This window comes from Martes martes, assembly GCF_963455335.1.
Source record: "Martes martes genome assembly, chromosome: X".
NCBI lineage: Eukaryota > Metazoa > Chordata > Mammalia > Carnivora > Mustelidae > Martes > Martes martes.
In genome coordinates, this window is record NC_137897.1 from 107,186,133 (window position 1) to 107,330,311 (window position 144,179).

Genomic DNA, 144,179 nt, shown 5'->3' on the forward strand with positions numbered 1-144,179 from the left:
GTGACATGTGATATCACCACAAATTGAATGCAGAAGCAAGTAGGAGAATCTGGCTATCTTCTATGAAGCCAGACATTAAGGAGATTGGCAAAATGAAAAACAATACCACCCTTCTCACTGCTCCCTTTTGTTTTAGAGAATATAAGGTTTTTTCTAGAACCACTAGACAATAGAACAAACAATCCTAATATTTGTATGAAACCATTAGAGACCCAGAATAGCAATCTTTTGCTTTTGCTTCCTTTCCTCTCTCTCTGCCTGCCTCTCTGCCTACCTGTGATCTCTGTCTGTCAAATAAATAAATAAAATCTTTAAAAAAAAAACCCACCAACAAAATGAAAAGGAAATCTACTGAATGAGAGAAAATATTTGCAAATCATATATCTGATAAGGGGCTAATATTCAAAATATATAAAGAACCCATGCAACTTAATAACAAACAAAATCACACAAAAAATAATCTGATTAAAAATGGGCAGAGGAGGGACACCTGGGTGGTTCAGTCGGTTAAGTGTCTGCCTTCAGCTCAGGTCAGGACCCCAGGGTCCCCTCGGGATTGAGCCCCGCATCTCCCTCTGCTCCCCCCACCCCCATGTGAGTGCATTCTCTCCCAAATAAATAAATCAGTCTTTAAAAAAATAAAAATAAAAATGGGCAGAGGAGGGGCACCTGGGTGGCTCAGTGGGTTAAGCCTCTGCCTTCGGCTCAGGTCATGATCCCAGGGTCCTGGGATCGAGCCCCGCATCAGGATCTCTGCTCGGCGGGGAGCCTGCTTCCCCCTCCCTCTCTGCCTGCCTCTCTGCCTACTTGTAATCTCTCTCTCTGTCAAATAAATTTTAAAAAAAAGTTAAAAAAAAATGGGCAGAGGACTTGAACAGATATTTTCCAAAGAAGATACACAAATAGACAGCAGACACATGAAAAGATGTTCACTATCACTCATCTTCAGGGAAATGCAAATCAAAATCAAATGAGATACCATCTTACACCTGTTCGAATGGCTACTATCAAAAAGACAAGAAATAATAAGTGTGTGCAAGAATATGGAGAAAAGGAAACCTTTGTGTACCGTTGGTGGGGTTGTAAATTGGTGCAGCCATGGAAAACATTGTAGAGGTCCCTTGAAAAATTGAAAATAGAAAGACCATATATATGATCAAGCAATTCCGTTTCTAGGTGTTTATCCAAAGGAAATGAAAACACTAATTTAAAAAGATATAACCCCTCTCTGATGTTCACTGAAGCATTATTTACAATAGCCAAGATAAGAAAGGAACCCAAATATCCATCAATGGATGAATGGATAAAGAAAATGTGGTATAATATATACAACAGAATATTATTTAGCCTTAATAAAGAAGGAATTCTTGCCATTTGTAACATGGATAGATCTTGAGCACATGACGCTAAGTGAAGTAAGTCAGACAGGAAAGACAACCATCTCACTTACATGTGGAATGCAAAACAAAACAAAAAAACCCCACAAAAAAACAAACACCAAAAAAAATGCAATGACAAAAAACCGAGTTCATGAATATAGAGGGCATATTAAGTATAGTTCATACTGTATTGTGTAATTGGAAGTTGCTAAGAGAGTAAATCTTAAAAGTTTTCATCTTAAAAAAAATTTTTTTTTGTGAGGGGCCTGATGGGCTCTTGATTTCGGGGTTGTGAGTTTGAGCCCCATGTTGGATGTGGAGATTACTTAAAAATAAAATCTTTTTTAAAAAAAGATTTTATTTATTTATTTGACAGAGAGAGAGATCACAAGTAGGCAGGGAGGCAGACAGAGAGGGAGGGGGAAGAAGGCTCCCCTCTGAGCAGAGAGCCCGATGTGGGGCTCGATCCCAGGACCCCGGGATCATGACCTGAGCCGAAGGCAGAGGCTTAACCCACTGAGCCACCCAGGCACCCCCAAAATGAAATCTTTTAAAAAATAAAGAAAAAGAAAGAAGAAAAGGAAAAAAAGATAACTATGTGTGGTGATGGGTGTTAACTAGATTTACTGTGGTGATCATTTTGCAATGATTTCTGTAATACAGGGATCTATGTATCCTTCGGTAACAAGTTGATATTGGCGCAAAAATATGATTGTTGGCCAGAAACTCTATAGTACAGAGGGAAAAACTAAAACTCTTCCTGTTCAGCCTATCAGAGAATATGAATTACAAGAATCATTACTCAAATGGGAAGCTTAACCTTCAAAGGGTTAAACCCGTGAGGTCAATCTACTTTAATGGCCTTTTGCTATACCACGAAAGTGGTAGGTGTGGATAGAAGGGGAAGATCCAGAGTTCACAACTGACCCCAGGGCTGGGGGGGCAGGAGGGCAGACAGGACTGCAAAACAGTGTGAAAGTGACAAATCAGAAGTAATACATAGAGTACAGCAGAATACATTCAAGGCACACTTGATCGAACTCTCTGTGTGGGTGTGATGTGTATGGGCGGGATATGTGTAGTGTGGGGGTTTGTCAGGGAACATACGCTGGGAAAATCAGCTTCCAGATTATGAGCTGAAATACAGGATCAAGATTTCAGCCAAGCCAGAGATGGGAGAGGGGATGAGTGTCAGCAGAACGCACTTGACCCAGGAATAGCAAGGACCCATTTGTTCAGCCGCTAGAGAGAATGGCCTCTCCACATAACTAAAAATCATTCTGTAGAGCACGATCAGAGTGACTGTGGGAGCGGACCCCCATCCACACTGGAAGGTTGATGCTGGAGAGGTGTGTGTTGGGTGGAGCAACCTTGCTAAGCAAAATTTGAACTTAACCCTTTGGGCAATGGAGAGTCAGTAGGAGAGTTTTTCAATGTTTTACTTTAGATAATTTTAGATTTACAGAAGTGTTGCCAAAATAGTACACAGAGGTCTCATATACCCTTCTCTGAGCTTCACTTAATGTGAACATCTTACGTAACTATGGTACAATGATCAAAGGAAGAAATAAACATCAGTTCAACGGTATTAAGCAAACTAAGACTCTATTTGGCTTTAGCCAATTTTCTCACTAGTGTCCTTTTTCTGTGCCAGGATCCGATCCAGGCCCCCCACATTACACTGATTTGTGCAGTAAAGGATTTTTTTTTAAATTTATTTTAAGGATTTTATTTATTTACTTGAGAGAGAGTGAGAGACCAAGAGAGCACGGGAGTGGGAGGGAGAGGGAGCCAAGCAGGGAGCCCAATGCAGGGTTCCATCCCAGAACCCTGGGATCGTGACTTGAGCCAAAGGCAGACACTTCACCAAATGAGCCACCCTGGCGCCCTAGCAAAGGATTTTTAAATTTTAATTTTTCTGGAGGTAATCTCTACACTCAGTGTGGGGCTTGAACTCATGACCCTGAGACCAACAGTGGGATGCTCTACGAACTGAGCTGGCCAGTCCCCCTGTGCAGAAAAGGATTTTAAGGGAGCGTATGAGATGATGAGATTTACACTACCAGTTTGAAAGAAACCTATTTAGGTTTGGGGGGAACCGGGAAGGAAAAGTGAGTGAAGGCAGGAGGCCCCAGGGGGAAGCTAGACCAGCCCTGTCAGCAAACTATGAAAGGTATGATCTGGCCCCTGGAGTTGGCACCCTTGCCTACCTTGGCACATTAGTTCTTTTTTTTTTTTTTTGATGTCCCAATATGCTGATTTAGAAACATGGTTTAAATAGAGCATGATTTCACCGGACCACAGTATTCCTTTGTTCCACTCCTTAATTTGGGTATATACATGCCAGAGAGACCTGGAAAGAGGATGGGAACTGTCACATGGATATCTTTAACTCGAAATAGTTCGAATGGAGGGAAAAAGGAACTATTAAAGAGGAACCATTACAGACCTAGTCTCTATATTCGTTCATTTCACACGTAGTCTTTAGTGTAGGCCAAAGTACCCACTTTCTTTTTTTTTTTTTAAGATTTATTTATTTATTTACTTGACAGAGAGAGAGATCACAAGTAGGCAGAGAGACAGACTGGGGGTGGGGAGCAGGCTCCCTGCTGAGCAAAGAGCCCAATACGGGACTCGATCCTAGGACCCTGGGATCATGACCTGAGCTGAAGGCAGAGGCTTAACCCACTGAGCCACCCAGGTGCCCCTGAAGTACCAGCTTTTGTGAAGTGCCATTCTTTGTGTTTCTCTCCTTTCCCAAAGTCGTTTGAGTGACGATGCGTATCACAAATTTCATGGTTGAATCTGTCTGTGCACCCCTGCCAAAGGGAGTTCCCAACTTCAGGTTCATATGCTTCACTCAAGCTTTTACTTGCGTGTTTCATAGCTGATGTAACTGTCGAATTTCTAGCTCCATAAAATGAGTTTATTTCTTTTTTATTACCACTTGGCCCTTCCTTTTATTATTTTTTATAAGATGTTGTGTATTTATTTGGGAGACCGAAAGACAGAGAGAGCACCAGCAGGGGTGAAGAGTAGGGGGAGAGGGAGAAGCAGACTCCCCACTGAGCAGGGGCTCGATTTCCAGACTGCGAGATCATGACCTGAGCCAAAGGCAGAAGCTTAACCATCTGAGCCACCCAGGCACCCCGGCACTTCCTTTTAATTCCACTATATTTCAGAACTAAATTAGATATCAGGGGATCTGCTTCCTTCCTTCGACTTGGTCCTCTAATACAGTGTGATCTTGGACAAGCAAACTAGCTGCCCTGGGCCTCAGTTTTCTCACATAAAATGACTACCCTGTCTACCTGGGGGGATAACGTGAAAGATGGATGGGCAGGAGCTATGCAGACTCTACTGCTGTAAAAAAAGGGGGATTATCCTGGTTATCTACACATACTCCCATCTTTTGATTGCATCCTCTTTTGACTTCTAAATGAAGTAAAATATATACAAATTCATTTACTCTGAATCGATGCATTGTGCTTGTTGGTGGCAAAATTTGACACCCCCAAATGTGTCTCTTGGGCATATGGATTATTTTAGTCTGATTCTTTTTTTTTCTTTTCCAAAATTTTCCCTAAGTTTTATTTATTTTAATAATCTCTGTGCTCAACACGGGGCTTGAACTCACTGAGCCTGAGATCAAGAGTCCGACTGAGCCAGCCAGGCCTCCCTAGGCTGATTATTATTTTTTTCCCCCTAGGCTGATTATTAAGAAATGGGAAACTAGGGAAATGTTTCTTTTCTCTTTTTTTTCAGTTTATTTATTTATTTATTTAAGTAATCTCTACACCAAATATGGAGCTTGAACTCAGGACCCTGAGATCAAGATTTGCAGTCTCCTCCCTCCGAGGCAGCCAGGAGCTCCAGGAAGTTTTTCTTCTTTTATCTTCCCCTTAAGTGCCTAAGAGAATCTTGGGGTGCCTAGATGGCTCAGTCAGTTAAGCATCTGACTCTTTTTTTTTTTTTTAAGATTTTATTTATTTATTTGAGAGACAGAGATCGCAAGTAGGCAGAGAGGCAGGCAGAGAGGGAGAGGAAAGCAGGCTCCCCCGCTGAGCAGAGAGCCGGCTGCGGGGCTCCATCCCAGGACCTTGAGATCATGACCTGAGCTGAAGGCAGAGGCCCAACCCACTGAGCCACTGAGCCACCCAGGCGCCCCAAGCATCTAACTCTTGATTTTGGCTCAGGTCATGGTCTCAGGAGCCTGAGGTAGAGCCCTGTGTGTTGGGCTCTGCAACCAGGCATGGAGCCTGCTTAAGATTCTCTCTCCCTCTCTCTGTGCACACCCCCCATCCCCAAAGAATCCAGACAGAGGTCCTGTTCTAGAAAGGGAGCTATAGTGACAGACAACTGTAGTATAACATAATTTAGGTGTGGTAGACAGACGGGAACTTAGCAAAGTCTGTTAAAATTCTTTTCTGTGGGCGCCTGGGTGGCTCAATGGGTTATGCCTCTGCCTTCAGCTCAGGTCATGATCTCAGGGTCCTGGGATCGAGTCCCGCATCGGGCTCTCTGCTGGGCAGGGAGCCTGCTTCCTCCTCTCTTTCTCTCTGCCTGCCTCTCTGCCTACCTGTGTTCTCTCTTTGTCAAATAAATAAATAAAATCTTAAAAAAAATTCTTTTCTGTGTCCCATTGTTTCTGTACAGCCTGGCAAACATATGTTTACAAAATATTTGCTCTTTTCCAATTCCTTGTGGATTGCCTGCCTTCCTTAAGCCCAGACCCCTACTCCCTTTCCTTTAGTCCGGAATAACACAAACGTCATTTTCTCCTCTTTTTGAAATCTCTTGTTTTTTGTGGATTCCCCATACGTACGTAATTAAATTAGATTTTTCTCCTGTTAATCTGTCTTATGTCCGTGTAATTCATAGACCAGTCAAAAGAACCTTGAAGGGTAGAGACAAAGTTTTCTTCTTCCATGTGCTCTTACCAAGTGCCTGGGTCTGTGCTAGGAACATGAAAACAAAAAAAGGATCCTGTGCTTAAGGAGCTTACTTTCAGTAGAGCACAAGAGAAAAGTAAGCAAATAAAATGAATAATGTATTCTTCACTCTCCACTAAAATACTCCTAATGGCACAGAAGGGAAAACCCATGTCTCCCTGGAGTTTGGGGCATAGCCTACATTAAGAAATTAATTTCTTTGAATTTTATCTTTTTTTAAAGTTTTAATTTTAATCCAATTAGTTAACAGAGTGTAATATGAGTTGCAGGTGTACAATATAGTGATTCAACGCTTCCATACATCACCAGGTGCTCATCACACGTGCACTTCTTAAATCCTAGCACCTGTTTCCCTCCACCACAACTTACCTTCTTATAACCATCAGTTTGTTCTCTATAGTTAAGTCTCTGTCTCTTGGTTTGCCTCTCTCTCTTGAATTTTATCTTTTATCTTTTAATTTTTTAAAAAGATTTTATTTATTTATTTGACAGAGATCACAAGTAGGCAGAGAGGCAGGCAGAGAGAGAGGAGGAAGCAGGCTCCCTGCTGAGCAGAGAGCCTGCACAGTTGGATCCCAGGACCCTGGGATCATGACCCAACCTGAAGGCAGAGGCTTTAACCCACTGAGCCACCCAGGTGCCCCTATCTTTTAATTTTTTTAAAAAGATTTTATTTATTTACTTGAGAGAGAGTACAGGAGTGAGAGAGCACAAGCAGGGGGAGCAGCGGAGGGAGAGCGAGAAGCAGACTCCCCATCGATCAGAGAGCCCAATGTGGGGTTCTATTTCATGACCCTCAGATCATCACCTGAGCTGAAGGCAGCCGCACAACCAACTGAGCCATCCAGGTGCCCCTTGAATTTTATCTTTTAAAAGCCTTGCAAATTTTGCATTCTATGCCAAAACATAGCCCTATTTGTTTTGTTGTTGCCTTTTTTTTTTTTTTTTAACATATCATCCAACCAAGCGGGGTTTATTCTGGAAATACATTCAACATTTAAATGTCAATGTAATGCATCATATTATTAAGAATATTAAGAATATTACTAAGAAACACCGCCAAAAAATTGAATAAAATTCAATATTGCATCATGATAAAAACTTTCAACAAACTAGGAAGAGAAAAGAACTTCCTTAACTTGAAAAAGGACAAGTATAAAACGCCTATAGCTGTCATCTGTTCAGGTCATGATCCAAGAGTCCTGGGATTGAGCCCACATGCAGGCTCCTTGCTCAGTAGGGAGCCTGCTTCTCCCTCTCTCTCTGCCTGCCGCTTCCCCTGCTTGTGTGCTTGTGCTCTCTGTCAACTAAATAAATAAAATCTTAAAAAAAAAAGCCTATAGCTGTATCATACTGCTTTCCCCTTGGGATGGAGAACAGGTAAGGATGTCTGCTTGCACTTCTATTCAATATCCTATTGGAAATCCTATTTAGTGGACAAGGCAAGAACAAGAAATGAGAGGCATAGGAACTGGAAAGGAATAAATAAAGCTATCCCTAGTTACAGGTGGCCGTCAGGCCTCACTCTGGAAGAGGTCTTCAAATTGGCCCATGGGGGAGGAGGAGCCTTGGAGCGGAGCAAAGCCAGGCCTGCCTAGTGAATGGCTTCCTGGAGCACAGGCAGCACGGAGAATCCACCAGAACGAGCCCCCCCTCCCCCCGCCCCCGCTTTCAGGTGGATGGACCTCGTGACAATCACACAGTGGGGACAACGGAGGGCTGTGTCTTATTGCTGAGAATGGGGACATAGCCCTCGGTGATGCTTTACTTCTTGAGTTTAACAGACACCTCAGGGCAGCTTTTATGGAAGACGTCAAAGCTCCAGTTTGAACTGTAGATGAGGATGGGGACGGGGCCAAAAGGCTCGCAAACCGACTGACGGCTGCTCTTTCCAGCTTATGGGTCTCCGCAGGGGCTGGGGCCGGTCTCCTGTAGGTCACTTGGGTGACACACCAGCCCCGGGGAGCCCCGTCGTGCACGTTCCCCGCACTCGGTGGGCCGCCCGGGCTCGGTCAGTAGGACGCCCTGTCCCCGCTGCAGTCCCGGCCCGCAGGGCCCTAGCTCAGCCGGTAGACGTCCCGGCCCAGGCCTCGAAGGCTGGCCGAGCATGCCGTTTATTTTAACACGTACAATTTTTCAGCCAAAGACTGACCAGAGAGGGCTGGTAACACAGTGGCAAAACGCAAGAGTTTTATTCAAGCTCTGGTTGCTTCAATTCGTGACGGCTCTACTGCTCTTTCCTGTTCCTCTTCACAAAAGTGGTGCCCCTTCTGATCACCTTATACCCTTCTCCAAATCTTTACAAGGGCCTCTCCAGTCCACGTGGTCAAGTTCGTTCTCCCCACCCTCACAACGCCCGGAATTCTGATCATTGGTACATTTTCTCCTGCCACTTTTCCTGCCTCTCTGATCCAGGAGTTAAGTCACTAAATTCTACAGGCCTCTGGTAACCGCCGGTTCGCTGCCTTTGTTCGGCCTGGAATCGCAGGCTGCCAATCAACAGAGGACGCAGACCTCTCGGAGCGAGGGAACTTGGACAGAATGGCGAGGCGCACTGGTCTCAGGGTACACAAGTGACCTCTTGTTCTCCAAAGCTCTTGACAGACAAGGAGGAAAAATGATCAGCTCTTCTGCTGTCTTTGTTGTATGATGCCTACACTACTGTCTAGGTCCAAATACAAGCACTTTGCATTATAGGACAGCACAAGGAGCAGAAGGTGAGGGCGACAAGGATTCCTACAGAGGTCGAAAAATAAGATCCCTGGAGCTACGAGAGGAAAAACTTTCATTCAAAGACTGAGAGCAACCCTGCCCTCTCCCTCCGTCTTCTTTCGTCTTTGCCCCTTCCACCCTCCTCCCCTAGACATGAGCTGTCCAACGGAAATGGAATGCCAGTGAACTTGTGGAATCACTATGTTGTACACCTGAAATTGATGTGATATTGTATGTCAACAATACGTCAGAGAACATATTTAGGATAAGTTCACCTGACAGTCTCTAGGATGTGATTATTATGGTTTTCTTTTCTTTCTTTTTGTGCTTTTTTTTTTCTTAAGGTGATTTTTAAGGTTTTTCAGATTACCATTGAATCACAATATAATAAACGTATTCTGCTTAAGTCATCAACGTAAAATAAAAGTTGTGTCTCCCGGGTAGGAATGATGCCAGAACTTATTTCACATTGAGCAATCCATGTATCATCACAGACAACATAAAAATATCGAATAGCTGAACTGGTTAATTTATATCAGTGCATGGCTTTGTTTTGCTGTATTATTTCCGCAGAATTTATTTATATTAAAAGTGCTTTAATGAATAAAAAAAATGACATGAGCCACGTGTCATTTTAAATGTTTTAGCAGCCACACTTTATTTTTTTATATTTATTTTAGAGTAGGCTCCATGCCCAACATGGGATTTGAACTCATGACTCTGAGATCAAGAGGCCCATTCTCTATGGACTGAGCCAGCCAGGTGCCCCTAGCAATCATACTTAAAAAAAAAAAAACAGGTGAGGGACGCCTGGGTGGTTCAGGTCATGATCTCAGGGTCATGGGATTGAGCCCCGCTTTGGGATCTCTGCTCAGCAGGCAACCTGATTCCCCCCTCTCTCTGTCGGGCCCTCTCTCTACCTACTTGTGATCTTTGTCTGTCAAAACAAAAACAAAACACAGGTGAAATTAATTTTAATAATATTTTATTCAATGCAACTGACCCAAAATATTATTGTTTCGACATGCAATCAATATAAAAACGCAAAGGTTTGCATTCCTTTTTCCAAGCAGTCCCTGATACTGGGTGTCCACTTGGCCCTATGGAACATCAATTTTGGACTGGCTGCATTTTAAGCGCCTAACACCCACCATACTGGACAGCTTGGCCCCGGAATTTCCCCTCTTCCCCCTTCTTGTCCCACCACCCGGCAGGAAAAAGTGAAAATGGGGGGGGGGTAACACTGCTACTTTGGACTGAGGCAAACTCGGGGAGGACACAACACCCTGTTTAGTTGTGATGTTGCATGCTGAGACCTCTCAGCCAGCCTCCCTTGCCCCCCTCCCCCGCTCCCTGAGGCACCTCGAACCGCGGGAAAGTGCCGGGCTGTGGGTGGGGGATGGGGGGAGTGGGGAAGGTGGGGGGTGTGTGGAAGACGTAGCGGGAACCCGCACGCATGCGTACTACGCGCGCTCATATGGGCAGCCTGGGGCCCTAGCAACGGGTTCCAAGCCACTGTTTCATCGGAATAAGTGGCTTTCCCTGGAGTTCTAGTCCCACCAGCCGAATTATCATATCCGTTTCTCCCGTCCACTGGTTAGATCTCGCCTGTAGTGCGCCCCCGAGCCCTAAGCCGGCTCCTCAAATGAGTACTCGTGGTTTCCGCGTGGGAACCAACCCTTGCCGCCTCAGGCTCGCCCTCCCCGGGCTGAGGTGGCTGCTGGGGCTGTGGCTGTTCCTGGGGCTTCAGGCCACCCCCAGCGCGGCCTTCTACCTCCCCGGGTTGGCTCCAGTTAACTTCTGCGAGGCGGCCCGACAGACTGCAACCTGCAAGGTGAGGACCAGTGGGAGGCAGTGAGATCTGAGGGGGAAGGCTTCCGGCAGGGGTAGGGGGCACGCCGGGGGGGAGACCACGGTCGCGAGCTCTTTCGCCTCTGACCCAGAACGCCACAGCCCTTTCTGTGGGTGTGTCTCAGCGGTTCTATCTCTGAGCCTCGCACGTGGAGGATCCGGACCTCTCTTTTTCCCAGATTCTCTTTCCCTCCCTTTCGGCCCCTCCCCTTACTCTCCGTTCGCCCAACTCCCGCTCAGCTCTTCCTCCGTCCTCAGAGCTCCTCCTTTTCCCCCATTTCTCTTTCATCTCAGCGTCCCGTCCCGTCCCATCCCGTCCCGTCCCGTCCCGTCCCGTCCCCTCCCCTCCCCTCCCCTCCCTCTAGGCCCCGCCCCCGGCGCCTGTGCCCCGCCCCTCCCTTCCCAACTTCCCTCGCAGTCCCCCTAGGCCCCTCCCCTCCTTCTAGGCCCCCCCACCCGTGCATGGGCCCCTTCCTTCCCCACTTCCCTCGCAGCCCCTCCCCTCCCCTCCCTCTGGGCCCCGCCCCCGGTGCCTGGGCCCCGCCCTCCCTTCCCCACTTCTCTCGCAGCCCCGCCCCTCCCTCTAGGCCCCGCCCCCGGTGCCTGGGGCCCGCCCTCCCTTCCACTTAGCCCCGCCCCTTCCTTCCAATCTCCCCTCTGGGTCCCTCCCTCTTTGCCTGACTCCACCCCTCCTTCTTTCTTTTCCCTTTCTTTTCCCTTTGGGCCCGCCCCCTTGCTTCCTCCTCTTTTTTTTTTGAAGATTTTTTTTTTTTAATCTGACAGAGAGAGTAGGAGAGTGAGACAGAGAGAGAACACGAGCAGGGGGAATGGGAGAGAAGCAGGCTTCCCACCGAGCAGGGAGCCCCAGGAGGGGCTCGATTCCAGGACGCGTGGATCATGACCCCAGCCGCAGGCAAACGCCTAACGACTGAGCCACCCAGGCAGCCCTTGCTTCCTCCTTTCCGCAGTGCTTCTCCACCGCCCTTCTTAGCTCCTTCTGTTCCTCCTTCCTCTGAGCTCCTCCCTCCCTATTGGCTGCTCCTCCGCTTAGCTCCTCCTCTTCTGTCGCAGCTCCTTTTCTTCCGCGGCCTGGGGTGTGTCCGCTCGCTCTCTTCTTCCTTTTCCCGTTGTCTCCCTTGTACTCTCTCCCACACACTCACCATGGTCTTTTTAAAAAAATTGATTTAAATTCCAGTCAGTTCACATGCAGTGTTATATTAGCTTCAGGTGTAAAATTTAGTGTGATTCAACACTTCCATACAAAGACCAGGAGCTCGTCACAAGTGCGCTGCTTAGTTCCCATCAGCTATTTCACCCATCCCTCCATCCGCCTCGCTGTGGTCTTAGATACAGCCCCACCATGTTTCCTTTCTGTCATTCTTCACTCCTCCAGCAGCCTGCTTGTTACCTCCCTAATTCTTGTTAATGCACTTTTGTCTCCCCTAGGCCCTTTACCTGTAAACATCAAGGTATTATTTACCTCTCAGACTTGAGAGGATGACATGAGACAATGTATGAAAAGCAATGACAACTATACCTGGTGCTTAGTAAGCTTAGTAAGCTTTCCATAAATGGTAACTATTATCATTATTTGTTTTCTTTAGGCAGAGATTTCTTTTTTTTTAAACTTTTTTTTTTAAGATTTTATTTATTTATTTGTCAGAGAGAGTGAGCACAGGCAGACAGAGTGGCAGGCAGAGGCAGAGGGAGAAGCAGGCTCCTTGCTGAGCAAGGAGCCCGATGCGGGACTCGATCCCAGGACGCTGGAATCAAGACCTGAGCCGAAGGCAGCCGCTTAACCAACTGAGCCACCCAGGCGTCCCGAGATTTCTTTTTCTTTTTTTTTTTTTAAATTAAAGTTTATTTAAGTCATCTCTACACCCAACTGGGGCTTGAACTCAAGACCTCAAAATCAAGAGTTGCATGCTCCTCCCACTGGGGCACAGGTGTCTGTCCTCTTGAAGTTCTCCAATAATTTCCTGACTCCTTTCTTCAGCAGCCTGGTTTCTATAACTAAGCTGAGACTAAAAAAGGTTGTGTGTTGTATTTTGGGGGGGGGCAAGTAATCAGTTCAAAAGATACTAATGAATAAGACTTATTTTTCTGACTCCTAGTTCCCTAATTTAGTGAATGGGGTAGTGTTCTGTCATAGGGCACCACAAAGGCACTGGGAAGTTGAGAACAGTGCTGGGTGTGGTTTAACTATAGACTTAACCAACTTGAAAGTTCCAGGGTGTTTTGTTTTGTTTTTAAAATTTTATTTATTTATCAGAGAGGGCACAAGCAGGGGGAGCTGCAGGCAGGGGGAGAAGCAGGCTCCCTGATGAGCAAGGAGGCAGATGTGGGACTTGATCCCACGACACTGGGATCATGACCTGAGCTGAAGGCAGCTACTTAACCGACTGAGCCACCCACGTGTCCCATTTTCCAGTATTTTTTTTAAAGGTCAGTTTTAGGGGCAGCAAGTTTGCCCTTAAAACATGGAACTTGCCTTTTCCTGTGTGAAGTTTTGATAGTAATGTTTTGAGCCAACATCTTGCCCAACACGTGTAATGTAGGAAATGGCATTTACAAAATATTTTTATGTCTGCCTTTTCTCTGGTAATTCCTCATCCTGAATTTCTGTTCTTTATTTCATCAGGCTTCCTAGCAAAGAAACATGATCTTTAACTATAACAAATATCTGGAATTTTTCCGTAAGCTCTTTTCTTTTTGGGCTGTTACTTGCATCCCTACATGTGTTCTACTTTTTATTCTGAGTTTTTGCCTTCTGTCTTTTGGTGAGTCTCTCATTTTTAGGTTTAACGCTCTAAACTTACTTCATTTGGTAGCATTCAGCCCCTTGATTTTTTTTTTTTTAGTTTTGAAACTTTTGCTCTTACAAAAGCAGTAGCATGCATGATAGATGATTAGAAAATGCAGGTAGGCAAAAATAAGAAAAACATTTCTAATTAGAGAATTACTGCTATTACTATCTTACCATATGTTCTAGATTCTTTTTCTACACATACTCATACCCACATGTATATTTTTTTAAAGATTTTATTTATATATTTGAGAGAGAGAATGAGAGAGAGAGAGAGAGGGTATGAGAGGGGAGAGGGTCAGAGGGAGAAGTGGATTCCCCAGTGAGCAAGGAACCCGATGCGGGTCTTGATCCTGGGACTCCAGGATCATGACCTGAGCTGAAGGCAGTTGCTTAACCGACTGAGCCACCCAGGCACCCCACATGTGTATTTTTAATAGAGTTTTTAAATTTCTTAGAGCAGTTTTAGGTTTACAGCAAAATCGAGCAGAGAGTGGAGTTCCCATATAGCCCTGCCCCCACGCATGCCTAGCTTTCTTCATCAACAGCCCCTACCAGAGTGTTACATTCCTTATAGTTGATGAACCTGGACTGACACATCATTACCACCCAAAGCCCATAGTTTACATTACAGTTCACCCTTGGTGAAGTTTGGAGGAATGTGTAATGACATGTATCCATCATTATAATATCATATAGAGTAATTTCACTGCCTTATACATTCTCTATGCTCTCTGCTATTATCAGTTCCTCTCTTAATCCCTGGCAACCAGTGATATATCTACTGTCTTCATAGTTTTGCCTTTTCCAGAATGTCTTATAGTTGGAATCATACAGTACGGAGACTTTTCAGACTTGCTTCTTTTACTTAGTAATATGCATTTAGGGTTCCTCTGTGTCTTTTCATGGCTTAATGGTTCATTGCTTTTCAGTTTTGAATATTCCGTTATCTGGACATACCACAATTCATTCATATATTTACCTACTAAAGACATCTTGGTTGCTTCCAAGTTTTCACATTGATGAACAAAGCTGCTATAGACATTGTGCGGGTTTTTGGGTAGACTTATGTTTTCAACTCCTCTGGGCAAATACCAGGGTGTATCACTGCTAGATTGTATATTAAGAGTATATTTAGTTTTTTTTTTTTTTTTTAGATTTTATTTATTTATTTTTCAGAGAGAGAGAGGGGGAGAGAGAGAGAGCGAGCACAGGCAGAGGCAGAGGGAGAAGCAGGCTCCCCGCCAAGCAAGGAGCCTGATGTGGGACTCGATCCCAGGACGCTGGGATCATGACCTGAGCCGAAGGCAGCCGCTTAACCAACTGAGCCACCCAGGCGTCCCTATTTAGTTTTTTTTTCCTTCTTTTTTCCCTTTAAAAAAAGATTTTATTTATTTATTTGACACAGAGAGAAATCACAAGTAGGCAGAGAGGAGGCAGGCAGAGAGAGAGGGGGGAGCAGGCTCCCCGCTGAGCAGAGATCTGATGCGGGGCTCGATCCCAGGACCCTGAGATCATGACCTGAGCCGAAGGCAGAGGCTTAATCCACTGAGCCACCCAGGCACCCCTATATTTAATTTTTTTAAAGAAATTGCCAAGCTGTCTTCTAAAGTGGCTGTACCATTTTGTATTCCCACTAGCGATGAATGAAAGTCCATATAGGGGTGCCTGGGTGGCTCAGTGGGTTAAAGCCTCTGTCTTCAGCTCAGGCCATGATCCCAGGGTCCTGAGGTCAAGCCCCTCATCAGGCTCTCTGCTTGGTCGGGAGCCTGCTTCCTCCTCTCTCTTGTCTGCCTCTCTGCCTACTTGTGATCTCTGTCTGTCAAATAAATAAATAAAATCTTAAAAAAAAATCTATAAAAAAAAAAGAAAGTCCATATACATTTTTTACCTAAATAAAATCATGGTATCCATGTTTTTTGTAACCTGCACTTTTCTTTCTTTTTTTAAATCAATGCCTTGTTTCTCTCCTTTTTTTAAAAAAGATTTTTGAAATTTATTTGTCAGAGAGAGAGTGAGCAAAAGCAAGGAGGCGTGGCAGGCAGAGAAATGAAGCAGGCTCCCTGCTGAGCAAGGAACCCCATGTGGGACTGGATCCCAGGACCCTGGAATCATGATCTGAGCCTGAGCTGAAGGCAGACGCTTAACCATCCCATAACCTGCACTTTTCTATTAACAACTCTATCTTTCCACATCGACAGATTTTTTCCACATGAATACATTTTTATCTCATGTATGACCAAGTTCATAGATTTCCTTAGCTATCCCTGAAATAACCAAATCAGAATCCAATCTAGGACCTCAAATTGCATCTCTTTACTATAGTCTGTGGTTCTTTTAATTAAGCACAGTCCCTGCTTTTTCTTTTCATAACATTAACTTGTAAAAGGGATCAGTCTGTTTTTCCTGTACAATGCCCCTCCACCTGGACTTGTCTCTTTGCTGCCTTGTGATGACGTTCAGATTGGTTTAATAGTTAAACTTCAACCCTTTGTAAAGCAATCTGAAATATATATCAAAGTTTTTGAAACTGTTCATCCCCTTGATTGTAATGATCTCACTTAGAATAATATAGAAGGATACAGGCAGGTAAGAGGTTTTTCCCTGTGAAGGTCTCATCTACCTGGGTCTTTTAGTCACATAGTATCCCTCCCTGGAGAGCACCAATATCGTCAGTTTCTCATATCCTGCTAGGGATTTCTTGATTAAATGAACAAATATGTGTTTATATAATTTTTTCCTTTTTTTTTTTACACAAATGGGAGCATACTGTTCTCACCTTCAGGTTCCTTTATCATTTAACGATATAGCTTAGAGATCACTTTATATCATTATATAAAGAACACCCTTGTTCTTTTTTAATGGTATAACATTCTATTATAAGGATGTTGTATACTTGATTTCCATAGTCCCTTATTTATGTATTTAGCTTGTTTCTTTCTTTTTTTTTTTTTTTTTTTTAAGATTTTATTTATTTATTTGACAGACAAGAGATCACAAGCAGGCAGGCAGGCAGAGAGAGAGGAGAAAGCAGGCTCCCCGCCGAGCAGAGAGCCCGATGCGGGACTCGATCCCAGGACCCTGGGACCATGACCCGAGCCGAAAGCAGAGGCTTTAACCCACTGAGCCACCCAGGTTCCCGCTTGTTTCTATACTCTTGATCTTAACATTGTTGCATATGAGAGTAGCCATAGAGTAAATTCCTAGGAATGCAATTGCTGAGTCAAAGAATAGATGCACTTAGCAATTTTGATATCCTCAAATTGCTTTCCACGGAGGTTGCATTAATTTACACTTCTACAGACAGTGGGTGAGAGTGCCTGCTTCTCCACAGCTTGACAACGTGTTGTCAAACTTTTAGATCTTTGACAATTTTATAGGTGAAAAATTGTGTCTTATGGTTTTAATTTATATTGCTGTTATCAGGAGTCTTTTTTAAAATTGAGAATCATTTCATATAAATAAAAACAACTTGTATTTTCTTTTTGGTGAACTATCTATATATTCTTTTCTCATTTTTCTATAAGGTTGGACATTTAAAAAATTGATTTGTGGACACTTTTTTTTGGTTCTGTGGACACTCTTAAATCAGGAAACTAGTCCTTTATCTGTGACATTCTTTTCCCAAGTTTGTCAGTTGTCTTTTGGTTTTGTTTATTGTATTTTTTTAAAAATTTTTTTATTTTAATAAACATATAATGTATTTTTATCCCCAGGGGTACAGGTCTGTGAATCGCCAGGTTTACACATTTCACAGCACTCATCATAGCACATACCCTCCCCAATGTCCATTTCCCCACCACCCTCTCCCATCCCCCCTCCCCCCAGCAACCCTCAGTCTGTTTTTTGAGATTGAGTCTTTTATGGTTTGTCTCCCTCCCAATCCCATCTTTTCATTTTTTCTTTTCCTACCTCCCTGTTTATTGTATTTTGTTTTTGTTTTTGTTTTTTGCCATTTAGAAAAATTGGCTTTTATTCTAATATATCAAATTTTTATTTGTTTTCTGACTTTTGTGCCCTGTTTTGAAAGGTCTTAATCAAGCCAGCCAAGATTATAAAATAATTCTCCCATGGCTTCTTCTATTACTTTTATGGTTTAAATTTTAATAAATAAGATTGATATTTCCTGGTGTATGTATTAAGTAAGTATCCAGCTTAACTTTTTTCCCCCCAGATCACTGACCAGTTATCTTAACACCATTATTGAATAATTTCTCTTTTCTTCATTTGACTTGTGAAACCATTAAGGTTCTTTTAAATATAGTAAGCTCCAGATATGCATTTTAAAATATGAATCTTATGTATGTTGTGTTTTGGGATTCTAGATGAGAACTATTATCCTTAATTATCTGCTGTCCTTTGCTTTTCTCTATTCACCTTTATAAAACTCTAACTGATATATGTTGCTGTTGCTGAATTTCTGACAAGGTTTCATTAAGTACAGATACAATACTCTTACAGAGTTAAAGTAACGCTATTTATATTTGTCCCAAACTTGATGATTTTCTTTTTTTTTTTTAAAGATTTTATTTATTTATTTGACAGGCAGAGATCACAAGTAGGCAGAGAGGCAGGGGGAAGCAGGCTCCCTGCTGAGCAGAGAGCCCGATGTGGGGCTCGATCCCAGGCCAGGACGCTGAGATCAGGACCTGAGCCAAAGGTAGAGGCTTTAACCCTCTGAGCCACCCAGGCGCCCCGCAAACTTGATGATTTTCTACATCCTCTTAAAAAAAAAAAATCTAACCGTATGGTAAAGATGATAGCAGATGTTCAATTTAAAAAAAAGCAGTTTATGGGATTTTGAACAAGAATAGTGTTCACTAAAGTTCTGCTGTTCTAGTCACTTTAAAAATCCTATCCTGGGGCACCTTGGGGGCTCAGTCAGGTGTCTGACCCTTGATCTCAGCTCTGGTCTTGATCTCAGGGTCGTGAGTTCAAGCCCCACATAGTGCTCCACGCTGGGCATGGAGCCTACTTAAAAAAAAACAAAAACAAAACAGCCCTATCTTGTAGATTATCAAGAACCCAGCTGAGATCCAGGAAAGTAAGTGGAAGTATCCTGTGAAAAGCCAGAATAGATATCCTAATGCTCATGCACTAACCCTCATGCTCTCAGTCTTTTTGATTTAGTTTTAACAAATCTGTGATTTATTTTACAAGTTGAGGGCTTGCTCTCTAGCAGAACAGGGGTGGGAGAAGAAGGGAGAAGAGGCGTCATAACAACTGACAGCTGAAAAGAAAGACAAAAAATCTATACAAAGAAGTTGAAGCTCTTTGGTAGGGGTGAGGGGTGTGGGTAGTAGGGGTGTGGGTTCCATCTATCGCAGTGTAGTTTTTTTTTTTTTTATTTTATTTATTTATTTGTCAGAGAGAGAGAGAGAGAGTGAGCACAGGCAGACAGAGTGGCAGAGGGAGAAGCAGGCTCCCTGTGGAGCAAGGAGCCCGATGTGGGACTCGATCCCAGGACGCTGGGATCATGACCTGAGCCGAAGGCAGCCGCTTAACCAACTGAGCCACCCAGGCGTCCCTATCGCAGTGTAGTTTTGGGGCAAATAGTGTTCACTTAGTTTGATCCTGAGGATGTCACAGAGTCAAAGCTGGTACAAGGATTGATGTTCAAAATGACCCTGAGCCATCAAGGAAGGTTAAATTGTGATCACCATGTTCTGTTTAAGATAGGAAAGAATGAAGTGTATTTTAGAATGATTCTTATAAAAATGGTTAAAATAATACAAGGAGAGTTCTTACGCAGGTAGCTTTAATTATCTCAAGTTCTTAACCTGAATTCCATGGACTCCAGAGGCCCTAGGAAGCCTCTGAAACCTGAACAGAGACTTTGGTGAGTATGTGTGCTTTTTGGGGAGAAGGCCCATAGCTTTCATCACATTCTCAAAGGGTTCTATAATTAAAAAAGGTTAAGAATGGATGAGATGTCTGAAAAACTGATGTTTTCAGAGACTCCAATGATGCCACCTAAATGAAATGTTATGAATTTATAGCTGTACTGTGTTAAAAATTTATAACCATATTGTTATACATGTATAACACTGTGCAAAGTTATAAATTTATAATTGCACAGTCATACATTGATGGGAGCAATAGACCTAATTACCTTTCACTTACTTTGTTATGTATTTTACAAGTGCTACCTTTTTTATTTTGTATTATTAATTAGTGTTTTCTTTCTTTTTGTAGTCATCAATAGCACTATTTGTAAATAGATTGGACTCAACAGAATCTGTCCTGCCTTATGAATATAATACGTAAGTTATAAGTATTGTCATTGTATCTGATATAATTGATATAACTGCAGTTACATCGTAATTATTATATTTTTGTGTTAAAGGTGTTTTATCAAAAGGGTGTTTTAAATTTTTAAAGACAGTGAATGAAATCCCTGGATATATTAAGAAATATGGTGGCAATTTTGTAATAAAAGTAACAGGAACAAAATTAAAACAGAGTGCTTTCAGTGTGAGGCAAATGCTCAAAAGTTTAGGAAGTTGCCATACTTGATTTTTGTAAGGAAAACAAATTATAAATCTACTATATTTTGAACTTCAAAAAAATCATTGCAGAAGTGCAGTTTATTTTTAAAACATGGGATAGGGAGGTTTCTACTAAGGCTTTTATTTATTTATTTATTTATTTATTTATTTATTAAAGATTTTGTTTATTTATTTGACAGACAGAGCTCACAAGTAGGCAGAGAGGCAGGCAGAGAGAGAGGAGGAAGCAGGCTCCCTGCCGAGCAGAGAGCCCGACTCGGGGCTCGATCCCAGAACCCTGGGATCAAGACCTGAGCTGAAGGCAGAGGCTTTAACCCACTGAGCCACCCAGGTGCCCCCCTACTAAGACTTTTAATGGATGCAAGTGCTTAGTTTAGTATTGGGCCAGTATCATATAATCAAGATTAAGATCAGTCATTTGAGAATAGCAACAAATGCTACACTTCTTAGAAAAATGATCGTAGCTCCCTCTGGTATTACTTTATTTCTACTAATTAAACAGAAATAAAACCAGGTCTAATTTTCATTAATATACCACATTTAGACATAGGGTGTTAGCACGAGCATTTAAAATATTACACGTGCCTACCATTGATTTTCTCTTTTACCATTTTATATTTAATTTTATATATTCCCATTTGCTTAAAGGCAGTTGTAATTCTTTCCATGTGGTAACCATTTGATTTGTGAGTGAGTTTATGGGCCTGTATTTGAGAAAGGATTTTGTTGTTTAAGTTCCCCTTTGATCAGAACCGGTAACAGCAGTTTCTAAATGTCTCAGGTTAGAATTAGTACAGATTTTAAACTATTCTTTGCTTTTTTTAAAATGTAATTTGAAGTTTAACCCTGAAGATACTGTGAGTTTTTTTTTAAGATTGTGATTACCTACATTATAAAAGTCAAGAGCAGTACCATAAACATTTTAAAAAATGAATTCATAGTTATAAGAGGTTAAACAGTTTAAAATAATGAGGTCTATAAATCATAATTAGACACCTTCTGGGTCATGTTTTTAGAAGTATCTACCATTAACAGTGGAGAGGCTTGAGAAATTACAAAGATGAATTTCTTTGCTGATTTTTTTTTTTTTTACCTTCCTTGAACTTTCCCTCTAGCTTTGACTTCTGTCAAGCCTCTGGGAAGAAAAACCCTTCTGAAAATCTCGGACAAGTTCTATTCGGAGAACGAATAACATCATCTCCCTATAAGGTTATTCAATGGATCTTATATAATATTATTTTAAATGGAATCTTTTCAGAACTGGCTACTTAAAATTGTAGCAAAGAGTCTGTTATATTTTTATGTTATTTTTAAAGATTTTATTTAGTTGACAGAGAGAGACACAAGAGAGAGAACACAAGCAGGGGGAGTGGGGGAGGGGGAAGCAGGCTTCCTGCCAAGCAGGGAGCCTGATGTAGGACTTGATCCCAGGACCCTGGGATCATGACCTGAGCCTAACCGACTGAGCCACCCAGGTACCCCACAAAGAGTCTGTTTTAGAAGGAGGCAGAGAAAAAGGAAAGGAGATAGGATGTGGTATTGTCGGAAGAATGCCTGAATATGTGCTCTTCGAACTATCTGCGGTAGGGAGTGGTTCCACATAAACATTTTGCCTTCCAAATTTTATTTTTGCTTTGTGAAGAAAAACAGTTTCCTTTATTGTCCCTACATATTTTGGGTAAGGTGGTATAAGCAGATGTCATTGGACTGTCATTATGTATTGATTTTGCCTTCAATACCTTAATAGATATGGGGATAGAGTAGGGATGTTTTCATAAGCAGTTATGATTATGAAGGCATTAACTTTTTTCTTCTTTTTTTCCAAATTCATTGAAGTCTACTTGAAGTACAATACACTGCACATATTGAAAGTGTATTGTTTGGGGACAACTGGCTAGCTCAGTCAGAGGTGCATGCAACTCTTGGTCTCGGGGCTGTGAGTTTGAGCCCTGCATGGGGTATGGAGATTACTTAAATAAAACTTTTTTAAAAAAAAGTATGTAGTTTGCTCAATATTAATTTATGTATACTCTTGTGAAACCATCGGGGATTAGCTTCTTTTAAACTTTTTTTTAAGGATTTTTATTCACTCACTTATTTAATTTATTTTTTAAAAGATTTTATTTATTCATTTGGGAGAGAGAGAGAGAGACAGAGGGAACACAAGCAGGGGGAGAGGCAGAGGGAGAGAGACAAGCAGACTCCCCTCTGAGCAGGGAGCCTGATGTGGGGGGCTTAGATCCCAGGACCCCGGGATCATGACCTGAGCTGAAGGCAAGATGCTTAACCGACTGAGCCACCCAGGCCCCCTGTCTCCTCTTTCACTCATTTTATATTTGGATCGTTTGTTCCTTTACTATTGAGTTTTCAGAATTCCTTATGTATTCTAGGTGTGATTCCTTTGTTAGGGCAGTAGTTTACAAATAGTTTTTTCCCAGTCTGTAGCTTTTGTTTCCATCATCTTTTTTTTTAAGATTTTATTTTTAAATAATCTCTATACTCAACTTGAGGCTCAAACTCATGACTCTGAGATCAAGAATAGTGTGCTCTACAAACTGGGCCAGCCAGGCACCCCTGTGTCTTCATCTTTTTTTTTTGTAGATTTTATTTATTTATTTGACAGAGACACAGCAAGAGAGGGAACACGAGCAGGGGGAGTGGAAGAGGGAGAAGCAGTTTTTCCGGGTCTTGATCCCAGGATCCTGGGACCGCCACCCAAGCCAAAGGCAGACACTTAACCTCTGCGCCACCCAGGTGCCCCGTGTTTTCAACTTCTTTTTTTTTTTTTTTTTTTTAAAGATTTTATTTATTTATTTGACAGAGATCACAAGTAGGCAAAGAGGCAGGCAGAGAGAATGAGAGGGAAGCAGGCTCCCTGCTGAGCAGAGAGCCCGATGCGGGACTCGATCCCAGGACCCCGAGATCATGACCCGAGCCGAAGGCAGTGGCTTAACCCACTGAGCCACCCAGGCGCCCGTGTTTTCAACTTCTTAACAGAGTATTCCACAGAGCAAACATTAATTTTTATGAGGTCCAATAATCAAATTTCCTTTTTATGGATTGTGTTTTTGGTGTCTAGTCTAAGGACACATGACATAAGCCTTTAGGTCTTGAAGATTTTCTTTTATGTTTCCTTCTGAAACTTTTATAATTTATATATTTAAGTCTGTGATCTTTTTTTGGGTTATTTTATATCAGATATGAGGTTTGGATTGAAATTACAGAATTTTTTAAAAGATTTTATTTATTTATTTGATAGAGATCACAAGTAGGCAGAGCAGCAGGCAGAGAGAGAGGAAGAAGCAGACTCTCCGCTGAGCAGAGAGCCCGATGCGGGGCTCGATCCCAGAACCCTGGGATCATGACCTGAGCTGGGTGGCACCTGAGCCACCCAGGTGCCCCACAGAATTTTTTGGGTTTTGCTTTTTGGGTTTGTTTTTTTTTTTTTGGCATGTAGAAGTCAAGTTGCTTCAACACTATCTGTTCAAAAGACTCTCATTACTTCCCTGAATTGCTTTTGCATGTTTGTCAAAAAATCACAAAGGCATATTTGTAGAGTTCTGTTTCTGGGTTCTCTGTTGATCTGTTTCTTTGGTCTGTGTGTCAGGCATTAGCTTTTTAAAAAAATTTTTTTAAAGATTTTATTTATTTATTTGACAGAGATCACAAGTAGGCAGAGAGGCAGGCAGAGAGAGAGAGAAGGAAGCAGGCTCCCCAGCAAACAGAGAGCCCGATTTGGGGCTCTATCCCAGGACCCTGGGATCATGACATGTGTGTGTGTTCTTGTGTGTGTGTGTGTGTAGTGTAATCATTTCAGGTATGAATTGAAATTCAAAGGAGATAGTGTTGAGGCTGATGGCATACTGAAATCTCTGAGGAAAAGTTTTATCTGTAAGGTAAAGTGCTTATTTTGTGACACTTGTTTTCTAAAATGTAGTCAAATCTTTAATTATTTTAAATCTTTCTTAACAGTTTTCTTTTAACAAGACAGAAACGTGTAAAAAAGTCTGCGTAAAATCCTACGATAAAGGAAATGACGACCACAAGAAAAAGCTGGCTTTTTTGAAGAAAGGGATACAACTAAATTATCAACATCACTGGTAAGTTTCGATAACACTGAGATAGCATGACTTAATTTTTTAAGTCCTTTCAGAAGTAGTTTTTTATAAAAAAAAGTAGTTTTAATACTTGAAACTGTACACTATTTTTGTGACTTTGATTAAAAATTTTAAGTCCTTTCAGTAGTTTTTTTAAAAAAAGTAGTTTTAATTGATACTTGAAATTATAGACTATTTTTTGTGACTTTGAATACAAATTTGAACTAAATATATGCAAGATGATGTTGGTATTGCTTGGTATGATATGCATGCTTGTTAAATCTTTTATTTTTAAAATATTTATATTTAGGATTATTGATAATATGCCAGTAATATGGTGTCACGTTATTGAGGATGGAAAGTACTGCACAACAGGATTTCCGATAGGATGTTTTATTACCAAAGACGGCACAGCAAAAGATGCTTGTGCTCTCCGCGTAAGTGTTGAGAACTTACTATAGAATATAAGTTGCTTATAATTTGCTTTCTGTTATAGTCACTTAGCAAACATTAACGGGACACCTACCATCTTCTAGGTTTTGGGCTAAGTGTTGGGAATACAAACTCAAGTAGGTATGGTCTCTGTCCTCTCGAAGTTCCCAGTCCTGAGTAAGGAGGTGGCCCTGTAGAAAAGGGACAAGGAGGATATAATGGAGGGAATGAAAAAGTATTTGCGAAATAAATGGGTGGGTGAGCATTTCCAGGAGGGAGATCAATGTGATATAGAGCTTGGAAGTTGGGGCGCCTGGGTGGCTCAGTGGGTTAAGCCTCTGCCTTCGGCTCAGGTCATGAACTCAGTGTCCTGGGATCGAGCCCCGCATCGGGCTCTCTGTTCAGCAGGGAACCTGCTTCCCCCTCTTCTCTCTGCCTGCCTCTCTGCCTACTTGTGATCTCTGCCTGTTAAATAAATAAATAAAATCTTTAAAAACAAAGAGCTTGGAAGTCTGAAGCAGGATGATGTGATTGGGGGACTGTGAGGAGTTGAGCATGTCTACCAGCATAAGTTTTGGGGTTTAGAAAGTACAGCTAGAGATGAAGCTAAAACGGGGGGTAGGCAGAAACCAGGTCATGGAGGGAGGTCCTGTGTGCAATGGTAAGGAGAATCGTATTGAACGCCTCTTGTGGGCCAGGAGCGATGTTATATTGCTTTTTACAGTGATTGAGTTCATCCTGAGAATGGCCCTGTTGCTGGGATCCACTGCTGCCATTTTACAGAAGGTGAGACCCAGTCTCCGAGAGGCTGTGGCATGACTAGAGGCATACAGCTAGTTACGTGGCAGAAGTGGACTCCAACTCTGATCTTTCTAGCTTGGATGTCCCAATCACACCGTTCTGCCTTGCGGTTCTCAGGCGGTCTCCTACCAGGCCCCAGACTAGCAGGAGTGTCTTGGGGCTGCCATGGAGCATGACTAAGGGGCCGACCGGACGTGAAAGAGCTCAACCAGGGCAGCACTGCTTTTGATCTGTTTTCTGTATGGTGACTTGATGCGGGTCAGTGATGGGGACAAAAGGGACAGGAGAAGGAAGAGTGTAGGGTGACTGCCCAGTTTCTGCCTTGGTTGTCTAACTGATGGTGCTCTTAACTGTTTCTTTCCAGAGAAAAGTGCAGTCATTTATGTACCATCTTGGTGATTTTGGTCAAATTCGAGGGACTTATTATTTATCTATTAAATTTTTTTTTAGTTTATTTAGTCTTAGTCATTTCTACACCTATCCTGGGGCTGGAACTCAGGACCCCGAGATCAAGCCTCACATATTCTTCTGACTGAGCCAGCCAGGCACCCCTAAATGTTTTTTTGAAGATTTTTAGATTTTTTTTTTTTTAAAAATTTAAAGATTTTATTTATTTATTTATTTATTTGACACAGAGAGAGCACAAGCATGGGGAGCAGCAGGCAGAGGGAAAGGGAGAAGCAGGCTCCCCACTCAGCAGGGAGCCTGATGTGGGGCTCGATCCCAGGACCCCGAGATCTTGACCTGAGCTGAAGGCAGATGCTTAATCAACTGAGCCACCCAGGTGCCCCTCATATATCTTTTTAAAATCTTTTATTATGAGCAATTTCAAACACATAGAAAAGCTTAATTCATTATGTAGTGGACACTTCTATACGCAGTACCTAGATTCTTTTTGTTTTCTTAAGATTTTGTTTATTTATTTGATGGAGAGAGAGATCACAAGTAGGCAGAGAGGCAGGCGGAGAGAGAGGGGGAAGCAGGCTCCCCACTGAGCAGAGAGCCCGATGTGGGGCTTTGATCCCAGGACCCTGGGATCATGACCTGAGCTGAAAGCAGAGGCTTAACCCACTAAGCCATGCAAGCGCCCCAGTACCTAGATTCTATCATGAACGTTTTAATTTTTTACAGTTTTTTTTAAAGATTTCATTTATTTATTCGACAGACAGATATCACAAGTAGGCAGAGAGGCAGGCAGAGAGAGAGGGGGAAGCAGGCTCCCCACTGAGCAGAGAGCCCGATGTGGGGGTTTGATCCCAGGACCCTGAGATCATGACCTGAGCTGAAGGCAGAGGCTTAACCCACTGAGCCATGCAAGCGCCCCAGTACCTAGATTCTATCATGAACGTTTTAATTTTTTACAGTTTTTTTTAAAGATTTCATTTATTTATTCGACAGACAGATATCACAAGTAGGCAGAGAGGCAGGCAGGGAGAGAGGGGGAAGCAGGCTCCCCGCTGAGCAGAGAGCCCGATGTGGGGCTCGATCCCAGGACCCTGGGATCATGACCTGAGCTGAAGGCAGAGGCCTTAACCCACTGAGCCACCCAGGTGCCCCCTTTTTTACAGTTTTATTTAAGTAATCTGTACACCCAACAGGGGCTCGAATTCATGACTCCAAGATCAAGAGTTGCATGCTCTTCCAACTGAGCCAGCAACATGCCCCAAATTAGCATTTTAAAATATTTGATTTATCACATGTCTACCCTTTTGTCTATCCCTGTATCATTAATCCAAACAAGGCTGCATGTTCTCTGTCTTTTATTTCCTGCAAATTGGCAGATGGATCCACTGGCTTGATCAGATTCAAGTTTGATCTCCTCGGTGAAATAAGATAGTGGTGTGTTCTTTCAAGAGGCAAATGATGTCTCCTTTTTAACAAATGAATTTATTATTATTATTTTTAAGATTTTATTTACTTGAGAAAGAGAAAAGGGGGGAAGTTTGGGGGGAGATAGAGGGAGAGGGACAAGCTGATTCTGTGCTGTGTGTGGAGTCTGACTTGGGGCTAGATCCCATGACCCTGAGACCCTGACCACGAGCTGAAACCAAGAGTCAGACAGTTAACCAACTGTGCCACCCAGGCTCCCTCCCCAAATAGATTTATTATTTAGATGTTTTAGGTTCAGAGAAAAATTGAGAGGCAGGTACAGAGATTTTCCCACAGACCCCTTGCCCTCCCTCACGTGCATAGCCTCCCTCATGATCAGTATCACTCACCATAGTGTGGTGCATTTCTTACAACTGATAAACCTGCATTCACACAGCATTATCACCCAGAGAGCACAGTTTTCAGTAGGTTCACTCTTGGTGTTGTACATTTTATGGGTTTGGACAAATGTATAATGACACATACCTACTGTAAGGGTATCCTACTGAGTAGTCTCATAGCCCCACAAATCTGTGTTCTTCCTTCTGCCTATTCATCCCTCCCTCCCACCCCAACCCTGATGTCTTTTTGTCTCTCTTTTGTTGTGACACATGGATCCATTAATTCTTTAGAGGTTGTGTTCACTGGAGAAATGGTAGCAGGAGCGTGGAGCCAGAGCTCCCCTCAACCAGAAAACAAAATTCTTCTCCCTGGTAATGTCTGTCCAGCGCCCTCTACTGGCAACACTTCATTCAACGCCTTCTTACAAAGGAAAACAATTTTTAATTTTTAAATTTTTTTTTAAGATTTTATTTATTTATTTGACAGACAGAGATCACAAGTAGGCAGAGAGAGAGGAAGGGAAGCAGGCTCCCCGCTGAGCAGAGAGCCCGATGCGGGGCTCGATCCGAGGACCCTGGGATCATGACCTGAGCCGAAGGCAGAGGCTTTAACCCACTGAGCCACCCAGGCATCCCGGAAAACAATTTTTTAAAAAAGATTTTATTTATTTGAGAGAGGGAGCGGACGCATGCACAAGCAGGGGGAGCAGCAGACAGAGGGATAGGGAGAAGTAAGCTCTCCACTGAGCAGGGAGCCCGACGTGGTCCTTGATCTGAGGACCCTGGGATCACGACCTGAACCAACTGAGCCACCTAGTCACCTGCAAAAGAAAAAAATTCAAAGGGCCTGGGTAATTTTCATAGAGGCCAAAAGGAATGAATTTGGAGATGCGAGGCAAAAGTCAATGACTGGCACACTTTATATGCACTTACCGATGAAATCCCTGTGCAGCTCTCTTCTCTCTGGTATTCTGCCCCATACCATGTAGCCCCTGGGCATCCCTGGACTGTGAACCTTGTCTCCTCAATTCTGCGAGACTGTAGGGCTCTGATTGGGTACCCTTTCCTTGCACCAGATCCTGAAAATTCTCCCTGGGAAGTAAGCTTGAAGCAGTAGGCGGGCTCACCTTATTTGTTGCCTTTCTCTTAATGATCAGTCTCTCTCTCTCTCTCTTTTGTAAAGATTTATTTATTCATTTGGCGGGGAGGGGCAAAGGGAGAGAGAGAATCCCAAGCAGACTCCCCACTGACTGGGGAGCCCAATGCGGGGCTTGATCCCAGGACCCCCAAGATCATGACCTGAGCCAAAACCAAGAGTCAGTGGCTCAACCAACTGAGCCACCCAGGTGCCCCAGTGATCAGTCTCTTCATGCTCTTTGTTGTCTGAGGTCTAAAAAATGTTGTCTTTATATATTTTATCCATTTTTTTTAGTTGTTTAAAGTGAAGGGATAAATCTGGTCTTGCATTATTCTGTCATGTTGGAAGAAGGGAGTCCAAATCCCTTGCTTTCTCCTTGCCTACATTCCCTCAGTGTAACTTTGCCCATCCCTTTTTAGCTTTTCAGAACCTCTTTGTTTTAGATGTGTCTCTTGTATACAACATGTTGTTGAGTTTTGCTTTGTGGTATCTTCCGAAAGTCCTTTTCCTCTTACTAGGTGATTTAAGCCTATTTACATATGCTGATATGATGTTTGGTCTCACTTCTGTTATATTAGTTTATGCTTTTGTTCATTATTTTTATATTCTATATTTTATTGATTCTAAAACTCATCTTTTCCCACATTTTAACATTTATGAAATCAGAATGTGTCCCTTTCAGTTGATGGCTTGTCAAAGTTTAATTAGCAATGTTTTTTCTTAGCAGCACATAAAATAATGTCTTTCTAAAAGATTTATTTATTTGAGAGAGAAAGTGGAGGTGGGGGAAGGGAGGGACAGGGAGGGAGATCTCCAAGCAGACTCTGACTGTGGAGCCCTACACAGGGCTCTATCCCACAACCCTGAGACCACGACCCGAGCCAAAACCAAGAGTCAGATGCTTAACTGACTGTGTCACCCAGATGCCCCTAAAATAATGTTTTATAGTTGGTGGCATTTTAGATTCCATGAAATGGAATTATTAGTCACCTCTTTCTTTAAAGGGTCTCATGCAGTTTCATGATTAGGTGTCTAGTTATAGATTTTTGTTTTGCTTTGTTTTTAATCTTCTTTGTAATTTTTTTGAGTTTCCTGGATTGGTGTGTCTTATCAGTTCTGGAATTCTCAGCATTGTCAGATACTTTCTTCTTTCCTTTTCAGACTCCAGTTAAAGCTGTGTGAAATGTTTTTATTTTCTCCTCCATGCCTCTTAATCTCCCTTGTGTATTTTCCATTTTTTTCTGTGCTGTGTTCTGGCCTATCTTCTAGTCTAAATTTTCTTCTCATTTGTTTCTTCTCTTATAAACATTGGCATTGAGGGCACATATTGTGATGAGCACCGGGTGTTGTATGTAAATGATGAATCACTAGATTCTACTCCTGAAACCAATATTGCACTGTGTGTTAACTTACTAGAATTTAAATAAGAACTTGGAAAAAAAAGAAATGTGTTATTACAATAACATCGATATCAAACTATTGAGATTTTTGTTCTCACATTTTCAAGCACTTTGCCTTGGCATCTGATAATTTATAAGTTAATTCATATATAAACAAACCTCAAAAATCCTAAAAAAAAACCCTCATAGGCACTGAATTTTTTTTAAAGATTTTATTTATTTATTTGACAGACAGAGATCACAAGTAGGCAGAGAGGCAGACAGAGAGAGAGGGGGAGAAGCAGACTCCCCGCTGAGCAGAGAGCCCGATGTGTATCTCGATCCCAGGACCCTGAGATCATGATCTGAGCCGAAGGCAGAGGCTTTAAACCACTGAGCCACCCAGGTGCTCGGCACTGAATTTTTAATTTCAACAATTAGCTTTCTCATTTCTGCAAGTTTTGTTTTGTTCTTTTGCAAATTCGCTACATCATTTTTTTAAAAAAGATTTTATTTATTTATATGGCAGACAGAGATCACAAGCAGGCAGAGAGGCAGGCGGAGAGAGAGGAGGAAGCAGGCTCCCCTCTGAGCAGAGAGCCCCATGCGGGGCTCGATCCCAGGGTCTTGGGATTGTGACCTGGGCTGAAGGCAGAGGCCCCAACCCACTGAGCCACCCAGGCGCCCCTCGCTACATCAGTATTTTATACTTTTCTATTTCATGCACATGCTGTCCTGCTTGTATTTTAATTCTTTGAAGTATAGTAAATGTAGTTAATTTAATTTTATTTTTTTAAAGATTTTATTTATTTGACAGACAGAGATCACAAGCAGGCAGAGAGGCATGCAGAGAGAGAGGGGGAAGCAGGCTCCCCGCTGAGCAGAGAGCCCGATGTGGGGCTCGATCCCAGGACCCTGGGATCATGACCTGAGCTGAAGGCAGAGGCTTAACCCACTGAGCCACCCAGGCGGCCCCAGAGGGTCTCATTTTAGCCTTCTCAGCTGGGAGGGCCCTCCCTGAGTGCTCTCCTCCCTATCCCATGAGGCTACCCAAACTTAAGTTCAAGTTTGCCCAGATCAGCAGGTGTCCTCAGGGCAATAGCCGTGTCAGTGCTCCCTCACCCAGCTTAACTCTCTGGCTTCCAGCTTTCCCTTAGAATTTGGCATGGCAATTCCTTACTTTCTTCTCAGCTCAGGTTTTGTTTTTGTTTCTTTTTTTTTTAAAGATTTTATTTATTTATTTGACAGACAGAGATCACAAGTAGGCAGAGAGGCAGGCAGAGAGAGAGGAGGAAGCAGGCTCCCCGCGGAGCAGAGAGCCCGATGTGGGGCTTGATCCCAGGACCCTGGGATCATGACCTGAGCTGAAGGCAGAGGCTTTAACCCACTGAGCCACCCAGGCACCCCTTGTTTTTGTTTCTTATTTAAAAGACTTTATTTATTTAAAAAAGATTTTATTTATTTATTTATTTGACAGACAGAGATCACAAGTAGACAGAGAGGCAGGCAGAGAGAGAAGGGGAACCAGGTTCCCTGCTGAGCAGAGAGCCTGATGTGGGGCTCGATCCCAGGACCCTGGGATCATGACCTGAGCCAAAGGCAGAGGCTTAACCCACTGAGCCACCCAGGTACCCCTAAAAGACTTTATTTTTTAGAGCAGGATTAGGTTCACAGCAAAATTAAGAGGAAATGTACAGAGAGTTCTCATATACTCCCTACTCCAATATAGACATAGCTTCCCCCACTATCAACCTCCCCCACCAGAGTAGTATACTTCATTTTGTTTTTAAAAAATTGAAAAAAAAATTAAGATTTTACTTATTTATTTGAGAGAGAGAAATCAAGAGCTCGGGGAGGGGCAGAGGAAAAGGGACAAGCAGACTCTGTGCTGAGCCAGAGCTCAGTCTGGGGCCTGATCTCATGACCCTGGGCTCATGATATGAGCTGAAACGGAGTCTGACACTTAACTGACTGACTCACCCAGGCACCCCTAAAAAGATTTTATTTTTAAGTAATCTCTACACCAATGCGGGGCTTGAACTTATAACCTGGAGATGGAGGGTCGCATGCTGTACCAACTGAGCCAGCCGGCCACCCCAGAGTGGTACATTTTACTTTTTTTTTTTTTTTTTTTAAAGATTTTGTTTATTTATTCGACAGAGATCACAAGTAGGCAGAGAGGCAGGCAGAGAGAGAGGAGAAAGCAGGCTTTCCACGGAGCAGAGAGCCCGATGTGGGGCTCGATCCCAGGACTCTGGGATCATGACCTGAGCCGAAGGCAGAGGCTTTAACCCACTGAGCCACCCAGGCGCCCCAGAGTGGTACATTTTATACAATTGATGAAAAATTGACACCCAATGTCTGTACTTTACATCAGGGTTGACTTTTGGGTTTGTACATTCTATGTTCATGTTGCTTTTATGAAGATATTTGTTATGTTATTTTTATCATTTGTAGTTTTCAGCAGGAGATTTAGCCCAAAGTGGATTGGAATTGGAAATCTAGTTGAAGATTCAAAGCAAAATTTTAACATCAGTAGGAAGGAAACTAACATTTAATGATCTCCTTGTTCTGTGCCAGGTGCTGGGCTAGTTCTTTCCCTGTAATTTCTCACTTAATCCACTTAATAATTTTATGAAGTAAGTGATGGTATCCCCATTTTAAGAAAACTAAGGCCCAGAAACACGGACATACAAAAGAGTGTATGTAGCAAAATCTGAATTGTGTCCCAGTGTTTTTGGTCCAAATTCTGTTCTCTCTGCAACATAGGAAACTACCTCTTGTATTATTTGAACGCTTGTAGAGTGTTAGCCCTTAGGGCATAATTAAGACATGGCTGGCATATAACAGATGTTCAAAAATATTTGCTGAATGAATGAATGAAGCAACATTCCTAGCCTTGTGATCACACAGGCTAGTACATCCCATACCTCAGCCTTCAGCCTAGGCAGTTTGACTGTGGAGACCACATCCTTAACCACAACACTGGCTGCTTCTGTTAGTATATATCATGGACATCCGATACCAATGCGTGGTATTCTCCATATTAGGACATGCAAATCTGCTAGCTGCAGTTTATTTCTCTATATGATTATACCACGTTTCATTTAAATGAGTGGATAGATAGTGGTTTCTTGGTGGTTTCTAGTCCTTTGCAATTACAGACAGCCCTGTAGGGAGCAGTACTTACTCCCCACCCTAAGCTGACTGTGATACTCCTCCACAGGACCACTCTTACCCTCTTCTCTATTATCACTGTACTAAAGGATCTCTAAAATTCCTTCAGGCCATCACCCTCAATTCTGGGATTTGCAGAGCTGTAATTCTTAATCTAGGCGTCCTGCATGTTGTAGATTACTGAATATGGTAATTGACAAGGTTCATTTGGATTCATTTTCTTTTTTTTTTTTTAAAGATTTTATTTATTTGATAGACAGAGACCACAAGTAGGCAGAGAGGCAGGCAGAGAGAGAGGGGGAAGCAAACTCCCTGCTGAGCAGAGAGCCCGATGCGGGGGCTCGATCCCAGGACCCTGAGATCATGACTCGAGCTGAAGGCAGAAGCTTTAACCCACTGAGCCACCCAGGCACCCCTGGATTCATTTTCTGAAGATTGAAGGGCTTGGGTAATGTAATAGCTAATATTGGTTGAAGGCTTCCTATGCTAAGCACTGTACTGAATATATACATTATTCTATTTAATCCTCAACCATTCTATGAGCAATCCTATTATGGTCCCCATTTTTTTTTAGTTAAATCTATTTTTTTTAGTTAAATCTATTTTTTAAAGATTTTTATTTATTTATTTGACAAACAGAGATCACAAGTAGGTAGAGAGGCAGGCAGAGAGAGAGGAGGAAGCAGGCTCCCCGCCAAGCAGAGAGCCCAATGCGGGGCTCGATCCCAGGACCCCGAGATCATGACCTGAGCCGAAGGCAGAGGCTTTAACCCACTGAGCCACCCAGGTGTCCCTAGTTAAATCTATTTTTAAGATTTTTATTTTTATTTGTCAGAGTGAGATTGAGAGTGAGAGAGAGAGATAGGCAGACAGAGAGGCAGGCTCCCTGCTGAGGAAGGAGCCCAGCTTGGGACTTGATCCCAGGATGGGATCACAACCGGAGCTGAAGGCAGATGCTCAACCAACTGAGCCACCCAGGCATCCCAGTTAAAGATATTTTTATAAGTAATCTCTACACCCAAGGTGGAGCTCAAACTCATGACCCTGAGATCAGAAATCACATGCTGTATCAACTGGGCCAGCCAGGTTCCGCTATTGTTCCCATTTTTAAAAAGAGGAAACTGAGGCTCAAAGAGGTTAAATGACTTGTCTGTGTTCATATAGCTTGTAGGTGCTGTCTGATTTCAAAGCTCATATTACAAAGCCCTTTGTTTGCTAGGGCTGCACTAAAAGTGCACAACAAAATGGGTAGCTTAAAACAATAAAAGTTTGGGGCACTTGAGTGGCTTAGTTGGTTAAGCATCTGACTTTGGCTCAGGTCATGATCTCAGGGTCCTGGGATGGAGCCCTGTGAGTCAGGCTCCCTGCTCAGTAGGAGTCTGCTTGAGATTCTCTCTCTCCCTTTGGCGCCCCCCCCCCATGCGCGCGCACTCTCTCTCTCTCTCTCTCAAATAAATAAATAAATAAATCTTTAAAAAAAAAAACAAAAAAAATTTATTGTCTCCTAGTTCTGGAGTCTAGAAGTCCAAGATCAAGGTGTAGGCAGTATTGTTTCCTTCTGAAGGTTCTGAGGTTGCCAGATGGGAGGGGGGTGGGGGATGGGCAAAATAGGTGAAGGGGATTAAGAAGTATAAACTGCCAGTTATAAAATAAATAAGTTATGAAGATGAAAAGCATAGGGAATCTAGCCAGTGATATTATAATGGATCTCATTTTTAATCAATGGTCAGATTATATATTTTTTAGATTCTGGGAAAAGTTCAAGCTTCTTTAAAATTTCCGTGTCTTTTTGCAGCCTGAATTCAACAAAAGTAATACTTTCTACCTCTTCAACCACGTTGATATTATTATCACATATCACAAAGAAAGTGAAAGAAATTGGGGTACCACAAGATTGGTTGCTGCTAGACTTGACCCCCAAAGGTAATTATAGACTATCTTTTTAATTAGCCCCTTTAATTTAAAAATTAATTCAGAATGTAGGAGTTCGCAACTAGAATTTTCATTTTTAGGATACATGTGTGTTGTAACCTTAGACATAGGGTTTGAAAAATCAAACAGGCTATTTATTCCCTAGCGTTTGCCTACTATGTAATGTGAGGAAGAATTGACAGATCTGGAAGGCAATAGACTTATCGAGGGCATCCTAACTCTCTTCTTTGCTGGCTGCCATTGGACAAAGAGCTGGGATTTAGATCTGGGTTTCTTCCAAGGACAGGTCTATTATTGGAGTCTGTCAGGCAGGTATCAGCTGAAAATAAGGAAGAATCTACTAACAATGGATGGCACAGCTGTTAGAGAGTTCATAATTAAGCATCCAGCGTAGTGTCTGGTCCCCAGTAAGTGCTCAATGGATTATAAAGGACAATCAGCACTATGTAAGAGACTACACAGGTGACCTTGAATGTTCCAACTAGGATCCTTTGAAAATATAGGGTAAATGAGAACTCTTCAATTAAGACAGAGAGGGGAATATAGCATACAGCGTGTAAAGTCGTGGTCCATTATGAGCAAAATATTAATAAAACCTGAAATACTAAGATGGGGGAAAGAATGTGAGTATATTAAAGGAGGCCCTTGTGATAGAGTTTTCCGAGACAGAACGAGGAATTAGGAAATTTGGATTTTAGTCTCATCTCTCCTGGTTCCATTTTGTAAGTCAACCCTAGTTTGTAGAAATGGATCAGACTTTATTGTTTTTAAGGTTACTGCCCTATTTGACGTCAGCCAAGGCTGTTCCATCTGGCACAGATGATTCCCAAAGGGAAAGAAGAGTTAGAAACTGTATCGTGCCAAACTTTTGACCACTGGGTCGGTTGACTTGATCTGCCATAGGCTTAATTTCCTCATCTGTGAAAGGAGAGGACTGAATTAGGAGTTTTTAGTATGGTCCCTGATATATCAAGCCCTGGACATTTTTTTAAAAGATTTTATCTATTTATTCGACAGATGAGTAGGCAGAGAGGCAGGCAGAGAGAGAGAGGGGAGGAAGCAGGCTCCCTGCTGAGCAGGGAGCCCGATGTGGGGCTCAATCCCAGGACCCTGGGATCATGACCTGAGCTGAAGGCAGAGGCTTTAACCCACTGAGCCACCCAGGCGCCCCCAAACTCTGGAAATTTTTATTGATGTGTATTTTTCTGGGTAAAAAGGGCCTATAGATTTCATTAAATGGACCCCAAGTGGTGAGGAACACTGGTACTTTCCAACTCTGGTTTATCTTAGTAAAAGGATATCCTTTTTAAAAAAAATTTGTTTTTTAGAGTTTTTTTTAAAAAAAGACTTTATTTACTTATTTGAGAGAGAGAGAGAGAGAGAGAGCTTGAGAGGGGAGAAGGTCAGAGCGAGAAGCAGACTCCCCATGGAGCTGGTAGCCAGATGCGGGACTGGAGCCTGATGTGGGGCTCAATCCTGGGACTCCGGGATCATGACCTGAGCTGAAGGCAGTTGCTCAACCAATTGAGCCACCCAGGCACCCAAAAGGATATTCTTTTGAAATTCTTTTTAAATTAACAAGAAATACTAATCATTGTCAAGGGCAATCACTGATGCTTTTTTTGGTGTATGTCACTTTAACAGAATGTTAGGAGGATGGACTGTGAGGTCTAACTCAGGATGGCTGCTCATATTCGAAGTCATTAGGTAGTAAACATAGTCATTAGGTAGTAAACACAAACATAGGTAGGGCTCACCCAGGAAGCTGGTCCCATCAGCTGTATGAAAATCAAGCTTAATGCTTTACAGTTATATCTCATATTGTCAGACTCAGAGTAAAAAAGCCAAGAAAATATTTTTTAGACATATTTATTCTACACTGCACATAGTAACAGTTTATGTATGCATGCAGTGAAACTTTTATCTAATCATTGTAAAGGTCATTTATGTGGGCCCCTTGAGAACAAGGACTGTGCTGTAAATCATTTTTTTTTACAATTAGGCAGTCTGCTCAAGGTCCTATGAAGTGAGTTAGGCCTCACGGTATTCTAGGCCTACAGTCTTGTGTTTTTTATTAGGGATCGTACCCAGCTAATTTCCCTGATGGTTACCATAGTTGATCGTTTCTTTTTACTAAAATTACTGACTTCATTTGGCTTTTGAATGACCATACTTCACTGATTGTCTCCTGTCTCACTGGTTGTATATCAGTCTTTCTCATTTCTCCAACATCTTCATATTGGAGGGCCCCAGGACTGAGTCTTTGAACTTTTTTCTTCTTTATGTAGACTTCCACATTGGTAATCTTATCTTATCTCATGGTATTAAATCCAGTAATGACCCTTAGATCTGTAAACTTGTCTATCTAGTTGTCGACTTGACATGACCACGTGGATGTCTAGTAAGCATTTGAAATTTTTTTTTAAAGATTTTATTTATTTATTTGAGAGACAGATCACAAGTAGCCAGAGAGGCAGGCAGAGAGAGAAGGGAGGAGGCAGGCTCCCTGCTGAGCAGAGAGCCCGATGCGGGGCTTGATCCCAGGACGCTGGGATCATGACCTGAGCCGATGGCAGTGGCTTTAACCCACTGAGCCACCCAGGTGCCCCAGCATTTGAAAATTTTTTAAGAAGATTTATTTATTTGAGAAAGAGAGAGAGAGAGAGAACGCACAAGTGGTGGAGGGAGGGGGAGAGGGAGAAGCGGGCTTCCCTGCCCAGGGCTCGATTCCAACACCCTGAGATCATGACCTGAGCCAAAGTCAGACGCTGAACTCACTGAGCCACCCAGGCGCCCTGGCAAATTTAACGTGACCAAACATGAATTTGTAATCTTCCCTCCAACCTGTTTTTCCTGTCGTCCGTCTCAGCAAATGGCAACTACATCCTTCAAGTTGCTCAGGCCCCCACACTGTTGGCAGCCCCCTTGACTCCTCTTTACCATTTTTCCCTCCTAGCCTGTATCTATTCCAATCCTTTGGCACACCATGGGACTGTATTTTTAAAATATATTCAGGACATCCTTTCTCATCACCTCCACCTCTATCATCTGGTCCAAGACATTGTTACATCTCACCTGACTGGTGGCAACACTCTCGCCGGTCTCCCTGGTGCCATCCTTGTCGCCCAGCAGTCTGTTCCCCATACAGCGGGCAGCATTCTGTACAGAGCATTCAGCTCATGTCAGTCCTCCGCTCAGAATCTTCCAGTGGCTTCCCATCTCACTTAAAGGCCCAAGTTTTCAAAAGGCCTAGAAGGCCTTATGCAACCCGTATGTAAGGCTAGTGGTTTAAAATAGGCCTTTTACATTGGTTGAAGATCTTAATACACTTTTTGGTGCATGATCTCTCTCACATGAAATTCAGGTATTTCCTATGCTGGGTTCAAGGCCCACACTTAAACAGTAAACCTTGATATGTGTTGTCATTCTGTGATGGAATGTTTTTCTGTAGATGTTAAGTTTTTATCGGTAGCCTTAACAGTGATCATTTCTTTAATTCATAGCTGATTTATTTTACTTTTAATTTTTAAATTTTTTAAAAGTAGGCTCTGGGCTGAGTGTGGAGCCCAATGCAGGGCTTGAACTCACGACTCTGAGATCAAGATCTGAGCTGAGATCAAGAGTCAGACACTTAACCGACTGAGCCACCCAGGCGCCCTAATTCATAGCTTTTTAAAAATACATTTTGGCTTTAAATAGAATTCAGCCTACCAACACTTAGTAAGGGCATATCATATGCCAGACATTAGGCTTACAAAAATGAATAGGAAGAGGGGCACGTCAGTAACTCCTGCAATTGTGAGTGAATGGTTTTATTGTGCATATACATGTAGAAATAACCATCCCATAAAGGTTGCATATTCTCCTTTACACGGAAGCCAAGGGATAAGTTGTATGTTGAGTAAATAATTCAAAAGGGAAGCACTACTCTTTCTCCTTTCAATTTTTCTGTCTCCCCTTTATTCTGCTTTTATTTTTCAAATAATATTACAGTCTCTTTGTTCCTGACTAGGCGCTGGTTAGCGCTGTTCTGTTCAGTGCATCATCCTGTTTGCATAGATTATGTCCTCCCTACCTTTCATCACTAATCGTAGCATTTTACACACAGTAGGCCCTCAGATCCCTGGCTGCTTATAAATAAGATTTCTGTTTGGTTTTTTAAGCCTACAGCTAAGATTACAAGCTAGGTTGTTTAATATATTGGGAGGGATGAGGTGACAGATAAGAAATAAAGCCATTTGCTAATAGAAGGACTTTAGAAAAATCTATGTACAGCCAAAGAGAAGATTCCTTTTTTTTTGAGATTTTATTTTTATATTTTTAAAGATTTATTTATTTATTTATTTATTTGACAGACAGAGATCACAAGTAGGCAGAGAGGCAGGCAGAAAGAGAGGGAGGAGGAAGCAGGCTCCCTGCTGAGCCGAGAGCCAGATGTGGGGCTTGATCCCAGGACCCTGGGATCATGACCTGAGCCGAAGGCAGAGGCTTTAACCCACTGAGCCACCCAGGCGCCCCGAGATTTTATTTTTAAGTAATCTCTACATCCAACATGGGGCTTGAGCTTATAGCTCTGAGATCAAGAGTTGCACGCGCTGCCGACTGAGCCAGCCAGGCTCATGAGAAGAACCGTGAGAAGGTTCTTAGGGATATGTTTTCCCCTGCTGTCTGAAGTAGAGCGTTCCTCTGAAAATATTTGGAAGCTGAAACGCCAAAGTGAAGAAGGAATTGCCATTAAATTATATGGAAAGAAATGCGAAAACGATTCTCATTTTACAAAAAATTGAAAACACAGCATGTGGACCTGAAGCCGTCCATGCTCTGAACTGTGTCTGTGAGCATCTGTGCTTGAGCTTGCGAAGTTCAGAGCATGGACGGCTTCAGGTCCACATGCTGTGTAGTTCCCAGGGAAGGCGCTGGGCGGCGCCAGTCTCGCTGCGGGGCTGCGAGCTGCATTTAGGATGGCTTCCTGCAAAAGTGATGCTGAATCCTCTTTTCAATTTTTTGTAAAAATGAGAATCTTTTTCGCATTTCTTTCCATTATTTCATGAAAACAGGTGCTAATGTAGGCCGTTCATTAAAGCAAAGTGGCATAAAGTGAGCTCCGGAAAAACAGGGGTACCGGTATTGCATTTTAGGCAGGATATTGACTCTCGTTTGAGTATTAGGGACATTTAGAAACAGAAGTATTTTAAGCCATAAAGAGTGTTAAATATGAAATGTAATGGAAGGCGTATTTCTTCTGTCTGCTATTCTTTTTAGATTTTTTTATATTATTTTTTTAATTTATTTGACAGACAGAGATCTCAAGTAGGTGGAGAGACAGGCATAGAGAGAGAGAGAGAGGAGGAAGCAGGCTTCGCACTGAGCAGAGAGCCCGATGCAGGGCTCGATCCCAGAACCCTGAGATCATGACCCGAGCCAAAGGCAGAGGCTTTAACCCACTGAGCCACCCAGGCGCCCCCTGTCTGCTATTCTTATATGCCTGCATAACCATGACTCGGAAATAACCCTTCTTCCCCTCCCTCTTTTCTTAGCTATAAGCATTCAGATGAAAACCACCTGACTTGCAGTGGACCCCCTATGGAAATTCCTGGAGAAGATACAGATAAGATGAATGTAACCTACACTTACTCCGTGAGATTTGAAGTAAGTGTTCCATGCCATCATCTTACTTTTGTTCCAAATCAAATATATAAATACCATATACTTCATTAATAGTAAAGCCTTAATTTCCATTATCAAAGCTTTTTATAGCACAGCTAAGAGCCCAGGAAAGCAGGTAAGTTCTTTATATTAAAACTAGTCAGAGGACAATCGTGAAAGGAATTCTGTATTAAATCTCCCTTTCAGGTACTGTGTCAGATAACTTACTTTCTCTTATTTTATGTGGAGGTTTGAAAGAAGTACTTGGAGAATCAGAGGAGTCTCACCTGGGGTTGGCAGGCTGTTGGGCTGCTCCAGTAGAACCTTAAAGGACAGAGTATCATGTAGTGAAAAGAGAATACTTAAACAAAAATTTTTTTTTTATATATTTGAGAGAGAGAAAGAGGGGCCAGGGGCAGAGGGAGAGAGAATGTTAAGCAGACTCCCATGCAAAGCCCAGAGCCTGATGCAGGGCTCAGTCCCACAACCCTGAGATCATGACCGGAGCCCAAATCAAGAGTCAGATGCTTAACTGACTAAGCCACCCAGACACCCCGAAAAGCGCATGCTTATTGGGCTCAGACTGACCTGGCGTTCAAGTTGAGGCTTGGCCGGTTGCTCGCGGTGTGAGCTTAGGTAAGTCATTTGACCTCAGGCTCAATTTTTTTTCACATGTTATTTCATCCTCATTTTCAGAATATATAAAGACCTTAGCACGACACAGAGTAGGTCCCCAACATATGGCACTCATTATTGTTTCTACATCTGTCATTTGTCTTTTGTAAGTGGCTGTTTTTATGAAGTCTGTATTTGGGAAGGGTGGGTAGACATACAGACTGACTATTAACATTCTAGTGAATAATTTATCAGTACTGTGATGTCCATGTTTCCCAAAGATTTTTCTGGAAACTCGTTGCTTCATATTTTATTTGTTTTTGCTTTGTATTTTCAAAAGCATTGTGTGGAAAAGGGATTCTATGATGAGGTTACTTCAGATAATGCTGAGTTAAACGATGTTAAAACAATGGCATCGAGAGTAGTCATTATGTTAGAAAGCACTGTGATTTTTCAGAAGATGATTATGATACATGGCATTTCATAGACAATGGCAGAACTCATGGGATTATAATGTTTTGTAACATATTCAAGGGAAACACTGCATGTGGTACCAAAAAATATGCGACTTTGTACAAATGAGATACTACACATGCTATTTTCACTCCATGTGTTTATCATGGACACCTTTCCATGTCAATAAAGACAGAATCACAGCCTTCTTTTTATTTACTGCCTGGCACATTTATTTGAAATTTTTTAAAGATTTCATTTACTTATTTGTCAGAGAGAGAGCACAAGCAGGCAGAGGCAGAGAGAGAAGCAGGCTCCCCGCTGAGCAGAGAGCCTGATGCGAGGCTCGATCCCAGAACCCTAGGATCATGACCTGAGCTGAAGGCAGCTGCTCAATGGACCAAGCCACCCAGGCGTCCCTATTTTTAAAATTTTTAAAAATATTTTATTTATTTATTTAAGAGAGAGTGAGTGAGAAAGCATGAGAAGGGGCAGAGGCAGAGGGAGGAACAGACCCCCTGCTAATAAGCAGGGAGCCCGACTCAGGGCTCGATCCCAGGACCCTGAGATCACAGTCTGAGCGGAAGGTAGACGCTTAACCAACTGAGCCACCCAGGCACTCCATTTTTAAAAGTTTTTAGATTTATTTTTATTTTAGAGAGGGGAGGGTGGGGAGGGGCAGAGAGAGAAGGAGAAAGAGTGTCAAGCAGACTCCATGCTGAGCGCAGAGCCCCATGTGGGGCTTGGTCCCACGACCCTGAAATCGTGACCTGAGCTGAAATCAAGAGTTGAACGCTTAACCGACTGGGCTGCCAAGACACCCCCTACTACATACACATAATGTGTAGGACATCGTTGATTTCCTTAGTGTACTCTTGATAAAAACGACTCAAATGTCTAATTTTTAATTACTATAAATAATACTTTAATGAACATTCTTACTTGTTTTCTTGTATGATTACCTCCTAAAGTTAAATTCCTAGCAGTAGGCTTATTTAGGTAAAAGGACGTGCATATTTTGATAACACATTGCCAAATTTTTGTCCAGACAAGTTGCTGGGCCTGAGGATCTGTTGTTTCCTTACATACGCAGCAGTATTAGGTTTTTGTCAATTTTAAAAAATCTTTCTTCAGAATTTTAATTCTGTGAGTATGTCAAAGGAAGATTGATTCATACCAACCAAACTCATAAGGGTCCAATGTATCAATCAGAATACCAACTTATTAATTTACATGGAGAAATAAAAATGCCTGGCAGACCACACCATTCATGTCAGCCGGTGAGCACATCTGCCTGTTATAATGATATGTGAAAAAGTGAATAGAAACAGAATAGAATGAATAGAAAGTTTGATGGTGAGCATAGGACCCCCGAGCAAAGGGAAATGGGTCTTGAAAGATGTTATTCATGGCACTCTAGTGCTCTGCTTGCCCATGGACCAAATGTTCATATTCATGAGTTAGGGACTCAGCCCTGGGCAGTATTAGAGGTGCTTCACCAAAAGATTAACTTTGGGGCTCTCCTTTTATAGGGAAAACCTTTTATGACTATACAGATTCATGTATTTCTGTTTTTAGTTTTGTTTTAAAGACTGTATCATATATGTTTTTTATTATATTTTTTATTAACATATAATGTATTATTAGCCCCAGGGGTACAGGTCTGTGAATCACCAGGTTTACACACTTCACAGCACTCACCATAGCACATACCCTCCCCAGTGTCCATAACCCAACCACCCTCTCCACCCCCCCCAACAACCCTCACTTTGTTTTGTGAGATTGAGAGTCTCTTATGATTTGTCTCCCTCCCGAGCCCATCTTGTTTCATTTATTCCTTTCCTACCCCCCAAGCCCCCATGTTGCCTCTCAACTTCCTCATATCAGGGAAATCATATGTATATCTCATTTTTTTAAAAGATTTTATTTATTTATTTGACAGACAGATCACAAGTAGGCAGAGAGGCAGGCAGAGACACAGAGGAGGAAGCAGGCTCCCTGCTGAGTAGAGAGCCCGATGCGGGGCTCGATCCCAGGGCCCTGAGATCATGACCTGAGCCAAAGGCAGGGGCTTTAACCCTCTGAGCCACCCAGGCGCCCTATATCTCATATTTTTGATTCTGCTTTGATTGTACTTGATTCTGTATAAAAGGCTTATTTCTTAAAACTTTTGATGTGCTTTCTTGAGACCAAACCCTAATCATATTATTTGGGATTAAGTCTCAAATTTCTTCAAATATTTACAAATTGTGCTCAGTTTGTATCATTTCCAAAGATGCCTGACAGCCATGAGAACATAATTTTTCCTAATCCCATTCTGAAAGCAATTCCAGGTTGGGGATGGCTTGCTTTTGTCCCTCTGGATCACCTACGTGGTTGTATCCATTTTTTAAATGAGGATACTGAAGCCCAGCGAGGCGAAGTAATTTTCTCAGGATCATAGCTGGCAGGAGGTGGAAGTGATATTCAAACTCAGATCTGCCTGGCCTCCAGAGTCATAGATTTTCTACTCTACCCTTCTGACCTTCAATATTAAAGGTCAGTTATGTTTTCTGTCCACAGAGTTACTGTGAAGAAAATGAGAAACTTTTGCATTAGAAATGTGTGTGTGTGTGTGTGTGTGTGTGTGTGTGTGTGTACTTTAGATCATCCAGCTAGAGGTCAAGATTACTTGGTCCTACATCCTGCAGTTCACCCAAAGTACAATTGGTAAAAAAAACAGGCAATTTACTAGTCCGATAAGTATAGTCCAGTCAGCTGCCTGATCTTGGGATGAAATGCAGAAGTATAATCTGGGGGAAGGGATGAAATACACTCAAGAAATTAAAATAAACTTTCCCCAGTGATCAAGAATATTACTACGAGTCTAAGCTACTGTCAGAAATTGATCAAAGAACTGAAGCCCTTCTACATATTTATATCTTATTCATCAGCTGTTAAAAATTTAAATGTAGAGGGGAGGCGCCTGGTTGGCTCACTCAGTAGAGCAGGTGACTCTTAACCTCAGGGTCATGAGTTCAAGCACCACGCTGGGCACAGAGCCTGCTTAAAAAAAATAAATGTAGGAAGCTTTATGTTTACAGTAAAAGCCAAGGGAGAACGCTTCTAAATTGAAGTCCAGATTCATACCAGAAGCCTACATGGTATGGCGCTAGTGGACTGTCTGGCTGTCAGGAAGCAACCATGGCTATCCAAAGCTGAAGTACAAGTTCAGATGTAGCTATATCAAATGGGGGGAGTATGGCAGAATTGCCTTTTTTGGGGTTAGGGTTCAACCCCTTGTTTCTTTTTTTTTTAAGATTTTATTTTTAAGATTTTATTTATTTTATTTTATTTTATTTTTTTTTTTTTAAAGATTTTATTTATTTATTTGACAGACAGAGATCACAAGTAGGCAGAGAGAGGGGAAGGGAAGCAGGCTCCCTGCTGAGCAGAGAGCCAGATGTGGGGCTTGATCCCAGGACCCTGGGATCATGACCTGAGCCGAAGGCAGAGGCTTTAACCCACTGAGCCACCCAGGTGCCCCAGATTTTATTTATTTATTTGACAGACAGAGATCACAAGTAGGCAGAGAGTCAGGCAGAGAGAGAGGAGAAAGCAGAAAGGAGAAAGCTCTCGGAGAAGAGAGCCCGATGTGGGGCTCGATCCCAGGACCCTGGGATCATGACCTGAGCTGAAGGCAGAGGCTTTAACCCACTGAGCCACCCAGGCGCCCCTCTTTTTTTTTTTTAAAGATTTTATTTATTTGACAGAGATCACACGTAGGCAGAGAGGCAGGCAGAGAGGCAGGCAGAGATAGAGAGGAAGGGAAGCAGGCTCCCTGCTGAGCAGAGAGCCCGATGCGGGGCTCAATCCCAGGACCCTGGGATCATGACCTGAGCCGAAGGCAGAGGCTTTAACTCACTGAGCCACCCAGGCGCCCCTCAACCCCTTGTTTCTTAACAGGTCTCCATCCTGGAAGCCCTTCCAGAAGAGGGAATTCTCTCCCTCTCCTGTTGAAGCTCATTTGGGGTGCTTAGAAGGCCCTTAGCTTCAAGAAGTGACGCAATGGAAAGAACCAGACATATCTGAGTTTGAATTCTGGCTCTGACATTTACTAGCTGTGTGAACTTGGGTGGGGTAGTTTGCACCTATTTTTCCTAATCTGTAAAATGGGCATAAAATCATCATCTCTGGTGATTACTATCCGAAATATGTGAGCTCGCATAAAATGTTTAGCACGGGGCCTAGCTGTAGTAGACACGCAATGTTTCCTCTTCCTTCTTGAGGATACAGGAGCCTGTGATTCATAATGTCTCACACGACAACAGCTCATGCGTGCAGAGAGCACATGGAGCCACCATATTCTTGGTCTGAACACCAGAACATTGCTCTTGTAGGTGGGGGAGGGTGTCAAGAGGAGTGGTGTTGTATAGCTCTGCTGCCGTTCATTTTATTGTCTTTAGTTGAAAAATGATTTTTTTTTAAACCCAGTGACAGTGATACACATCAATATTTTCCAAAGTGCATTCCCTAGAACACTAGTCAAACAAGTTTGGAAAACAGTGCTCTCTAGCTTCACAAAGCCCATCAGTAAAATATTTAAAAGTCTCCTAGGGTGCCTGGGTGGCTCTGTCAGCTAAGCGCCTGCCTTTGGCTCAGGTCATGATCCCAGGATTCTGGGATCGAGTCCCGCATCGGGCTCCCTGCTCAGTGGGGAGCCTGTGTCTCCCTCTCACTCTGTACCGCCCCCCTCACCCTGCTTGCTCTCTCGCACTCTCTCTCTCTCTTTTAAAGGATTTTATTTATTTATTTATTATTTATTAATTTATTTATTTAGAGATTTATTTATTTATTTAGAGATTTATTTAGAGATCACAAGAAGGCAGAGAGGCAGGCAGAGAGAGAGAGAAGGAAGAAGGCTCCCTGCTGAGCAGAGAGCCTGATGCGGGGCTCGATCCCAGGACCCTGAGATCATGACCTGAGCCGAAGGCAGAGGCTTAACCCACTGAGTCACCCAGGCGCCCCTTCTCTTAAATAAATAAAATCTTTATTAAAAAAAAAAAGTCTCCTAGTAAAGTGACCTTTTGACTGAGTCTAACCCAGCATTTTACATCTATACTTGGCTCTGGAGTACTCTTCTGGAGTATAATTTTTAAAAAGATTTTATTTATTTATTTGATAGAGAGAGACAGCGAGAGAGGGAACACAAACAGGGGCAGAGGGAGAGGGAGAAGCAGGCTCTCCGCCAAGCAGGGAGCCCGATGTGGGGCTCCATCCCAGGACCCTGGGATCATGACCTGAGCCGAAGGCTGATGCTCAATGACTGAGCCCCCCAGGCGCCCTCTTCTGGAACACAATTTATGTTGCATCGTGAATGTCACTTTGGGTGTCCCAAGTGTACGTGGTTGTTGCATCTTGGAGTAGCTCACAAAATCTTATTGAACCCCTAACACAGCTTGAACTTTCAGTGGACAAATAAGCAAAGCTTCCCACATTGGTAACTGTAATATAAAAGTGCACTATGGCTTGTGCAGGATTTTGTCAACTCTCTGGGCTGACATCATCATTTTTTGAAATGCTTCGGTGGTCATGACTATTTGCAGTGGAAATTGAATTTGAACTCAAAAACCACTATTTTTCACCCTCCAGTCAAATAATCGATTCAGGTCAATGTTACCAGTGGGTGTTAAAATTGGAGGTGAATGAGTACTGGGGAACTGGTCACTCTCACAGTAGCAAAGTATGATGACCACAGATGACTTGCTAATTGCAAATGGGAAAAAAGAAAAATAAGTGAGTGGATAAGGAAATAAGCGAACATGAGTTCATACCAGTAACTCAGGCTTAATCTAGTACTGTGGGGCTCCGGCTAGCCCTTTCCCCTTGCTCATTGGTAACTTCTTTCTCTGACACTGAGAAACCTGGCCCCTATCATCTACCCTGTGTTGACTTATTTGTTCAACCCTAGCATACATGTAGTGTCTGTAACCTATACCCCTGTGAGAGACACAGTTATTAACTAGAATGCCGTATTTGTTTAGCACTTGTTTTGGTAAAGCAATACCTCGTGTTCTTTTATCTTGTACCAAGTCTTTGAAATCCAGCCTATATGTTACACTTAAAGCTCATCTCCCTTCGGACCAGCCACAGTTCAGGTGCTTGATAGCCACAGGTGACTAGTTGCTGTCATCTTGGCAAAGATCTAACCCTCCACATTTCCTGGGAGTTTTCCCTTTGGTCCGTGCTTCTGCATGTTTTTCCTCTTTTTGTTGCTTCTCACTCCCAGTACAGAAGATCCCACCAGGTCCTGTAGCATGGGTTGATCCCAGGCCCTTGGTTGGGCAAACCACACCATCTCACCCTCGTACAGACCGTGGAAGCCTTCCATGTACCTCTGGCATACAGAATCCTTCTCAGGGTCAGCAGGGGAGGGGCACGCACAATCCCAACACAGAGGTGGGGCCGGGGGACACGGACAGGAAGCCAAACTTCATGCATATGTCAAGCCATACAGCAGCTGGGGCTCCTCGGCCACCTGGCTTGTGACCTCCCTCCTCCTGGCCTCCCTCTATCGCCTTAGACCTCCTTGTACCTCCTGTACAGCCACCTGCAAGCTGTTGTTTGGAAGCAGAGCCCATGGTCATCGGCTGAGACTGTGGGCCTGAGCCCCTGCTCAGGCAGCTACTGGCTACAGAAAGGTCCAGAGGCAATACAATTTTTAGTTTAAAAAATTCTGTCTTTTTGGTTATTTAGTTAAACATCTTGTGTACTTTATGTTTTTGGAAAATGACTCATGTTCCCAAAGGGGTATAAAGTTGGAAGTTTATATAACAAATTTGTTCAGAAGTTATTGAAGGGTGGGTCATAAAGATTAACATCAGAGTGAAGACCTTTCATTCATCCATTTAGATGACAAATATTTATCAAGTGCCTATTGTATGCGTGGCATGGGAATTTTTTGAAATACTTAGTTTAACTTCATTTCTCACAATAGTCCTCTGAAAACAGGTACTATTTTAAATCTCCATTTTATAGAAAATAAAACAGACTCATAGAGGGAAAGTCACTTGCCCAAGGTCATGGCTGTAAAGGATTATAAACCAAGATTAGTTTGACTAGAGAGTCCACGCTGTTAACACAGCCTCTAAACTACATGGTGTGACCTTAAAATGTCAAAGAATTGTGGTGGGTGAATTGTCCAAGAGGACACTATAAGAGAGGGGCCTTGAGGGGCACCTGGGTGGGTCAGTGGGTTAAAGCCTCTGCCTTCGGCTCAGGTTGTGATCTCAGGGTCCTGGGATCGAGCCCCGCATCGGGCTCTCTGCTCCGTGGAGAGCCTGCTTCCCTTCCTCTCTCTCTGCCTGCCTCTCTGCCTACTTGTGATCTCTGCCTGTCAAATAAATAAATAAAATCTTTAAAAAAAAAAGAGAGAGGCCTTGAGCTGGGCTTCAAAGGATGCTACATGCGATTTAGATGGAAGGGACAGAGGTGTGTGAGGCATTGTGGGAAGGCCAATGGACTGAGTTAAGAGACCCGGATTTTAGGAATTTGGACAGGAGGTGGGGTAAGGCTTTTTGGGTAAGACTGTGCATGGTGTATGCGGAGAACAGCAAACACATCCAATTGAAACAAACTGTTGCTTATCATCAAAGGACATTATGTGCATTTAGGTGCTGGTTTGTAAAGGCCAAAAAGATTCAGTCTAACACTCTAGACTTGTATTGGTAGAAAGGTCAGAAAGATAGGCATGGGCCAGATTTTGAATGGCTTTGAGTGCCAGGCTAAGGTATTTTTATTCCCAATACTTTTATTTCAGAAACTTACTGTTTTTATACCACCAATCAAATGTTTTTTGGTTTCATTCTAATCCCAGTACTTTTAGCTATTTATGTGAGTTATATAAGCTTTATTTGTGGGCTAACCTGGGACCCTGGCCACATTGATAGCATGTTTTTTTTTCTTTTTCTTTCCTATTTTTTTGGTTTAATTAATTAATTAATTAATTAATTAATTAGCTTTGCTTTTTTTCCTCCAAAATATATTCCTAACCGACTGAGCAGGCAGGCAACCCCTCCAAAATATATTCTTGATTTGTAGGCAGCATGGGCCACTAACTAAATTGAGAAGTGGAAAATTTTGCTATTTTGGCATTCTCTTGCCTCAAACTTATCCTGGGACTTTGAGCAAGTTTATTTGCCTGTCTGGACTCTAGTTTCCCCATAATAAAATGCGAGGCTTGACAACGGATCAGTAGTTCTCAACCCTATCACATTGATGTCCTCTTTTATTTATTTGAAAGATTTTATTTATTTGAGAGAGCACTTGTGTGCGTGATGGGGTGGGAGAGGGGCAAACAGACCCTGTGCTAAGCTTGGAGATCCATGTGGGGGCTCAGTCCCCCAGCTCTGAGATCATGACCCGAGCTGACACCAAGAGTCGGACATGCTCAACCGACTGAGCCACTTAGGTGCCCCTGATGTCCTGTTTTAATATCAAATGTTTTTGTGGTCTCCTGTTACTACTGTGAATTCATATTTATAGATACTAGATGATTGAACCTGTCTATACACGTAGTTTCAATAAACATCAGTATAACAGCCTAGCTATAATAGCAAATAAACAAAAAGAAAACTTCTAATAAAATAACATATAGTTCAGTACATATATCAGCCTGTCAGATGCATGTGCCAATGTGTATAATCACTATAAATGTGACTGCTGCGGAGGCAGATGAAGATGAGAAGACTGTGCATTGGTAGCTCATATTTCCACATGATGACATGAGTCTCTGAAATGCTGATCAGTTTCGGTGAAGTTGCAAACCAGGGATGCCTGGCCGGCTCAGTCGTCAGTCGGTAGAGCATGCTATTCTTAGTCTTGGGCTTGTGAGCTTGAGCCCCACATTGGGCTGAGAGATTGCCTAGAAAAAAAAATACCGTTAAAAAAAAAAAAAAGTTTTAACGGGCACCTGGGTGGCTCCGTCGGTTTCGAGGCTGCTTTCGGCTCAGGTCATGATCCCCGGGTCCTGGGATTAAGCCCCTCATCCTGCTCCCTGCTCAGCAGGGAGCCTGCTTATCCCTCTCCTTCTGCCTGCTGCTCCCCCTGCTTGTGCTCTCTCTCTGTCAAATAAAAAGAAAAAGTTTCAAACTGAACATAATACTGTTTTCCCTCAACTACATGGTAGTTGCACGCCCCCAAAAAGTCAGTGTATATTAAAAATGCATAAAGATACTTTATCTGTAAAATGGAACTTGATTCTAGGCACAGATCATAATCCTTTAAAAAATAATAAAAATTTTTAGGGCACCTGGGTGGCTCAGTGGGTTAAAGCCTCTGCCTTCAGCTCAGGTCATGATCTCAGGGTCCTGGGATCGAGCCCTACATCGGGCTCTCCGCTCAGCAGGGAGCCTGCTTCCTCCCTCTCTCTCTGCCTGCCTCTCTGCCTACTTGTGATCTCTGTCTGTCAAATAAATAAATAAAATCTTTAAAAAAAATAATAAAAATTTTTAAAGATTTTATTTAGTTGAGATAGAGCATGATCGGGAGGAGGGGTGAAGGCAGAAGGAGAAGCAGGCTCCCCGCTGAGCAGAGACCCTGATGGGGAACTTGATCCCAGGACCCTGAGATCATGACCTGAGCCGAAGGCAGACACTTAACCAACTGAACCACCTCAGCTTTCCACAGATCGTAATCATAAGCAGTCTTTCCCTCAAACCATATTGGGTGGCGCTTTGGAAGTTTTCTCAATTTGTTGCTGTGTTGGTCTCCCAGTGCCCTGTAGGAAGTCTGGCGTTCTCTGCTGCGGAACGCTGGAAATATCCCTACACATTTTCATTTGGCCTTCTAGGGGGTGCTGCTCCGCATGTTGAAAACATCTGGACTAGAAGAAGCCCTAGTTGTCTGCCCATTTGATTCTTGGAGCCCCTGCCTGATTATTTATTGAGTGAGATCCATCATGGGACACTGTGTCAGGACTCTAGAAGTCCTGTGTGTGTGTTTCCAATTTGGCTTATTGTGTCTCCAGTATAGACAACATTAAGGACTTGTTTTAGGGGAATTTGCTATGTCTTAGAAAACATGAATGTTTTCTTTGAAACTCTGGCATGGAAAGAAGCAGAATAACTCATTAGTTTTCCGTGGATTAAGGAAATAGGTTTCACCACTTAGTTATCTGTCTGCTTTTGTCATTTTGTCCTCAAATGTGCCGTAGGATTTTTAAATGGTTTCTTACTCTCTTAGGGAAGAGTAATATGTGTTATGGTCTGTTATTTCCAGCAGATGGCAGTGTTGGGTGCAAAATTATTAGGTTTAACAAAATTTTTCCAAGCTCTCTTTGTATTTAAAATCCAAACTTCCTGGCGCATATTTGAAAATATCTGTCCGTTTTGAAAGACTTGATATGAGTTAACGTGCTTGAGGCAATGGATAGACTGGTGAAGAAGATGCCTGTAATTCAAATTTTTACAAATTAAGTCACATTTTACTATAGAAACAATATTTTAATAGAATGGCTAAGATACATGCTTTCATGCAATGAATATTTATCCCTTGATTTGTCTATGAATTCTGATTTCCTTATAGGTTTTTTAATTTTAATTTTAATTTTCTTAAAGATTTTATTGATTCATTTGAAAGCGAGAAAGCACAAGGGGAGCAGTGGGCAGAGGAAGAGGGAGAAGCAGGCCCCCCGCAGAGCCGGGAGCCTGATGCCAGGCTCCATCCCAGGACCCTGAAATCATGACCCAAGCCAAAGGCAGACGCTTAACCGACTGAGCCACCCAGGCACCCCTCCTTATAGGTTTTATTTATTTATTAAAAAGATTTTATTTATTTATTTGACAGAGCACGCATAAGCAGGGGGAGCGGCAGGTAGAGGGAGAAGGGGAAGCAGGCTTCCTGATGAGCAGGGATCCCAGGACCCTAGGATCATGACCTGAGCCAAAGGCAGATGCTTAACCGATTGAGCCACCCAGGCAACCCTCCTTATAGGTTTTAAATAATGATTTATCTTGAAACAGTTTCAGACTACGGAAAGATTGTCAGAACAATGCAAAGAACTCCCATAGTCCCTTTAATCAGATGTCCCAATTGTTACCATTTTACTCATTTTGCTGCATTCTTCACCCCTGTGTGTCCATTAGCCTGAGTCTTTCTCCCAAACAAGATCACTTTCCTACTAGCATAGCATACCACTAGCATAGTGATTCCAAGTCAGGAATCTGCATCGGTATCTCATTCCCATCCGGTCCACATCCATCCACTCAAATGTCACCAGTTGGCCAAAAATGTCACTTTTTCCCTTTGTGGTTTGAGATCCTATCCAGGAGTGTGTGTTGTTTAGTTTGTGATCTCCAATCCAGACTGGTTCTTTATCTGTGTTCCACATCCTTGAAATTTTTATAGAGTCAGGACTTGACAACCTGCAGGATGATCATTAATCTGTCTGATGGTTCTTTATGAATAGGCTCAGGCCACATTCTGGGCAGAGATTACATGGCAGAAGTGATGTCGCACATTAGGACGCGTGTGATGTTAACCTGCCTCGTCACTGGTTAATCACGATCTCCTAGTCATCAGGTTTTAACTAAAATCCACCGTTGAATCAAAACCCAATTAAAATCTATCATTTGGCTTTTTAAAAATTTTTATTTTTTTAAGTAGGCTCCACACCCAGTGTGGGGCTTGAACTCACAAGCCTGAGGTCAGGAGTCGCATGCATGTTCTACCAACTAAACCAGCTAGGTGCCCTTTGGGTTTTGTGTTTTTTTTTTTTAAAGCAAGGCATATTAGGAGCACCTGGCTGTCTCAGTCAGTAGAGTATGCAGTTCTTGATCTCAAGGTTGAGTTCAAGCCCCATGTTGGGCTTGGAGCCTACTTGTAAAAAAAAAAAACACAAAAAAAACCAAAACAATGCACATTGAGTATTGAGTTTCACCATACTCCCAACTCTAAACTTCAGAAAAAAACACCTAACAAAAACCCACTTTTATTTTATTTATTTTAAAGGTTTTATTTATTTATTTGACAGAGAGAGAGACAGAGATAGAGAGCAGGAACACAAGCAGGGGGAATGGGAGAGGAAGAAGCAGGCTTCCCATCCAGCAGGGAGCCAGATGTGGGGCTCGATCCCAGGACCCTGGGATCATGACCTGAGCTGAAGGCAGCCACTTAACAACTGAGCCACCCAGGCGCCCCTATTTTATTTTTTTAACTTAAATTCAAGTAATTAACATATAATGTACTACTAGTTTCAGAGGTAGAGGTCAGTGATTCATCAGTCTTCTATAACCTATAACCTTCTATAATAGCTCATTATATCACATGTCCTCCTTAATGCCCATCACCTGGTTACCCCATTCCCCCACCCCTCTCCCCTCCATGAACCCTCAGTTTGTTTCCTGGAGTTGAGTCTTTTATGGTTTCTGTCCCTCTCTGATTTTGTCTTACAAACACCCAATTTTAAATAAGTCATTTCAGACATTACTTGATCAATTTGTACCAGCATTTTCCTTTTGCTGAGAGCATGTTATTGATTTGAGGGGTAATTACTCTGTATTAATGGTGTAAGCATTTATTGGGGTTACCAGTTAAGATCTTCATCTACTGGGGATATTTTGTAAGAAAGCTACCGACAGTTTGAGTTTGATCACACATCAGCAGAAACAGCTTGATTGGTAATTGTATTTTCTTGTGGTTTATTCAGTGTTGGAAATTACAATATTTGAAAGAAAAACATCTTTTTATAAACTTGTTGCCATTACATCTCAAAATACTCAACGTATAAAAATGTAGGGATGAAAAACAAATGTAGGGATGCCTGGCTGGCTCAGTCAGAAGAGCGTGGGATTCTTGATCTTGGGCTTGTGAGTTCGAGCCCCACATTGAGTGTACAGATGACTTTAAGTTAATGAATAGCCTGTTTTATTTTTGTTTAATTTTTATTTATTTGAGAGAGAGAGAACGTGCACAAGTGGGGGAGGGGCAGAGGGACAAGCAGACTCCCTGCTGAGTGGGAAGCACAACTCGGGGTTCGATCCCAGAACCCTGAGATCATGACCTGAGGTGAAGGCAGATGCTTAATTGAGTGAGCCATCCAGGAGCCCTTAGATAGTCTGTTTTTTAAAAAAGGTTTCGACTTCTCGGGAATAGCGGCGAGCTAAAATTACTTTCTTCCTAGTCTCTTCCCGAAATGAAGAGGAATATCAGTTAATAAAAATAAGATACAAATGCCAGGGTACATCTCATTATTCCATGAATTTAGTAATAAAGAAATGGAGAAAGTACATGCAGAATAACTTTCTGCCTGTTTTAGGATTATAACCAGGAAAAAGGTCAGTGACAGTTCGGTCATGTAATTATATATTTTTGTTTTTTAGGAAAACAGAAGTATCAGGTGGGCATCTAGATGGGATTATATTTTGGAGTCCATGCCTCATACCAACATTCAGTGGTTTAGGTAAGTACTTTATTTTTATTTTTTATTTTTAAATTTATTTATTTATTTTTGGTAATCTCTACCCCCAATGTGGGGCTTGAACTCCTGACCCTGAGATCAAGTCTCACGCTGCTCCAACTGAGCCAGCCAGGTGCCCCTATATAAGTAGTTTATGAAACAAAGAATACATAGTTTAAGGGAGGGAGATGTAAGTATTTATTTGTATTATATATACATATAAAAGATTTTATTTTAGAGAGCATGAGCAAGGGGAGGGGCAAAGGGAGAGGGAGAGAGAGAATGTCAGGCAGGCTCCGCACTGAGCATGGGGCCTGATGCAGGGCTCAGTCCCAGGACCCCAAGATCATGACCTGAGCCCAAATCAAGAGTCAGAGGCTTAACTGACTGAGCCACCCAGTGCCCCTATATTGGATACATTATTTTTTTAAGGGTGAGGGGGCAGAGGGAAAGAGAGTCTCATAGAAGCTCCATGCCCAGCGCAGAGCCCGACGCCGGGCTCGATCCCACAACCCTGAGATCATGACCTGAATTGAAATAAGAGTCAGTTGCTTAACCAACCGAGCCACTCAGGCAGCCCTATTTTTTAAAATTATTTTGTTACCAGAGATGATCTTGAGTGACGTTTCTCCTTCTCTATGGCTAGTTTCTCCACTCCTTCCTCTCTCCCACCTCTCCGCATACACAGAGAAAAAGTAAGAAAGGAAGATGTGTCTTAAATACACGAATGTTTCTGCGGAAGGGAAGGAGCAGCTTTTCAAGGGGACATTCCCTCAGCAGGGCAGGTGGTGGAGAGGACTGTGTGAGGAAGAGTGAGCGAAGGGCCACTCATTCCACTGGAGTTCTTCCTCGTCTCTCTTAGGCGGCCGGGCACTCTGCCGGGCTCTGAGACAGCGTGAGTGAGGCACGCAGGCTTCTGCTCCCGTGAAACTTACCACGTTCTAGTGGATTCAGGGGAAAGTGCTTGATTCCTCAGGAATCTTCAACAGGGCCAAGCCACAGAGTTAGAATTTCAGCCTGAGGCAGAGGGATAGACCAGCTGAGAACATGATGATCGGGCACGACTGTGGCAAAGTCCTGAGGGAGGGGTAGGGTGTTAGCTCAATTTGGGGTGGAAGAAGACTACAAAAGTAAAAATGAAAGTGAGGAAAGGTGTGATTCTGAGTATGGTCTTTTGAAGTGATGATTTTCCTAATATTGACATTGCCTTTGAAGTGACAATAGCGGGGCACCTGGGTGGTGCGGTTGGTAAGTGTCTGACTCTTGGTTTCAGCTCAGGTCATGATCTCAGGGTGGTGAGATCGAGCCCCACATTGGGATCCATACTCCGCGGGAATCTGCTGGAGATTCTCTCTTTCCTTCTCCCTCTGCCCCTACCCCCTGCATGCATTCTCTCTCTCTAAATAAATACATAAATCTTAAAAAAAAGTGAGAACAGCATCCCCCACTCCCATTTTTCTAGATTTGTTCCTTCTTCTCTTCCCGCTCTCCCTCCTCCTTTCTTCTTCGTTATTATGATCATATCATAGCTTTTCCACTGAGTCTTTTCTTTGGGCAACTGTCCAGGTCCCATTTTCTTACACCGCCAGAAGTCTGTTCAGATAAAATTTAGGTAAATGGTTTCTCCAAAGGGATTGTGAAAGCAAAGGGCCTCCGGATACACTGTGGGGGCTAATCCCTAGTAGTAGTGATATTTATAGCGTAATGAGGGAATGTACTTCTGTTTCTGTCATGAGCTAATTTACTTATGACATTTAACAGACATTTTAGAAGTCAGTCATCCTTTTAAAACTTTTTAACTGAAGTATAGCTGACGGGCAATATTGTTAGTTTCAGGTGTACAACATAGCGATTTGACGATCATGTACATTGCAAAATGCTTACCGTGATAGGTGTAGTTACCATCTGTCACCACGTACAGTTATTACAATATTATTGACTACATTCCCTGTGCTGTACCTTTTATCCCCAGGGCTGGCTTATTTATTTATTTATTTATTTCCAAAAGTCTAGTTGACACACAATGTTATATGAGTTTCAGGTGTACGACATCGTGACTGGACAAGTCTACACGTTCTGCTGTGCTCCCTATACAATCTGTCCCCATACAGCGCCATTACGATACCATTCGGGACATTGCCTAGGCTGCACCTTCCATCCCTGTGACTTACTCATTCCATGAACTGGAAGCCTGCCCCTCCTGCCCTCCTTTACCTGTGTTGCCCATCCCTCCACCACCCCCTGTCAGGCAGTTGTAGACATCCATCATCTTACTGGCATCTTTCTAAAACAGTGCTGGTCTTTTCATAGATTCTGGTGGAACCTGTTGATGTGTCTGGGTTTGGCTGGGTGGTGGGATGGCAGACGTACTGGTTGTGATTTGGGGATAATTTTCAAGTTTTAGTTTTAGTAACAGTAAGAGCTGGCAGGTCAGTCGTCCATGGGGTCATTACCCTGAAGCTCATAGAATGACAAAAAGACTACAACCTTGGTTTATCAGCGAAGAAGTCGGTCCGCCATTAGTTCAGCCTTGGTTCCTGAACTTTCGTTCTCAGTTCCATGCTCTGGAACTGAGTTTCTGTTATTGATCTTATTTACTTCTCCTTGCTTCTTTTGGGGAATGTACTCTTTTTTTTAAAGATTTTATTTATTTATGTGACAGACAGAGATCACAAGTAGGCAGAGAGGCAGGCAGAGGGGGAGGGGGAAGCAGGCTCCCCGCTGAGCAGAGAGCCCGATGCGGGGCTCTATCCCAGGACCCTGGGATCATCACCTGAGCTGAAGGCAGAGGCTTAACCCACTGAGCCACCCAGGCGCCCCTGGGAATGTACTCTTAAAAAAATTCTAAAATCACCTGAAGAATAGTGTTGCTTCTATTGCTTTATTTGTAATGCCCTTTTATGGTAGAGCTTTAAGTTCGTTTAATATATTGATGCATTCAGCATTTGATCTAAGTTTAACCTTGGAAAGCTGATCACTGTAACGATAATTTGCATGTCTTTCTTTTATACGTACACACATTTTCTCTCCACTGTTTAAGGACCTTGAGATCTAACTTCTCTCTTTTTCTTCCTTAAATTTTCTAGTATTATGAATTCCTTCATTATTGCTCTCTTCTTGTCTGGGATGGTGGCTATGATTCTATTAAGAACCCTCCATAGAGACATTATCAGATATAATCAGATGAATTTTGTAAGTAAAAATGCACATATTTGATTCAGCACATATCTAAATGCCTACGCTGCCCAGTAGTCAATGTTATATTTGTACTTAGAGTATATAATACCTGGAATACAGCACATTTTCGATGTCTAGTCATTTTGCCTATTAGACCAAATCAGAAATTATGGAGTTGTGTAGATTTTTAAAAAGCACAAGTAAGCTAATTAGAGAAATATTTGTTATCAACTCTGGTTCCATTCCTTTTTGTATGTTTCTGAACTTGCAGAATATTATTATTTAAGGTTTTCATAAATTTGAAGCAAGAGATAAATGTACCAAACATTGCAAAATGCTATCATTTAGGTTAAATTTAGTTTTCATCTCATTTATGCTGTTTTGACTCTTATCATCATTTGTGTATGGTGAATTTTCAATGTCTATAAAATTGGTTAAATTCCTTCTGTGTGTTAAATGATTTTGCTTTCTTCATGAAATGACGCCAGGTGTGTGCCCTTATATGGTGAACACCACCCCCCCCCCACCCAGTGCAAACCGTAGAGTAAGGGAGCGACTTACTTGTATGGCAGGATTACTTACCTTCCAGAGACCTCACTGTATCCAAAATGAGCTACCGGTTTCCATTAATCTGTCTTTAGAGGAAAATTCATTTTCATGTAACTTTCAGATTTTCGGTAACTTTCGGTCATAGTGTGCATTTACCAAAGACTTTCTCACATGCAGGAGGGCATCCAGGAGGACTTCGGTTGGAAGCTGGTTCATGGGGATGTATTCAGACCTCCAAGGAATAGAATGCTGCTGTCAGCTTTCCTGGGGCAAGGAACACAAGTTTTGATTATGACGTTTATTACCTTATGTGAGTAGGCTCAGATCAGTTGATGTCACCTTAAACATTCTTAGTCAACTGCTGACGTATGTTGAATTTTGATCCATGTGCACAAAAGGACTTTGAAGATACCCTGAAGTTTTAAGAAAATGTGTGTTTCATAGTACTTACATTTCTATCTTAAGAAAATGTGTATTTTATAGTACTTACATTTCCATCTTTGCAAATTAAGGACAGGAGTCTGAATACGTTCCTATGTCAAGGACCTTTTGTGGCTTTCTTCAGTTCTGAATAATTTATTGTACTATCCAATACCCATATTCCTTACTTTGAGAAATAGATGCTTTCTTGAAAATCAGCATGTATTGGAGGCCTCGGTGGCTCGGTTGGGCGACTGCCTTTTTTAAATTTTTATTTTATTTTTATTTTTTAAAAGATTTTATTTATCTATTTGACAGATGGAGATCACAGATACGCAGAGAAGCAGGCAGAGAGAGAGGAGGAAGCAGGCTCCCCGCTGAGCAGAGAGCCCAGTGCGGGGTTCGATCCCAGGACCCCGGGATCATGACCTGAGCCAAAGGCAGGGGCTTTAACCCACTGAGCCACCGAGGCGCCCCGGGCGACTACCTTTGGCTTAGGTCATGATCCTGGAATCCTGGGATTGAGTCCTGCGTCGGGCTGACAAACCCTGGCTGCCTTCATTTATAAAGTGAATACGGAGCTTGTCAGTTTTTGATAGCCAGAGTGGTGATTTTTGTAAACAAAGCTGCTGTTAAAAAGAAAAAAAGGCTTATTAGGTGTTTCACATGTCAGTGATAATTTCAAAATTCAGCTCCTAATTTTCTTCTTGAAGAAAAGTCTCACTTTGATTTTTTTGTTTTTATCCCTTACCTTGAATAAAAGGAAGTAGAAGGAAATTTTTGTGGGGAAAAATGATTTGTCGTTTAGGTCGTGATCCCGGAGTAGGGAACGGGGCGTTTGTTTAATTTTGATTTCAACAGTGAGATTAAAGACTAGACCCCACTTGGAAACGGACTTCATTTGCCCGGTATTGAAAAACCACACCTTTTCGTTCAGAAAAAAAATTGTCATCAGCGAAGTAAATAACAGTCGTTCCCACTGTCATTTAAGTACTCACACCACAGAATTTCCTTGTGTGCTGTTACACATAATGGGTCTTAATGAGCGGGTCTTAAATTTATTACAAAATCTTGTGTGGCTCTGAGACTGTTACCGTCACTGCTTTGATATTTCTTTTTTGTACCTTTTAGTTCTAGCCTGCCTTGGTTTTCTGTCCCCTGCCAATCGAGGGGCCTTAATGACCTGTGCCGTCGTGTTATGGGTCCTCCTGGGAACCCCTGCCGGATATGTGTCCGCCAGAATGTATAAAAGTAAGCGTTGCAACTGTTATCATTCCGGTTAGTTGGTGTGTTAAATGTAGAAATTAAAAGGCCGTAAAAGAAAACATTTAAACATTGCATGGGGCATTTTAGCCGGCCTACCAAAATGTAATTGGGCCCTGGGTATAGAGTAGCTGTAATTGGGCTAGATAAGTTGCTACAATAACTATTTCTGTCTTTTCCTTCCTCAGCACTTAAAGGTGTTAACTGGAAGACAAATTTTCTGCTGACGGCACTCTTATGTCCTGGGTTAGTATTGCTTGTTCTCTTTTCTCTACACAATTATATTCTTTCTTAGATTCCATCTTGGAAAAAAAAATCACTGTACGTGGTAATGAGGAGTAGACAGGAGATGAGCGACCCCTGTGTTCTCTGTAGCGCCGGCATTCTCTCTGCGGTATCTGCATTCCTTTCATCTTTTTGTACATAGTAACCTCTAGGACAGAGGGACGGCTTTGGTGCCGCTGTGTTCGAGTTTGAGATTTGGTCTGGAAGCAGAGTTCATAAATGCGCATCTCATCATATAGCTCGCGTTACATACCACCTTTTGTTGCTCCCCTTGTCACTGGCTTCCCTGATCCTTTCTTCCTGTCTCACCTGGTTCCTGCGGTATGGTATCAGAAGTGACTGCCGCTCCCAGGTAGGGTCCTTGTCCCAGGGGGAGTGGGCGCAGCTGCGCAGGGGTGGGTGCTAGTAGCTCCTTCCGCCCCCTGATTATAGAGACGAGAGACTGGCGGCCAAGCTGGGGAGCAGGTGTTCGAGGTCACATGGGAGGTCAGTGACAGAGCCCAGGCTGTACATAACTGAAAGTCCTCCCGGCATCCTGTCCAGGGCTCTTCCCACAGAACCTCGCTGATGAAGTGCTGACCCACTTTTGGTTTCTTCCTTTCCTTTTCTTTCTTTCTTCCTTCCTTCCTTCCTTTCTTTCTTTCTTTCTCCCTTCCTTCCTTCTTCCCTCCCTCTCTTTCTTTCTTTCACATTCTGTTGGAATTCTTTTTTAAAAAATATTTTATTTATTTATTTGAGTGAGTGAGAGAGAATGAGTGGGAGGAGGGGGGAGAAGCAGGCTCCCCGATGAGCAGAAAACCCCACCCGGGCCTCCATCTCAGGACCCTGGGATCATGGCCTGAGCTGAAGGCAGACACTTCACCGGCTGAGCCAGCCCCCCCGGGTGCCCGGCACTTTCATTTCCTTTCATTCCTTTCCTTTCCTTTCCTGCATTTCATTTCCTTTGTTAGTCTGGGGTACCATAACAAAATACCATAGACGGGCGTTGGGGGGGGTGCTTAGACAATAGAAATTTGATTTCTGACAGTTCTGGAGACAGTGATGTCAGAGATCAGGGCACCAACAGGGTCAGGTCCTGGTGAGAGCTGTCTTCCTGGCTTGTAGATGACTGCCTTCTCAGTGTTTCCTCACATGGTGGGCAGGGACGGTGAACTCTGGTGTCTCTTCTCATAGAGGCACCGATCTCATCGTGAAGGCCCTACTTTCGTGACCTCATCTAAGCTTCATTACCTCCCAAAGGCCTCACCTCCAAATACCATTACATTATGGGTTAGGGTTTCAACAAACGAATGGGGGCGGGGAACACAATGCAGTCCATAGCACGTTTCGTTTCTAATATTCTTTCCTTGATCTGTTATGAAGGACAGCTTTTTAAAATTATTTTTAAGGAGAAAGTAGTGGATTATATCTTAATTGTCATGTGGTACGTTACTTTCTCCTTGTTCCGAAGTTTCCACATCTGTGATGCTAAGAGGACGTGGCAATGGCAGAAGAGGTCCAATAGTGAAAGTTACACATAGTGAATTCAGTTACGTTATATTCTGAATAGTAACAAAGTGAGAACAAATGCTTCAATAATGGTCTGTGACTGCATGTCACACAATAAGTCATGCAATACAGTCATACATTCATCTCCATGTGGCTGGTTTCTCTCAAAACTCCAGGGAAAAAGATTAGATCATTGAAAGGCTTGAATGTTACAAGTTTGCACATCAAATACGGGAACCTCAGAATTTTTAACTGGTTTAAAATACAGACAATGCCCTCCCCTCTCCTCCCCCACCTTGAATAGAGCCATCTGCTTTTCCTATAACTCTTTTCAAGGGAACAAGAATGGGTGGTCTTTTCTGAGGTGAATGCTTTATTACATTTCTGTAAGAAAGCGATGTCCTTGACAATACTTCAGATATCTGTTGCTTCCAGTTTGAGCCTCAAATGAATCCAAAACTGAATAAATTTGGCAACGAAGTGCCATTGTGCAGGAGTCATTATACTGGATTGTAATACAAGGGATATTACAGGCAAGAGCCAGTCAATAAGCCATTCACTGTTCTCTGCATTATTTAGTTACTCATTCAACATACTTACTGCGGTCTTTTTGGTTTGGTTTTGTTTTTGTTTTTATTATATTTGAGGCATTATGCTAGGCACTATAGAGGAAATAAATACAAATTGCCCCTAAATCTCTAGCTTCGTGGCTCGAGATGAATAATAATGGCCCATTTTTCATCACACAGATGTCCCATCTTACTGCAAAAAGAAGTTACATCATTGGAATAGATGTAAAAGAATTAGAATATACCCTATCACTAAGCTTGATTAGCCAAATTAAACAATTAATGTCTGAAAAGCATTAGCATTTGCAACACATTATGAGCTGTTTTCATCATGTTTTCTATGGGAGCAAATTGGGATTCAAAACATTTTGAAGAATGTCTTACACAGAAAAATTCAAAAATTTGAGCAGAAATCCATAATCATGGGGCTCAGGTTTACATGGATTATGACACGATGCAGTGTGAAGCCATAGTTTTGTAAAAGTAAAACAAAAACAATTGAAAATTGAAAAACAAATTTAAATAATGGTGGTTGTGTCCTGGGTGGGTTTTTGGGTGGCTGGGGGACAGGAGTGTAAAGGAGACTATTTATATCAGACTTACTTTTCACTCTTTTTTAAAAAAAGTTTTGCATCGTATACCATATGCATTTGTTACCTATTTCTATTTTTATTTTGTTACTTTTATTATTATTATGATGATGATGATGATGATGATTATTTTAAGTAGGCTCCATGCCCTAAGATCAAGACCTGAGTTGATATCAAGACTCAGATGCTGGGGCACCTGGGTGGCTCAGTGCGTTAAAGCCTCTGCCTTTGGCTCAGGTCATGATCTCAGGGTCCTGGGATCGAGCCCCACATCAGGCTCTCTGCTTGCAGGGAGCCTGCTTCCTCTTCTCTCTCTCTCTCTCTCTCTCTCTGCCTGCCTCTCTGCCTACTTGTGATCTCTGTCTGTGTCAAATAAATAAATAAAATCTTTAAAAAAAAAAAAAAGACTCATGCTTGGGGCACCTGGGTGGCTCAGTTGTTAAGTGTCTGCCTTTAGCTCAGGTCATGATCCCAGAGTCTTGGGATCGAGCCCCATATTGGGCTCCCGGCTCAATGGGGAGTCTGCTTCTCCCTCTCACACTCCCCCTGCTTGTGTTCCCTCTCTCGCTATCTCTCTCTGTCAAATAAATAAAATCTTAAAATAAAAAAAAGAGAGATGCTTAACTGACTGACACACCCAGGTGCCCCACCTTTTAAAATAATTTTTAAATAATTTCATTATAATTTAAAAAAATCATTTCATTATTTTAAAGTATTTTTTATTTTAATTTTTAGATAATTTTTAAATAATTTCATTATAAACAATGACAACAACTCATAACTGTATATCAAAGGGGAGAGGTACTGATAGCAGCTACAAGCACAGGCTTTAGAGTCAGACACACAGACACGGACACAGACACACATACACACACATACCCAAGCACGTGCACGCACACCCGCAGGCACTCTCCCATGCACACCAACCCTACACTCTACACACACAGCAGTTCATTTCCCAGTTCTGCCTCCTCCTAGTTACCAGGCCCTGAGCACGTTGTGAATATTGCTGAATGAACATAGGGGTTCGGGCCTCTCTTTGAGATCTTGGCCTTCTATTGCGTTAAATAGGTATTTTTTACTGTACTATTTTTATTCCCTTGTATTTCTTCTACTATTTTTTTGAATGATTTTCTTAGTGGTTACCTTACAGATTACAATTAATGTCACAATTTACACCAGTCTGGTTTGGATTAATTTAATTTCAATATTATACAGAAACTTTGTTCCTATGTAGCGCCTTTCCCACCTTCCTTCCTTGTGGTGTTATTGCCAGACAGATGACATCTTAATACTGTGCATGCCCGTCAACACAGATTTATAATGATCGCATTATGCTGTTGTCTTTTAAATTGGACGAAAAAGAGCTTCAACTAATATTTGCTACTCATGGGTTGTTGGGCAAGTGGTTTTACCTCTCTAATCCTGGCTTTCCTCATCTGGAGTATGCAGATCATGGTGTTATCTACTTTAGGGTTGCTGTGAGGATTAAATGGGATGATGTATGATGGATTTGAAAGAGTGCCTAGCAGATACTGAGTGCTCAACAAATGGTAGCTGTGGTTGTTAGCTACTCTTGACTTCTGCCGTCATGACTTTCCTCATGCTGTTCCCTCTTTTTGTAATCACTTCTTTCCAATCCTCCAATGCCAGATTCCTGTTCTTTTTTTTTTTTTTTTAAGATTTTGTTTATTTATTTGACAGAGAGAGAGAGATCACAAGTAGGCAGAGAGGCAGGCAGAGAGAGAGGGGAGGAAGCAGTCTCCCGCGGAGCAGACAGCCCGATGCGGGGCTTGATCCCAGGACCCCGGGACCATGACCCGAGCCAAAGGCAGAGGCTTCAACCCACTGAACCACCCAGGCGCCCCTCTTTTTTTTTTTTAAGATTTTTATTTATTTATTCGACAGAGAGAGATCACAAGTAGGCAGAGAGACGGGCAGAGAGAGAGGGGGAAGCAGGCTCCCTGCCAAGCAGGGATGTGGGGCTCGATCCCAGGATTCTGGGATCATGATCCAAGCCGAAGGCAGAAGCTTAACCCACTGAGCCACCCAGGTGCCCCTCCTGTTCTTTTTTTATGTCCCCACTGAAATGCCACCACTTCCATATTCTGGAATTATATCACGTCTATTATCATTATTATAACACTTGTGTCACAGTGTTCCTTAGATTGGACTTATTTGTGATATGCCTCATCTCATTGTGCATTCTAAAACTCACCAGGGTGATTACTATGTCTTAATCATTTCTGTATCTTTCACAGCATGTAACCAAGTGCCTTATATGGAGTAAGTGTTCAGTAAATATCTACTGTATGATCAAATCAAATGAATAATTTAAAAATGCAAAACAGATTTGGTTTCCTTGTTCTGTTAGTAGAACTGAATGCAATTTTAAAGCAATAAACCAGGCATGAGACAAAGGACATATTTCCCTCAAGTGGTTCGAGGGCTGTCTTAGGTATATGAGAGAGAGAGAATCGTAAGGTACTGGTGTTCTCATTTCTTAGACTGTAGTAGGTTGAAAGAGAAGTTCAGTGCCTCGTAATGGATCAGTGTGTGAGTAGCTCATACAGCGCCTTAAATGGGCACCATAAAAACGGCTTTAATTTAAAAGGAGAAGCATTCAGGCTAATGAACATAGATATTCCCTAAGAGAAATTGAAGAAAGTAAGATTCTTCAACCATATACTTTTCCTTCATGTAACCCCAAAAGTAGTACATAGGAAAACGAAAAGGTAGCCTACTTTGATGGGCATGTACCCAAAGTTTACAATTAGAAAGAAGCAAGCCTGAATTCCAGCACTTACGATCAGGCCCTCGGTATTAGGTAAGTGACTTTGGGAGAAGTCCTACAACCTTCCTGATGTCCATTTCCTTGCCTGGTAATGCCTGTGTCACAGAGTCGTTTAGAGAAGTAAATGAACTAGTGGGTTGTGAAATTGTTTTGTGAGCTATAAAGTATTTTTGGTCACTCTTTTCTTCTGTGTTCTACTGCTCTGTCTTTGTCATCTGCTATAGTATATCCCATGTTGTATTGTAATTTATTTATCTCTGTCTCCCACCAGACTGAGCTTTTCAGAGCAAGGGTTTTTATTTACCTCTGAACGCCGGGGGCTAACACATAGGTACTCAGTAAACGTTTGATGAACATGTGAATAAATGTTTCAGGTAGGAGATGACCCCAGATGACCTCTTAAGTTTCCTTTTAGTTTTGCTGTTTAAGATTCCATGAAAAGGTCTAGAAATAATTAGAGATCAACAAAGGAAGAGCTATTTAGAATATAAAAACTTGAAACTGAAGGGCAGTTACAGAATTGTTAAACACATATTAACATTCTAGAGTGTACTTTCAAAAGGGAAATTGTTGAGACGGGTTAATTGAGTTTATGTATAAGACGGGAGGTTATGATTTGTCAAGTGAGAAGTAATTTTTCTGGCCATGGAATGATAACAGCTGAAATGAATCTCTCAAAGGCTGGGAAATTTGGCAGAGGAATATTGTGGCTGAACAAATTCATTAGAGCAGAAAGGTATTAAGAAACATTTGAAGAAGTATGGTTAAATCGTAGGAAACCAGACTCCCTTATTAAGATGCCAGAAAGTGATGAGACCTAAGGTTTGTTGTCGTTTGAAAGGGCTTCAAATCACATGCCTCTCTGGCAGGAGCACACGTGAGCCTTTCAAAAGCACAGTAGAGTTATCTACCGATGTAGGTTTAGTCGGCGGAAGAGATCGTACACACAGTGGGGAGGATGAAGCAGAAATAGTGACATGAAGGAAGAAACGGCTGAAGTTGGTTTATCATGAGAGATGAGGAACGTAAAAAGGAAATGATCCTGATTAAGAAATTGGAGAAAGATGGCAAATAGGAAGGCAGCATTCAATCCTAGAATTGGAATGGACCTTGAGAGAACTTCCAAGTAAAGAATTAACCAGAGATTCCCTAAACAGGAGACTTCAGAGCCTTAGCTGGTGCATTGTGGTGTGGCTTTGACAAAACGTCTGGGGGAAGATAGACCTGGTTGGCGGGGTGGGTTCCCACCATAGAGGCCTTAGCAGAACACCGTGGCATGGAAATGGCTTGCTGGTAAAGAATCACACCCATCTGAATTAGAATCCCAGCTCTGTCTCTTATCAGCTGTCTGACCTTGACAAAGTACGTAATATCCCTAAAAGACACGAAGAACTCTGTCTATTCAGGTGACTCCTATTTCTCATGTGCCTAGGCTGTTCATCTAATTTTTCTTTCTTTTTGACCTATTTGGTTTTTTCTGTTTTCCTCCTCTGATATTGAGAAGTAATTGACATCCATCACTGTATAAGTTCAAGGCATACAGCGTGATCGTTCAACTTACTATACTGTGTAATGATGACCACAATGGGTTCAGCTCACACCCGTCATCTCATAGAGCTACAAGAAAAGGCAAATAAAGAAGGAAAAAGGAAAAAAAAACCTCTCCTTATGATGAGAACTCTTAGGATTTACACTCTTAACAACTTCCCTATCTCTCTATCTCTCTATCACACAGTGGTGTTAGCGGAAGCCATCACGTTGTACATTACGTCCCTCGTAGGTGTTTATCATTGGAAGTTTCTACCTTTTGATCACCTTCCTCCTTCCACCCTGGCCCCAGTTAGCCACAAGTCTGATTTCTTTTTCTATGAGTTCGGTTTGCCTTTTTTTTTTTTAATATTTATTTATTTGAGAGAGAAAGAGAGCGAGCAGGGTATGGGTAGAGGGAGAGAATCCCAAGCAGATCAGGACCTCAGCTGAAACCAAGAGTCAGACGCTAAACCAACTGAGCCACCCAGGTGCCCTGAGTTTGGTTTGCTTTTGTTTTTGTTTTAGATTATTTTATATATAAATGAGATCATACGGTATTTATCTTTCTCTGACTTATTTCAGTTAGCATAATGTCTTCAAAGTCCATCCATGTTGTCACAAATGGTAGGATTTCCTCCATTTTTAGGCTGAATAATATCTCTGTCTCTATCATCTATCTATACCACAACTTCTTTATCCACTCATGTTTCAATGGGCACTTAAGGAGTTTTAATTTCTTCTCCTCCCCCTCCTCCTCCTCGTCTTCTTCCTCCTAATGCTGCCTTCTAAGACATTATCATTAGCTTTATGTTCTAACCCTTTGACTCAGGTTTTCATCCCCCCTGTCATATCTCTAATTCCAAAGAGCTCTTTTATTTCTCACCAGTCCTTAAAGTGTCATCTTGCTTCTTGGCTGCAGTGGCCCCTCCAGTCTCTTTGTGGATGTCAATCATAGGTTTTCCTTTCTGAAGTTTTCTTCTGAGCTGCAGGGTTCTCCTCTAGGAGGCTCGACCCTCCAGTCTTCTGCTGGGGTCAGGAAGAAGGTCTTCGGCTCTGTGGCGTGGGGGAGGGAATCTGCAGGTCTGTGAGTATCTTAGGCTGACTTTCAACCAGTCCTGGTTTTAGCCACTCCTTCCCTCCCACTAACTCAGTTACTACTTGTCCATCTGCTGTCTGCTTTCCAAAATTTGTTGCTAATGTCTTCTCTCCTGTATCCCCCATCTCTTTATTCATGCTCTTTTAAAGTTCTTTTACTATCATTTATTGGAGTTTTGAGGAGGGGTGGAGCTAAATGTGTGATTTCAATCTGTCATCTTTAACCAAAAGTCTCAGCGCTTGATGTCTTTTTTATAACTCGTTTACATTTTAACCATCACCACGTTATACAGATTCTTACCGCTTTGTATCTGGTCTCCTTGTCTCTAGTTCTCTTCTCTTAGGTCTGTCCTTCACAAGGCTGCAGACTTATCCACCTGGAAGGCTGTGCTATGTACCCCAGAGCTTTGAATGTAAAGCCCCTTCTGCTGTCTCCTGGTCCTGCCAGGAGCAAATCTACATTCCCTACCCTGGCGTTCAAAGCCTTCCACAATCTAGCCTCTGCCCACGTCTTCACCCTCATCTTTTAGGTTTTCAGAAACACCCACATCCATACCCAGACTCACCTATAGCTTCGGCCAAGCTTGGCTGGAACCAATAGGGGAAAATAGCTTGCCTGGTGATTTACCCAGTAGATTGACAGCTGACCCCTTGATTTTGAGTGACTGATTGAAAGCTCTTGTGTTAAGTCAACACTTGTTGAACTTGAGGCTCACAGCCCATTTCCTTTGGGATTCTAAAATCTGTTTTCTAGTATATGCATGTTCTTAATTGTGTTCACTATACCACACATTGAGTTTTTCCATGGTATATTATTATTTCTGCTTGACTCTGCAGGTGCAAAGATGAGTAGGATGTGAAGATGATGTCTTATACTAAACTGCTGGCTCGTTACATGGTGCTAGGGTTAAGCCCCAGCTCAATGGCTGGGTTTCCACAGTGAGACTTAATATTCTTCTAGGGTTTTGCCTTGTCATTTATTCTGTCCTTCCCACCAAAAGAATTTCCTGACACTCACATCAAGTATAATTATAACATTTTCCTGAAAGCATATTGTTTCCTGATGATTTTTTTTTTCTCCCTAGTGTCATCTTCGTCGACCTGTTCTTTATGAACCTGATTCTTTGGGTGGAAAGGTCATCGGCTGCCATCTCCTTTGGTACCCTGATAGGCATCCTTGCGCTGTGGTTTGGAATTTCTGTACCATTAACATTTTTGGGTGCATACTTCGGAAGCAAGAAAAAGGTAAATTTGTAAAATCCTGCTTTTGGCCATTGACTAATGTCTGCAATAATACCGCAAAGTGTATATTACTATACATGGAAAGCGAAATGTACCATTGGCGAAAACTACAAAGAATAATCATTTTGGAATAAAAAATTTAAAAAATTTAAAAAAATGAAACACAGTAACTCTTCAAAAGACACTATTTAATGTACTTCCCATTTTATAGGTTGTTTATATTTCTGTCTATCTCTGTTAGATGAAATTAAAGGGACATATTGTTGGAAGGCTGACTTTAACAAAGTCAGAAAAATAATAAGATTATAGAGTGGGGGAAGAAAGCCAAGATACAGTCTGAAAAATGGAGCTATTCAATTTATAGATCTGAAGTTAGCCTATTCTATGCATAGGGTAAAGGAGCAGGATATCAAAAAAACTAAATGAGGCCAGCCTGCAAAAGGATTGTACAAAGATATGGTGTGCATTTGCAGGAGAGAAATCAGATAAGACAAAACACGAGCTGGTTCCTCACAGAGCAGAAAAAAGAACAACACCTGACACATTTTAAGAGAAATTCTTTTTTTTTTTCCTCCAAAATTTTATTTAAATTCTGGTTAGTTACCATATGGTTTAATATTGGTTTCAGGAGTAGGATTTATCGATTCATCCCTTACAAAGAACACCCAGGGCTCACCACAGCAAGTGCCCTCCTTGATCCCCATCTGGTCCATGCGTCACCTGCCTCCTTCCAACAACCCTCAGTTTGCTATCGATTAAGAGCCTCACCGTCCACTTCCCTCTCTCTTTTTCCTCCTTTCGCCTTTGCTCATCTGTTTTGTTTCTTAGATTCCACACATGAGTGAGATCATATGGTATTTGTCTTTCTCTGAGTGACTTATTTTGCTGAGTGTAATACCCTTTAGCTCCAACCGCATGGTTGCATGTGGCAAGATTTCATTCTTTTTGATGGCTGTGCAATAGTCCATGCTGTGTGTGTGTGTGTGTGTGTGTGTGTGTGTGTACTACATCTTTCTATATGTGTGTATATATACATACCACATCTATCTATCTACTACTATAGTTATATATATGTATATGTATATATACCTATGACATCTTCTTTATCCATTCATCTGTCAATGGACATCTGGGCTCTTTCCATAGTTTGGCTCTTGTGGACTTTGCTGCTATAAACATCAGGGTGCATGTGCCCCTTTGAATCTGTATTTTTGTATCCTTTGGGTAAATACCTAGTAGTACAACTGCTGGGTTGTAGGGTGGTTCCATTTTTAACTTTTTTGGGAAACCTCCGTATGGTTTTCCAGAGTGGCTGCACCAGCTGGCATTCCCACCAACAGTGCGAGAGGGTTCCCCTTTCTCCGCATCCTTGCCAACCTCTGTTGTTTCCTGTCTTGTTTATTTTAGCCGTTCTGACCGGTGTGAGGTGGTTTCTCACTGTGGTTTTGATTTGTATTTCTCCGATGATGAGTGATGTGGAGCACTTTTTCATGTGTCTGCTGGCCATCTGGATGTCTTTGGAAAAATGTCTGTTCATGTCTTCTGCCCATTTCTTAACTGGATTCTTTGTTTTTCAGGTGTTAAGTTTGATGAACTCTATAGATTTTGGATACCAGCTCTTTATTAGCTATGCCATTTGCAAATATCTTCTGCCATTCTGCAGGCTGCCTTTTAGTTTTGTTTCCTTTGCTGCACAGAAGCTTTTCATCTAGATGAGTCTCAATAGTTCATTTTTGCTTTTGTTTCCCATGCCTCCAGCAACATGCCTAGTAAGAAGTTGCTATGGCTGAGCAAAGAGTTTGCTGCCTGTGTTCTCTTCTAGGGTCTGATGGTTGCCTGTCTCACATTTAGATCTTTTATCCATTTGGAATCTATTTTTGTGTATGGTGTCAGAAAGAAGTCCAGGTTCATTCTTTTGCAGGTTGCTGTCCAGTCTTCCCAACACCATTTGTTGAAGAGACTGTCTTTTTCTCCATTGGACATTCTTTCCTGCTTTGTCAAGGATTAGTTGACCATGGAGTTGACGGTCCATTTCTAGGTTCTCTATTCTGTTCCATTTTGATCTGTGTGTCTGTATGCCAGCACTGTACTGTCTCGATGACTACAGATTTGTAATGTAACTTGGAAGTCCAGAATCGTGATGCCACCGGCTTTGCTTTTCTTTTTCAGGATTGTTTTGGTTGTTCGGGTCTTTTGTGGTTCCATACAAATTTTAGGATTGTTTGTTCCAGCTCTGTGAGAAATGCTGTTGGTATTTTTTGTAAAGATTTTATTTATTTGACAGACAGAGGTCACAAGTAGTCAGAGAGGCAGAGAGAGAGAGAGGAGGAAGCAGGCTCCCTGCTGAGCAGAGAGCCTGATGTGGGGCTTGATCCTAGGACCCTGAGATCATGACCTGAGCTGAAGGCAGAGGCTTAATCCACTGAGCCACCCGGGTGCCCCTGCCATTGGTATCTTGAGAGGGATTGCATTTTTGATTCGGGATTGCATTTGATAGTGTAGACTGCTTTGGGTAGTATTGACATTTTAACAATGTTCTTCCACTCCATGAGCATGGAACGTTTTCCCATTTCTTTGTGCCCTATTCAGTTTCTTTCATAAGTATTCTATAGTTTTCAGAGTAGAGATCTTTTACCTCTTTGGTTAAGTTTATTCTTAGGTATCTCATTGTTTTCGGTGCAATTGTAAATGGGACTGATTCCTTGATTTCTTTTTCTGCTGCTTCATTATGGGTCTATAGAAATGCAACTGATTCCCATACATTGATTTTATATCCTGCAATTTTGCCGAATTCATGTATTAGTTCTAGCAATTTTTTGGTGGAGTCTTTCAGGTTTTTCTACACATTCTGAGAGGACTTTTTGTTACTGAATACTTTATATTGGAATAATCACCACTAAATCTTGTCTAATCTCTTCCTTGAAACTGATAGGAAAGGATAAACGTCCTTATTATCTAGCTGCGTGCTCTCTAGTATGGTGGTCACCAGCCCCACATGACTTTTTTTTTTTAAGATTTTATTTATTTATTTGACAGACAGAGATTACAAGTAGGCAGAGAGGCAGGCAGAGAGAGAGAGAGGGGGAAGGAGAAGAGAGCCTGATGTGAGGGTCGATCCCAGGACCCTGAGGTCATGACCTGAGCCGAAGGCAGAGGCTTAACCCACTGAGCCACCCAGGTGCCCCCCACCCCATATGACTTTTGAGTGCTTGAAATATGGCAAGTTCCAAACTGGTAAGTGTTGTAAGGAAGTGTAAAATACACAGCGAAGGCGCCTGGGTGGCTCAGTGGGTTAAGCAACTGCCTTAGGCTCAGGTCATAATCCTGGAGTTCTGGAATCAAGTCCCACATCTGGCTCCCAGCTCCACGGGGAGTCTGCTTCTCCCTCTGATCTTCTCCCCCTCATGCTCTCTCTCACTGTCTCTCTCTCAAATAAATAAGTAAAATCTTTTTTTTTTTTTAAAGATTTTATTTATTTATTTGACAGACAGAGATCACAAGTAGGCAGAGAGGCAGGCAGAGAGAGAGGAGAAAGCAGGCTCTCCACGGAGCAGAGAGCCCGATGCGGGGCTCGATCCCAGGACCCTGGGATCATGACCCGAGCCGAAGGCAGAGGCTTTAACCCACTGAGCCACCCGGGCGCCCCTAAATAAGTAAAATCTTTAAAAAAAAAAAACACAGTGAATTTCAAACAGAACAACAGCAACAAAATAAAAAACATCAATTTAGTACTTTTTATATGGATGACAAGTTTAACTGATAATATTTGGCTATGTTTGATCAAATGAAATGTATTCATAAATTGATTCTGCCTATTTCTTTTTAAAATTTTTTTAAATTTATTTTTTTGGAAGAGTGAGAGAGAGCACAAGGGAGGTGAAGGACAGAGGGAGAGGGGGAAGCAGGCTCTCCATTGAGCAGGGAGCCTGATGCAGGGCTCGATCCCAGGACCCTGGGATCATGACCAGAGCCAAAGGCAGAGGCTTAACCCACTGAGCCACCCAGGCGCCCTGATGTTGCCATTTCTTTCCAGTTTTTAAAATGCAGCTTTTAAACACTTTAAGACCGCATATATGGCTTGCATTATGTTTCTTTCGCACAGAGTTGGTCTAGCCTCTGCCCACATGACTGCTGTTGCGAGTGTTCCTTGCCCTGTTCCAATTTAGGATTCAGGATGTGATTATAAGTATATAAATTCACTTCAGTTTCATGTCATTCTGATTTTCACTTGAATTTCTTTTCGAGCAGTTTAGGTGTCCAGTTCACACAAACCAGATTCCCCGTCATATTCCTCGGCAGAATTTCTTTACTAAACCGATTTTTGGCATCATAATCGGTGGCATTTTACCTTTTGGCTGTATTTTTATTCAACTCTTTTTCATTCTAAACAGTATGTGGTGAGTATTATATCTTCATAATCTCAAAAAATCTTAATTGTTGATCAGTTAATTTTCCCGTATTTCAAGGAGGTTTAATTCTGGTATGGTAAAACTTCATTTGTCCCCCTCCCACCTTTTTGTATCCAGGAAATGGCGATCTGACCCCAGGGGAGTTTCCTAGGGAATTAAGACTTAATTCACAAGTTTTTAAAGACACTTTTTGATGGAAATTTCTATGCAGGTTTCCTTTTTTAAAAAAGTAATAACCTCTTTTTAAGCCTTTCCAGATGACTTAGAAAGTTGGCTCCCACCATACTTCTCTGAGCCTTTACAGGAGGTGGGGCGGGGGTGTCCCTTGGGAGGAGACCTCTGAACATGGGAGGAGGTGGCCCCCATGTGTCTTTTTTTTCCGTACTGACCTTCCATGCAAGATTTCAGAGTTCCTCCGCTAAAAATACCTTGAAGACCACTGACTCTGGGTCTTCATCTGTACTGAGCTGTATGTGAGTAGTATTTTTCTGCTTTCCTGTCTGTCAGCTGTTAGCTCTGATGTTGGGATGCCTGTTCCTTACAGCGTCCCCCTTTCTCTTGGCTACTTTGAATCTGTCGTGATTTAAGAATCCTGGTATGTTAAGTAAGAACCCGAGCTCTCTGATGCAAGTGCGACAGCTTCAGCTTCTCCAAGTCCCTTTATTTTCCTTAATTCCTGATTTTTGACTGCATTCTGGTTTCAGGAGCTGGTCAGTGGGGGGCGCTCTGGGGGGAGTTTTGGAGATGGGGCAAACGCAGGATCAAATCAAATGCAGTAGCCAGCTGTGTGTGTTTAGAATGCTTTTGTCCCAAAGCCACCTTCCAGACACAGCTTTCAAGTCCTCAAAAGTTAGGCTTAATCATGCACATTAATTGCTTACCTTTTAAACATCACTGTGCCAAATTTGTTTAAAAGATAAGCAATAAAGTCTGTTACCTTGTCAGCAACTAAATATTTAACCTGCTGCAAAATCGATTATAGTAACCGCATTTTCCAGATGTTTTTGATGGGAAAATAATTTTCAAGTGAAAACTAGAAAAGTCTTCAGGCAAGTTTTATTTCAGTGAAACAGAGGGTGCTTGCTGTGTACAACTGTGTATACGTTCATTATAGAAATGATTCTCCCCAAGCCCTGTCCCTCGCCCTTGTGCCCAGGAAATGCATTCTGCAGGAGAGTGTAAAATGGGGTATCGATCGTTTCCTCAGTTTCTTTTCTTCAGGAGCCTCTTAAAAATTGCTCATCCCAATTTAGTCAGTTCAGCTCTGTCATAATGAAAGAAATGACTTTGTTCCTGCAAAGTCTGGCAGAAATGGAGTCCACACACAGAGCTTTAAGAGGATGCATGTCTGAAAGTATATTTAATAGAATTATGTGCGCTGTGCTAGCAAGACCCATCGGGAGAGGCTTCCTGTCAATAGAGCTTCAAAGGCAAAGCGTATTTGATTCTGTGGTTTTCTGTTATATAACGTTGTCGCTGATATTTATGGCACTTACAACCTTCCATTGCTAAAAAGAAAGCATGGTTTAACGTGTGCATAAAGAAAATGACAGAGATCCTGATGGGTCTCAATTACGTGAGCAGGGAATTATGGGTTAGTAGCCAGACGGGGTCACCCTGGACAGGACTGGGGGGAACTCAGAAGCCGCACAGGTCAGGAAGTCTCTTTTGGATACTGGATGGATAGATCAAAGTTTGGAATGAATGGCTAAGGTTTGAGAAGTGTGGCCATCTCTCGTGTGGATTTGGATTGGGCTTTCTGTGTACTCGAAGTTAATTTTAAAGCTGTCATTTTTATTTTCAGGTCTCATCAGATGTACTTCATGTTTGGCTTCCTTTTCTTGGTCTTTATAATTCTCCTGATTACCTGTTCAGAAGCTACAGTTTTGCTGTGTTATTTCCATTTGTGCGCTGAGGTAAAGACCTAAGAAATGAATGTATTTTCTGCTTCCCAAACTTGTGTTATTGGAATGAAGAGCTTGTGTTGAGAAAGGAATTGAAACAACTGTTAACTGCATGGTTTCAAGAACATGGCATCAGTTTTATATTGTTTTCCTGATGACACATTTTGATTTTGATGTAGCTATCAAGTTAATGCAACTTTGATGGAAAATTTAAACAGAATGCAATTTCTCTCTGGCTAGTTACTATAATTGCTATGTAATATTCAGTTAACATAGAAAAATATAGGGAACTGATCTGATATTTAGACCTATAAAAGATCTGGTTCAATAGTGTTTTTTTATAACAATTAAAATTTTCGCCACTTAGGCCAGCATTGTGTTTTATGGGTTTGAGGTTGCTGCTAAAGGCCCTTTCTCTTATTTTCATTTCATTGCCTTTTGGTTACCATGGACATAAATAGTTCTGCTAACCCCACTCCACCCCCCGTTTTTTTTTTTTCTGATGTTATACTGGATAATTAAGGTGGTAGTGAACATTATTTTCATAAATGTCCTACATCCTTCTTGTTTTGTTAGTTACATGTGACTCTCTAAAGGTGACAATAGAGAGTTTAGGGAATGACAATCGTGTACCTGATGTCTGAGAGCATTTTCATAGACATATGATGTGTCTATTTCTATTTCTTAGATGGGGTGCCAGGTGGCTCAGTCAGTTAAGCGTCCAGCTCTTGATCTCAGCTCCAGGTCTTGATCTCAGGGTTGTGAGTTCAAACCCCACATTGGGCTCCACGCTGAGTTTGGAGCCTACTTAAGAAAAAAAAATGTTTTGGAGGCTCCCAAGACCACCCACATATTGGACAGTTCAGTGGAAGGACTCATGGGGCTCAGCATATAGATGTACACATGGCTACGGCCCATTGTAGCCGAAGGATACACAACAGGGTCAGCAAGGGGAAAAGACACAGGTAGAGCCTGGAGAAATCCACATTCAGTCTTCCCATGCCTTCTCTTTTCCACAGGAGAATACATCAATTGTGCTTCTTTCTCCAGCAGTAAAAAATATAGTAATAGATATGCAGTGTTTGTGCTCAGGGAAGCCCATTGGAGACTCCGCATCCAAGGTCTTCATTAGGAGCTAATCACACAGGCAACCTCTGCCTAGCAACTACAAAAATTCCAGACTCCCAAAAGGAAAGCAAGTGCTCATCACCAATCACATTGTTTGTACAGTCTACGTATAGCAAACCAGTCTTATCAATCAGGGAATGATTAAATGCCAAATTCCCAGATGTAAGCTAAGTGCCAAATTTGCAGGTGGGCCCTTCTAAAGATAGTAACTTCAGACCTGCTATGTTAACTCTTTTCTTCACTGTAGATCCTTAGCCCCTGACCACAGTGCCTTTCCAGTAAAATTCTTTCCTTTGTTAGTTTTTTTTTTTAAAGTAGGCTCCACACCCAATGTGGGGCTTGAACTCAACCTTGAGATCAAGAGTCTGCAAGCTCTACCCACCCCTTAGAGTAAAATTAGCATCAGCAGGAGCCCGCAGAATACGCAGAACCTGCGTATTGACCTCCGTCATGCCTCCGTGGATCCCAGCTTCAGCTGGGTAAAACAAATTGCATTCACTGTAAAGCTCAATCTGAAGCTTCTATACTAACAGTTTCCTACCTAGCCCGAGGCAGCTCTGGCCAGTAAATTGAAGCTGACCGGAAAAGCCTTCCAAGGCTGAGGCAGCGTTGTGATAGAAAAGACGTGTGCATATTACGAGTGCAGACCCGGAAGGCACATGTGGTCTCCCTGGAAACAAGGAGTTTATACAAGTTAACCACCCCAAGCAGACCTACATTAGTCAGATAGTGTATACCACATTGAATTTCTTTTTTTAAAAAAGAATTTAAAAAATTAATTTATTTATTTGAGACAGAGAGCACAAGCAGAGGGAGCAGCAGGCAGAGGGAGAGGGAGAAGCAGGCTCCTTGCTGAGCAGAGAGCCATTCTCCATCCCAGGACCCCGGGATCATGACCTCAGCTGAAGGCAGTCACTTAACTGACTGAGCCACCCAGCAGCACCCCCCCCAACATTGAACTTCTTATGAAAGTTACCCTTTTATTTCTCTTACTCTGTAATCTAATGGAGCCTATTTTATGACAATACTTGCTAACCCGTTTATAGTTGGATTTCACCTAAAAAGTTATTTTTTTCTATTTCTTTTTGCCAGGATTATCATTGGTGGTGGAGAGCCTTTTTTACCAGCAGTTTTACAGCTGTTTACCTTTTCATATATGCAGTTCATTACTTCTTCGCCAAACTTCAAATCACGGGCTTTGCAAGCAGCATTTTATACTTCGGGTACACAATGGTCATCGTCCTGATCTTCTTCCTTTTTACAGGTAACCACAGAACTACTTCATGCATTTCAGACTCTCTGAAAAGACCTGGAGGTAGCCATAATATAATAAGCATCAATTAACAATTAATGGAAGGAATAGGGAACAAAGTCATCATGTTCATTTTTATGCTTTGGGGATAAAAGATTGCAAAGCCTAGGGAACTGGAGGGACCTTATGTACTTAGCTTCAAGGTTGTCCCTGGTGAATGTTTTTAAGCAGTAGGGATGTGTTCCAAAGTACAGAAAGGGTTATGTGTAATCACCTTTGAATGACCTCCAAGCATAAACATTAACTGGCTTGAATAACTTTTAAATTAGCAAAAATAGATTAAATGAATGTGTAGTCATTTAAGCAATTAGATACGAGGGACAAGATGTATACTTCTCAGGATTAGTCATTTGGGGTTGTTATTTGGGTCCAAGTCGTGATGGCAACTCTTGTTTAGATTAATGCTTGATGTAGGTGGCAAAAATGGAGTGGTTTATAAAATGATCCATTTAGAGAAATAATAAAGTTGAGAGCTTGGAGACCCTTTCAGGACGAGGGAGGCAGCGTTCCATCTGCCTCACCTTTTTTTTTTTTTTAAGATTTTACTTAAAAAAAATAAAAAAAAATTTTACTTTTAAGTCGTCTTTATACCTGACATGGAGCTTGAACTCACAACCCTGAGATCAGGAGTCGTAAGCTCCTCCAACTGAGCCAGCCAGGCGCCCTTCTACCTGCCTCCCCCCCTTTTTTTTTTTTTTTAAAGATTTTATTTATTTATTTGACAGAGATCACAAGTAGGCAGAGAAGCAGGCAGAGAGAGGAGAAAGCAGGCCTCCCGCCGAGCAGAGAGCCCGATGCGGGGCTCGATCCCAGGACCCTGGGATCATGACCCGAGCTGAAGGCAGAGGCTTTAACCCACTGAGCCACCCAGGCGCCCCGTACCTGCCTCACTTTTAAGTTCTGGTTCTTCTCTCAAGTTGTATGACTTATGTAGGTCACTTGGACAAATTTCAAGTATTATCTCTAACTGTCAGGTTCAACAGATACGTAAACCGTGGAAATGTGTCAGAAATCAAAGCCTTAAAAAAAAAAAAAAAGAAATCAAAGCCTTAAGACAAGTCTGTTATCTGAGAAACCAAGGCGTCTTGGTGGCTCCCTGTTTAATATTGTATTACCTATGACCTGCCAGCCTCATCTCCTCAGGTCAAAGAAGACTGTGCAGGATTCCTCCCATCTCTCAGCCACCAGACGTTCTAGATAAAACTGAGGGCCTGACGACGTCTCACCATCCTGGTCTAACCAGGATCCTCATGTGTTTTTCAGTTTTTCTAACTTCGTATTTGAAATATGCATACAGAGGGGCACCTGGGTGGCTCGGTGGGTTAAGCCTCTGCCTTCGGCTCAGGTCATGGTCCCAGCGTCCTGGGATCGAGCCCCGCATCGGGCTCTCCGCTCATCGGGGAGCCTGCTTCCTCCTCTCTCTCTGCCTGCTTCTGCCTACTTGTGATCTCTGTCAAATAAATAAATAAAAAAAAAATGAAATGTGCATACAGAGAAGTGCACGCAACATGCACGCAAGCTCAATGAGTTATCACCAAGTAAACGCACTTTTGTAACTGGCACTGGTGTCAGTGAATGGTACACAATCAGTGCCCCGGGAGCCACTTCTCTCTACTCGCCTTCCCCAAAGGCAGCCACTCCCCTAACTCTAGCATCATGGATTAATTTGGCCCATTTGTGAATTGTGCATAAATGGAATCCTACAGGATGTACTCTTTTATGTCTGCTTTCTTTTCCTCAGTATTGTTGGTGAGGTTCCCCCATGTTGCTGTGTGTAGATGTTATCTCTACCCCTTGTGTCTTTGGTTTTGGATTTCTCCCTCAGTGACTGACTGGCTTTTATATTTGGGTGCTGTGCAGTTGGATTTGTCTCACACAGTAATTTCAGGCTTCTGTTTTCTTCAATACCCAGCATTTTGACTCAGGTTGCTTTTTTTCTGGGAGTTGTGTACGACAACAGCTTCCTTCAGAAGGTAGATGGAATGCTGAATGGTCACACTGCTGACAGAAATCTTCTCCCAATGGTTGGCTCCACATCTTGTCGTCTCTGGTTACACTCCACTGAATACTGACTCTTTTTTTTTTTTTTTAATACTCGGATTTTCAAAAAAGATTTTATTTATTTATTTATTTATTTGAGAGGGAGTGAGAGAGCACAAGTAGTGGGGGTGCATCAGAAGGAGAGGGAGAAGCAGGCCCTGCTGAGCAAGCATCCCGGTGTGGGGCTTAATCCTAGGACCACAGGATCATGACCTGAGCCAAAGGCAGACACTTAACCAACTGAACTGCCCAGGTGCGCCTGAACACTGACTCTTGAAGGTTCCCAATGATCCCTTGCCAGATCTAATGGCCTTTCCCTAGCCTACACCCTCCTTAGTTTCTGCAGCTAACTAATCAGCACCTATTCTGTGAAACTCTCTCAGTGTGACTTGTATCATTCTCCTTGTACTGCTCTGGACCTTCTTTTGCCTTCCTCTTCCTGTCACCTACCTCTAGCCTCTATGCAGGGTTCAGTCTTCAGCATTCCAATCCCCTCTTTGTACCCTCTCCCTTTCAGAGCTCATTCAGTCCCATGGCTTCGTCTAGGTCCCCAGTGCTGACAGCTCCTAAGTTTGTATCCCAAGCTGTAATGTCTGTGCAGTTAGATTCTGAGCATTTGCATGTCCCACTGGCACTACCAACTCAACATGCCAACTCCAGTGAGTGTAGTGCTTCCTTGCCCCAAGACTGACTCATTTTAATTTCTTTCCATCTTTGATGGATTTATTTATTTTAGAGAGACCGAGCATGGTGGGGAGGGGTGAGGGTGGGGGGAATGGAGAACTGAACTCCCCGCTGTGTGCAGAGCCCAATGGTATGGGGTGGGGGGACTCGATCCCACAACTCTGAGATCATGACCTGAGCCAAAATCAAGAGTTGGACGCTCAGCTGACTGAGCTACCCAGGCGTCCCATGATGTGTGTTTTTGGCATCTATTTTCTAGAACTCTTCTTTAAGAAGCCCTGTCTGCTTATAGACCCTTAAATGGCATCTCTTTACATTTCATTATTATATATATTTTTTCTGTTGAGTTCCTTTTATTTTATCATCATCATTATATTTTGAGGTTCGCCGCAGGAAGTAAGGCTTATTGCTTATGTTCATGTTGTTTCACTTTTGAGGAAGACATCCTTAATTAAATCATTAGTCTTGAGAATATGGATGTACACAAAAGTACAGTTAATAATTGCTGATTACTCTTTCTTGCTGTAGACAAATGCTTCTGAGAGGGTTTTTTTTTTAAATGGCAACTGGAAAATTAGCAATATCCACTCATGTTTAAAATGCCAAGGAGTTTCACACTCATTTAGAATAATTATGCATTCATCCAAAGCTCTTCCTTGTGGTCACCACATTGTCTTTGGTATTTGGATTCTTCTGTGTCATTGCAGCAGAGAGATAAGACTTCACAGCTGTCATCTTTCAATATTGAGTATTGTGACTGTAGAGAAGATTATTCATATAGTAATTATATTTCCATGTTGCTACAAATCTTTTATTTTTATTTATTTAAAAAAATTTATTTAAGGAATCTCTACACCCAATGTGGGGCTTGAACTCGCAACCCCAAGATCAAGAGTCCCACGCCCTTCTGACTGAGCCAGCCCGGTGCCCCAGCTATGGAATATAAATACGAATATGAATATGAATTCATATTCAAATATGAATCCTTTATATTTATCGTTTGTGAGGCTGCTTAAGCTAGTGAGCAGATTACCTGTTTTTTGCCCATTGAACTTGTTTTTTTCTGTTTTAACTTATTTCCTTAAGGTAGTCTGTGAAATGGGATAGCAGGGTCAAAAAGCATGAATATGTTTATGGTTCTTTACACTTTTCTGTCATTAGCATAGTGTATTGGTTCCTCCACAACCTTGGCTGGCATTGAATATAATTTTTGAAAAAACAAAACAAAACTCCAGCAGTGGTTTTCCTTTTTGTTAACACGATATGTCTAAAATGGCATCCCATTGTTTTCTTCCACTCATTATTTTTTAAGATTTTATTTATTTCTTTGACAGACAGAGATCACAAGCAGACAGAGAGGCAGGCAGAGAGAGAGGAGGAAGCAGGCTCTCCGCTGAGCAGAGAGCCCAATGTGGGGTGGGGCTCGATCCCAGGACCCCGAGATCATGACCTGAGCCGAAGGCAGAGGCTTAACCCTCTGAGCCACTCAGGTGCCCCTCTTCCACTCATTTTTTGAGGCAAAGGAAGTGATGTGCATTGTGGCTGGTGTTCCTCTACCCAGTTTTCAGTTGGTGGCACACTTACAGATGTATAAACAACATGTTAAAGTAGGATTCAAGGGACAGCGAGAGGGAAGATAAGCCACAATATATCAACAATATCATCCAAGGGAACCAGCATGGAAACCTTGTATTGTATAGACTAAGATAATAAATTTCAGTTAAGTGTGGGTGACTTGCCCCAAATCCTGTTTTTTTTTTAAGATTTTATTTATTTATTTGACAGAGAGAGATCACAAGTAGGCATAGAGGCAGGCAGAGAGAGAGGGGGAAGCAGTCTCCCTGTTGAGCAGAGAGCCCGATGCAGGGCTCGATCCCAGGACCCAGGGACCTGAGCCGAAGGCAGAGGCTTTGACCCACTGAGCCACCCAGGTGCCCCAGCCTAACTGGTTTTAAAAGACTAGTTTATCACCTGGTTAAGCTAGTTAAAAAGGAAGCTAAGTCTGTGCATTACAGATGTGTAGACTTTGCTCTCTTCTAATTCGATTGTTTGCCTCCGATTTCTAATGGATGCTCATTGCTGGTTCACTTACAGATACTTAGTTTCGATTGGAGGATAGTGTAGTGATTTTTTATTTGCATCAAGTTTTGTTTTAGATATCAAATGAGTTAAAGTCTTTTTTTAAAAGATTTTTATTTATTTGACACACGAGAGAGAAATCACAGGTAGGCAGAGAGACAGGCAGGGAGAGAGGAGGAAACAGGTTCCCCGCTGAGCAGAGAGCCCGATTCGGGGCTCGATCCCAGGACCCTGGGACCATGACCTGAGCTGAAGGCAGAGGCTTAACCCACTGAGCCACCCAGGCGCCCGAGTTAAAGTCTTTTTTAAAAAATTTTATTTTTAGGGAACCTGGGTGGCTCAGTGGGTTAAAGCCTCTGCTTTCGGCTCAGGTCATGATCCCAGGGTCCTGGAATTGAGTCCCGCATCCGGCTCTCTGCTCAACAGGGAGCCTGCTTCTCCTCTCTCTCTGCCTGCCTCTCTGCCTACTTGTGATCTCTGTCTGTCAAATAAATAAATAAAATCTTTAAAAAAAATAAAAATAAAAAAAAATTTATTTTTAAATAATCTCTACTTGAACTTACAACCCCAAGATCAAGAGTCACATGCTGACTGAAGCAGCCGGGTGCCCCAAGTGAGTTAAAGTCTTAAGAAAATGAATTGAAATAGTGTAGTTTTATTTTGAAAGGAAGGACATAAACTCACAGTAACCAATTAAAATCTAACACTTAGGATTCCTTCTCTGAAAGTCTAAAGCACTATCTTCTATTATAATAATGACATTTCTAGCCTAACATAAACCTTGGCATTGCTGTTGGGTAGTGAATGACATCTTTTACATGATGATGTATATTTTAGGCAAGCCATGAAAAATGTCTGCATGTAGCCGAGGTCCATTATTCAGCCACAATCTATTATTCTAGAGCAGTGTTTCTCAACCCAGGGGTGAATTTGCTCCCTAGGGAACATTTAACAGTATGTGGAACCATTTTTAATTGTCATGACTGGAAGAGTGCTAGAGACATCTAGTGGGTAGAGGCTAGGAGTTCTACTGACCATCCTACTACACGCAGAACAGCCCTCTACAACAAAGAATTATCTGGCCCCAAACGTCAGTGGTGCCACTGTTAAGAAACCCTGGTCTAGACTGAGCTATTTTCGAACCCCACTTTTACTTTGGAGTTAGTACTATTTTCAAAATACAGTTTTGATTGTCTCAAGAATCAAGATATTGTTTAGAATTGGAGACTCTAAATCACCAGTCACTGTGCAAGGACTGAAGCCAGTTTGGTACCAGGAGTTTTTAAGACCCAGAAGAAGTATTCGGCAAGGGCAGAGTGCTTTTCTGGTGGCTCTCTCACTCAGTGTCTGTGCTTTGAATATATTTTTATTCATTAAAAGAACCTAATGAAGCTCACTATGTTTTGAGAATGTCTGTGTAATATTTTATCACTAAATTAAAGTGAAGAATCCATGTTCTCACACAGATACGCTGAAGGAAAAGTCCAATTACCTCAACATACAAGTATTAGCCATAGTGGGCCTTTCGTGTTTTACTATACCGACTTGTCCCTGCCTTATTAAAAATTTCAATTCTGGGGCACCTGAGTGGCTCGATCAGTTAAGCGTCTGCCTCGGCTCAGGTCATGATCCCAGGGTGCTGGGATCAAGTCCCGCCTTGGGCTCCCTGCTCAGCAGGGAGCCTGCTTCTCTCTCCCCCTCTGCCCGCTGCTCCCCCTGCTTGTGCATGTGCTCTCTCTGTCAAATAAATACATTTTAAAAAATCTAAAAAAAAATTTCAGTTCTAAAGGCCAAAAGATCAAAAAGGGATAAAATGTATTAATGCTAACTTAACCAGCCAACAAATAGTTATTAAGCTTCCATGGGCTTGGCAATGTGTTCATAGGGAATACGGAATCCTAGATCTAATACCACTTGTTTTCTGTTGAGTTGACTATGTGCCAACTATTTGCATGTATTTATCTCACTTGATTTTCACCTAATTGTGTAGCTATCATGAGCTGTTAGGCCATATTACTCCCATTGTAGGGATGAGGAAACTGAGGCCAGAGAGATTAAGTGACTTGCTTGAAGTCACTCCGCTAGTAAGTGTTGGCTCTCTGACTCAGTCCAACCCAGGCTGGTCTGACTCCAAAGCTCCTCCTCTTAACTACAACTCTCCATGTCCTCCTCAACAGAGAGGCGCTTTCCTTGAGCTGAGGCCAAGCCAACAGCCAGAGAAGGCCTGTGGAATCTTCTCTGTGGTCCTCTGTTTGATCAGGGGGAATTCTCTAATTGGGGGAGCTAAGATCAGTGCATCTAAGATGACACAATATCGCCCTGCAGAATAAGATGATGGAAACAGAATTATCTCAAGTCTTTCCCATACCCTCTTGACCCTTCTTTCAAGAAATAGAGGCATAGTCGTCCAGTTTTTCCTGGGGAATAACTTCATATTTCTTCAAGCCCAGCTCATTTTGGTCTCGATTTACATTTATGGATCCACACACCAGGTGCTGTAGGAATGAGCAGGATGGAGTCCTCTCTGTTCTTGAGGATATGGAAAACCTGGGGATCCTATTGTTTTTCCCAGTGCAGGTAGTTACACACCTACTCTAACTCTGGGCCCTCTGGGAGCCAGTATTCTTCTAGTCCTGAGTATCGTGGTAAAGTATTTCAAAGGAAAGGAACACTTTCCCCAGTGGTAAGCAGAGTCTGCGTTCTCTGGCGTTTTTGTGTTGTGTAGCTTACATTCTCTGGCGTCTCATACCTGAGTTGATTTCTACTCCCTACACCCCAAGCTTTTCCTGTCCAACGGATGCTCATTCTCTGAGGTCTTTCTGCACAAAGCAGTTCGTGTTCACCTCTGCCTGTATTGATCTCCCTATCCTAGAGCAATCGGGCAGACTTGGCTTTGAGTCCTGGCTGTACTGCTCATCGGCTGGGTTTTGTAAGGCAAGTCCACAGACTCTCTGAGCCTGTGTTTCCTTATAGAATGGGGGAAAATCCTAGTACTTAACCTCGGAGACTTCGACTCAATCTGATCCCACGTGTAAGCCCTTAAGCCAGAGCCAGGCATATAAGAAGTTAGTAAACAACGGATATCAACCTCATCGTTGTTACCATCGTTGTTGTCATTGACATGAAATAGAAATTTGGTCATCTTCTTCTCTGGCTTATGTATCTTCACGGGCTCCCAACTGCCTGCCTAATCAAATCCCAGCTTCTTAACTTAGGATCCACTCTCTGGCTCTTACCTACTTTTGCGGTCTTTTCTACTATATGCTTTCTTTGCTCTTCCCTTAATTCTATTTTTTCCTTTGAATATTTTCTTTTTTTTAAAGATTTATTTATTTATTTGACAGACAGAGATCACAAGTAGGCAGAGAGGCAGAGGGAGAGAGGGGGAAGCAGGCTCCCCGCTGAGCAGAGAGCCCGATGCGGGGCTCGATCCCAGGACCCTGAGATCATGACCTGAGCCGAAGGCAGAGGATCAACCCACTGAGCCACCCAGGCGCCCCTTGATTTCTCAATGTTTATCATGTATCTGTTCCCTTTAGGCTTTGTACTTCTGTATTTTGTGATTATTTGGATTTTTTCAGTCTTACTTTTTTTTAAGATTTTATTTATTTATTTGACAGACAGAGATCACAGGTAGGCAGAGAGGCAGGCAGAGAGAAGGGGAGAGCAGGCTCCCTGCTCAGCAGGTACTCAGGGCTCCACCCCAGGACCCTGGGACCACAACCTGAGCCGAAGGCAGAGGCTTTAACCCACTGAGCCACCCAGGTGCCCCTCCTTTGAATATTTTCAAGAGTATTCTCAGTTTATTTATTTATTGTTAAGTCATCTGTGCACCCAACGTGGGCCTTGAACCCATGACCCTGAGATCAAGATTCATGTGCTCTTCGGACAGAGCCAGCCAGACACACCCCAGTGTTCCCTTCGGTCTTTGATCATACACCCTTAACGTCCCAGTCCTTCTGCTGCGGTTCTCACTGTTCCTTACAACTGTTAAGGTTTAATTTTTCCAGGCCTTTATGGGTACTTCTCGCTCTGTCTGGGATACCTGTCTATCATCCTCAGATGCCTCGGAGTCCAATTTGGAGGACTTTCTCTGTGTTGTTCTCTCCAAATCCTCACCATTCATTCAAGTATGTATCGAATACCTACTGTGTGTCAGGCACCAGCCCTGGAGGCCAGGGCTTTAGCAGTGAACAAAACTTCGTATAAAGGGAGAGAGATTTCCATCCTGGTGGAGCTTACGTTGCTATGCCGTTCATCCAAACAGTTCCATATAATGTCTGTTAGGTGCCTACAGTGTGCCCAGCCCTGGGCTAAGCACTGGGGGTACAGCACCGAGTAAACCTCACACTATAGTCTGGAGAGGGAAGGCCTCTAAACAGACCATTCCATGCCTTGTGGCAAGGAGCCTAAAAATGAAGCTCAGGGTTTTGTAAAAGCAATGGAGAGGGGTGCCCAGCCCAGGCATGGGGAGGGCGAAGAAGGTCAAAAAAAGCTTTGCTGGAGAAAGTGCTAGAACAGAGTCTTGAGGGAAGACTGAGTCTTACAGTTTGAAGGTAGAATTGACAGGCTGAGCAAGGCATGGTGTGGGGAGATCTGTAGGTAATTCGGGGCTGCTGGTGTTTGAAATTTAAGGAATGGAGTGAGAGGAACAAGTCCCAAAGAAGGAGACTGGGGCCCGGTCCTGGAGGGCCTTGTGAGCCGATACCAACATGGGTGTGTTTCACATTCATTTGTGGAAATGATTTGCTCAGGGTCCATCCCAAAGCCCAGCATCAGAATCCTTGCTGATGTTTATTTTTAACAGCTTAAAAGGTTTCTGATACACTTGGGGGTTCAAGTGCTCTTGCCATGGGGAGTTACTAAAGGTTTGCAAGTAGAAGCATGACAATCAAATCTGTGCTTTGGAAGTCTCACAGTCACCGGTCAAGTGCCGGATGGACGGGAGAGAGAGAGAGAGACGGGAGGTAGGGGTGAGCTGAGAGAGTTTGCTAGATGAGAGGTCAAGAGACTGTGACGTCTGTGTCAATGGAGATGTGTAGGATAGCCATCACTTGAGATCAATCCCTATAAGAGCCCTGCTCTGCCCTTCTCATTACCCACCCAGCAAGAGCCAGGCCCAGAGAAAGTGCTTCATGAATACTTGGTTGAAGGGAGTCAGAGCCCCCAAGACTCTGTTCTCCAAACAAGCTTTCTCTTTATTCCTTTGGGTGATGGCTTTTGTTCCAACTCTAGAAAAACCATTTGTCTGCATGACTTACTGCTGCAAATTCTGAGATTAATGTGTATTGGAATACAGCCCCCACAGTGGCTGTGGAAAGACTCTTTAAAGGTTTGTTTGTATCGAGTACAATGCGGTAGACTTTTAAGATGTTTTAGTTAGCCAGTTTCTTCTTTTTTTCAAGTGTGCGAATATAATGGCTACTTTGGGAAAGCTTCAGAAGAAAAGTGTATTGGAGAGCAGTCCCCAGGATCAGGCTGTACATTCTTTACCCTTATAGAATTGCAATTAAGGACAGAACAAGGGGAAACATGGGCTTCTCTGCATCACTTGACCTAATGATAAAAGCTTATGAAGCTTGGAAAGAAACTAAGATGATTCTAGAATTGGTTTAGTATTTTCTCTGGCCTGAGGCAAAAAGTAGACAGAGACACCAAAGTGACCATTCTCTCCCTTGTTGGCCCATCTCTGTTTTTCTACCGGTAAATTGTAGTACAAGCCATTGCATAGAATGTAGAGAAAAATATTTCCATTATTCCAGATCCTTTTAGTTTCTTTTCAACTGTGTGGTTCAGTGGCCCTTAGAAGAGAAATTTGCCCACCCCTCTTTCTACCTAATGATATTTGTTTACAGGAAGGGAGAGAGGGAGGGAGTAAGGCAGGCTAGAGCAGAAATTCTGAAACTCTGGTTGCATATTAGAATCACCTGGGGAGGTTTTAAGAATCTTGGTACTTAGGCTGCCTCCCAGATCAATTAAATCACAATCTCTGGGGGATGTCATGCAGGCATAGTAGTTGTCAAATCTCCCTAGATGATTCCAGGGTACAAGCAATGTTGAGGACTACTACGCTAGTCAGATGGGCCCCATGTGAGTATATTTGTCAAGCCCAAATCAGAACATGAATGCTAGCTCTCATTTCCTGAGTGCCTTCTCTGACAGGCTCCCTAAATGTATCTTACCGTTTTCCCTCAAGTCAATCCCATTAGTTGGGTGGGAATAGAATTCCTTTTCACTTAGGAGGACCAGAGGACATGGGCAGCTTGCTCTGTATCATCGAGCTAAGTGTCTGCCTGACTCCACAGTCAACTGACTTAGCTCGGCTGCCTATCAGGACAGTGTGAGAATTCATGGAGCTTTGTGTTTTGGGTAGGAGAAAATTTGGGTATTTTAAGTAGAGGATCAAAGAGTTTGAGAATTCGTAGACAGTTCAGTAGTGTACGGGGATAATACGCAGCGAATTGAAATCAGGAATATCTTAGATTCAGAGACATGTGTTAGTTACACACTGTCATCTCCTGAGTCTTTGAAGTTGTTGGATTCAGAAAAGGAAGCTTAAAATGGGAATAGGTATCATAACAGGTATTATCATCCCCATTTTTCAGCTGAGAAAACTGAGATTTGGCGAGATTATCACTTGCCCAGGTTCAGACAGCTAGTTACCAACAGAGTAGATTTATGTCACTCTTCTGAGAAGGAGCTTTGAAGGGTGTGGGGGGGGGCATGATGGTATATTGGATGGGAAGTTACTCTGAGCTTGGAAACTGGCAAAGAAAAAGGAAGCAAACCCTGCCTAAAGCTTTCTGTGATTAACATGTTTTCCTAGATGATTGAATTGTCTTCAGGGGCCCCATTAGATCGTAGGATCTGGAAAAGAAAGCTCCTATTAGAGTTTTCTTTGAGCCACTGAACCTGATTATCATCTGAGAATTGTTTTTATAACATGAACCTCAGTGAAATCCTATGTCAAACATTTGCCCAGACCTGTATCACCCTACATATGAAGGTCTCTTCTTTGGTCCATGCTCTGCTCTGTCTAGTCCATGGGTTTAAGTGTACACAGGGTTCATGCTGGTGAGTTATGATCTGACTTACCTAACACCGTATTATGAAGACTGCTCCATGCTCCTGTATAGTCTTTAAATTTGTCATTTTTGATGACTGTCTTGTTTTATTGAGGACTTAGTCCATCATTTAGCTAAGTTACCTATCGGGGGGCATTTGGTTTGTTTGTAATTTTTCAATATTATGAATCAGAGTATTATGAACACCATTTTTGCATGTAATTTTTTTCTTCTATGGGGTCATTTCTTTTTTTAAGATTTTATTTATTTGAGAGAAAGAGAGAGCACAAGCTGGGGGAGGGGGGACAGAAGGAGAGGGAGAAGAAGGCTTCCCACTGAGCAGGAAGCCCAATGCAGGATTCAATCCCAGGACTGAGACCATGACCTGAGCCGAAGGTAGATGCTTAACCCACTGAGCCACCCAGGCGCCCCATGGGGTCATTTCTTTTCTTTCTTTCTTTCTTTTTTTGAGATTGGTTTTATTTATTTATTTATTTATAATTTTTTTTAAAAAAATTTATTTTCAGCGTTCCAGAATTCATTGTTTATGCACCACACCCAGTGCTCCATGCAATCCGTGCCCTCCCTAATACCCAGCACCAGGCTCACCCAACCTCCAACCCCTGCCCCTCCAAAACCCTCGGATTGTTTCTCAGAGTCCACAGTCTCTCATGGTTTGTCTTCTCCTCCAATTTCCCTCAACTCCCTTCTCCTCTCCATCTCCATGGGGTTATTTCTTTAAGATAAATCCCCAGAAGTGAGATATTTCTGAAGTTTAATAAGACAAAACTTTGATTTATAAAACTTATTTATGTACTGAGTATGCAGGAAAGTAAATAGATTATTGCCATTTTTGTTACATCAAGTGATAACCGTTATTTACATTTGCTAAATTGATGCAAGTTATATGAAGCTTATTATATTAGAAACTAGCCTTGGATCTCTTTGTATCCTTTTTGAAATAGAGAACTTAAGCTACTCTTTTTTTTTTTTTTTTTTTTTTTTGCTTTGACTCGAGACCTGCAGCATTCAGTCAAATGGATTCTCACACCCTGTTGCAGGTGGCTGCCTCCAGCCCTGCCGCTCAGCCTCTTGGCTCAGCAAGGGAGCCTGGTGATTTTTTATTTGATAATGTATGAGTCTTGAGATTTAGAGAATCAGTAGTTCACCTCCACACTGACATGCTTTGCATTTTTGAGAAAACTGCTTTGATTTGCTAGAGTGTCTGGTTAACAAGGATCTTTTTCATTTTGTTTCAGGAACAATTGGATTTTTTTCTTGTTTCTGGTTTATTACTAAAATCTACAGTGTGGTGAAAGTGGATTAAAGAATGTCCCTCAACGTCCTTCAGGTTCATCAGCGTCGCTTTTGAATATATCCATCTGTACCCATATGAACATCTATAGAGATGTACGTGTATGCTTCCTACTATGCATTTTAAATATATATCACTTAAAAATCTCATTGTCTGGCCTCATTTTATACGACACAAAATACTGATTATGTGGAAAAAACAGGTTGGTTTGGAAACAGGTTTATTCTAAGTCAGACTGTCCTGAAAAGATACCATAAAAAGGTTTAATTGAAAGCAGTCAGAGCAAAGGGAGACACATTTCCTTACAAAATGAAAGATGAACACACAGGCTTTTCAGATGAAATTTTTTTTTCCCTTTTTCTTCATTTCGTTTATAGGATCGGAACTATTGTCAAATAAATCTTAGGTAAAATGTGAATTTTTCTAACTTAAGTGGATTGTACAGACTATTCGACCCTTGTATTTGGATAACAGTTTTATTTTATATATGTATTTATTTATTTTTGCGAGGCTTATTTATTTATTTTAGAGAGAGAGAGAGAGCAGGGAAGCAGGAAAGGGAGAGGGAATCTTAAGTAGACTCCCCACTGGGCATGGAGCCTGACGTGGGGCTTGATCCCAGGACCCTGAGCTGAAACCAAGAGTCCATGCTTAACTGAAACCAGGAGTCCATGCCCCTATTTTGTTTACTTTTTAAAGGAAGCTCTAGGTCCAACATGGGGTTTGAACTCACAACCCTGAGATCAAGAGTCACTTCCTCTCCTGACTGAGCCAATAAGGTGCCCGTGGATGACCATTTTAACAAAGCACATCTGTTTTTTGTTTTTTTTTTTTTAAGCTTTTATTTATTTGAGAGAGCAAGAGAGTATGAATGGGGGTGGGAGGGAGAGGGAGAAGCAGACTCCCCGCTGAACAGGGAGCCTGAGGCTGTGCTCCATCCCAGGACCCTGGGATCACGACCTGAGCAGATGCTTAACCAGCTGAGCCACCCAGGCACTCCCTGAACATTGGTTTAATATATCGAGTTTATGAAATACCAGGTACTGCTTTCTTATTTCTAAATTAAATTTGCACATCGCTGGTTATTGGTTGTCTTTTTCTGTTTGCTGTCATTTGGAGGTTGATGATGTTCAAGTTTGACTTAACTGTATATAGAGAAAAAATATTTAGAGCCAGTTTTCTGGGATTTATTTGCTTTGACTAGACAATAGGCAGGTATCTTAACTCCCCAAATGCCAGGAATTCGTATGAAAAAATATTCTCTGAGTTCGCAATTTTGGGAAAGCAATCATGGAAATCGTGTATTCTTTGCAATATGTTGTGTTGATAAATATTGGCCTTGTGGAGGAAAATGTTTGAAAACTATATATGCACAAGCTTCAATTCATGAACATGCTTAAAGCCTTCCTTAAGCTGAGGAGCCCTTGTCTGTGTGTGTGTGGAGCAAAGAAGTTGTTCCTGAAGGGGAGATTGGGATGGGGAGGGATGGGGTTTAGAGAGTTGCATTTTGAAGGAGCGGGGAGGTGATGGAAGTTGACTAGTTGCCTCAAGGAGGAAGGGAATTCCCCAGCCAGTAGGATGCCTTTGTCTGTATTGAAGGTTGAAGGCTCAGACCCCAGGCAAATAGGCTGGGGGGCCTGGAGCTGACTGGTGAGAGAGGGAGTGGCTATAGAAGGTCAAAGGTGTCTCTTGACTAGGATTTTCAGATCCTCTCTACCTTCTCCCACTCAGTGTTGGAATCAGGCCGACTCCTAGGCCCTGCCTGAGTGGAGTAACTGCTGTTCTGAGATTCGTTGGAACCAATTCCATTCTCCCCTGAATGCTTTGAACTAAGCAGTGTTATAGGGAGCTTCGGGGACTCTTCCCATCGGGTTGGCTGCTGGGGAGTTTTATCCAAGCTCACAAGCCCTCCTACTTGCATTAATGGTAGTAGTTTGCTTGAAAGGCAAATTTGTTAAAAGAATGAGCTCTTGGAGCACCTGGGTGGCTCAGTGGGTTAAGCCTCTGCCTTGGGCTCAGGTCATGATCTCAGGGTCCTGGGATTGAGCCCCTGCATCGGGCTCTCTGCTCAGCGGGGAGTCTGCTTCCCCCCACCCTCTCTACCTGCCTCTCTGCCTCCTTGTGCTCTCTCTCTGTCAAATAAATAAATAAAATCTTAAAAAAAAAAAAGAATGAACTCTTGACATTTGTGACACATGGCTGGACTTTGAGGGTTTTATGCTAAGTGAACTAGACAGAGAAAGACACGTATCATATGATTTCACTCATGTAGAATTTAAAAAAACCAAAAGGAACAAATGGAAACGGATTCATAGGTACAGAAGACAGACGGGTGGTGGCCAGTTGGGAGAGGGGTAGGGAGGATGGGTGAAATAGGTGAAGGATTAAGAAGTACAAAGTGCTAGTGATAAAATAAGTAAGTGATGGAGATGGAAAGTGCAACATCGAGAATGCGGTCATATTGTAATAATGTTGTATGGTGACCGGTGCTGACCGTACCTGTCACGGTGAGCAGTGAGTTAACCTACAGAATTGTTGAATCGCTGTGTTGTCCACCTGAAACTCATATATCATTGTAGGTGATCTATACTTCAATAATAAGTATTAAAAAGAAATAGAAGGGCACATGTATTTCTGCAGCTGCATGCAGGTCTCATGGCAGCCATCTTTGAACATCTTGAAATGCAATGTGTAAGTCAGAATTTAGCTTGATTTTGGAGTGAAAAATGGGGAAGAGCCCTTGACTTTGATTGAAACGGAGATGAACAGCTCCCCGAACCTCTGAGTGTGGGCCGTGAATGCCACTCGGGAAGCACAAGGTGTGCAGTTCCTTGAACTGCTGCTGATGAGAGGACAGGAGAGCTACGAGTAGGTCAAGCATGTCAGCTGCAGAGGAACTGATGGGCTTTTCAGTTTTAGACATATTGGACTATCTCGTCTGTGTCCTGTGTGTATGTATGTCACAGTAGGCGTTCAAGGTATAACTTTCTCACTCCGGGGCTCGAGGGAACGTGCATCCGCCCCCCTGTTCTGTAAACCCTGGTGAGTTGGGGCTGAGGTGAGGTGGCTGGGACGGGATTGTGCCAAGGGAGGTGTCCTGGTCCTCAGTAGCGGGACAGCAGGGGCAGGAGCCCAGTGGGGGGTGACCTGGGTGCTGGGCAGTATTGTTTCCTAAAAAGGAAGGCTATTCCTTACCCTCTCCCCTGGTCAAACCTCCCTGCCTTGGGAATGAAGGCTGGGATTTGGCAACCCCACAAACCACCTGGCCCTTTTTCTGCTCTGCCCACCCTGCTGGCGCTTTGAAATCCCTTTTATTCATAGACGACTGAGGCCCAAGCCCCTATTCCAGCAAGCCCATCAGGAAGGCTCCCCCAACCTGTTGCATGTTTCTTGTATTGGGCCAGCACGATGTGAAATCTGGGGCCCACATGTCCCATCCTACCATGTAATACAGTTAGCTTATCCTGTCTCTTCCCTTCTAGCAAGAGAGAAGGCACGGAGACCTCGTGGTGTGTCCTTCTCGCTGTTTTCCCAACGATCTCGGCATAATAACCAGATCCGCACATTAAAATTAGACTTTATTTAGCATATTTAAGAAGAATACCAAGGACAGATTAACAGCACCCATTTAAGAAACACAAACATTACTTAATAATATTTAATTAAGCCACAGACATCGATCTCTCTGCCTTCCCCAAGCAGGAGTCCATTATTCCTTTTCAGCAAAAAAATGCGTTGTGACCATTTTAGAAAGGATCCAATTAAAATAAACCAATATATGAAACCTCGTCCTTGGGCAGAATCTCTGAGACTACTGGCCCCTTATAACAGTATTGGTTTATGAATTTGATTGGGGTGTGAAGGGGTTTCTCTTCTTGCTGGGGCAGGAGGATAAAGCCCACCCCTTTTGTGCACCTGAAGGTAAGTTGTGCCAATGCGAACTTGGCCCCAGGATCGTAATGTGGCAGTCCTTTGAAAAGGCACTTTTGAATTACAAATGTTTTTTTTTTCTTCAAAGGAAAAGGAAAATTTTAAATTCACAATTGAATGTATTAAAGAGAACTGTTCTCGACTGAATGTATCTTTCCATGGTTTTCAGTCTCAAAGCAGCACATAAAATTTGGTTTTAAAGGCAGGTTTAGAAATTACTCAATGAGGGTATACATATATACATGGTCTTCTGTTTTCGTATTTTTATTCTTAAAATATAATAAACTCATAGTTCTCTCTTTTTTGTCTAATGCAAATGCTGTTGATACACGATCGTAATATTCTCAAACACCTTAGCTGCGACCCCCCGGAGGAGTCCCACTCCTTGATTTACCCATCCAGGTTCTAGCTCATCTCTCAGGCAGCCGATCAAAGGAAAAACCCAGAACAGCCTTTTTCTGGGTTTGGGTGCTGTTCTAAGAGGGGAGGGATGGGCACAATATAGATCTGCTAAATGCATGTCCTGTCAGCTACTGGTTGGGTCTTGAGAGTATGGTATTTTTTTTTTAATCCTGCCAACAGGACTCCAATAGCCTCTCCTGGGGTCTGAGCTCTTTGTACATTCACCTAATGGACAACAGGTAAACCAGTGCCAAGCATGTGGTGGAGAACCGCCAGCGAGGGATTCAGCCAAGATGATTAATTCACACTAATGATCAGTTGTCCCAGAATAAGTTCTTCCCTGTCAGAGATCACCAGGGATTTACAGAATGAAAGGCACCTATACCCGCTGCCCCCACCTTGGAGCCATCTTTTACAGCCTGTAGTATACACTTTAAAAATGAAATTTGAAAAACGAATGTACTATATTCTACTTCAGAAGCTGATCAAGGTGTGGGTCACATATAAAATTCGGCATGCATTTTATTAACTTTACATGTACGAACTACCCATTGTTGAGGATGACACTATCTACAAACACATACACTCTAATATCTAGCACCGTATCTCCAAGAACACTGGTGTTTTATATACAGGCACAGCTTACATTTAGAACTACCACAGAAAGGAACACACCACTGAAATAGACCAAAATATCAATTTTTTTTTAACATTAAAGTTGGAACAGATGAAGCGGGGGTGGAGGGGAATCCACTCAACCTTAAAGCACCAAACTAAAACCAATCTTGTTTTCGTCTCCCGGTTGGAACAAGGGAGATCCAGTAATGAGTCCTCAAACATCGCAAGCCTCTCATGAGTGTAGAAATTTTGTGGTTTCCTCTTGTTGCGTGTACTTTGAGATCTAAGAGCAATGATGGGAAAATTCGACTCCTACTGGGAACCTTCGTTTACCTTGACGATTCTCATTCTACTTACCAAAGAGCAGTGAACTGGCCATCAGTGGTCAAATTCTGTGGATTGTAGATTTCCTACTTCTTCCTCCAGCCTATCTTGTTGCTTTTAGCAGAAGACTGCTGTAAGCAAGCTGGGCATTTGCCATACAGGAAGAGACCGTTTGTAAGTAACTGCAAAGAATTTATGACCAGGGCTAATTTTCTTTTTGAGTTTTAGGCTATGGTCTGTGGTCTGCAGCTCGCTGCTTCCGTCTCCTCCTGCCTGAGCTGGGAGGGGCTCCAAGGGGGGTCAAGAGCACCTGTCCAGCCCATAGAAGACAAGAAGGACATAACTAAAGAGGGAGAGGGTTAAAAGCCATGACTGACCAGATTTTCTCTCCTTATCTTGGTAACTGGCTGGCAGCCAACTGTTCGTTTAATCTTTTGTCTGCTCTAGAAGGAAAAGACATTTTGCTTAGAGAAGCCTCTCCTGACAGCATGGGGTTTGTCTTAAAGAGAAATACAGCAAAAAAACATTATCAGGGGCAAACACTTTTTTTTTTCCTTTTCCTCAGAACATGGGGGAGGGCAGTTGTGAGAGAAAAAAGCAGTCCAGTAGTTTAAATTGTTATTCTCTGTGTTTCATCCCAACAACCTCTGAGGGTTTTATTTTGGAAAGTTCCAATTACCAGATGATGCATAATTCTTCCCTTCCAAATGGTGTATTTCAGACATTTTTAAGAGCATTTTGGCACACTCTGAGAAAGAACGCCTAATTTAATTTTGTAAATTATTCTTCAAGGCAGTATGAAAAAAATCTTTTGAAGTAACTATCTAGCTTAATTGGCTAATTATGTACAAAATAAGGCAATGTTAGGCACCTTATAATTTTATAGGTAAAAGATTTTTTTAGTGTTTTTTTTCCCCCCAAAGATGGGTTGTATTGGGTGCTTTTTGGGTAAGAAATTTGAAGTTGATAACCCGTCATCTCTAAATCGGATTGGAATTGGGGAGGAGACAGAAAAATACCTTTCTGTCACTCCTACCTTTCACTTCTCTCCCTCCCTACTTCCATGGGCCCCCAGGTTCCTTTGGATCTGTCAGCTCTGGGTGTGGGAGGGGTTGGGCCAGGGGACGAACCAGGGGGACAAGGGGAGGGGTTGTGAGACAGGTGGAGGCAGGGGCCTGATGGCAAGAGGTAGGCAGGGAGCTGCTGTTTGTGGTGTCTTCGAGAAGACGGACCCTCGAGTCACAGACGCCACAGAAGCCCAAGGCTTGCTCCTTATTACTGACTTCCAAGCTTTTAGAAATTGGTGTGTCAGTGAAAGCACCTGCGACTCCTTGGCCAACAAGATGCTTTATTATTTTTAAATAAGGAAATCATTAAATTGGAAATCACATCATTTCAAAGTCTGGTTTGTCTGGCCCCTGGATTTTAATGGGATTTTTACTGCACATATGAAGTGGCCTTGGCAAAAGAACACATCCTTTAAAAACATTTAGGGAAAGCTATTGCACACGAGGCTCCGTGAGGCTAATGATGACTTCTTTGTGTGCTTTCAGATTTTTAAATGACAAAACAGTATGTGCAGTAAAACCTCATTAAGTTGATAGTGTTTTATTCAAAATAGCACAAAATTTGAAGCATTTGCTATCTCGAGCTAACGAGAGGCCCTATTGTTCATTAAGCAGAAAATGTCAGCAAAGCAGACGGCTCTTAATTCAAAGGTCCTCTTTCCCAGTCTCCTATTTTCAAAAGGTTTTCACCTTTGAAAAATCCAATTTGCTGTAAGAACAGACAATGACTAAAACGGGGAAAAGAGGAAATTTATATAAAGGAAATTGGTGAGTCGTGGTACCCCGGAGAATGTTGTGTGTGCTGTTAGGTGAACTTACCACACTCAGACAGGTTCTGGTTCCATTTTGATTTGGGATTTTGGCAAACAGTTTTCTCTGATACACTTTGAAGGGGTTGAGCTTTAAAAAATAAAACAAGAAGTTCAGTTTCAACAAAATATTTGGAGACACATGTGTTTGAAATCCTGTTTCCTACCCAGGTAAGCATTTCTACTCAAAGGACAGCATCTTGCCACTTTGAACTGTTACCACCAAGACAGACCTTCAAGGTGATACCCCTCCCCCCCCTCATAAGAGGCCTGGACACACGGGCCATTTCTCCACCCAGGTATCCTTTGAGGACAGGTCACTGCAAGAGTTTGGCAATAAATTGGTATAATAAATTTATGACTATTAATTCGCTTTATACACTTTAGTAGAAAAATAAATGACAGTGCAAGGGGAAACTGCAGCCCACATGTCTTGTCTGAATTACCACACATTGTAGGGAGGGTGGAATTGACACCATTTTCATGGACATACTTAGTCGACAGGCCAGCTCAGTACCATCTGCCTCTATACCCATCTCCTTCCCTAAATTCTGAACGTGGCGATCCCAAGTTTCCACGCAGACTTATTCATAGCCCACCCACACTGCTGTTTACCTCCCCCCACCCCTTGAGAAGCTCATGACCCAAAATGATTTCAGGGTTTGAGATGTGAAAGAGCCTTCCTCTGTGTTAACCCTGGGGATAATTTAGGCTTTGTAAAGTCTTTCCCAAAGCAATGTATTTCGGTAGCAATACTTAAGATATGTGTGACCTGAACGCTTTCGTTTAGGATTGTTTGAAATAGGTCAGATGCTTGCCCGGCATTGTGAAACCACCGTTTCTATTCTGACTCTCCTGTATTTCTTTGCCACATCTGCAGGGAGCTTAAAGGCTTTAGGGAGAGCCACAGGTGGAAAAGACACATGGGCGAGCCTGCAGGAAGGAAAATGTTTAGCCTGCCTTACTCGCTCCCCACGTGGAGGTCATGTGTCTTGTCTATGATCCTGTGGACACAAAAGAGATTTCTAATGGGCACATCACTCTTGATTGGCAGTGTGAGTTTTGTAAACTTTTGGCCACTCCCGCTCGCTTTCTTTTTTTGTGTGGAAATACTGTTTGACCAAAAAGGCCTATTTGGAGGATTCTTATGAGCATCCCAATTCAATCACAAAGGGAAAATTGTAAAATGGTGGCATGCTTTCTGTCTCACTATTATTCGAATAGGAGACAGAAAATAGTTTTAGTGTCAACTGACAATTTTCCATTTGCATGGAATGACCTGGTCCCAGCCCCAGCCTCATGGATGTGTGTTATTTCTCGAACTTTTCCCTTGGACTACCTTCCCATCCCAAACATGCCCTAATATCCTCTTCTGCTTTTCTGGATCCCTTTCGAGGATCTAGAAACCCTTCTTGGTATTTTAACTACATGATGCCCTTTGCCTTAGTTTCCATAATAGTCTCTCTTTTTTTTTCCATAATAGTCTTTACACCAGACTGTGGTCTCTTCAGTTTAGAACTTGACTCATTGTTCAATCAGTCGGGTTCTGCTTCTTGGGCTCCGTGAATGATTTGGTCTGCTGCTTTTCTTTCGGTTGAACACGGGCTGTAGCCCTTACCCATAATCTCTTGACCTTAAGGCCGAAAAGTCCTTAAGTTCACAGGCATCATCTTCCTTTTTCCTCAGAGCAAAAGCCAACAACGGTGTAGCTCTGGGGAGTCAGACACAGGTCCAATGTGGATAGCCCTTGTTGCTTTAAGAAATTTAGAGCCTAATAATTTTTTTGGGGGGGGGTGTAATTTCAGTCAGAATCCTCAAGTCCATGCATTGTGGGCACAGTTCTAAGGGAAAACTCCAATTCCTACCTCTTCCGTCTGTTTATCTATCTCGCAGTAAGAAGGAGGTGTGCAAGGCCTTTGCCTGAAATGGCGTGGGTTGGCATTACCGGGATGGGGGGGGCGTGGTCCACGAGAAACAAAGCTGCTCCCGTTTCTGCACGGCGCAGGGTTCAGGCTTTGCCTTCGAGCTAGCTTCAAGGCAAAACGGCAGTATCGTGAGAAGGGACACTCTTGCCTTCGGTTGCACCCTCTGTGCCGGCTTCTGTTCCCGGCAGGTCTGGGTGGCTGTCTTCTTTTGGGGGCTTTTCCTTGCGGAAGACCTTCTTCAGCATATCCTGGATCTCCTTCTTGATGGTCTTGTGCATGTAGCCATAGATGTAGGGGTGGATGCAGCACTGCAGGAAGAAAAGCCAGATTATTATGGTGATCACCCACTGGGGCACCTTCGTTTGGACATCCACCCACACGGCCAGGACCGCTAGGAAGCAGTAGGGCCCCAGAGACAGCACGTAGGAGAAAATGATGAGGAAGATCACTTTCGCAGCTTTGCACTGGTAGCACCTGGGTAGAGGAAGGTCGCTGGCGCTGTTTCGACGACTGGGGGGGAGGCTCTCTGGGATGTTCACGGCCTCGATGTCATCCTCGCTGAAATTGATGTCCTCCTCGCCAAACTCCATGTCGTCTTCACCCAGGTCAATGTTGCACTGGCCTTCCTCGATGCGGCCCTGGTCTGCCTTCACGCCGCGGGCCGCTGTGCCATCTTCCTCGCCCTCCACGCTGCCTTCCCCGGCCACCCAGCTGCTTTCTCCGACCTCCTTGCTGCCCTTGGCCGCCGCACCACCTGCGCTGCTCTCCACGCTCCCTTCCTCGGCCTCCGAGCCACCCTCCTGGACCTTGACCTCACCTCCGTGCTGGCCCGAGGACGCATCCTTCCTCTCTCCCTCTTCATCCTCATTCTCCACACGGTCCTTGGCTCGCACCTCCAGGCTGCGGCTCTTGGCGTTGTACAGCAGAGCGTGCTGCCGCCGGGCCGCGCCGAACACCACGGAGTAGCAGGCGATCATGACAGCCAGTGGGATGATGATGAAGGACACCACGCTGAGTAGGGTGTAGCTGGGGCTGGCCCCCCAGATCATGGAGCAGAGGGCGTTGCGCTGGTCAAAGGCAGCCTGGCCCCAACCGTAGAGAGGGGGTGTGCTCTGCAGGATGGCCATGATCCAGGTGCCGTACAGGAGCATGTACCCCCGGCGCGGGGTCATCTTGGAGGGGTAGGAGAGAGGGTGGATGATGGACAGGTAGCGATCCACTGACACCACCACGATGGTGTTGACACTGGCAAAGGCGAACAGGTGAGTGAGGCTCACGAGGGCGGTGCAGAAGTGGCTGTTGAGGGGCCAGAAGAGGGGCATGGAGATGGCCACCACCCAGGGGGCCACGAGCGAAATCTGCAGCAGGTCAGTGACGAGGAGGTTAAAGATGAAGCGGTTGGTGACCTGCAGCAGCTGCGGCTTGCGCTGCAGCACCAGCGCCAGGACGATGTTGCCCACGAAGGAGACGGCAAGGAAGATGAGCAGCACGGTCGAGCGGATGATGCCGTGAGCCAGGCTGATGGGCATTTTGGAAAGGGGCATGCACGTGTGGCTGCTGTTGCTCTCGCGTGTGCTGTTGGGGCAGGTGGACGTCATGGTGACGGAGGGCGGGCGGCCGCAGGGGCGCTCCTCGGACCACGCACCGCACCGCAGTCAGTGCCTGTGCTGGGGACGAAAGAAACACCCGGGCCGGGTCAGTCACCCCGCCGTGGTGGTGGGGGGCGCTTCGGGGAGCGGGGGAGCGGGGGAGCGGGGGACCTCCTCCCCAGGACACCGGCCCCCACCGCGCCCTCCACAGCCACTTCTGCCCACGGGAAGGGCAGTTTCTCTGCACCTCCTCTTCCTTTCCCGGGCCCTCCGCCCCGCTCTTTAGGGGTCTCCGGGTCCCCCCACCCGCCGCTCCCGCGGGCTTGCGCGCGCCGCGTCTCTCCCACATGGTCTCTGCGTCTCTCCAGCGATCTCTGGCGCCGGCGCATGCGCGCGCGCGGTCTCTGCCTGTTTACGTGTCGCGCGCGCTCTCCTCAGTGTCCCGCACTAACGCACTTGTCCTGTATCTCTTGGGGGTCTGTGGCGGTGTCACCCGGTTTTCTCCGACTCTCCGCGTCTCTCACTCTGGCTTCTGTCTCTCCTTCCCAGCGTCTCGCTAGCACGTGCGCGCAGTCGTTCTCCTTCAGTCTGTCGTTCTCTCTCCAGCCTGACTCTGTGTCACTCCCGTCTGTCCCTCCAGGTCTCAGCCAATTTCTCGGACTCAGTTACCCCCTCGCACGACCCCCGCCCCGTTACTCTTTCGCCGGCGCACTTTCTCGCAGCTGCGTGCGCACGTCTCTCTCCATCTCTCTCCGCCTGTCTCCCCGTCTCTCCCTCCGTCTCTCTCCGCCTGTCTCCCCGTCTCTCCCTCCGTCTCTCTCCGTCTCTCTCCGCCTGTCTCCCCGTCTCTCCCTCCGTCTCTTGCTGATGCGCTCCCGTCTCTCTCCGTGTCTCTGCCTGTCACGGTCTGTGTCGCTCGCTAGTGCGTGCGCTCCCCCGGCTTCTCCCCACGCGGCGTCGTCTCTCCCGGTCTCTCTCAGCCTAGCTCCCTGACAATCTCTGGGGTCCCCAGTGCACCTGGCCAGTATCCCACGCCTCCTGCGTGTCCCTGTCGGTCCCCTAGTCTCCCCGAGGCTCTCGCCGCCGCGTCTCCCTGTGTCCCCCGCGCGTCTCCCCGCGGGTTCTGTCTCTCCGCGCGCTAAGTTCCCTCTTGACCGCGGACTGCTGGTCTCTCGCCGTTGCCTCGGAAGGTCTACGGCTGTCTCTCCTGGTTGTCCCTGTCTCTCGTGGCTCAGGCTATCTCGCCGGCGCGTGCACTTTGACACTTGGGTTCTCTGTCTCTCCCTCTGACAGCCCGGGACTCTCGCGGAACACTTCCTTCGTATGTTTTTAGTGCGTGTGCATCTCAGTGTCCCCCCGTTTGTCCCCGACGAGCCCTCACCTCGGTTTTTCTCTGCCCGGATCTCGATCTCCGATCTCTGTCTCTGGGCTGGGTATTTCGCCAGGCAAACCGGCTGCCGCCCCGGCTCCCTCGGGCTCCGGCGGATCAATCCCCTAGTTTCTCAGCGGCGCAGCCGCCGCTGGGTGCAGGGAGGATGCCTCCTGCTACCGTACCCTCCCCGTAGCCTTCCAGCCCGCCCGCTATCTCTCTATCTCTCTCGCCCGCGCGGCTGGGGAGGGAGAGCTCGGGGAGAGCAGGACAGGAGGCAGGGGTGCCGGGCTGGTGGGAGAGTCTGAGAGAGGCAGAGCGGGAGACACCGGGAGGCAGACAGAGAAAGAGAATGAGAGAGACAGAGAGAGGAAAAAAAGAGAGACCCAGAGAGACAGAAAGAGAAGGAGAGACAGAGACGGGATGAGAGCCGCCTGGAGGGGCAGAGAAAATGATAGGGAGACGAGTGGAGACCACGAATGAGAGACAGCAAGAGAACGAGAGGCTGGGAGAGACAGAGACAGGAGAATCGAAGAGAGACTAAGAAAAAGAGGATGGGGAGCAGAGGGGAGAGCGGGGGACCGCGCGGGAGAAGTGCGAGGCCACCGGCGAGGGCTGCAGCCAGGCGAGCGGGGCGCACGGGGGCTCGGCTCCGGCCAGGGCGGCTGCCGTCGGGCCGCGGCGGACCGGGCGTCCGGGGCGCTCGAGCGCGGGGCCAGGTGGGCGCCGGGGTCACGGCGCCGGGAGCCGAGCCGGGCCGCTTACCTGTTGCTGGCGGAGGCGTCGCGCCGCGGGAGCTGCGTGCCGCTCCTTCGGGGACTCGCCGCGCTCGTCCGGGCTGCTTCCGGAGGCGCCGGCGGCGGGGAGCTCGCGGGGCGCGGGGCGCGGTGGGAGCCGGGCGCCCGAGCCCGCACGTCCGGCCGGCTCGCAGCGCTGCGAGCTCTGAGCGGCGGCGGGGGCGCGCGGCGTCTTAAGGCGGCGCGGGGCCCTCACCTTGCGGCGTCCCCCTCCCCTCGGCCCCCGCCCGCGCCGGTGACGCACGAGGCCGCGGGCGCCGGGAGGAGCGGGGCCGGCGGGTGCGGGGTGCGGGGTGCGGCGGGGGGGCGCTGCCGCGGACCCCGCTCCGGTCTTCTCACCCGCGGCCCCGACCGGGGCGGCCTGAACTCGCCGGCACCTCACAGAATGGGGGATGGTCACCAGGACGGATTTTCCTGCAAACCTGTGCCTTCCTGGCCCCCGGATTTCGGCCAGGCCCCGGCCACAGACCTGCACAGTTCTTCCAAAGAGGAGCAGAAACCTGGGCCCGAGCCTCGGGCCACGAACTTTGAAGACCCCCCGCCCCCTCACGTCCACTCCCCTAAAGTAAGAACCACCCCGGGCCCCAGAGAGGAATCGTGACTTTGAGGTCCCCAATTTTGCAGTTTTCTCTAGCTCCCAGCAAGGGCTAAACAGTAGTTCCTGTCCTGTGGGTTTTGGGAGCCTTTGGTCAAAGAGAAGCTGCTTAATTGTCCACTATATTATTTGACGGAAGTCTCTCTATAAGTCCGCCTCCCACCCCACCCCACCAGGTACTGTGGTACTGGATTAAGCTGTTAAGTCTCATTTTATGGAGACAGAAGCCAAAGCTAAGAGAGTACCCAACTTGCCCAAGTTCAAGTAAATGTTGCACCAGCTTTATTAACCAAGACTTTCTGGTGTACCCCAAACATATGGAGTGTTTGCTCTGTATCATGCCTGGGCATACACCAGGGCATAGGCTGTCCCCTCCTCCCCCCAAAAAGAAAAGGAGGGCCAGGCCTGAGAAGGTATCCCATATCCCAGTTCAGGAGTCATTTGCATCTGATTTCCAAGGGCTGAGGAAATGTTTTTAGGTAGGAACGAAGGGAAAACATGTTCTGCAAGAAGAAGGCACTGGCGGAGATCTGACTGCGGGAGAGAGCCGGGTGCCAAGAGAGGCTGCAGCATGGTGAGTGTCAGGAGGTGAGCTGGAAAAATGGGGCAGGGCCAGGGGCAGGGGCAGGGGCAGGTCCCGAGGTAACTTGAATGCCAATCCGGGGACTTTGGAATGTATCCTGAGATCCCTGGAGGGCTGGTGAGGATTTGTTTTATTATGAACAATTTCAAACTTACACAAGTGTAATGAGAATCATAAGATAAGCCCCCCATGTTCCCACCATTCAACCTTAGCAATGATAAATATTTTGCCATTATTGTTCATTGATGGTTTCTGTGCAGGGCGATGTGATGAGATTTCTGTTTTTCCAGGGTCTTCTAAGAAACAGGGCGGAGGTGGGGGAGAATGAGACACTGAATGGACAAAGAGCAGAAAGGAGGCTGTGGCAGGGCACAAGTTGGGTCTTGACAGGTCACACAGAGGGGGCTGAACAGAGAAACCCATAGAGAGGCAAAATTGGCAGAGCTGAGGGATAAGGGCAGGAGGTGTTGGAGAGGGTCTAGAATGAGCACGAGATTCTGAGTCCGTTGATGGGCTAGAGAGAGATGCCCGTACTCTTGCATCCCATGCCTCCCGGACAGGGAGATGAGGCAGGTGTCTGATCAGGCTCCCGGACGCTCTTTGGATTTTAAGTCCTACGTTTGCTGTAGATCATTTGTCTTTTTTTTTTTCTTTCCTGCTAGGCCTGATTTTATCTTCCCAAGGTTGGATGGTGTAAACCTGGTCGTTTTTCCTGGAGACAGTTTCCATGATAATTGCTCACAGTTATTAATTTCTAGCTTCATGCTGGCCATGGTGCAGAAACCGGGGTGGAACGCACTGTCAAGTGACAGTTCTCCCAGACTTTGGTCTTTTAGAATTACTTGGGAGGCAGTCAAGCTGTGACAAGTGGCCGGAGACCAAGGCCAGTTCAGTTCATCCTGCCCTTTCCTCCTTTCCACTGTGGTCCCAAGAGTTCCCTGGACTGTCAGGACTCATCAGGGACAGGGCACAGACCTCAAGGTACATATTAAAGGTGGGTGCCTCGGAATGGCAGGTACGTGTAGCCTGCGGCTGCACCTCTGGGGAGTAAGCAGGATGAGGGGTGAGGAGGAGCCCCAGTGGAGGCCAGTCTGCCTGCAGGGGACAGCAAGAAAGCCAAGGAAGCTCTGGGAAAGAAATGAAAGTCACTTTTTTGTGTGTATGTGCAGGGAGATATCGGAGGGTTATAAATCCTCAGGTGCCTGTTTCCTCTTATTTCCTCCAGGCATGAACAGAGTTGGTGTCCTTGAATTTCAAAGGCATTCGAGTATCAGCATCCCAACTGGAGGTATGTGGGGGGCCTTGGAGAATGTGGATTTGGCTTCAGGCCCTGCAGGCTCTGATTCTGATGGCCTTGGAAGAGCCCTTCAACTAACAAGCTTCCTAGATTCTGGAGAGGTTCTTTGGGATGAGACAGGGAGAGTTTGGGGGTGATGGCGCAGAAAGTCACCTAGTCCTTTTCCCACCTTCACAATTCTATGGCAGCAGAAGTAAGCTTGGGATAATGCTATTAATGAGGCATGCCTAGAGAGCAAGAAGCTACTAGAAGAAAGGGCTCTAGGGCCAGGTGACAGGCACGCACAGCAACAGTGGCCAGCAGCATGCCAGCCTGGTCTTCCCAGACTTGGTCACCTCATTGGACTGCCCTGATGGATGATGTACCAGCTGCTGCTTGAGGGAAATCACAGGCCCATGACCCAACCCAGGTATTCGTTCTGCTAACAAGGGAGGTGCAAGTGTCCTTGAGGGCCTACCATGCGCCAAGCCCATGTTTGCTTCATCCTCTTTAATCCTTGAGGAAACTCTGCAAGTTAGAGGTTAATACAGTATTTTTAGAATCCAAGTTATCATATATCATAAGGGGGGAAAAAAGCTGCAAATGTAATTGTCACATTCCTCGTAGCAATATACCTCTTGATTTCAAAGATGCTAAAATGTAAAAAAAAAAAATTAAAAAAAGTACTTTAGAATCAATGTATGATAGTACCATCCCCGTCCTTTCAGAGAGGTTAAATAACTTACCCAGGGCCACACAGCAAGTACGTGTTGGCACTGGGAGTTAAAAACCTCTTCTACCTGACTCCCATACAGGGACATTTCCTAGATTGCTTCTTGGAAGGCTCAAGAGGCAAAACAGAATGACTCCCAGGGATCCAGCTCAGAAAAACGTTTGGAATCCAGGTGAATTGCCAGAAATGCGGGAAGACAAATGCAGGTGTGGTGATAATGGCTTCTCTTAGTGGGATACATGGCTCCCATAGGTGGTGAAATGACTAAATTAGTTAATCTAAATTCTAAGACACACTCCTTCTTGCTTTGGGAGTTTGTAACAAGTCAGTGGGGAATAATATATGGTTTTGTTCTGGAGTGCCTACCCATGGGGGTGTTTTAAGTTTTTCCGGATTAGGAGCTGCTCTGGGATTTACTTTAGGCCAACCCTAGGGGTTGTGTTTGCAAAATCCAAAGGAGATTAAGTACCATCTGGGTGTGAGGTAATATTGCCCACTTTGCGGGCTTCGGCAGGACAGAAGGTCTGGATTTCAAAGCTATGTCTATCCAAATCAAATGGTTTGAAAGAGAATATTGGCAGAAAATAATTGGATGGATTAGAAATGAAGAGCAGGAGACCTGATTTCTAGTCCTAGTTCTGTGGCTAACTTGCTGTGTGACTATGAGAAGATCCCCTCCCCTCTCTGTTCTCAGTTTTATTAATCCACCAAATGAAGGGAGGGGAGTGTTAGATAATCTCTAAGGATCTTGCCAATTTCCGACTTCTGATTCCAGCTACTTTCTATCAGGGTGTTATTAAAAATCCCTCAAACCAGCCCAACTCAAATATTTAAAAACTGAAATCTGGACTTCTGCTTCTGGCCAGGAAGGAATAACAAGGACTAGATTTACCCTTCCAACTCAAACAACTAAAAAAGTGGACAAAATCTATGAAATAATGATGGTCACACACTGGGAAACAGGAGGTACAGATGGTAATCCTCAGGAAAAGAGAAATGAATGAGGTGAGCCCAGTTCGCTACATAGAAGGGGTTTCCAGACGGGGAACCCAGGCTGAACCTGAAAATCTGCCTATAGTTTAGAATTCAGGGAAGTGAGGGTGGCTAGATTTTACCAGGTGATATACTAGAGAGGACCTTCTGAGAGAGAGCGAGAAAGAGAGAGAGAGAGAGAGAGAGAGAGAGAAAGAGAGCATGTACTCCAGGAATCTGTAAAAGACACCTTCCAAAAGTTTTGACCAAATACTGATCAGCATATGTTGTGAGAAAACTACCTGTGGTTGGGGAAAGAATGACTCAAAAGGAATAAGCTCACACATGGCTGGGTATAGTCCAGTTTCCCAAAAGAGAGAGGACACTTCGTAACATACAAGGCGTCAGACTGAGTACTCAGAAGACTGCCTTAGTGGCACAGCCAAATTAACCTTAGTCCAAAGTTGGTTCTGATCCACACAGCAAAGCTTAAAAATCAAGCTTTGAAAGGATTGAACACTTCCCAACTATCTTTACCATAACTCAGAGCAAGGTCCAAAAATACTTAAAGGAGTACAAAAATTATCTAATGCCCAACAAGATATTTGCAAAGTCTAAAATCCAATAAAACATTATGAGGTAGGTAAAACAGGAAGCTATGACCCCTAATGAGAAGAAAACTCCTTAAATAGAAACAGACACAGACTGTAGGGTTGGTAGACAAAGTGATTTTTAAAAACAAATATATTTCATATGTTCAAGAAGGTAGAGGAGAGGGGCACCTGGGTGGCTCAGTGGGTTAAAGCCTCTGCCTTCAGCTTAGGTCATGATCCCAGGATCCTGGGATCAAGTCCCACATCGGGCTCTCTGCTCTGTGGGGATCCTGCTTTCCCCTCTCTCTCTGTCTGCCTCTATGCCTACTTGTGATCTCTCTCTGTCAAATAAATAAATAAAAATCTTAAAAAAAAAGCAAGGTAGAGGAGAGCATAGACATGTTAAGAAGAGACACAGAAGAGAGAAAACAGACTCAAATCTTACTTCTAGAGATAAAGAATGTTAATGTCTGGGATAAGAAATACACTGGATGACATTATTCATGTGTAAGATGCTGCAGAAGAAAACTTTAGTGAACTTGAAGACATAGCAATAGAAACTGTCCAAAATGAAACTGAGAGAAAAAAAGAGAGAAATGAGCAAAGCAGCAGTGAGCTGTGGGACAACTTGGGGTATAATTGAAGTCCCCAAAGGAGTTAGGAAGACAGAAATATTATTTGAAGACATAATGGCCAAAACTTTGTGAAAGGTAATAAAACGATAAACCCTCAGATCCAAGAACCTCAACAAAATTCAAGCAGAAGGGACATGAAGGAAACCATATCACAGCAAATCATAATGCTTGCTTCTCCATATAGTTGGTGAGGATTTGGAGAAACTGTAACTTTCATGCACTGCTTTTGGAATGTAAAAGTGGTTTGGTTAAAAAAAATGCTAAACATACACCTACCATATGACCCAGCGTTTCCACTCTAAAAGAAATTAGAACATTTGCCTATGCAATGATGTACATGAATGTTTATAGCTCCTTTATTTGCAATAGATTAAAAACTGGAAACAGTTCTAACGTCTACCGACAGGCAAATGGTATCTTCACACATTGGAATACCATTCCGTGAAAAGAGAACAAATTGTTGATATAGATATGAGAACATGGATGAATGTCAAAATAATTATGCTGAGTGAAAGAAACCACACATAGAAAAGTACATCCCGCATGATTCCATTGACATCATGTTTCAGAAATGCAAACTAATCGAAAGTGACATAAAGCCAGTCAGAGATTGCTTTGGGATGGGGGAAGGAAGGAAAAGGGAATGAATTACAAAAGGGATAGGAAGAGTCTTTTGGAGGTGATGCAAATATTCATTATCCTCATGGTGGCGATGGTTGATGGTTTCATGGGTACATACCTATGTCAGAACTCACCATGGTACTCTTTGGATATGTATGGTTTAATATACATCTATTATACCTGAATAAAACTGTAAATACAAAAGAGCTCCTGGGAAAGAAAACCCCAAGGCCAGTGGTTTGTGTCCCCAGGATCCCACCTCCAGCATTAGTGAGGGCTTCCAATGTGTACTTAGCACTTCACCTCTCCAAGCTCATCTAATGAACTCTGGGACACAGGTGCTACCATCAGCTCCGTTTAATATGTGGGGAACCAAAGCCTTAGAAAGGAGCTATGACTTCCTCAGAGTCACTCAGGGACAGGCAAGGCTAAAATTTGATTTAGGACAGAGTCTGATTTTACAATGTGGATGCTTAGCTGCTACAAGATTTTGCTTCCTTATTCTTTTTTTTTTTTTTTTAAGATTTATTTATTTATTTATTTGACAGACAGAGATCACAAGTAGGCAGAGAGGCAGGCAGAGAGAGAGGAGGAAGCAGGCTCCCTGCCGAGTAGAGAGTCCGATGTGGGGCTTGATCCCAGGACCCTGGGATCATGACCTGAGCCGAAAGCAGAGGCTTTAATTCACTGAGCCACCCAGGTGCCCCTCCTTATTCTTTTTTTAAAAAAATATTTTATTTATTTATTTGAGAGAGAGAATGAGAGAGAGAGACCATGAGATGAGGGAGGGTCAGAGGGAGAAACAGACTCTCTGCCGAGCAGGGAGCCTGTTGCGGGACTCGATCCCTGGACTCCAGGATCATGACCTGAGCCGAAGGCAGTGGCCTAACCAACTGAGCCACCCAGGTGCCCCTTGCTTCCTTATTCTAAGCAGTTTTTAAAACATATCACTGATGTGCAAGGAACTTTATACACCTTATCTCATCTAATTTCCTAATAGTCTTATGAGATGGGTATTGCCAATATTCCTTATCTTATAGATGAGAAGACTGAGGTTCAGAGAAGCTAAATAATTTGCTGAAAGTCATGCCAGTGGCATGTGGAAAAGGTCAGAGCTCACTGCCTAGTGGCTGCTTCGCTCACTGTCCCTCCCAGAGCAGGAAGCCCTCTGGTCTTTGGAACCATGCTAAGTCAACTTGCCCAAAGGCTCAGGAAGTTTCACAATGTGACCTTGGTCCAGTATCCAGGGCCAGGAGCCCTGGGCAGGCCTACCCCATTCAACAACATGTATTCCTTGAGTGGGGGGCTTGGTTGTTAGAACAGACCCATTGCTGATTAGTAGTGAATATTCAGAGCACCAGACATTTCAAACCTTCTGACTCTGCGTTCAATGTCAGGGTTTGTGGAGTTTTCAAAGGTTGATTTGGAGTTTGTTTCTCACTGAAATAAGACATTTGGAAGCTTGACTTCATCAAACAGTACAAACACAGAGCTCGATGACAGTTAAGAATCAGAGGAGAGCTCAGGAGCCAGTGGCTTCCTTGAACAGTTCATGTTGCCTGTGGGTTGTAGCGATGTGGCCAAAATGCTTCAAAATGGAGGCTACAGAAACTAGGATTATGTTTTCGCATTTGGGAAAATATAGCTGCCACGCTCGGGTATCAGCCTTGGAGGGGGAAACAAATCAACCTCTTCAAGCCAAATTGTAATGGCCATATATGTTTTTGAGTTTTTGCCCATATGAAGGCAAAAGGTGGCACTTTTCTAGAAGACGCTTCTGTGAAATTCTTCACAAGGAGTCTTCAGTAGTTATAGTGAAGTACCTGGAGACAGTCCGTACCAGTGTGTGAGAGCTGACTGTTAAGTTTTCAGGAGTTTTGCAAGTGCTCATTAAAAGCGAAATTAAATAAACCTCCCGTTAAATGAGCTACATTCAAACACAAGTAATAAATACGCAAAACACATCACCTCCTAATTATTTTATCACCTTTTACTATTACCTGTGATCTCAAGGTTATTTACGTCCATTCTATGTGTACGGCGCCAATTCGTTATCATGGTGTGCTTTCTACACATCTCGTTCCAGCCCTGCACCCGCTGATACCACATTGGTCACTCAAAACGGGCCAAGGGAATATTTTCCCCATGGAAATCATCAAACACTACAAACTAGGATGTTTTTCTCTGAGATCCAGAATTTTTTTAAAAAGTTTTTATTTATTTATTTGACAGAGATGACAAGTAGGCAGAGAAGCAGGCACAGAGAGAGGAGGAAGCAGGCTCCCCGCTGAGCAGAGAGCGCGACTCGGGGCTTGATCGTAGAACTCTGGGACCATGACCTGAGCCGAAGGCAGAGGCTTTAACCCACTGAGCCACCCAGGTGCCCCTGTGAGATCCAGATTTAACATTAAGCCTTGACCAACACATCACTGTCTGTAGAAAGGATTCAATTTTTTTATATAGCTTTATTGAGTTATAATCCCTATGACATACACCCATTTAAAGTGTACAATTCAATGGATTTTAATATGCTCACAGATATGTGCAACCATCACCACAGTCCATTTCTGAATATTTTTATGACCTCAGAAAGAAACCCCATACCCTTCGGCTAATAGCCCCTGATCTCCCCACTCACACCTTTCAGCCTTAACCAAACACTCATCTCCTTTTTGTCTCTATAGATGTATCTATTTTGGACATTTCATGTAAATGGGATTATATAGTATGTAGTCTTTTGTGACTGGCTTCTTTCACTCAACATAGTGTTTTCAAGACTCATCCATGTCGTGATATGTATCAGCCCTTCATTCCTTTTTTACAACCAAATAATATTTCATGGTATGGCTAGACCACCATTGCTCATCTGTTCGTTAGTTGATGGACACTTGCACTGTTTCTACCTTTGGGCTCTTGTGAATAGTGCTGCTGTGAACATTCACCTACAAGTTTTTGTCTGAACACTGTTTCCTGCTCTCTTGGGTATATGCCGTGGAGTGGAATCGGTGGGTCATATGGTGATGCCGTCTAACCCTGGATCTGCCAGATTGTTCTCCACGAGAGCCGCACCATTTCCCATGCCCACCTGCAGTGTATTGGAGTTGTGATTTCTGCATGCCCTCGCCAACACTTGTTAATTCCCATTTTTTGATTCAAGCCGTCCTAGTGGATGGGAAGTGGTATCTCATCACGGTTTTGATTTGCATTTCCCTAATGAACTTTTCATGTGCGTGCTGCCATTGGTATATCTTTCCCAGAGAAAAGCCTATTCAGATCCTTTTGGAGAGCACTTTTAAAATGTCTCTGATCCTCATAATAACCTTGCATGAGTCCCAACTTCCAGCCGAGGTAACCGAGACTCTGAAAGATTGAGGGACTTGTTTAATTTGTGCCCAGCTAGAAATGGAGCTGGGATCTGATTCCATGTGGCTCATTAACCCATGTTCTTCCATTACGCCACATTGTTTCCATGATCTGGATCTGTTAGCTGATGCTTAAAGACTAAATACTCTTGTCCGGCGGATGTGCTTCTGTTTTTTGTCCTGGCTGTGTTCCTGGGCCTCCACATTCTCATTCCTCAAAGGAAGAGTTTAAGTAGATGACCTCTATGTCACTCCATTGGTCTAATAGCAAAATTAGTCCTTTCATTTTGTATGCAGATGTCCCCAGGATTTGTACAAAGGAGGCTTGATTGCTCCGTGTGTTATTTTGAGTGGTTAATGGGATTCTTTTTCCCAGCGCATTATGTCGCACTTGCCTACACTGACGCTCACCTGCTACTTTTCAGCCCACTCACACAGCCTCTCAGCATCTTCCTGCAGTTTAATCTAAAGAGCTTAACATGTTACTACCCAGAAGGGTTGGGTGTTGCCTGGAAACCTGAAGTTTTTACTAGGTTGACTTTCTTCCACACAATTTTTGAGTAAATCAAATAAGTCACATCTTCCCCAGTCTTTGGGGGAAGGCCATAGTGCTCTCCCTAGAGAAAGTCAGGTTTATCCCTGTTTCCTGTCCCTGTGCGCATTGCTTACCCATGATGCAAACATGTTCTCAGTCCCTGGGAGATTTGGCACTGTATCTAAAAGCTTCTGTTTTCACATGCCCTTTTTAGTCATGCTTTTTACTGCTTAAAAATTTCTGATGGACGGGTCAGGCATGACTTTCTCTTGTGTAAACTGTTGTCCACCTGGCCATTGAGCTCATTCTTTGTTATAAAAATTATGTATTTCCCAGCCCATGCCCCGGGACCTCTTTAGGACCCTACCTTATCAATGGAACTCATGTTGTCAACGTGCCAGCCTTTGTCATGGGGGCCCTCGGGGAGGCCAAGTTGTCCCTTCTGGCCTAGTTTCATGGGGACACTTTCCCACTGACTTCTAGTGAAGGTTGCACTTCTAGCCCACTCTGTAGACCTTGGACACCCACAGCATTTGCCACTATCTAGTCTAGGAACTTGGACACTTCCAGTGAGAGCTAGGGAGCAGACGTCCCAGTGATATCCTGTATGGTATTATCTGTTCACTTCTTGGCTTCTCAAGCATGGCTCTTATCTTACCTGTCAGTTGTCCTCACTGATGATCTTGCTGGCTTTCTTCCTAGCCCATACCTCGAGGGGCTCTTGGCTTTGGTTTTCGGGTACTTTGCTGGGTTTCTGTCCAGTTCCCTTGGTCCCTCCTGATTTTTTAGTTTGCCTCTATCCTGCCACTCTTGGAGGGTGTCTTTGTTCCCTTTGCTTGAGCCACCTTTCCATTCGGAGAAGGAGCTCTTTTCACACTGCCCATCTCTCTAGTACATGGCTACTTATTGCTAAAAGAAAGATCTTTCCAAGTTTCTGGTATCTTATTTTATTTATTTTTAAAAAAGATTTTATTTATTTGTTAGAGAGAGAGAGAGAGAGAGAGAATGCACAAGCATGGGGAGCAGCAGGCAGAGGGAGAAGCAGGTTCCCCACTGAGCGAGGAGCCTAATAAGAGACTCGATCCCAGGACCCTGGGATCATGACCTGAGCTGAAGGCAGACGCTTAACTGAATGAGGTTTGTTTGTTTGTTTGTTTTTGCCACATATTACCCTGGTGTTTCAGTTAGATGTTTTCTAATTCATCTACAGCCTTTTGAGGTTCTTGACTTACTTAACTTCTTCAAATCCTGTCCCAACTAATGCTCACATTTGGTAAGGGCTCCCTTTGCTAGAATGAAGTAAAGAAGTGTGTGGATTTCTTTGGCTCCCCGTGTCCCACCAGGATGCTGGCCTTGGTTATTCTGGGATCAGCATTTCCAAAGGTTTCACTACAATGACCTGATCAGTACCTGTTACTAATTATAGGCTTCCATCTTCCATAGCAGCCCAGGGTGCAAGAGAAGGACAGATGAAACCAATGGGTGCTCCATGCCAATCTGTGGTGTCAGAGAATCTGGCTTCTGGCCTGTCTCAGCCACAGTTTCCCTGTATGATAGTTAGAAGGCCATTTCCCTTCTCTGGGCTCACTTTCCTCCTTTTCCTGAGGGGACAACCCACAGGAATCTATAACAGGGATCTATAACAGCTTGCATTACCACCTTTTTAATGTGCACCTTTGTCTGTGAGTAAGGAGTTAGACTGAGCCTTGGGCAAGAGTTTTGGATCCTTCCAGTATCTGAACCTTGGAGTCAGCATTTCCATCTGGATTGCTGGCTGTGGTTGGGCTGTCTGGCTCTGGAGGAAAAAGGGTCCTAAAATACCATTCTCAGTTCTACCAGGCCCTGCCCTAGACTCTGGCCTTCCAATCTTTTCCACAATGGTCTGAGGAACACTGCTGACCAAGCCTACCATTTCTCTGAGAACAGTGATTCTTACCTTTTTTTGTTGGATCAGGGGCCCCTTTGGAAAGCTGATAAGAGCTAGGGTCCTATCCACCAAAAAATGCACGTCCCCAAATCTACACCTGCACATTACACACACCAGTCTGAACCCAACTGTAGAGGGTTCATGATCTTTGAAGACAGTCCACTGAGTCTGGAGTCTAGGCAGCCTTGGTTAACGCCTGCTCTGGAAAATGGCTCCTGAACTTGGGATCCTCTCTTGCAGCTTACTTGTGCTCAGACTTTATGACCAGTGTGGGTGATCACCAAACCTCCAGAATTGATCCAGAGCCTTGTCTGTATCTGGAAGGAGCCATTTCCCCTCGGACAGTAATTCTGAGGCTGAGAAGTTGTGCTAAGCTCTGCCAATAATAATGAGAGGGAATGAGAGCCAAGTGGGCCGATTCTCACAGCACCTCAGGTCAAGGGGCTTCTCTTGTGGGAGGCTTGCTGGCGGGTGTGAAATGGCTGCGAAGTGCTTCTGTGGTTGGCAAATGAGGAGAAGAATCCATGCTTTCTATTATACCTGTCAAAATCTGTGAAAAAAAAAATGGCCAAGTAAAGAGTTAGGTGAAGAGGGAATTATGTTCAGATGCAACGTGGTCGTTCCAATGAGGGTGAAGGACTAATGGGTGAAATGAGGAGACTTAGAAAGCCAGTGACCTAAAAAAGAAGTGAGCCTAAGGACAAGGAAATGGAGGAGGAGAGGGAAAGTTTTTCGGCAGAACCTCTCTCACACGGATATTTGATTTCTTGATGGAGATGGCATGACTTCTTTTGGGAGCGCGCGCTCATCTGTGCCATGGTGCTGTGGAGATCCAGAGAAGGTGCTGGACAAAGGGCACTCGTGGTGTTAGGTGCGTGCACATCCAGCCTTAACGTACCAGCGTTCGGTCCATTGTGAAGCGCACTGTCCATGCTCGAGGCCGGGCCGTCCGCACCTTCCGTGGTGAACGTTTATGGAGAAGAACTACCCGAGATAGGTAGCCTGAGAGAGAGCTCGGGCTAGACTAGCACCATCAGAGAAAAGCTCCTTTGGAACCAACAGGCCGAAGAAAAAGGGGCCAGCTAATTGGAATTAATTGTGTCAGCCTTGGGTATCTGCTTGGCATCCGGAATTTACCCTTGGCATTGACCCAGCCAAAGAGCTGGAGTGACGGCTGGAGTGTAACTGTGGCAGGACGAGAGTCCTACTTTTCCTGTGGTGTATTCAAGTGGGACAAGCCAATGGGCCTTGGAGGCTCAATAGCTTTTTTTTTTTTTTTGCTCTGATGTAGCACTTTCCCTGCCTAAGGCGACATGCCGTTTCTGTGGGTGGTTGTAGGTGTGCTCATGGGGTAATAACCGCTTCGGAGGCGGCAGGGGCGAACCGCTGCTAATGAACCACGCACCATCCCTTCCTTGCCCCACCGCAAGTAGGCAGAGAGAGTTTTGGCTGCCCAGAAGTTTTTTTTTTTTTTCCTCTTTCTTCTTGGACCTCTCTTATCATCTTTATGGTCAAGGACTTTCAGGACAGAACCTGGAGAGCTGGTCAGCAGAGTGAAGGAGCGGAGGACGGGTGAACCGGCCAGGTTGCTGGGAGTTCTTCGAGTGTATTCGGTCTGCATTTAGGTCCACGGGCCCTTCAGAAGACTTTGACTTGTCCTGTAGCTTTGCTCTCCGGTACCTGCCATCGCTTTTGCTCAGTCTTGTTGCCGGCCGTGCTCTGAGTCTCAGACTCGACTGCCAGAGCCACATCCAGAAAGGCAACAGCTCACGTTCTGTTCTACAGGCAGTAGGAATGGGAGCCATACAGAGCATGCTAGTGTCTGCTGTGCTGAATTTCTGCTTCTAGCCCAAACAGCCTATTCCACGCCCCCCCCGCCCCCCTTCTCTGGGAACTAGGCTCATATCATTGCGCGTTTTGTTTTAGTTTTGTTTGTTTGTTTTGGTATGGGCTGTTTGCACCAGGAAGGGACACCTGACCCAAGAGTGGTCCCCGCCTAGGCTGGCACCAAGGGCTTGGGCTCAGAGTGGCCTTGGCAGTCAGCCAGGCCATGCAAAAAACGCCCTCTGGGATTTGGACTAGAGAATGTCAAGAGGCTTGGTCGGCTGGTTGTTAGAGGGGCATGGGCAGGGGAGCAGAGACACCAGGAGAGAGAACGTGAAATGGTGGGGATAGCAGGTCCCCAGAGAAGCTTTAGCTCCTGATGACTTTCAACTTCCAAGTTCCTCCTCTCACTTTTTAATTATTTTTATTGTGGGAATTCTCAAACATATGCAAAATTAAAGACAATAGCTTAATAAACCCCATAGACCCATCACCCAGCTTAAGCAATTATCATAGCCAGTCTCGTTTCATTTAATTCCCACCAGCTCCCTTCTCCCATCCCCTGGAGCACTGAAAGCAAAACAGCTTTATTGAGGCGTAATTTACAAACTATAAAATTTACCCATTTTAAGTGTAAAATACACTCAATGGCTTTTAGCACATTTGCAGAGTCGTACCGATATCACCGCATGCAGCTGGAGAACATTTTTATCATCCCAAAGAGGTTCCTTGTGCTCGTTTCCCTGCACTCTCTTTCCCACCCTGAGCCCCTGCAACTGCTCATCTGCTTTCTGTATGGATTTGCCTTTTCCGGACATTTTATATCCATGGAATCATACGATATGCAGATTTGGCATCTAGCTTCTTACACTTAGCATAATGTTTTTGAGGCTGCCGTATGTATCAGTAGCTTGTACACTTTTTTGTGTGGGATAATAGTCCATTCTATATGCATAGACCACAGTTTGTTTATCCTTTTACGAGCTGATGGACATCTGGATTGTTTCCACTTTTTGGCTATTATCAATAACAGTATTATATGTGTATTCACTCCCAGAACATTTTGAAGCAAACCTTTGATGTCATTTCATCTGTGAATAGTTCAGTATGTATCTCTGAATTAAGCCCAGGAACCTCTCAAAAACAACCAACCAACCAACCAAACAACAACAAACCAACCGCAGACACAGTGCCATTACCACTTGTGAAATAATCAACAATAATTCTTTAATACACAGGCTATCCACTGAGTACTAAAATTTCCAGTTATCTCTTAGATGCCATAGGATTTTTCAAGTTACACAGTTTGTTGGAATCAGGAGTGAAATAAGGTCTTCAACGGTGATCGCTTGATATGGATGTGTATTTAAGCCTTTTTTATCTATAGGTTTCCCCATAGCCTCTCTCTCCAGTGGGTCTGTTAAAGAAATGAGATCATTTGTTCTGTAGAGTTTCGCAGAGTCTGGATCTTACCTTTGCATCCCTGTGATGTCTTTTAATATGTTCCTCTGTCCTTTGTGTTTTCCTGTAAATTACTAGTGGGATTGATGCTTCATGGTGTCATGTGCATCCATCAAGGAGATGCATGGTGTCTGCTTGTCTCTCTCTTTGTGATGTTAACAGCCATTGGGGATCATTGACTAGATTCAGTTATTCATGAAGTGGACCATTTGCTGAATGGATCCTGAGTGAGACTCTGTCCTTTTCAGCCAAAGCACCTTAGCTAGCTTGAGGAGCTCGGGTTCAGGCTGAGGCAGCAGCTCAGCGCAGTGGGGTGGGTCTGGAAACTCTGGAGCTTCCGCAGGTGTGTGTCCTTTGGATGGAGCCACTTGGGTGGCATACGGTGGTCTAGCAAGAAGTCTCAACTCTTTAGGCCTTCCTCTGTGTCTCAGTCAGTTTGGGCTGCTAGAACAGAAGAGACATTAAACAGCAGACATGCGTTTCTCATAGTTCTGAAGGCAGGGAACTCCAAGATCAAGGCAGATTTGGTGGCTGGAGAGAACCCGTTTCGTGGTTCACAAACCACTGTCTTCTCATTGTGTCCCCACAGGGCAGGAAGGGCGAGGGAGCTCTCCGGAGTCTCTTTTATAAGGGCATTTACCTCATTCGAGAGGGCATCACCCTCATGACCTATTCCCCTCCCAAAGGCCCTGCTTCCAAATACCATCACATTGGGGGGGAGGATGGCAACATATGGATTTTGGGGAGACACAAGCATTACGACTACAACACTCCCTCTCTTCAGTTATCGGGCTTTGTAATATCCACAGTGCCTTGATGCGTTTCCAGTTTCCAACATCCCCTCTAGTGTTCTGCCGTTTTCATCATGTTCCTTCATCAGTCCTTGCTTCCTTCCCCTCACTGCTCATCTTTCCATTTCTTACCAGTAACAGCCAGTTTGGGTTCCACATTATGGGGAAAAGGGAGAGATATCCAGCCCATACGATTGCATTGTATGCTAACTAACTGGAATTTAAACAAAAACTCGAAGAAGAGAGAACAGGGACCGAACGAGAGGAGAGGGCGCCGTGAATGTCGTATGGTGCAAAGGAGATGATTCACATTTTCACAATTACTGATTTCTTTTTATGAACTATACCTGTCAGCGGCCTCACTGTTTCCAATAAACAAATGTAAAAACCAGAAGAAAAAGCAAACAGGGCCACCTTGTTTAATTGGTGGGAAGTGATAGATGTTGTGAGCAGAGATGCAGTCGTAATTCGGTTTCACAACTCTCCGAGAGCGGTGATGTGCCCGGTGTGGACATGGCCTCTGCTCTCGTGGCTGTCGCCAGCTCACTGGGAAGACGTGCACACCTGGGAGAATCAGAGGCCAGGAGGTGGACAATAAGCAAGGTGCTACAAGAGGACTCCTACAGTAAGTGCTTCGGGGAGGTCAGAGGCAGGCGGAGCTAACGGGGGCGAAGGAGCGGGCACGGGCTTCTGGAAGGAGGTAAGACCCGGGCATCAGCAGCTCATACCAACTGGATGCTTTCCCCTTCTGCGGGGCGCTGAAGGCAGATCTTGCAAATGCTGCCAAGAGCCCATGCCTGAAAGTCTGCAAGAAAAGCCTCGAGGTGTCCACAGTGGGGACCACTGTGGCCCCTGCTGGGTGTGATTACTTCCTAACTCAAGTCGGGAAGTTTCCTTCGACCCGTCTGAGATACAGCATTGAACGGGCACCAGAGGAAGGTCTGGATTTTTTTTTTTTTTCCTAAGTGAAAAGGGATTAGAGCCCGAGTTATTTTTTTATGAATTAATATGCACACTTTTAGCTCTGATATTTCCTGCTGGCTTGAAGAAGTGTGGAAGCAGCCATTTGGACAGCTGTGTTCCCCATTAGGGAGGCCTCGACTGCAGCGAAAAGAACGTGGTTTCTGTGTGAACTTGGACAGGCTCCTACGACCCTGCGAGCTGCAGTTTCCCTATCCTTGAAATGGGGCTAAGAATGCCTTGTGGGGTTCTTTTGGGGATCGAGTAAGAGGATGGATGGGAGAGTACTCAGCAGCCAAGGCAAGTGGCAGGTGTCGTTTCGATGACTGTGCGGCTGTTCTGTGGCGTCCCACACAGGAAGGCCCCTTGGCGAGGGGGTGCCGTTGCACCTCTGAGGCGGGGCGTCCCTCAGGACAAAGCCAGGCCCGAGGGGTTGTGCGGTGCGGCGGGATGGGGTCTGACGGCAAGGACTCCTGCTCAGCAGTTGAAAATGACGTTTGGTTGAGCTCCCGTAGGTGGTATGGATGCTTCCCCCTCCTTCATTTGCGTTTTGCTGGGTTGTCAGCAGAGAGTATCTCATCTGCGGTTCCGGAGAAGCGCAGGACTGCACGGGGCGATGCAGGCGACGAGCGGCGGTTTGGGCGGGCCAGGGAAGACGGGCTCCTGTCCCCACCCTCCCGCGGGCCCCCGACTCCCCGACCTTGCCCGGCTCGCGGCGCAGGCCCGCGGTGCGCTCGGCGCCCTCTGGTGCCCGGCGCTACTGCTGCGCCGGTGCTCGCGCCCCGAGCCCGCCAGACCCACAGAGAGTGATCGCCAAGACCTCGGCACCGTCCGGTGCCGCCTCCACCGCCCCCTCCACTCCCGGGAATCCTGGGACCCCCACGGCGCCCAGATCGCGGACCCAGGGGGGCGCTTCAAGGCTTTGATTTCTTTAACACAACTGTGCCTTTGACGGGGCGCTCCCCGGGCGCGGGGCTCGGCCACGGCCGCCCCCGAGGGCGCCGTCTCCTGCCACTGGCAGAGCCTGCAACACAGCACGGCCGAGGTGACCGCCGCCCCCTGACCCCAGCGGCGCCGCGGGTCCCTTCAGGCGGCGTCCCTGCCAGCCCCCATCTGGTGGCGCCCCAGCGGCTGTCATCTGCCGCCCCCACCGCCATTTGCGTTTGGAGAAAGGGGGGCTTATTTCTCTGCAGCCTGTTCAGAACTCAAACGTCATCTTCAGCCCCAGGCACAGCCCCATCTCTTCGGAAGCCCGGAAGATGCCCGCGTGTCCGTAGAGCGTGGGCGCTGCTGGTTAGAAAGCCAGGTATTTGATCAGAAGTAGAAATTGATTTCCACCCCCACGCAGCTTCTGCCGATTGCATGGCAAACTATTAAAGTAAACTGGATTTAACAAAGGGAAAATAAATTTACAAGGGCCTGCTGTGCCGAAATGCGCGTTGCTATCGGCACCGGCGCTTAATGAGGACTGAATTATTGTTAATACGTGGACGAAATTTATAGTGCATCATTAATACTTTTGAAAGGCAGCATTCCAGGCGTTGTTACTTCTTCCTTCTGCAAATGTGGATGAGATTCAAAACGTGTGCCTGCATCACGTTGTGATCGTCAATCTAATTATCATTCACTTCTGAATTTGGCCCCGGGGCTTGTAACACCGGCTGGCCGTCATTTCCCCCCTTGCTCCGTGTTCTTTTTTTTTTTTTTTAATATTTTATTTACTTATTTGACAGACAGAGATCACAAGCAGGCAGAGAGGCAGGCAGGGGGAGAGGGAGAAGCAGGCTCCCTGCTGAGCAGAGAGGCCGATGTGGGATCATGACCTGAGTTGAAGGCAGAGGCTTTAACCCACTGAGCCACCCAGGCGCCCCGTGTTCTTAATGCTCCGTGTTCTTAATGCCACTGAGATCTCTCTTTGCTCCCTCCTAAGGAGTTATGTTACTGAATAGCAGAGAGTGAGAGGATGTGTACTCATCCCTTCAAATGTGAAAATGTTTTTAACAGCAAAAGTAAGAAGAATTATTATTGTCTCAATTATGGCATTATCTTCTCTTACATTTTTTCCACCCTCTCCCTCCTTTTATATAAACTCAGCAGGACAGGTTTATCACAAGTAGAGCATTCCAGTTCAGTACCCATTGCCAAATGTGTTTTCTGTGAAAGGCAGATCTGTAAGACATTGGAGAGAGAAAATGACAAGAGAAATACAACTGCAAGAAACAATTGCATATCACATTTAAGAAGATCCAAAGCTTACAGAAGCACTTGCATTGTGTGGATCTTCTTAAATGTGTTTCTTCTTTTTCTTTTTTCCTTACATGACCCCTATATTTTTAATTTTATTGTTGCACATGTGTAAAGTTCAGAGTTCAAACTTAATTTCTTCTGCCGGTGTTCAAATACTTGCTTCCCTTTGTAACTGTATAACCTCCTTGTAATGGGGGAGAACTAGGAGGGAATACCAGCCTATATAGTGAAGAAGATTCCCACTGCTCAGGACTCAGCAGAGGTCTGTATGCCTTCAGATCAGAGGGAAGTGGGCAGGACCCCTGACAGAAGTAGGAAGAGCCCTGGGGTAGAACTCTGCTTTGTTTGTTCTGATTACTTGGTCATTTGGAAGATTGGGTGGGTTGGTAAACCTCAGGCAGGACTCCCGGAAAAGGCCGCTGTGTCTTTTCATGGTGTTATTAGGACTTTTCAAGGTGGAAGGGATGAAGGGAGTGGCCTGTCTTCCTTGTGTTCCTGTTCTTGATTTCCAGGCCTGATGGTGGGGAGCTGGGCCAGCCTGAGGTCACTGGGACACTCTGGGCACCTAGGAATTAAAGCTTGGGATCTCAGTTCTGCCAAGTACTGGTACTGCATGTACTTCTCTGTTTCTGAGCTTCAGTTTCCTCACGTGGAAAAGGAGTACAACAACCTGTAGAGCTGAGTGGGGCTCAGAGGGCTTCATCAAATTGGCAGCTCGTAGGAAGAGTTCAAGTTATTTTTGTTATTTCTGCTTTGTTGAGATTGTGAATCCTGAGAAGTTGTGCATACGTGTGTGTGTGTGTGTGTGTGTGCAGGAGGGGAGGGGAAAGAGGGAAAAAGAAGTCTTCCATTAGAGGAAAGACATACCATGCTCATGGATTGGAAGAACTAATATTTTTAAAATGTCCATACTACCCAAAGCAGTCTGCAGATTCAACGCAATCCCTATCAAAATACCAATAACATTTTCCACAGAATTAGAACAAAGAATCCCCAAACTTGTATGAAACCACAAAAAACCCTGAAAGGCCAAAGCAATCTTAAGAAAGAACAAAGCTGGAGACATCACAATCCCAGATAGCAAACTACACTACAAAGTTATAGTAATCAAAACAGTTTGGTACTGGTACCAAAACAGACGCATTGATCAATAGAACAGAATAGAGAGTACAGAGATAAACCCACATCTGTATGGTAAATTAATCTACAACAAAGGAGACAGGAATTTACAACAGAGAAAAGACAGTCTCTTCCACAAATGGTGCTGGGAAAACTGGATGTTTTCCATCAAACTAAAAAAAGTTTTGCACAGCGAAGGACACTATCAACAGAATGACAAGGCAATGTATTGAATGGGAGAAGATATTTGCAAATGGCATATCTTATAAGGGGTTAATATCCAAAATATATGAAGAACTCCTACAACTCAACACCAAAACACAATCCAATGAATAAATGGGTGGAGAACCTGAATAGGCATTTTTCTAAAGTAGACATCCAGATGGCCAACAGACCTGTGAAAAGATGCTCAACATCACTCAGCATCAGGGAAATGCAAATCAAAAGCACAATGAGATATTGCCTCACATCAGTCAGAATGGCCAATATAAAAAAGACAAGAAATAACACATGTTGTTGAGGATGTAGAGAAAAGGGAACCCTTGTGCACTGTTGGTGGGACAGTAAATTTGTGCAGCCACTGTGGAAGACAGTATGGTGTTTCCTCAAACAGTTAAAAAGAGAACTACCCTATGATCCAGCAATCCCACTTCTGGATATTTATCTGAAGAAAACAAAAGAAAACAAAAACACTAATTTGAAAAGATAAGTGTACCCCCTGTGCTCATTGCAGCATTATTTACAAGAGCCATTATACAGAAGCAACCTAAGTGTCCCTCCACAGATGAATGGATAAAGAAGGTGTAGTACACATGCACATGCACACACATGCACACGCATGCGCACGGTGGAATATGACTCAGCCATAAAAAAGAATGAAACTTTGCCATTTGTAGCAACATGGATGGACCAAGAGGGTATCACATGAAATAAGTCAGTCAGAGAAAGACACATACCGTGTAATTTAACTCACATGTGGAATCTGAGAAACGAAACAAATGAACAAACCAACCAGCAAAAACAGGTACATAGATACAGAGGACAAACTGGTGGTTGCCAGAGGGGAGGGAGGTTCGGAGATGGGCAAAAGGGTGAAGAGGATTAAGAGGTACAAACTTTTAGGGGCGCCTGGGTGGCTCAGTGGGTTAGGCCTCTGCCTTCGGCTCGGGTCATGATCTCAGAGTCCTGGGATCGAGCCCCGCGTCGGGCTCTCTGCTCAGCGGGGAGCCTGCTTCCCCCTTCTCTCTGCCTGCTTCTCTGCCTGCTTGTGATCTCTCTCTCTGTCAAGTAAAATAAATAAAATCCTTATAAAAAAAAAGGTACAAACTTTTAGTTATAAAATAAATAGAGGATGAAAGGGGTAGTGTAGGGAATAGAGTCAATAATATTGCAATAACTTTTAATTTATTTATTTGAGAGAGAAAGAGTGAGAGAGAGAGTACGAGAGGGGAGAGGGTCAGAGGGAGAAGCAGACTCCCCACTGAGCGGGGAGCCTGATGCGGGACTCTATCCCGGGACTCCAGGATCATGACCTGAGCCAAATGTAGTCGCAAAACCAAGTGAGCCACCCAGGCGCCCGCAATAACTTTTTATGGTGACAGATGGTAAACTAGACTTATTGCGGTGAGCATTTTGTAATGTATGTAAATGTTGAATCACTATGCTGTGCACCTGAAACTAATATGATATTGTACGTCAAGAGTACCTCAACAACAAAAAAAGGAATCTTCTGTTAGAATTCCTTTCAGGTAGGAAGAATGAAGTGCAGTGATTCCTAAGAGAGAGGGAAGAGCATTTGTGTTCAATGGGGACTAATGCCAGGGTGAGCACTGTCATAGAATGGAGGAAATATTTCTGACTTGATCAACCCATGGACAGGGCTGGATTAGATTACTGAGGACTTTTCCCAAAGCCGACAGGATGCTGAACCATCCTTAAGTCTACCAGTAAGGCATAAGGAAAACAGTCTCCAAAACAAGGAGAAGCACTGAAACCAGGGTAGGAAGGATGGAAGTTAGACCCAGGAATAACTCTGTGAGTGAGGGCTGCGGTCGGCGTTCGGCAAAGGAAGAAAACAAAATACTATTCTGTGGAAATGCAGTATTTCTGAAGAGCCCCGCCTGGGAGCACAACCCTGTTGATGGGTAGGTGACGCAGCGGATGCCTCTGGAAGAGCCTTTTCACATAGATACAGAGTCCTCCTTTCCGTTGTCACTGAATGCTGAAATTGTTATCTTTCATGTAGGATTCAATGGAAAAACAGAGACTTCCAGAATCAAAGTTCCCTCTTTCTTGAACATTAGCAGCCGTGGAATGGATTTTATTCCGAGGGAAGCTTTTTTTTTTTTAAGATTTTATTCATTTATTTGAGAGAGAGAGAGAGAGAGAAAGCACAAGCTGGGGGAGGGGCAGAGGGAGAGGGAGAAGCAGGCTTCCTGCTGAGCAGGGAGCCTGAGGCAGGGCTCGATCCTAGGACCCTGGGATCACAACCTGAACCAGAGGCAGACTCTTCACCGACAGAGCCACCCAGGCGCCCCTGAGGGAAGCTTTTTGTTCATATGTTCACTTACAGACACATGCCAAATGCCTGATCATCAGGAAGATTTTAATCTTCACAAGGTGACAAGCAGTTTTGGTTGCTATGGCATTTGTCAGTATCATTTCCGCTCTCCAAGTTTCTTACAGAATCTTAATTTCTATAAAACCTACTCAGAGTTTCAATCCTATTGCTGCTACTTTTTTGTTGGTGGTGGTCAGATGTGTGACGATTATGACATTAACAGAGCTTTCCTGGGCAACACCAACTCCCTTTCTCAAGGATTAACAATATCAGGGTGGCTGTGACATTGCAGCTCTTTAAAACTCTATCAGGATTTCTGTACGTATGATGGCTTTGAACGTTGCGTTCTTTTCTGCCAGGCTAGAAAAGTAAGCTTTTGAAAATATATTTAAGGGGAAATTGATTTGTAACTAAGTGGGAGTGGGGGTGGTATGTGATATGTTATATAAGCTTCTGAAATGTCTTAGTCCTTTGTGGATACAATTGTGAAAAATCCCCTTTTGTGACTAAAGATTGATTTCTTCCAGAGGCGGGGTTAGTCTTCATTAGAAATGTGATGGTGTGTCTTCTATTACTTATTAATTGATAGAATTTCTGTTTTGTGGTTGCCTCAAGGAGCTGGGATCCACTCTTTGTCACAAATTGGTTTTAAAGTTGAGGCTGAGATCCCATACATGCACCAAGGTTGTGTGAAAAAGCTATTATTTACATCATGAGGTTTTCTGGGGAGAGCAGGACAGGCTCCCGAACTGGTCCTCTTAACTTGAACAAAGGAAAGTGCTAGTGGCTTTGGTTTTATCATGGTTACGGTATGAGGTAGAGGTGAGGGTTCTCATGCATGGGCTGAGATTTTGATAGTTTGATCTTCCCTGTCAGCACAAAGAGAAGGACCATCCAGGCTCCTTACGGGCTTGCTCAAATGTGGGACAAAAGGCAAAGGGAGAGTGGGGCTTGAGAGATGTCAGCAATCAAACATACAAAATGGAGTCAGACTATTACAATTCACCTCTGATGTTTCATAGATGACTAAATTGTGCCCTATTTTGTTTCTTGGCATTTGAACTTGTTTAAGTAAGCCATTATGGTGCTCTATGAGGATTGCAGCCTGCAACCAGTAAGGGAAGTGAACGTTCCATTGGATACCTTGTTCAAGAGCCCAGCATTCTATAGTCTAAGAAGTGACATGAATGCCTCACTCACTATCAGTGATGTCTGGAACTCTGAAGAAGATAAGGAATGCCTTGCTGAGACCTCGTATGGTGGTATTAAACACATGCAGAGATACGTGTGACCTTGATTTATATTTTGGGTATCTGCGAGGCAGTAAATTCCCAGCATTCCTTACCCCAAAGGGGCAACACTGGATAAGGAATTATTGTCACTGGTCAGACCAGATGGCCAGACCATTGGCAATAGCCCAGGAATCTGTAAAAATGTGCATATGGGACTGATGGTTGGCCAGGTATCGTCTACTGCTAGGACGATTATCTGAAGTTTGGCTAATTTTTCTGGCAGTGGAGTCCTGTCTTTGATTACGGGCATCTAGGTTAGATGATGGATGGCAGCTCTCCAGCAGCACTGTTGAATGTAAAGGGTATGAACTCCCTTGTCTGATTGCTCAATTGATCCCAAGGAGTATAAGACAGGGATAATCTTTTTCAACACCAAAACAGGTATTTTTTTGGGCAGACAACTTTTGGACATCATGGGTGGTCCAGAGACTCCAGAAGGCATGAGAGGAGGTTGCTAAAACCTCTACAGTGAAGGGATCTCTGGAGGACACTAATGGGAGTACCTGTTGTTTTGTAGAGCCTTTTGTTGGATGGAGCCCCATTCAAGATGAGCTGATTTGTAAGTAACAGCAAGTGGGCTTAAGTGAAATTTTTAAATAAGGAATGTATTGTCTCCAGAATCCCAACATGTCCAAAAGATGTTTGGCTTGTTTTCATGGTGCGGGAGCTGAGAAGGTCAATGGTTGTTTCCTGACAGTGTCAGTGATAGAGTGACCCTTGGCTGACCAAATGATTCCCAGTAATTTGACTTACGGGCAGATTCTTGTACTCTGTGTGGGGTAATGGCTCATCTCCTTTTGTGAGCTCCTTTGTGATTATTTGAGTGTCCCAAATGAGTGTGGCAAATGAATTTCTTTGGAGAAGATGTCATCAGTGTGATATCATACCTCTGCTCTGAGGGAAAGTTGGATGCCTGCAAAGATGGTGTACAATGTCATGGCTGTTGAGCTACTGCCAGTGTAGCTGGGTAAAGGTTTACTATGTCTCTTTGAAGCTGAGGGCAAACATCAGCTGAAAGACTATTGAAAAGGGCACTGAATAGAACATATTCACCAAATCTATAATAGCAAAAGATTTTCCAGTTATTGATCGCATGTAGTCAATAATTTCAATAATATTGGGTATGTATATAGAACATGTATAGGAAAGAATCCAACCTTGTCCAAAGACAGGTCCAGCCTTTGCCCTTGCCTTCTTAGAAGTAATATCTAAGTCCTTGAAATGACATGTCTGATGGGAATATCTTTGTTTGCCTTGGGGCCTTGGGCTATGCCAACAATGTGATTTAGGGTGGGGGCTTTGTATCATAGGCTATCAGTTGACTTCTGGAAGGGCTGGATATTGAGGTCAGCCACATGGATGGCCAAGCAACCTTATGTGATCAAGCCACAACAAGGACTTTGGACACAAGCCTCAAGTGAGCTTCCTTGATTAGCAATACCCCATGTGTATTGTCACATTATTGATGCCAGGAAAGTAATGATGTCCATGACTCTGTGGAGAGAGGACAACTGGAAGCTCCACATTTGGAACTTTCCTGGACTTTGCCTCATGCATCTCTTCCCTTGGCTAATTTTAGTCTGTATTCTTTCACTGTAATAAACTATAACTGTGAGTATAACAGCTTTCAGTTATCTCTAGGAGTTCCTCTTTAAAAGTTTATTTATTTTTTTATTTATGTAAGTAATCTCTACACACAATGTGGGGCCTGAACTCAGGACCCCAAGATCAAGAGTCACAGTTCTACCAACTGAGCCAGTGAGGCGCCGCTCTACAAGTTCCTCTAGTGAGTTACTGAAGCTGAGTGTGGTCTCAAGGACACTTAAACTTGTAATTGGTGTCAGAAGTGAGGGCAGTCTTGCAGACTGTGCTCCTTTTGACTTTGGAGGGGTTTCAATCAGTGGTACCGTATAGTTAAGGTTGAAGTAATCCACTGCTAGGCACTATTCATTTTAATTAGGCTTGAGCATTAGCCCATTTGGGCTATTGGCTATCACCAATGATTTTTAAATAACAGGGAAGACGTTCATGCGATTCCATTTTTATCAAGCCAATTGTACATGCCAAATATCTAATTTTATTTCAGTTTATTACTTATTGGGCCAGAGAGTCTGTGTCTACTATGGGCATGGATGACCATGGGGAATTTTGCCAAGACAGTAGGTCCTATGGTTAAGGCGAGGCATACCTGTTCTTTGTTTTATGTCTGATAACTCCCCTAAGCATGTTAGAGTACACCCTGTTTAACTTCAGTGAGATCCCCAGGTATAACTGTAATTTGAGCCCCATGCTATCAATTAGGCCACGAAAGTTTGCTGATTGGTGCATTTCAGCAGAGGTTAATTTAGAATGTATGTTTTAGGAGTGCAAAAGCCATTCAGAACCTTATTATTTTTCTGTTGCATAAGTTATTTTAGTAAAATTTGGGCCTATAATTGAGTCAAATTTCAGGCCTCTGTTTCAGTTTCTCTTTCCTCCCCATGTATGAAAAGTTTTTTTATTTCATTTTTTTTGTTTTGGGTTATTGGATATACCTCATGTTGGGGGAAACCTCTCTACTCTGGTTATGTTTATAAGTTTATTGCTCTGGAGAGTCTCAAGTCAATATCATCGAATTTGGGGACTTTTTGGGGGCAGTTATTGTTTTATTTGGTCTACAGATTTTGGGCTTAAATTGAGTTTGAATTAACCTCTTGGCATGTTGACCAGCTATGGTACTAAATAGAACCGAGAGTCTTCATTGGTCCAATGAGTGTAGAGGGGTGGAGATGAAGCATTCAGGGTGCTCCTCATGAAGCGGTATGCCATGGGGGTACCATGGGCTTCTCCTCATGTAATTCTGAGGATCAGAATCTTTGGTTCACCAGAGACATTTACTAATGAGTAATGAACCATCTGCTTTTACGAGTGTGATCTCAGCACTCCACATGGTGACAGGTTTTCCTCACACCAGTGACCATCCGTGACCATGATGCTGTACATGGTATCAGTCTTTTTCCTGAACACTTTATACAACAAGACCAATGTCTACTTGAAACACAACCAGTGGTCACAGAATAAGAGTCATTCCCCCAAGTCTAGCATCGGTCATAGCTTGTGCAGGTCTTGAAACACATGATTCAATCTGAGACAGAGGTGTCTAACCCAGGGTTACATTAAGAAGGGCCACAATCCCACACTCTTGCCCCTACATGCAACACTCCTGAATTGGGTTGGTCATACCAACCAAGGCTTGCTAGGACTTATTAAATGCAGAGACAACTCTAATGCAAGCTCACCAGCAGGCATCAGGGAGCAGCTCGCAGTGCCTACTTGCCAGCAGGATGTGGAGCCAGTGAGCAAGCAGAAAGCAATAGAAGAAAGACTTCCAGGAGCCCATGGTCATTCCTTAGGTCACCCAGCGGTCAACACCGATTGTCTTGAGGTTCCCCCACAGAGGGCGGGATCAAGCCCCTTATACCCACCCAAAGTTGATTCAGATCTTAAGGCTGATGATGTCACACATGCACCAAGAGGGTATGGCAAAGTTTATTATTCACATCATGAGGCTTTCTGGGGAGAGTAGGGCAGGCATTCAAGCCCATCCATTTGGCTTGAATGAAGAAGGGGTGAGTGGTTTGGGTTTTAATTGTGAGTAGAGGATGCAGCTGGGGTGAAGATCGTGGCACATGGGTTTGGGTGTTCTCAGTTTGAGCTTTCTCACCAGCATCCAGCGGCTGAGTGCCCAGACTTTCTTACTGCCTTGATAGACGTGGGACCAAAGGGGAAAAGAGAAAAGAAACTTGAAAGCTGTCGGTAGTCAAATATGAAAAATGGAGAGAGACTTTTTGTTACAATCTCCCTGTCACTTCATATGATAGAGCGCATGCATGAATGCAGTCAATGGGGAATGGACAGTCAATACAACGATGACATTGCCAAATTACTCCAAGGGAAAATATCGCATCTTGAGTTCATAAGAAGTCAGTTGGGAGACAAAAATGATCACACACCGGAGGAGCAAAAACAGAGCTCTGGGATGAAGTGATTGGGGCCAAAGCTAAAGAAAATGGGGCATTCCTTGGCTGCGCCATGATCAGTTCCTGAGGGCCCCCAAACTGTTGAGACAAAGTAAATGCCTAGAACCATCCCATTTAATACATTTTCAAGGAAGATCGACGTTTTCAAAAAGTCCTTTGTTTACCCTTAATCTTCAAGTTCTCTGTGTCTCTGACTCCTTATTGTCTCTAAGCTAATCAATTTGAGGCAGCCAAATTGCTCTCTCTCAAGCTGTGTCGTCCAATATGGTGGTCACTAGCCATGGCTGGCTGGCTATGAAGCCCCTGGCATGTGGTTAGTATGAATCGAATTGTGCTGAAAATACAAAATACAAAGATGTAGATTTTGTATTTCTTCTTTAGGGCTGCCATAACATTATAACACAAACACGGCGGCTTAAACAACAGAAATATATTGTCTCACAGTGCTGGAGGCTAAGAAGTCTGAGATCCAGGTATGGGCAGGGTTGGTTCCTTCTGAGGGCTGTGAGGGAGAATCCTCTCCAGGCCTATCCTCTAGCTTCTGGTGGTTTGGTGCCAGTCTTTGGCATTCCTTGGCTTCTGCTGAATTGCTCCAGTCTCTGCCTTCTTTCTTTACATGGCCTTCTGTCTTTGTGTTTGTCTCTGCATCCAAATTTCCCCTTTTAATGAGGACAACTGTCATATTGGCTTGGAGTCCGCCCTCATGATTTCATCTTAACGTGATCATTGGCAAAAACCCTGTTTCCAAATAAGATTGCATTCACAGGTACTCGGGATTAGGACTTCAACCTCGTTTTGGGAGTCCACAGCTCAACCCGTGACAGGTTTCAAAGATGTGGTATGATAAAAAAAGAATGTAAAAGATCTTGTTAATAAGTGTTTTGTTCATGCCATGTTGAGATGATAATATGTTAGATATATTTGGGGCTGAATAAAATATACATTAAAATGAATAATAGCATTTTCTTTTGATTTTTAAAAATGTGGCTGCTAGAAAAATTTGAAATTACCTATGTGATTTGCATTTGTAGCACAAATTCTATTAGATAAGACTTTTTTAAAAAAAGATTTTATTTATTTGACAGAGAGAGAGAGAGATCACAAGTAGGCAGAGCAGCAGGCAGAGAGAGAGGGGGATGCAGACTCCCCGCCGGGCAGAGAGCCCAACGTGGGGCTCGATCCCAGGACCCTGAGATCATGACCTGGGCCGAAGGCAGTGGCTTAACCCTCTGAGCCACCCAGGCACCCCAGATAAGACTTTTCTAAAGCAGAGATTGGCAAACGGTGGCCTCAGTCTTGCTCATTGCCTGTTTTATAAATAAAGTTTTACCGGAAGACCGCCATGTCCATTCATGTATGTATCGTTTATGGCTGCTTTCATGCTACTGTAGCAGATTCGACTTGTTGTAACAGAGATCCTATGGCCTGCAAAGCCCCCAAAGTTACTATCTGGTCTTTTACAGAAAAAGGTTGCTGACATCTGCTCTGAACGATGACTCTACCTGTCACTTACTTCCCCTGCTTCCGAACCAACAGTGTCTCATTGCTCATTGACCCTCCAGCCAGCCCACCCCCCACTTCCCCTTATACCGTACCCTCTCACTGATCAGAGAGAGAGGAAGCAATTTCAGACCAAGAGCTGGGCCCCTGGCTCCTCCTGTAGATCCTGTCCTGTTTAGCCACAATCTGGCACTCTCGGGTCATAAGAGACGTTCAGAGAATTAATTGCAAAAAGGCTCTTGGTAGGGTGTGGGGAGAGTTGACTGGGAACAGAGCTGAGCTTTCCCGGGTTTCACTGCCTCCCCTCAGATGTGCGCTGGAAAACCCACATCAGGGCACTTCTGGGTTCCATCTGCAGGCACTGTAGGGTCCGACGCTTTGAGCTATTACTGCTGCTTTTGCTAACTGTAGCTATCTTTTACTGGGAGCAGGCCATGTGCCAGACCTTTTGCTAAAAGTCTTTTTTCATGCAATCTTCCCAAGCCGAGGAGGTCAGTACAGGCAGTTTCACCAGAACTCTTGTGGAGAAAAATGTGAATACGTTCTATTGAGACTGCTGTGTTAGGGGACAAACTGACATGACCCAACACACGAGTACACAAAGCATGCCCGTGCATGCACGTGTGTGCTCAGACGACCCCTGACCGTCCGGCAGCCCTCTTAGTTCCGCACGTGTGATGGGAGGCACACCCTTCCGTGGCTGCCGTTACAACGTCCGTCCCATTTCAGACCACCTTCCTTCCACTGCAGGAGTTCACAGGCTGTAGCTCTGCCGACTTGTTTGGCACCAGCAAACTCCAGATCTTTTTGAAGTGCCGCCTTTATCGTAGGACTGATGTGCTCCTTGACCATTGAACATGTGTGAAACTGTGATACTCTTTATTCGGTTCCCATCATTGAAAATATGTTGGTGATGAAGGGTTCGAGTGTTGTGCCTCTAAGCTTATTTTTTCCCCATAAGTCCTGTGACTTTAAATTCACAATTTGACACAGCATGTGATTTTTAGGGACACAAATATCACATTATAGCAGAACTGACTGGACTATGATTACTCCCATTTTGCAGGTGGTAAAACTGAGGTCTGAAGAGGCGAAGTGATTTGTTCAAACTCACATGGCTTGGGACTGCATTTCGAACCCAGATTTCTCAGATGCCGTAGCTTAAGCTCTTGACGACCCTACTGTATTGCTTTACGGCCCATAAAATAAACTACTTTCAGCCATCCAAGTTCTTCCAAACAAAAATCGGAGACTTCTGGTGAAAGGCAAGCGAGAGCCTTTAGTTTACTTCTTGTGATTGTTTTGTCTTGTTTTGCGGTTGTTCAGGGGTTTAACAAATAGACCTCAGGGTTTTACTGCTTTCTACACTTTTCGCTTGCCATACCGAGGGAGGGTGGAGATTGGGAGCAACGAGTGAACAGGAACCTCTTAGAGAGGGCTGGAGAGGAAATCAATTCTCTCCTTGCCTGGAGATGCAAACATAATGGCAAGATCTGGGCGTCATTGGAGACCATAGAGTGAGTCAGCAAATCAATGCTGGTTTGTTTTTTTAGAGCTAGCGTGATGCTGTGATGTGTAATACTAACAAGAATACACCTGCAGGAACCATAAAGTATAACTCCTTAGCATTGATCAGGGCCTTATTCGGGTGGTGTGATCAGCTTGGGGTCTGTAATTGAAGAGGAAAGGGCAGAAGTTACGGAGGAAAGAGGGAACTGCTGTGGCTCATCCCTGACGCCCGTGTGCGGCAAGGACTCTGCACATAGACTCCCCCCGCCCAGCTGCCGCAGTGGGTGCTGCAGTGATATCATACTGAGCTTCTAGGCTCTGGGAGGGGAAGGTGGGGGCAGCGATAGGGTGGGGATGGTTTGCCAGGAGTCAGAGAGCCTGGGTGGCAAAGGCAGAAAAAGGGGTTAGAGCAAGGGAACCCAAAAAGCGAGACACTAGGTAGGGCAGGTGCAAGGGGACACAGAGTTAGTTCCAAACTCAGTCAGGAAGCGCTGTTTACACTTACGGGGGGGAGTCTGAGTGGGTTTGGCAAGGGAGAATCGGAGCCTATGGCTAGGTTAGGACTGGAGTGTGGGGTCAGGACCAAGGGCTGGACTTGATCACTAAAAACGGCAAAGTTCTTGGTTGGTTAAAAATGAAATTATTGTTTCAAAATAAATCTGAGTGCAAATGCAATATACAATTATTGTAGGGACTTGGGAGCATAGAAGAAAGCAAAAGAAGAAGATACCGATTCCTTCTTATCCTGTCACCCAGTGATGAGGTACCAGGGACATGCTGTTTTTTTTTTTTTTTTCCTCCCAGTCTTTTTTCCAGTTGTGTGCAAAGGTATACATGAACTATTACTGTATTGTTCAAGAGCTTAGCCTCTGAGATCAGACTTCCTGGGTTCAAATCCTAGCTCTGCCATTTAGTAACTCTGTGTCCTTGAGCAAAATCACTTATCCTCTCAAGATTTCAACTTTCTCATCTGTAAAAATTGGGATAGTCTCAGTAACTGTCTCATGAGGATTGTGGTAAAGGTTAACGGGTTATGTATGCCACATGAAGCTTTAGTGTCGAGCTTGACACATTGTGAGAACACTCCATTATTTTAGTCATTCAATGACTATTATATATGTTACATTATATATTATGTGTATGGTATACATTAATTTAGTGATTATTTATTAAGCCAGGCACAGTTCTAGGCACTGTGTATACAGCAATAAAAAATCACGTAAACATGCCCATACTGCCTATGTAGTTTTGTGTTTTGCTTTATCCACTAAATTATATCAGGAGCATTTCCCCATGTCATTAAACATTCCTTGAAAATACCACTTTCATTGACTGCATTGTATTCTCTTATATTAGTTACTTACATTGTAAGTTACAACCTCCCATTGTTAGACATTTTGTAACTTACATTGTAAGTTACAACCTCCCATTGTTGGACATTTTGGCTGTCCATTTTGTTCATCATTATAAGCAGTTATCATTATATCTAATTATTTTGCTTAGTTTTGTCTCTTCCCACACAGGATCAGTTGCCAGAAGGGGCATTTCGGAGTCAAAGTCTTATGACACAGAGAGCCAAGTGGCTTCTCAGAAAGGTTTTACCAATTTCCATCATCTTGTTTAGATTGTACCCTCCTATTTTTTTTTTTTAACTTTTATAGGGACATTCTTTTTTTAAGGTCTTGAGAAACTTTATTTTATGTTTTCTGGTGTGAGTAGCATCTGTACAGAAGAGGAAGAGTGTAGGGCACTCTGAATATGAGGCATTTTTTAGTTTAGCCAGTCGAGGACAGCTCTGCCACTGTGGGGTGTTGGTAATGTACAAGTACAGGGCAAGGGCAAGGTGAAGGAGTTCTGTGGGCTTTTCTTTCCATCATCGTTCTCTTTTGCTGGTGTTCTTGTTCTCCAGCATGGACCTAATGCATTTGCATGAAGGAAGCAGATGTGATTAGCCACGAACACTTCAGGGGGAATGAATTGAATGTATCACACATGCTGGCATTTAAAGTGGACTCAGGAGCCCAGAGGAAGGAGTTTGTAATGTTGGTGTTGGAGGCATTTGGGCATCGTGATGGGAGAAAGGCAGTCTCTGGTACGTCACACGGCAGCATGGAAGCAACTGCCTTCTCTTTGCATGATAGTGAATGAGGTGTTGTCTGTGCCTCAAGGAGCTTGCTCTCTAGTAGAGAAGATTAGAAAAGCATTCTTAACTGTGCCAGCTAGACTGTGCTACATGTCTGGAGAGAACGGTGATATGGTTTCTTGATGGAAGGGACACAGAGTGTAGGAGCACTGAGACAGTTAAGGGTGCGGCAAAGATGGGGAGAACCCTTTTGCAGGTGTTGAAACCTTTCTGGAGAACTGTGTTCCCAGGGGCATCATATATCATTTTGTATCTCTTGTCATACACAAAGACCCCTGGCTTAGGAGCAAAGGGGTGGGGACTCAATATAAGCCATGCTTCATTACCCATGCTCGTGTATACGGGAACAGGGTGCTGTCTATGTTGGGAGGCCAGGGGCACCTTTTACATTGGCACACAGATGCCGTGTGAGCAAGTGTTGGCCCTGTGTGTGCTTGGTGGAAGGGTGCTCGGGATTAAGGGTAAGCGAGTTGGATGAGCTCATGACTTCTGGGGAACACAAACTCCTAGAAGACTAAACTGCTCCTCAGGTGATCCCGTGCCATCCTCTAGAGGGCATATCCCCACTTGAGAGTCACTGCCAAGGCAATTGGAAGCCGCCATCAGGAATGTCCCGATCTGCTTTGTGGTTCAGAATAGGCACCGTGGTTGCGGAAAACCCTTGGACACAGCTCCCATTGGGAGGTGGTGTTTATATCTGCTCCTGATGAAACTGGTTGTGGTAACAGCTTTGTGAGTTACAAGGGAAGGGAGGCAATGTGACTTTCAAGGCTGGACAGAAGGGCATTCAGTTTCTGCTATGTTCATGTGCACCTTCATTTTTGGAAAGCAAATCAACATGTCAGAAATCGGGCTTCCCTGAGGCTACCAAGCCGTGAGGAAGCCCAAGGCACATGGAGAGGCCACACTGAGGTGCTGGTTGAGTCCCTGCTGAAACCAGCTTTGAAGTCACCGAGGCCAGGGCCAGTTGTATGAGTGCAGAGGCCTCCAGATGATTCCAGTTCGCAAATGTTCAAGTCTCCTCTCAGCTGAGACCCCGGACATTGAGGGGTGCAGAAGATCCCTCCCCTAAATCCTGAGCCCAGGAGTCTATAGACACAACAAAGCAGTTGTTCTACCCACCAATTTTCTGTTTGGGGAGGCTTTTGAATGTAGCAATAGAGAGTTGGAAGAGTCACTTTGGCTCTCTGTGGAGAAGGGAATGGAGGGAGCAAGAGTAGACTTGGAGAGACCAATTAGGAGCAGCTGCTGTAGTTTGGGTAGCCTGAGCTAAGGTTGTGGAGGAAGAGATAGAGAAGAGTGTATGCACTTGAGAAATAGGTAGGAGGTAAAATCAAGCATGCGTATGATGGGATGGATGTAAAGGAAGCAAGTCCTGGATGACGTCTAGGTTTTCACTTGACTAGTTATATGGTAGTACTGTTAAGAGATGTGGAAGACCAAGGGAGGGAGGGCATGGGGGGTGAAGAGCTGGGAATTGTGAATCCTATTTTGGGCCTCTACGAAACTCTTGCAGTGGTCTTGACAAAAGCTGATGGTGGCTTGGAGTTGGTCATTCACAAAAGGGAAAGAAAGAAAGGAGAAGGGCGCCTGGGTGGCTCAGTTGGTTAAGTGTCTGTCTTTGTCTCAGGTCATGATCCTGGAGTCATGGGATTGAGGCCAACATTGGGCTCCCTGCTCAGCGGGGAGTCTGTGTCTCCCACTGCCCCTCCCCTTCCCACTTGTGCTCTCTCTCACTTGCTTTCTCTCTCAAATAAATAAATAAAATCTTAAAAAAAAAAGAAAGAAAGGAGAAGAGTGGCCAGATTCAGGACCAATTAAAGAGGCATAGTCAATATGACTTAAAAATTGATTACATTCTTATGACACCGGAAGCAAAAATCATAAAAGAAAGAAAAAATTGTAGACTAGACTTCATCAAACTTTGTGATTTCCTCTCATCAAATCACACCATTTGGAAAATGAACAGTTAAGTCAAAGACTGGGAAAAAATATTCAAAACACTAAGACAAGGGACTGGTATCCAGAATAAATAAAGAACCCTTATGACTCAATAATAAGACACATAATCCAATAAAGAAATGGGCAAATGATTCAAACAGATATCTCCCAAAGGGAGGGTAATACAAATACCTGGTTATCACATGAGAAGGTTCTCAGCACCACCAGTCATTAAGGAAATGCAAATCAAGACCATGGAACAGCACTGTATTGTCACTGGAACAACTAAAATTGTAACAACTGACAAGGCCACGTGTGGGCAAAGATGTGGAGCAGTTGGCATATTCATATACTGCCAATGGGAATGTAAAAAGGTACAACTGCTTTGGAAAAACGATCTGGCAGAGTTCGTATTTAACCAGGTGTACACCTACTTGCTGACTCAGGAATCCCCCTTCTAGGCATTTTCCCAAGAGAAACGACATGGGAGCGTATTTCCACAAAAACACTTGTAAAAGAATGCTCATGCCAGCTGTGTTCATAATCACCTCCAAATGGAAACAAACCAAATGTCTAATATCTGGTGAAGGGATACACTGTGGTCTAGTCACATACGGGAGTTCTACTCAGCAATAAAAAGGAACAAACAAGTGCATAGTTGAGTCTCTATGAAAGTGAAAGAGTACAATGCTCTATGTTTACAGTTACGTGAAGGACTAGAAGAGGCCATGGTGAAAACAGTCACGCCAGTGGTTCCCTCTGAGGGTGTGTGTGTATGTGTGTGTGTGTGCGTGTGTGTGTGCGCGTGCATGTACACACACACAGGCACATGCACGATGGACCTTCCCGAGTGATAGAAATGTTCTACACTTTCATAGGGCTGTGGATTATCCTGGTGTGTGCATTTGTCAAAACTCACTGAAGGGGCACCTGGGTGGCTCAGTGGGTTAAACCTCTGCCTTCGGCTCAGGTCATGATCCCAGGGTCCTGGGATCAAGCCCCGCATTGTGCTCTCTGTTCAGCAGGGAACCTGCTCCCCCCCCCCCGCCTGCCTCTCTGCCTATGTGTGATCTCTCTCTCTCTCTCTCTGTTAAATAAATACATAAAATCTTTAAAAAAAAAACCTCACTGGATAGTACACTTAAAATTCATGCATTTATTTGTAAAAATTGTAAGTACGCAAACAGGTGATGGGCTGTGGGTGCCAGAGATGAGACCTCCCATGAGCCATTGCAGCGAGTTGGGTACCGTAAAGGCTAGGTAAGCCTCTCCCTTAGGGCAGCAGCTTGGATTCAGTGGCTGCAACTGATGACATCTGGGATCCCTTACTGGGAATTACCGCAGGAGCGAGTGGTCTGTCTCGGGCATGAAAATCACCTTCATGGATCCGAGTTCATGGTTCAACAGTGATGCTCAAGAGTTATTATTCTTGCTTTGCTCTTAAAACATGGGAAGAGCCACTCAGAAAATGACTTTCTTTCTGAGATAAGAAACTCCCCGAGTGAACTTAAATCACTCCAGTTCTCCTTGGTTCTGCTCCTGTGCTCTCCTCCTCCCAGTTTACTGTTCTCTCCCACTCTGAACAAAGCAGTTGTTAGCCTTCTAATTTGCCTGAGGACTTTCTATTATGATCAGTGCAAACACAATGAGGGAGAAAGCTCTTACTGTTGCATAATTATTTTCAGTAATTAGTAGGGCTGGGGAATATGAAATGACTTCAATGTCTGTGGCTTACTAGCATGACTCCGCTTTATCCGCAGCTTCTCTCCAGTGCAAAAGTTCATAGTCCTATAGGCACACTCACATAAAAAACAACAAAAAGAGCGTTCTGAGAAATGGGTGGGCTCGTGAGAGATTCAGCCCTGGGGAAAGTGGGGAAGGTGCGACCCGTTTATGGGCAGCCCTGGTTATGTTTGAGGTTTTATTTTTATTTTTATTTTTCTTTTTCAATGACTGCTAATGAATGACCCAAGATGTTCCCTCGCTCTGGCAGAGAAGCCACAGGACTGAGGGATTGGGTGATTCACAGTAATGTGATAGGGGTTGCGCATGGTGATTCCAGATGTCAGACTGGTGAGTTTCAGATTGGAGTCAGCAGAAGCTGTGTTTCTGGAGAGTCGAGGATGCTGGGTTAACCCCAGTCTTTTTTGATGGATGCAGAGGAATGTGCCCGTGAACATGGAGTACTACCGTGCAGGGAGTGCTAACATGGAGAGAATTTCTTGTGGTGAGGCAGCCAGTAAATGCACTGAGAAGGTCAAAGAGCTTGCCTAGGATATCTGCCTGTTAATGTGCCAGTGAAGATGTCAGCCCTGGTGCAGCTGTTCTGATAGTTCCCCACTGCCCCCCCCATCACCTACACTGACCACAACATCCTTTCTTATTTAGCCAGATGACAACAAATGCTGGTGTGTCAGCATCTAGAGGGAGCCTGGGGGTCAGGAAGCTGGATTCTAGGCCTGGGCCTCTCACTATCTGAATTACTTGGAGCAGTAACATTCTTTTTTTTTTTAAGTTTTTATTAATTTACTTGAGAGAGAGTGTGTGAGAGAGAAGAGAGCGAGAGAGCTGAGTGGGGGAGGGGCAGAGGCAGAGGGGGAAGCAGGCTCCCCACTGAGCAGGGAGCCCAACGTGGGGCTCCATCCCAGGACCCTGGGATCATAACCCAAGCCGAGGACATATACTCAAACTGAGCCAACCAGGCACCCCCGCCCTTAAAAATTTTTTTAAAAAATTTATTTGAGAAAGAGAATGAGAGAGAGCAGTAACATTCTACATTTTAGCCTCATCATTTAGAAAAGGAAAAGGTAGCGCCTCTCTTGGCTATTTCCTCTTAGGTTATCATGATCAGAAATGGTGAATAACATGTGGCCAAGTACTTCATGAGAATATAAGCTCAATGGAAGCTGATATCATCCCTGTGAATCACCAGTCTCCTCTACAGGGTGTACATGAACAACAAATGACTGGGTTATTCGTGGGCTATTTGTGCTGGAACAGGGCATAACTATTTTTGTGGAAAATAGCTGAAATGAAATGGTTGAGCCATGGCTCAAGCTAATTGTCCTCCAGTATACATCTGTGAGTCCCTGGGGGGTAAATGCAATCCGATTGCCATATGGGCTCTCGGATTTGAATGGCCACCAGCCAAGGAGCTGCCAGTTGGTGGTTTGCATGTAGTACAGGCATACATATTCCACTCCAGCTCTCGTTTACCACTCCATGTTGGCAAAAATGTGCTTTCTTCCTGGGAAGCAGGAACTACATGCAGGAGTCTGCACGTGAACTGGACGGAGCCGATGGTGGGGCGGGTACCCCTAGCTCTGAGTCACAGGGGTTGGTAAACTACTCAGCCTCATTGGGAGGTGGGGTTGCTGGTTAACCAACTGCTTCGCCCAGTAGATGGGTCCCACATGCACAGAAGGATGCCTGCTTCAAGGGACGAGAACATAAGAGAAATATCCTTACTGCTAAATTGTACTCCATGCCATTCAAAATATCTTTGTTGATCAAGAAGCATTTTGGGATCTTGCAGCTTCTCTCAGCAACCACATGACCTTAGGTTATCACTGCATTGGAGACGATGTCCCCTTATGTTTATTTATTTATTTTTTAAAAAGATTTTATTTATTTATTTGACAGAGAGAGATCACGAGTAGGCGGAGAGGCAGGCAGAGAGAGAGGAGGAAG

General features: G+C 43.9%; 2 protein-coding genes across 2 annotated transcripts; one reads left to right on the top strand and one right to left on the bottom strand.

Annotated features, from left to right (window-relative positions):
- Positions 1–10,688: 10,688 nt before the first annotated feature.
- Positions 10,689–92,609, top strand: LOC308337668 (transmembrane 9 superfamily member 2-like; the record flags this gene model as incomplete). Its single annotated transcript, XM_080795795.1, has 17 exons — positions 10,689–10,877; positions 19,896–19,963; positions 21,325–21,418; positions 24,182–24,309; positions 24,617–24,743; positions 35,239–35,366; positions 40,913–41,024; positions 55,448–55,527; positions 58,611–58,716; positions 59,428–59,560; positions 60,802–60,921; positions 61,122–61,179; positions 70,370–70,529; positions 74,775–74,923; positions 76,740–76,851; positions 79,060–79,231; positions 92,406–92,609. The coding sequence occupies 17 exons, from the start codon at positions 10,689–10,691 to the stop codon at positions 92,471–92,473; spliced, it is 2,004 nt and encodes a 667-aa protein (XP_080651921.1). The 3' UTR covers positions 92,474–92,609.
- Positions 92,610–101,643: 9,034 nt separating this feature from the next.
- Positions 101,644–103,134, bottom strand: GPR101 (G protein-coupled receptor 101; the record flags this gene model as incomplete). Its single annotated transcript, XM_080795878.1, has 1 exon — positions 101,644–103,134. One exon carries the CDS (start codon positions 103,132–103,134, stop codon positions 101,644–101,646), a length of 1,491 nt encoding a protein of 496 aa, XP_080652004.1.
- Between the last annotated feature and the right edge of the window lie 41,045 nt (positions 103,135–144,179).